Source organism: Centruroides vittatus, unplaced genomic scaffold (genome assembly GCF_030686945.1).
Source record: "Centruroides vittatus isolate TY-2023 unplaced genomic scaffold, ASM3068694v2 scaffold_450, whole genome shotgun sequence".
NCBI lineage: Eukaryota > Metazoa > Arthropoda > Arachnida > Scorpiones > Buthidae > Centruroides > Centruroides vittatus.
In genome coordinates this window covers 2,683,318-2,827,496 of record NW_027122709.1, presented here as the reverse complement: position 1 = coordinate 2,827,496, position 144,179 = coordinate 2,683,318, and the positions used below count along the sequence as shown (strand labels likewise).

The 144,179-nt window shown below is 28.9% G+C and overlaps 3 protein-coding genes across 4 annotated transcripts; 2 read left to right on the top strand and 1 right to left on the bottom strand.

Moving 5' to 3' along the window:
* Nucleotides 1-2,963: 2,963 nt before the first annotated feature.
* ema (C-type lectin domain containing ema) lies at nt 2,964-63,554 on the bottom strand. 2 transcript variants are annotated; one of them, XM_067287319.1, is made up of 23 exons: nt 63,367-63,554; nt 56,571-56,699; nt 49,041-49,174; nt 44,133-44,200; nt 42,746-42,826; nt 42,160-42,265; nt 41,960-42,083; nt 41,686-41,875; nt 38,051-38,101; nt 35,324-35,434; nt 33,037-33,271; nt 32,844-32,964; nt 32,648-32,748; nt 28,268-28,320; nt 25,278-25,347; nt 24,484-24,638; nt 23,164-23,214; nt 22,971-23,099; nt 20,779-20,899; nt 17,839-18,002; nt 11,711-12,011; nt 11,282-11,628; nt 2,964-3,820 (listed from the first exon to the last, which is right to left on the bottom strand). In XM_067287319.1, exons 1-23 carry the CDS (start codon nt 63,438-63,440, stop codon nt 3,287-3,289), a joined length of 3,450 nt encoding a protein of 1,149 aa, XP_067143420.1. In that variant the 5' UTR covers nt 63,441-63,554; the 3' UTR covers nt 2,964-3,286. The 2 variants fall into 2 exon arrangements, with proteins under 2 accessions (XP_067143420.1, XP_067143421.1); XM_067287320.1 differs by having other exon boundaries at nt 17,839-17,990.
* A 6,950-nt stretch (nt 63,555-70,504) lies between these two features.
* Nucleotides 70,505-79,336, top strand: LOC136989177 (transmembrane protein 114-like). The gene is made up of 5 exons (XM_067287259.1): nt 70,505-70,878; nt 73,050-73,157; nt 76,965-77,102; nt 77,314-77,414; nt 78,533-79,336. Exons 1-5 carry the CDS (start codon nt 70,638-70,640, stop codon nt 78,785-78,787), a joined length of 843 nt encoding a protein of 280 aa, XP_067143360.1. The 5' UTR covers nt 70,505-70,637; the 3' UTR covers nt 78,788-79,336.
* A 12,764-nt stretch (nt 79,337-92,100) lies between these two features.
* On the top strand, nt 92,101-143,389 carry LOC136989242 (guanylate cyclase 32E-like). The gene is made up of 22 exons (XM_067287356.1): nt 92,101-92,303; nt 92,374-92,821; nt 114,591-114,891; nt 122,543-122,726; nt 122,785-122,938; nt 123,564-123,699; nt 124,567-124,739; nt 126,577-126,676; nt 127,318-127,387; nt 127,524-127,641; nt 127,785-127,961; nt 128,040-128,144; nt 134,299-134,370; nt 135,680-135,845; nt 136,010-136,159; nt 136,231-136,414; nt 136,507-136,647; nt 142,199-142,322; nt 142,391-142,634; nt 142,712-142,810; nt 142,886-142,977; nt 143,051-143,389. The coding sequence occupies exons 2-22, from the start codon at nt 92,441-92,443 to the stop codon at nt 143,372-143,374; spliced, it is 3,495 nt and encodes a 1,164-aa protein (XP_067143457.1). The 5' UTR covers nt 92,101-92,303; nt 92,374-92,440; the 3' UTR covers nt 143,375-143,389.
* The last annotated feature ends 790 nt before the right edge of the window (nt 143,390-144,179 follow it).

Sequence of the window (144,179 nt, the reverse complement as noted above, 5' to 3'; positions counted from 1 at the left end):
GGTTTCTAGGACGTCCTCCGTCGACTGACTGACCCAATTATAAGGAACAGAATGAAATGTTTCCTTAAAATTTCTCAGAAGTGGTCGAAGTTGAACCTGCAAGAGTACATTCCACGTTCGAAAGAGAACACAGAGTTAAAAAAAATTCCTTTCGAATTAACACACAATTGAAAGTGTAGTTTCTTTTGTTTTAAAGAATATTCTGTATTTTCGTTGATAAAAATTAAGTTTTTTTGGCAGATATTTATAAATGCTTAAAATAAAAATTCTTTACGGATTTCTGTGCATGTCACGAAAAATTCTTGTATAAAATAATCCAGCAGTGAGTTGCTTAACTTTCCCGGCAACATTTGGTGGTGCCATCTATTATCATACTTTAAAAACTTCTTATATTTTTTTAACTATTATAAAAGGGCAGAAAGCTCAATTTTGAGGGTTTTATAAAAATTGTAAATGCTAATAACGAGTAAAATCGTCATTACCAAAGATTCACACGACCCCCATTATCTCCCCATCCACCTTTAACCACCAAAATTTAATAGCATCGATCCCCATAATAAACAAACCTCCCTGCAAAATTTCAGAAATTTTCGACAAAAAGAACAAGAGTTATTAAGCTTGATAGTGGGTAAACAAAATCGTGCCCCACACAAACACCCATACACACAGGGGAAAAACCCAGAATTTTTTTGCATTTCTGGAGGTCCCAGAGACCCAAAATGTAAAAATCTCGAGGGATCATTTTTTTGACCCATGGCCATACTTTCCCTCTGTTATATATAACAGCCGGAAAAGTAAAAGAAAGAAAGGAAAAAAAAATTAGAATGGAGTTCGAAGAAGAGCCATTTTCCTTCGTTGTGTGTATTTTCTCTTCCCATCTTTAATCTAATTTAAGCTTGACCGTTTCGCTCTAACCATAAGAGAATTTCTTAGAAAGTTTTTGTAAACATGTTTTGGTATGTTCGATTTTTTTAATTGATTTCTCGCAACTGTATACACCATTACATAATAATATTTTGGTATCGAGTGCCCCCCGTCCGTTTCTGGGAATTCCTCGACTGACAATTTCTACCTTGTTTATTAACTAAAAACGGCATTTTGATTATATAGGAAATGGGTCGAGCAATAAATATATGCTTGGTAGTAATCAATACATAGTGTTATGTAACTTGCGTGTCTGTTTGTACAAACTGCTCTTATAATTTACATAGAAATGTGCCCATCCCCGACGTTTGTTTACGTTAAATTTTGATGGATTCCGGTGGTAAATACTTAATTTCATTGGTTATAAAGGGGAGGGGGGTAGGCCAATTTAAATTTTCTCGAATTTATTCTTGGAGTGTTTCTCAAAAATGCCGACGTCTGTATTATTCTCTGGCCTTCGAGTAGATAAAAATCTTAAAAAATAATTCTAAGAATGGTAAAGGATCGTGTGTCGACCAATTAGTAGTCGTAATTAAGGTACACCCACGTCGAAATACGGTCATTAACATCCTTATCAAAACATTTTGTTTCTGCATCACACAGCATTTCGTTAATGAATGGAGCTGACGTATTAATCTATCATTAAAAGAAATAATAGCCATTGATTTCCAGAATGATTCTAAGCTAATATTTTTTTTTTGCTTTGGCTTTTTATATGGAAATGCTGGAGATTGTTTCCATCGATAAGGAAATAAATTAAGTTTACTTTATTAAATTTAATTTAGAGAGAAAATTATGACTCCAGATGAACATCTTTGATAAAAATTTCTCGTTTGTTCCTGTAATGAGTCCATCTTGGATAATGATGAATGAATCTTTCTTCAATTTTGATGAAGATCTCACCGACTTTATCCTTGGATGGCATCTTTTTAATTAAATAACTGTGCTAAATTTGGAAACTTTCTATTTAAATTAGAGATAAATAACTTCTCGTTAACTGGATGAACTTGTGTTATCAGCTAAAGGTTTATATAATGCCATATTAATAAAAAGTATTCCTATTTTTAATGATGAATCAAACAAATTCCTAATTAATTTAGAATGAAGTTTCTTCTTTGAGAAACTTGAATAGTTTATTAATAATTATATGAAGAGTTGGCTTATTGATAAATTTAAAATGCAATTTTATCATTAAAATGAGGGAAGTGTTTATTTACCCCCCCGTATTTTTATTTTTGTATTTTCAAGTTGTCATAAAAACTTTAATACTGTTTTCAAGGACTTGAACATCCTCTCCGCATCAAACTGATACACAAATCAGTTTTATGTTTACGTTAATAACTGTATAAAGTAGTTTCAAGGGATAAACAGGAAAAAATAATAAATAGAAGGATTATTCTATGATGATGATGGAAAAAGGATGGAGAGAGAATTGCTGAATACATATAAAGCAGATCAGTGACATTTGTAAACAAAAAAGGAAAATGATACAATGAAGAAAAAAACGCCACGCACAAAGAGAAAACAAGGAGGCCGATCGAGTAAAAATTGGTAAATGCAAATAGAAATATCGGATGCTAGATACAGGGATGCGGAAATATCATTAGATCGTAACTTGTGCAAAAATAAGCGAAGAATAAGAAAATTACTACGGCAACACGTTATATTGTGAAATAGTGCAAAGTCTCGTCGTCCGAATGCTCGAAAGGATACGATGCCCAAAATATAACTAACGCTTCTCGGATTATTCGACGAAATATTTAAATATAGAATTTAGAGATAGAGATTTAATTGGAGTGAAACAAAATTGTGTGTTTATAAATTTAAAATATTAAATATTATTCATCAATAACTTTAGGTTATTGAAGCAAGAATGTTTTTCAAAATGGAAAATACATTTATCTATATTCTTTATAATCAAACTATAATAAATTTATTATTAGTTATTTTTTTTTAAATCTATACTTACATACAAAGTGCAAAATTCCTTAAAATCTCACTTTACTTTTTTAATGTAGAATCAATATTACTAAAAGCAATAATGATATAAACTTTACTGGGGATCATTTCACTTGCAATTTCTCCAAATTATTGGAATGACAGAGAAAAAGTACAAGTTTCACTTCAAACATTTTGTACATTTGTTTTTTTTTATGGTATTTCTTATCTAAAAAAAATACTTGTATTTTCCAATATTTTATAATTTTATATTATTTTTTAGATATGAAATCTTTTTAATTAACACAAATAATGCAATGAGAACATTTTATAAATTAAATATAAAAATAGAGAAATTAACAAATTAAAAGAGTAATTAACTTTTTTTTTTTAACTAATATAATTTTAAGGAGATTTTAAATTATTATACAGTTTGTATGGCACCTTTATGTTTGGTCTTTGAAGAAGATTTCTTAGTTTTCGTAGGTGAACCGCTAGTTTTTTGATTCGAAATCTCTTGCGCTCTGAGGTCGGTCGCCCGTCTTCGTGCTTCGAACGAAGAGCCCGCTTCCGTCGCCGTCTCTTCCGCCCCCGAACAGAAAACGTCGTTCTCCTCGAAATCGTTGGCCGCGTGTTCTCTCTCCTCGTTCGACGACGACTCTGTGGCACAACAGGGTTTCGTACACACGCTCGGAGGACTTTCCAGATTTTCGTCCAGAGAGAGTTCGGTCTCCGCCGGAGGCAGCGGGGTCAGAGTTCCAAGCACAATTCCGGCAGACCCCGGGGGCAATTTCGAAGTCTGTGTATGACCGGTATTTTTGGTTACGGGATATGTACACTTGTCGGAAAAATGACTCGAATCATCCAAGGCACTAATGGCTAAACCATCTTTTGAGTTAACGATAACTGGATTTCCCGGAGAACGATGAGAAGTATCTGTTGGCACATTAATCCTAGCCTATAAAATAATTCCATTTTTTAGTCATTTTAAATAAATTAAATACAATTAGTTATGCTTTATTTCAATGAAGAGATTATATCAGACTTCATAAACTGAAATATAACAAATTAAAATACAGTAGTCATTAATCTTTATCCAAACTTTAATAATGTTTTCAAACATTTTAATTAAGTGTAATTAAAATTAAAGTTTAATTTATCTGATTTAATTATTTGGTTGTATTAGAATGAAGCTGATGCCGACAATTTCAAAACAGTATTATTAAAATATAACCGATTTCAATTTTGTCCCATTTTGATTAGCATGGGGGGGGTCATTATTTTCTGATTTAAATTATTAATATTTTCCTCCTTTGATTTCCTAAGTATCCAGAATACTAGAAAATTTCTAATTTAAAAAGTGCAGTAAAATTCCATCTGCAAAATAACAGAATAAAATAACAAATACAATAATTACTGTTATAATTAGCTTGTTACAGAAGTTTTCTTATAGTTAGAATTATTAAATAAGTAGTGTACAGCAAGTAAATTTAGCTTTAGTACATTGTCTAATGAAAGCAAATTTTTCTGTTTGGTATAAATTATATTATTCTACCAAAGTGCTTTATCTTCATTTAAGTAAATAAAACTGTAAAGTATTTTAGAAGATTACATAAGAACTTAAAATGTCTTGTGAAAATACATAACAGTCAAAGTGGACTTTAAAGAAGACAATTAGAGAAGTAGATATTTAAGATATAAAATTGTCAATGTTTGCATTCTCAATCAATAAGAATTTAGATCATATCTGATAGTGAACAATCTTTGATAAGAAATCATCAATTTGCAGGTTACTTTTTGAACTGTGCTGTATTACTCAATTTACTGCCGTTACAAATGTACCAAAAACGATTAATTACTGTTAGATATTAACAAATACAATTTATTCTACGGATGTTATATATTTCATATGTATATTTAACTAAGTTACTAATTATCAGAGATAATAGTTAATGCACTGTACTAAACATTTTTGATTTCTTCAAATACTTTTTGTATAATTTTATTCGGGCAAGAAGTGAGCTTTTTTTTTAATTTTATTAACATAAGTATTTGATCTGCTGTAGTTTTACACTTGACAAGATATTATACAAATAAGCAAACATATTTATATAAATTTATTATATAAATATATTTTTGAATATGAATAAAGATTCCCAGAAGAGATACAATGAAGCTCATTTTGATTTATTTAACTTGGCAGCAAGCACATTGTATAGCCTATCGGAAAGAGGTACATGAGAGTGTTACATCTCGGTGCATTAATTTTTAATAAAACAAGCTTGAATATTCAAAATATAATTATTATTTCTTATTTAATATTTATCTCTTTGTTTATAGTACATCATACCATTACTAAAACATATATTTTGGAGAAAAGATGAAAGAAAACAGATGAAAACAAAATTAAATTACCATTGCTAAAATAACCATCCTGTTTTGTATTTGAATCCCTCTTAGCTGATATATTAGCATAACTTTTATTGCAGTGTATTTCATTGTGTATGTATGTATATTATGTATGTATGTATATGCACACACTTACACATATCTCACTGCATAATACAATGGCAAAAATTTCCTGAATTCTTTATATAATTCATTTTTGTATATTTTCTGGCATTATAAATTTGAATCAGTATTTTTACAATGTCTAAATAATAAACAATAAGCAATAAACAATAAATTTATTGAGGAAAAATCAACTTTAGATTTTATAAAAATAAGAAATTTATACTTATATAAATCAATTACTTGATAAAGTTTTCTAAATTGTCAACTATATTTTTCATCGGATCAAACAAAAAAGTCGTACGTATAAGACACATCATATGAGGTCACTAAAAATACATTTTTATCAGAAAAGAGGAAACAAAGCAGATCAAACAAAATAAAACTTATCACTGAAATGTACTGCATTTCAATTCAAATATCTTATTGTATCTAAGAAAACATTAGCCTAATTATAATATGAAACTACTACCATGTGGCCAAACACTTCGGTCTCAAAATAGCTAGAAAATGATTCCGGTAACTATGCTAACGTAAGAGTGGTAAATAAATTTTGTCAGCAGCTGCTATCTAGTAAATGTGATAAAAGATAAAGTTGTTTTAGAAAATATTATTAAAAATACGATAGAAATTTTGAATAGCTATTATTGATTTTGTAATTTAAGTATCTAAAATTTCTTTCATCTTAAAACTGTGTTCCAAATGAGTGCAATTTCTGAATATTTAGAAATTATCAATAATTACTAAGAAATCAAATTTTTCTATAGACTTTCCATAATAGCAAGCTTTTATCATTGGATTTTATGCATTTATAATTAAAAATATCACATATATGGTGCGTCCCACATAAAACCTGCCCCCTCATCAATTGAGTAAATTATTATAATCTTTATATTGGAAAAAGGAACAAATGAAACAAACTGAAATTAGTCAAATAAACTCTTTCAAAACTTAATTTATTCATAAGACATTATGGAAACTTGCATAATTCATGCTTCAGCTAAGGAGATCTGGTTTTATGTGAGAAACTCATAAGTTGTATTTTTGTCTATCCAAAATATTAATTAATGTTAAAAATATGGAAAAATTGAAAGCTAAGTTTGCAATTTTTGCTATTTCACTATATCGTTCATTGCCGAATCTTTCACCTGTTACTCTAAATAATTTCTAACATTATTAATTATTTAATATAAAACAAGTATGTCAAAGATTTACAGATGAAATTTGTTAAATTGATGGCCTAACTTTACTATTTTAGTAGCTCACGAGAGTAATAACATTTATTTTGTAATGTATCTAATATGACTTAACTTCAATATTCATCACTTGATCTTAAAATATTGCATTAGCAAATGAAAAGTTTACTTCAAAGAGTTTAGTAACACTGTAAGCTAGTTTTGTCCACATCATTTATTTCCAAGGATAGTGTTAGCTCATTTATTATTACAGTATTTAAATTAAATGCTATAAAAATTAAAAATGTGAGAATCATAATGGAAAATTAATAAAGAAAAATGCTATTGAACATTAACATTAAAACAATAGCCTGTGCAAAAATATCTACATTATTGTGCCTGAAAGATTTATTTATAAATTTTTTTTATAAGTGGCAGTCCATGGAGTCTTTGTGTAACAAAAAGAATTATTGTAAACAAATAGTTATCTGAGGAGATATTTTGAGACAGTAGGAAGCATTTGACTCGAGTCTCACGAAACGTTTAAGATATTTTAGTTCTATTTGTATAGCTATGAAAAAAAAATCAAATATTGGCATTTTAAGCTGAGAGTTGTCCAAAAATTTATTTATTTGGAGTTTCAAATGTTATCCTTTAAATCCATTGTAAATATATTTTCAAGATTTGAGTGTTTCTTGTGATGAACGTCAGCACAAAACAAGAATGTAAGCTCACAATCTCATCATATTTCTTGTGTTTCTAGCAAGTAAACTTTTTTATTTACTGTAATATATTTTGTTGTATATAGCTTAATGACTTGTAATATAATTTGAAAATTTTGTGATGTTTATGTGACAAAATATTTATGAATATTGCTATTTAACATGCAAAACTATTAAATGCTTAAAGCAGCAATTAACTAAAACAAATGAACAGAAAAGCAACAACATAGATAAATTTTAACTGACAAGTTATCAATTATAATTTATCTGATCTGATAAATTATGAATAATAAAAAAGTTACATTTCTATAAAGAAATGTCTCTATGGGTCACAATTTTAATGCTGTATGTATTTAATACTGTTTTCCCCCCTGGAATTTGATTGTAAAAAGTGATTTTATTTTTCTTCTTTTTATTTGGTGTAATGTTTCAGTCAATCCTTCAGAGGTATAAATTAACTCTCTACGGCTGGCTTGGTTATGGAAAACACAGAAAAGATGAAAGTTATTGTACCTCACTTGTCAGATAACTCCAGTTTCTTAATTGTGATGTCTTCATCATTATTTCAGTCTTTTAATATAACTTATGTATTTTTATTTTGTGAGTTTAATTGAAACACCAACTGAAGAGGGCCTATTTTAGAGTCCAAAATGCATTTTGGATGTATTTTATATATTTTATACATATTAGTTTTAATTATTGTAAAATCTCTTTGTTTTGTAAACTTAAACATATATTAAATTTAAGAAATTTTTGTGTTCATATTCACTGATGTGATAAGCCAGTTATTTTTGTTAGGGTTTAAGTTAGTAGAAACATATGCTGTATATTGTTTATAATATATATTGTATTTATTCAAATATTTTTGTAAATAATTCATATAATATTTTTAAGAATGGATATTATTCATCTATTTTATTTCAACAAAGGTTCTCAAAAATGTAAATAATACTAAATATTGAAAATTACATTAATGAAGTAATTATTATTGATATTAAAATTTCTACTGCTCATCAATCATAATTTCAGAAACAAAATGCCAAATTCCACAGTAAAAGAATATTTGATATAAGAAAAATAATTATCTTAAATTTCATTTATATCTATATATTTTTTGATGTAAATTATATTGTTTTAATAAGGCTTATTTTTTTAAATAAAAATATTTTGTTCTATTTAGATTATGCCTATGTTTTTATATAAACATATGACACAATTTCTTAATGACTAACCAGAATAAGTCTTGATAGTCATTAACAGAAAACTAACTAGATACAATGATAATGTGGAAACAAATCATCAGTTTTCCGTTACGTAATCAAACAATAGACACAGGAAAGAAATATCCGGGAAATATTGAATTTGAACAACATATGACCCAATTACTGAATCATATATTTTTAGAAACGCAAATATAGTTTCAGAATAAATATGAAGTGTGTGTGTGTGTAAAAATCATGCCATAAATTCCCTACATTAAATACAAAATTATATATGATATATAATAATTTGGTATTTGAAATAATTTTTTCTTAAATAAAAAAAAAATTCATTTTATTGATAAAATTTGTATTTGATAGAAATGTATTTAATTTGTTCAAAATAAAACAGAAAATTAAATATTGCAGGTATCACAAAGTTCAAAATAACATAGTACATTGGTCTCCATCATATTTACCTCTTGCAAATATTATAGCAGCGATAAATATCTAGAGTACTTCAAAAAATTTTTAAATATCTTTTCTGGATATCAATAAATTCCGAAAATAAAAGTGAAATATTAGCAATTCTCAATTTTTGTCAGTTTCTTATACTCTTTCGTAGTAAAGATTTTTATTTATGAAAGATTTCCAATATCATGTAATGATTTATACATTCACAGTTGAGTTTTGATTTTAAAAAGTTGAATATAAATTTTAAAAAATTGTTATATTAAGATTATAAAATTAGGTCAAGTATAAAAAACAACTGAAAATATTCAATTTTGTTGCTATCTGCTTCTATTGAATTATCTGCATTTTTTAAATATATATTTCATAACTGGTTGTTTTTATTAAAATTAATATTTTAGTACCTATTAGGTCACTATAAGTCGCAAATATGTTGGAATTTTAATGCTACAAATAAAAAATTTTGTGAGTTGTAGATTATTTTATTGTGATGGAAAAATAAGTAAATTTTTAAAAATAATTTATAAACATGATAACAGTTTAAAAAATTTCTACTCTTGGAATATTACACTATTATAACTATATATATAACATATGAAAGACCAAATATTTAGTGATATTATTAATGTTACGTTATGTTAGTATAGGTTTAGGTTTGTTTTAGGTTGGGTTGGGTTGGGTTGGGTTAAAAATGTACTTCAGACAAGCAGCTGCAACTAATTCGAGAAATGGAAGGGAAGGCTATACATGCTGTAATTGCAAAAAAATTGTTCTATGACTAAATGCTACGAACTATATTTTTATTCGACGTTCACATCGGTGCAAGCCGAATGTCCGTGTAAGTGAGAAATAATATTTAAAAAATATTTCGTACATGCACGAAACGACTGTGTGAATGCCGACATTCACCGGAGAATGTTGACATTCGCAGGATTTCGGTCTTTCACAGTAACATATATACACACTACAGTTTGTTGTATCATATATATGATACAACAAACAAACAAAAAAGAGAATTTCAAGTATTTTGCTATTTTACTTTTATCACAATGTTCTATGAAACTTGGTACCATATTTAATGAAATTCATACAACTGCTAATTAAGGAAACCACAATTTTTATTTGAGAAATGTTTTTGGACTCCATATGAATCATCATCAGCTCTAATAAGCTCTTATGTTAAAGAATAGTATATGGAATACCAGTTTTAAACAAATAGAATAGGAATAATTTAAAACAGATAGACGGAACATGTGTGAAACTGTTTAAAATATTTGAACACACATGATAAGTGCAAAGTAATAAAAATTATAAGCTAATAAAATAAATGAAGTATTAAACTAGATCTATTAACAATTTTCATACAACTTTTGTAAAGCCTATTCAGTCTGTCAAGAACCAGTCACCAACTTGCTTTTTACTTTTATTTTCTGACGAACTGCATTTGTATTTCTTATTTTAAATCATTATTAATCTGACAATTGAGAGACCTGAAAATTTAATATCTAAAAAAGACATTTTAAATTGTTTCTAATATTCTAAATTGGAGGTATCAAACTCAAACACAGCAAAGAGCTAGTGAAATACACATATATCAGATGTTGGCCATATTCAGTATTATTCAGTGAATCAAAACATATGTAATTTTAAAAAAGGCTCTAACCAAGGTCCTTTTGTTGCCAGGTCTTTATTATGACTTTGTAAACGGTTAGGTATTTAAATTTTTTCTGTTTTAATCCCCGCAAAATGTTAGAAACATTGATTTTTAGAAAGAAAATCATTGAGGCTGCGCCAGCTTGCAACACCTGTTCTAGATACTTTTAGCTACTATAATATTTGAAAGTATTAAATATGATGGAAACCATCTTTATAATGTTATTTTGAACTTTGTGACACCTACAATAGTTAATTTGCTGTTTTATCATAAAGAAATGTAATATATTTCTATCGAAAAACAAGTTCTATCAATAAAATTAATTTTTTTTCAAAATAATATATATATATATATATATATATATATATTTTTTATGTTCTGATATAATATGCATGTAACAGAGTATTAGCTTCAATTTTAAAGGTAATACACTAATTTCTAGAAAAAAAAACAGACTAATTATATATTCTGCATATAATGAAATGATTATTTTTTTTGGAAATTATAAAATTTCTTTAAACTGGAATAGATCAGGAATACTGCAGAAAAGCGTTACTTCTTTTAAATTTTAATTCAGAATTTTTATATGAGGGAGAAAAATTTAAGCAATTTTATTATTGTAAGACAATGATCATATATTTAAATTAAATTTATAAAATTCTACAATCTTCAACTATTATCTCTTACCTGTGGTAAACCTGAACTACTTTTCCTTGATAAATTAGGACTGTTATGTCTGGATGACCAATTTTTTGATAAATCTTCTAAAGGAATTTCCTCGGAACTACTATTAGCACGCTGACGAGGCGAAGAATCTCGAGAATGAGAATTTCTACTAGATGCTAACGGACTGCTATTTGTTCTGCGTCTTTCCACTGTTGTTGTTTCGGAAGTTTGAGATTCTCGCTTTAATTTGGCAAAACCAGGTACTTTATTTATTGATGTAAACAATGGTCTGTAGGGTCCCTGACTACCGCTCGGACAGAGAGTTCTACCTCGAAGTCCCGTATCTTGAGACTGACTGCGATGTAAAGCTACAATTTTAAATAAATTCATTTTTATATTAGTTTTCACGAACTAATTTATTATAAAATGAAATAAATAAATGAGATTCACCAGAGGAATGATCTCTGTGATCACGTGAAGAATGAAATCCACATTTCAGAGGTGATGGACAAGGTTGAATATGTTCAGGAAGATCCAACAGTCTAGCTATTTGATACATTTTCTTCTGTCTGGCTTTTAATCTGCCTTTGGTTAGTCTTTGTTTAGCTGCCATACATCTGATATGATCATCGAAAAGAAATTTGGCCGTAAGCAGAGGAGAACGATTGTTTCCCGCAGCGGCACTCGCCGGCCGATGAACGGTAATGTGAAGACATCGGCTGTCATCTTTATCTCCCGTCACTTCAATATCCTGTGTTAAAAAAAAAATGTTATAATAAATAAATTGAAACAACTTAAAAGTCAACATTTCTGAATATCAGTATTAAATTTTATCAAATGAAAGACATTGGTTTGGGAGACCCAAGATCAAATTCAGACAAGATTAAAGAGGTTTTCAGAGCAAGAAACAAGAGGCAAATATTTAAAAAAAAATTTTTTTTAAGTATTCTCACTGAAATAACCTGTATATTGATTTTGAATGTTAATCAATAAACATCAATAAAATAATCTCATTTTCTATTAACTGAAAAAAAGTTTTTTAAAAGGTATACAGAATAATAATAGATTAAAAACATATAATAATTTTATTTTATGCTAGTTTCAAGAAGATTGTTGAATAAAAAGTAGATTTAAAATATTGCATAAGGATATTATATTAAGTATATCTGTTATTAAAAGTTAATATAAACTTGTATAGCCAGAATGAATTAAGTTAGCTTGAATATTTGCAAAAAAAAAAAAAACTTATGACAAATAAGACAACTTTTCTAGTACAAATATACAGTATTTTCTAAGAAAAATAAAAACAACAATGATAAAAATCAATATATTAAGAATAAAGGAAAACTTTCTATGAAAAATATGGAGAATGATAAGCATTATTTTGATGCAAAAATATGTCAGTAGCACCAAAATATATTGTAGTCACATTTACGTGATTTGGCAATCACAAAGCACTTTTATAGGAAATAAAAGAAATTGAAAAAGAGTGACAAAATTTGACCGTGATGAGAATATTTATTTGCTTTGTCTTATGACATACTAAAAATATTTCATTTGTGTCTGTCTGATTTAAAAAAAAAAGTCTTATTTATTTTCCACTGGAAATATTCACCAACTGTTAGTCAGTGAACAATTTCACTTAAAAAGTATGCTTTTGCTAAAAATAAGCAAAGGCTAAGTTTCACGATACAAAAAACAATACAAATATATTAACTTAAGGACATTATACTATTAACTTTCGTTGACAAAGAAGTTATGCACAGAGTGTCACTAGAACTGAATGAACTTTATTAATGCAAATGTAATAATAATGATAATAAGTAATTACAATATTGTAGCAATTTTCAATGCAACAATAGAACAATTTAAAGGAAGCTTTAGTAGCTTCGTGGATCTCCTCGTTTGGATACCTGTGAAAATACAGTTAAGCACAGAGATATACAGATGCTATAAGTTAGTGTGTGACAGATTTACCCACGTTGCAAATTTCACTCTTCATTCCTCACATTCATAAATGACTTAAACTGGCATCCCATCTGGTTCCACAAATGTTCGACAGACAACAAATCCGGAGACTAAGCAAGCCAAGAAAGTGTGGCAGCATAATACACGCCTGGGAAACCATGACCGTGTGCAGCAAACCACTATCTTGCAGCAAAATGCTATTTGTAGCCCTGCTACAAAAGGCAACAAACAAGGGTGCAGGATTTTCTGAATGCATCCTAAGCTGTCCTTACTACTAGGGTCACCATTATAAAAGACGGCCCCCAGAGCAGCATGCCAAGCAGCGGAACAGTGTACTGCTCAATAGTAAAGAAAGAATTAAAGCACTCATCAGTGGTCCTCTACCCTTGAACACAATGGGTCTGAATGTAGAGTGGAATTCACCATTAAAGATGATACTGCCAGTCTGTAGAAATCCATACTTCTCTGTCTTGGTATTACTGCAAATGAAACTGACAATGTTGGGGTGTTAATGGCAAGGCATATAGTGGCTGCTATGCCTGCAAATTTACTTGTGCTAGTAACTTGCCAACGTATGGGGAGAGAATTCTGTAGCAAGACTTCCATCTGTCTCTGGATGAGATGGACAAAGACAACATTGCAACTGTCTCATGATCAGATGTTCGTATCTCCTTGTAGTTTGTCTGCCATGTATGTGTGACCTCACATTCACTGTTCCCAACACTGTCTCAGTTAGGTCAGAATGTTCTAATGGAAGGCAATTTGCTGGAAGTAATCCTGTTTCCCTCAAGCCTTATGATACAAACTTTCTCAAACTCCATCAACTGTATTTAATAGCGAGGTTAAGGCCAAAGTTTTAAACGCGAAAATGTGTACGTCAGACGTTCAGTGCTGCTTTCCTGTAACAAATCCTGTAAGCTAGAAGTTTGACAATGGCATTTGGAATGTCGAGCATGATTCCACTAACTTTCCGAACACCATTGTCAAACTTCTAGGCTTACAGGAAAGTGGCGCTGAACGTCCGACATGTTTTCGCGTTTAAAACTTCAGCCTCAACCTTGCAAAAATCTTTGACTCTATCACACAGGCACATGGCATTTGAAGGTCACCAAACAAGAGGTAAACTAAAAATTCTGAACATAGTAACCTTCTAAACCTTTTTATAAGATACTGGAATAGTAATTTTAAGACACACTGATCACAATTGTAATCATTTATATACCTGTCTGAACATACCAAGTTTTTTAATTTATGTACCTGTCTGGACTTGCAAAAAATTCTATCTGGGAACATAACCTTTTCGTCAATGAGTATATATTCAAAAATCTGTTGTTTACCCACAAATTAAGGCTCATGTCAGTATGAAACTATGACTAGATGACAGTTGTCAAGGAGGTTTCATGTAGTGGCAAGCTAAGTCAAGTTTTTACTCGTTGGAGCATGCTTTCTGGAAAAATACGGTTGGAGAGTCATCCTAGATAAGTTGAGACAGATATGCCAACTGAGGCAGACCCAATAGAAAGTTCAGCTCCAGATTGGTTGTCCAACGGATTCAAAACTAGATATAAGACAATGTCAGTTCGAGGAAAGAAGACTCTAGCCTGAGACTGTGTAGTGAGAAACGAGCCTAGCCAAAGACTGTGTAAGGAGAATTGAGTCTAGACTAAGATCTTGTCTTAGTCTAGAATCAATTCTCTTATTCAATATAATTACACCAACTCAGCAGCTGCCACTCATTGCAACCAAACTGGCTGCGAGATCTCACTCAACAGCGTCAAAATTCTTAAAAGAGGAAAAAAATATTAAAAGAAAATTTTATGAACATGGTGAAATTATTAAAATTAAAGAAACACATAGAATGAGCCTCAATACAGAGGCAGTCATAAATGACATCTGGCAGCCATTCTTAACTAAGTAGCAAAGCCCATTAAGATGTTCTACCGCCTTCCCTCTATCATACCCCATTGTGCAAGTCACATCAAACTTTCAGTGTATGATACAGGGAATACACACTTCTTTTTAACCTCTCGTACCTTGTCTATGTTCTCTGTACATCTCATCAGAATTACTCTACAGGTATTCCGTTATTAATTTTATAAAAATTCTGCCTCTTAATATTTACTTAATTTTAGATTTAAGTTTACCCCTTTTTTATTTTAGCACATGTTATATGGTCCTAATGTGTATAAGTGTGGAGCCAAAAGAATCTTCAGCTCCATTTTCCCCTCCTTTTTTCAACTACGTGTATATCTTCTTACGAGTCATGTTGGTTTAACTGTCACTATCTCGGGTAATTAAGTTTTATTGTATAAACCATTGTATGCGTATCCTAATTTTTTCAATGCATTCTGTAAATTTCTAAACCTGTAATCAATTTGCTGATAAATATGTAATAATAGGACTGAAGAAGGGCGTTAAGCCCGAAATGCATATCCGTTCACACCAATAAACCAACCTTTTTCCTCTGAAAGTGTTTCCTGTGTGATATGTTCGCAATGGCAACATTGTGCTAAGAAAATACATATAATAGAGAACAACAAGCAATCAAGATTTATATTTTAATTTATGTATTTTGGAATATTATTATTTCTGAAGATTATGCTTTCATTTGTTAATAAATAATGTTTAAAAAAATTAAATCAATAGAGCTTTTACATGTATTAATAATATGGTATCTGTTTTATATATTGCATTTTATAATAGTCTATTATGGATGTATCAAAAGATAATTTTTTTTAATTATAGGTATAGTTCATTCAGCAAGTACAATATCCAAGATTAAAATGTATAATTTATTCAATTCTTTCTTCTACATATGCATTTCGGGTTGACGTGAACTCTCAACCCCTCTTCAGTACTATATAATTTGTATGTATTCATAAAGAAACAACTTAGGTGGAGATTAAATTTCAAGTACAAGTGCATATCCAGTGTTTTATGATTTTATTCATTTCTTAATCTCATGAGGATTATTTACAACTTATAAAATTTAATATTTTTTCCTTTTATAATCTTGGTTAGTTTATATAATAGTCCAATAATCCTCATGAGATTAAGAAATGAATAAAATCATAAAACACTGGATATGCACTTTTACTTGAAATTTAATCTCCACCTAGGTTGTTTCTTTATGAATACGTACAAATTATATAGTACTGAAGAGGGGTTGAGAGTTCACGTCAACCCGAAATGCATATGTAGAAGAAAGAATTGAATAAATTGCACATTTTAACCTTTGGATATTGTTCTTGCTGAACAAATTACTATACCTATAAATACGAAATCATTTAGTTAAAAGCGTATCAAAAGATAAGTTTAACTAAGCATGCACAGAATGATTTTGTATCACTTCCATATGTTTTCTAGAGATTGATATGGTAGCCTATCATACCTCATAATTAAATGCAACTTACAAAGAGTTATATATAAATAAAAGTATTTACAAGAGTCTCTGTTTAAAACATGTCTCACTTGTTTAATAGCTCTAACAAATCCAGTGATTAGTGTACAGAGATGATAAGTTAAACCGAAAAAAAAACAAATTGATAATCAAATTAGATATTTGAAGTTACAAGCAAGTTTTATTGAAATTTAGCTTTACTGTAATAAATACAATGTGTGTTTATATTCAATAGCAGTTGATTGGTTTTGATATCTACATTACAATGAAACCAGGGTTTAGGAGACACTTGTATTTAGTGAACAAAACATCCAATTCTGGCTTAGCAACAAAACTATTAATGTATTTTGAATATGAATATGAGAATAATACCTTCTGCAGATAATAGAGAAAAATTTTCTACCTTACCTATTATCTAAAACTTCTATTAGTGAACAATTAAATAAACTAAATAATTCTCAAATGTTATAATAGTTAAAATATATATGCTCATTTTTGATGTTATTGTCTTGTAGAATGTGTGCGCACGTCCTTAAACTTTTCAAAGATTTTATAATTTCATTTTTTAGACAGTACTCTGACACTTCATATCAAACATTGGAAGACTGGCAGTAACATTTTCTCCCTTGCATAATGGAATGCAATAAGAAACAGAAACTTTTGAAGAACTAAACAACAACAAAAGCTGAATGAGTTGTGATTTGAAAGTCAAATGAGTTGTGCATTGAAAACCTAGCAAACACACTAAGAAACCTAGATAGCATAATTGATAATATTGCCTGCCTACCTTACAACAGCAGTAGTTAAATACTCTATTCCATATCCTTTCTTCTAGATTTTTCTAAATTAATCAATCATTAAATTTAGTACAAGGTGGCTCTTATCACTTCTAAAGTAAAATTGTGTAAATTATCAAAGTGACATAATTTGCATCATGCCAGCATATTTATATTGCATTTTACCCCTGTGAGAGAGAGTTTAAGACTGATTTTATTAATGTGATATTCCATATATTTATTTACTTGAAATTTCATACATTTATTATTAGGATTAAATCACTATTTAATTTATTCATATTCAACTTTTACAACAATTAATTATTTTTCCACATAATTAAAATAAAATCTAAACAGAATAGAAATAGGTTAAATATTAAACCCTAATTTCAGAAAATTTATTTAAATAAACAGTAAATAAAAAGGATTGATACCTGAAGAAATCCTACAAATTTTGCAACTCCCCATCCCAATCGTTTACCATCGGGTTCGACTAAGATTAGCTGAAGAACATCGATTACCATGAAGCGTCTTATCTTCTGTCCGTCTTTCATTATGACAGCACAGGCAATAAGGTCACTGTTGTCTGGAAAGTGAGCTCCAAGTGTTGTGAAAACAATTTTAATTCAGTTTGCATAATACAAAAGAAAATATATTCAATAATCTCACAATCTATTTAAAATTTTTATTGTCCTTATAAACTCAAGAAATTAATAATAATTCAATTGATTTAGAACAGATTATGTATAATTAAGTTATTTATATAATTTAGCATTATTCAACTTTCACGTATAAAGAAAAAGTTAATACTCTTTAAGTCTCCTAGAAACACCATAGTGAGGGATTCTTCTATCACTGCTAGGGATCCAGTTTTGAATCCAATATGGGACACTCTTGATTTTTTGAGGATAATTTTGGGGTGAATTCATCTCCCATTTCCTTAATCATGATGGACAAGCCACTGTTTGCAGATTAGCTAACTGATAAGTTGGAATGGCCAACAAGGATTATTTGGTCACAACAGCCTGCTCTTTTATAAATATGGCTAGTTTCATGAGTTTAGAATAATTCAAAGATTCATATAAGTCATTAGAGAATAAATTGGTGGATGCAACAAGAAATATAGTATAAGTCTAATTTATTCCTAATGCATCTTTCTTTATTAATTCAGCACATTAGTGTGTGTTCATAATAATTTTAAAAAATATGGTGGAAAATAAAATGAGTAATATCTGATACTGTATATATAAAAATGTAGATATCAAATACTACAAATTCTTCAAAATTATGAATAACTTAATGAATAAACAAAAATAAAACAAGAAATGGAATTAGCTGTTAACATTTCCCATAAGTTGTTACCTTAGGGAAAAAGCAATTCTATGCTAAAGACAAATTTATTAATGGCTTACTAGGGGTAAAAAGTTACACAGGCAATGGATTCAGCTATATTGTTCATGAAAAGCCAATGCATCTGTTAACAAGATATATTTTTTCTTAGCCTTTCTCTTGTGCTCTTAAAGGCTAGTGTGCAAAATATCCAGAAAGTGTCTAAATAATTACACACACTGTATCCTAAATAATCACACAAAGTATCATTAAAGTAATCAGGAAAAAATTAAAGAATGTGAAGATGAAAAAAGCCATATAAAGCATTAAATTTATACATCAAAATGATCAAGAGTGGATCCTGTGATAAAATATCATCATGAGAATGATTGATAAAATTCCTTAGTTTCCTCAGCTGATCACCAGTTTATTGAGAAATAAACGTCATTGGTGGATAAGTAGGCTGAAAGTGGAAAATGAATTTGGATAATAATTTCATATTCTTATACATAATTTTAGAGTATTTTATCGTTCAGTCTCGCCTTACAACTACTGTTTTCATTTAACTTCAAATGCCATAAAAAACATAGTAAAAAAATAAGATAAAATTAATTTAAATTGAAAAAGTAATGAGAAGACAAGACCACATAACAGACAAAATCAAAAATGATTAGAGCTCATTCTGCACTGATACTGTAAAAATAATCTATTCTAATCCTTTACATATATCAATATACAACACAAAAAGTTTAAATATTGATTATTCTATTTACTTGCCAAAATTATTTTTTATCAATGTTTTAAAAATATGGCTTGGCTGATTTTTTTCAGTTTAAGTAAGCAATTTTTACATTGAAAATTATATTTTGTGAATATTAATAATAATTAATCTAATCTAATGTAATCAAAATTTTTACATTTCCTCTTCTTAACCATACATAAAAAAGTAAAATAAAAATATTTTAATATTTTATCTGCTTTTACATACGTATAAAATAGATCCACTATTTGATTTACTTAAACTTGAATTTTCATTTTTCAAAATATTATAAAAAGCAATAATCTTGTTGAATTGGTAATAATAAAAAAATTACTATACAAGACTGCTGAAAAGTCAATATAAACCATAAATTAATGCTATTTTATTTGCAGAATATTACAATATTGTTAAAATTCATGCAGAAGAGATCTTCAGAAATACTATTAATTGTTAGACTAGAACTTGAAAAATAAGTTTATAGGAAATTCTTCCTATATTTATTGAAAATTCAATGATATTAACTTTGTAAAAATAAACGTTTTTAGCAATTGTATTTTATTAATGAAATTCACATTTATTTAAAAATGTACCTTAAAAGTTAATGAATACTGTTAGCTGAAAAGTGTGTACAAAACTAACTTTTTTTTACAAAATATTAACACTTTTATATATAAAATATATATATATATATAAGAATGTTAAATATATATAAGAAAAAAAAATCACTAAAGAAATACTCAGACATAATGAAGCAATAATAAAAAATTCAGAATATGACATGAATTGTTTTTTGTGCACTGAACAATAATATTTAATTAAAAACACATAGATAATCTTTATTAAGTGGATCTCTGTTGTAATGCTTTATTAGAATACTGCTTTGTTAGTGTGTGAGAAAATAAACATATTATTATTTCTTATCTTAAATTTATTTAAATAATATAATCTAAATGGAATTAAATACACCTGAGTTTAAAATATATATATAGAATAAGAAAATGTGTAATATTTATTTAGTTATATTCCTTTTAAATAATTTAAATGTAAAAATAAATAAATTTTTGTAATCAAAATGTTCTATTTTCAATAATTACTAATGTGTGAAATTAGAATATAATATAATCTTTTGGAAAAAAATGACATCTATTCCAAGAATAACATAACATCACAGCTTCTATATAGGAATTATTAAATTTTCTATTCTACATAAATTTTTGCTTGTTAGAGTAAAAAAAACTTGATTAATGCTCAAATTATATGAATTTTTCATAATAAATATACTTACTCAGATCTAAAACATCATTAACTTTAATACAAGATTCAATATTTGTCAATGGTAACTGAGTTTCAGTTTCTTCTTGAAGTGTTAATGATAAATCCCTCAGTAAAAAGAAAACTCTGATAGCCTTAAAAATAAAATAAACTTGTAATAATAATAATATAATTTAACATTTATTTTTATTTAATTATTAAAATACAGTAAAACTTCAATATGAAGTAAATTAATAAAAAGAAATTGCTTTCTAGTAATTGATGATTCCATTTATCTGGATGCTGATTATCCTTCTGACTTTACTAAAAATCGGCATTATGTATATGTACAGTACTGTACAGCATAAAAAGTAATTTCTTCTAAATATATAAAATAAACTACATTCATTTGTATGCACAGTACATTTCCACATTTAATATTTTATTTGGTCATAATTATGGTACTATACATAATGGTCATAATTATGGTACTATACATAATGGGATGTTTGGAAAGAAAGAAAATGACTTTTTTTTTAAGCAAAAGTCTGATTATCTAGATGGCCTAAGGTCCCTTTTAATTCAGATAACCGGAGTTTTATTGTATAAAGAAATCTTGTTAATACACCAGGTTGTTCAAAAGTAACACATCAGAATAGACATACGTATATACTATGCATGAAAACATATAGGTACATATCTACATTCATACTATAATTATGGTGATGATGTAAGGGAAACTGTAATTTATGGTATAAACCATAACAAATAATCATCAAGGTATACATACTGTAATTTTCTACATAGTATACCTTGACGATTACATATTCTGAAAATAATTACACAATTTATGCATATACTATTCCATCAAATAATTAGTTCAACCATAAAAATCTGAAATTAAAACAAGCAATTATTTATTGTGACATCTTCACAATACCAGACTGCAATTTTTAATATCTTTACTTTATTTAATTTAAAATATCTCCACCTCAAATTAGTAGTGGCTTGCACCCTGTATATCAAACTTTTCCTTTAACAATAGTCATGACAGTCATCTTTTAACTGCTTTGGGGAGTGTTTGAATTAACTATATACAAACTTCTGGTTTATGTCGGAAGTTTGTATATAGTTAATCAAGGCCTCCTGTCCCTCAGAATTCCATATCTGGCCTCATCTTTCATCTATCTAACTCCATTCTCAATATTAAAGAAAGACAGGTCTACAATTTTCACAAATTGCAGTAAAAAAAATCATTTAATGTTTTATTGGAGATAAAGCGTCAAACACTGCAAAGAGAATTAGAACAGAAAATGAATTTCATTATTTAGAAGTTATACACCTGACCAAGCTGTATTGGGTATGCACAGGAAATAAAAAAATTCTACAAAACATTGTCTGTTTACCAAGAAACTAGCTTTTTCTGTGTTTTTTAATAAAATATCACCAATACACATTTTATTTTCATCCATTAGGAATTCTATTTTTTCCTATTGCTTTCAAGAGAGTCTTAGTTTTGGAAGCACAATAAAATCTTTTTCTTCAACAACTATCAATCAAAATTTTCTTGCCTACAATCACACTATAGTTTTGTCCTGAAGATTATAAATTTAGAAATACAAAAGTATAAAAATAAATCTGTATTTTATAGCATAAAATAGATTTATTTTACACTTTTGTTGTTATTTTTTGTGAATAAATTTTTTTTCTCTGGACTATAGTTTATTTTTCAGTCATATTTCAAACACTAACTACTTATTATTCACATCTTTTCTCTACAAATATATTTGTTTCTGATACTAAAGATAAGAAATTTTTTAAGGAGAACTTGTAGGTGACATCAGTAACAGATCTCCAACTATGAATTAACTCATATTTTGAAGTAAACATGTTATTTTTATTTCTTAACTCTTTCTTTCTACAGTAAGAGGGCAGCAAACATGTTAATTCTTCAGATATGTTCAGAGTAGATCGTGTTAATATATGAAAAAAATATGAAAATTTCAAAAGGCGTGTGTTGAGAAATTTGACTATACATATAATTTTCAAAATACTGTTTACTAAATTAAATTTTCTCTATTCTTGAATTTCTTTTTCTACTGTAATTATCATTTAAATTTTTTTGATTATGTAAATTATTATTAACTATTATATGCAACATCTTTATTTTTCTTTATTAAATATTTAAAAATACTTTTGCAATAAAATTACTAATTTTCAACTTACTCTTCGAGCTCTCTCTACTTCACCACATGGAAGACGTTTGTGAAATTCAACTCCAGACATTGGCGTTCCAGTTGGTGGTAGTAAAAGATTTGAATCCATCATTAGATATTCCACATTTAATGGCTTTTTCTAAAGGAATATGAAATGCATGTTTCAAAAACTTGAAATAATAAAAATTTTATTATATTTTTACCTTCATTTCTTGATATTCATCTTCAAACATATCTAAAAATATTTCTTCACTCTGGAAAATATAATTTATAAATAAAGTAATTTTATTAATTGAACAATAAGAAAAGTAACTTTACTTTTTTGTGAATTGATGTTTCTATATAAATACAGAATACATGCAACTAAATTAATTTAATATCATTTTTGTTTGTCATATAAAAAATTTACTTTAATCATAAATAAATTAAACTCAAATAGCATCAGTATTTTTTTTTCTTAAAATTAAAACATTTAAAATATGTAAAAATTAGTACAAACATATTTAAGTGTTTCGCAAGCATTTCTGAAAATATGATTGCTAAAAGAATAACTAATCATAAAAAATAAATTCAAAGAGAAAATATATGAAGAAAAGAGTTCCCATTTAGATGAGTAATAAAAAAAATAATAATAAAAAACATCATTTTGCATTATAAATGTAACTAATGTTATCCTCTTTGCTACTAAATTTTCAAGAGGTTCGTATCATCACTATAAATGCTTTTCTTATCAACATTTAATTACAAAAGCCCCCTTTCATTTTATTTATACATAAATTATATTTGAACATAAAATTACACATAGAATGAAGGAAACAAAATATGTAACTTTTACAATTGTTTCAGCAATAATTTGCAAGTATCAATACAAATTAAACTATTGTATCGTGAGATAATTTTATTATTTGTCGTCTTTCAAATTAGTTTCCAGAAAAAATTGCAGGAAACTGATTTCAAATTTCCTTGAAATTAAAACAAATAAGAAATGTTATTCAAACAGATCATCAATTCTTGTTTGTTTTTCATTCATTTTTCATCATCGTAGATCAATATTAAGATTTAAGATACTTTTTGATTAGTACCGAATCATAGATAATGCAATTGAAAAATATTAATAATTAACTTTCAAACAGAATACATTTCCTATTGGCTGTTGTTTGATGACATCATCAGTGAACATAATTTTGATGTTGTAGATGGGTCATTGCTAGGCAATGGTGTAAATTGATGTATTTTGTTGGACAAAATATTTTAGTTAATTACCTATGAATATGTAAGGAAGAAACGAGCAATTAAGCAAGGATTTATGGTACCAACTAACAAATTTCAAGTCGATATTTATTTTAAATAAAATAAAGTTTAATTAAAATCATCATAAGCCAATTTTTCAATTTTGGCCACAGAAATTGCAAAAATAAAAATCAGTGTGTAGAATTATTCTGAAATAAATTATAAATATATATTTGTACTAAATAATATTTAATTCTAAATTATTCATAAATTATTTTGACTTTGACGACTACCTTATAAAAATTTCGTAGTAGTAATGTACTCTCTTCTCTTGCTTGTTCAATGGCGGCAAGATGTCGGTCTTGTAAGAAACTTTGACCATCTTTTATAACCAACTGCTTTAACAACAACAAGCTCATCTGAAGAGTAGCTAATCTGATCCGACTCTCTATTTTAAAATAAAAAATTTTAAATATAAAATTACTTCTATCAGTAAAAATTTTACACTAATACATAAAAATTTACTTAAAGAAGAACAAAAACATTTCAAAATCTTCATTAAGAAAATCAAAACATTTTAAATTGATTTGAATTTGATTTATCAAAATCAAGATTATTTTGCCACTTAAAAATTTTGATTTTAATTACTTTGTTCAACTGATGTTATAAACAAAATACTTTACATATTTACCATTTCAAAAAGCTTTGTTTTTAAAATTCTGTTTTTATTTAAACAACACAGTGTTTAAAATATATCGAAATGTAAAAAACAAAAATTTCGTCACAGGCGAAATCAATAAAATTCTAAAATTAAAAATGTTTTAAATGATGTCTTAAATAATACATAAAAATATCAGGACCTATGTAAGAAAATATATATATATATAATTACAATTAAGTTCAAACTCTTACTGCAGATACGTTCAGAGAGATAAAAACATAATATATAATACTTGTTGTTTTTTATATTTGTTTTCTACATATAAAAATGATAAATAAGAAATAGATGAGAAACTATTATATTCCGAATATAAAATGAAATAAGCATTTGACCATTTTATTTAAAATCAATTAAAATAAAACTTACTATATTGGCAACTGAGATTTATAATTTTAATTAGACGTTCTACCAGATTAATATTATACCATTGTTTTGTCTGCAAAGGAAATATACTTATTAAATAATGATAGAAACACATATTTTAAAGAAATTTTTCATATTATTTTAAAGCATAATTATTAAAATAATACAAATAAAGCATGTAAATTTGAAAATATAAATTCAACATCTATTTTATGGAGTTATTTAAGATTATAATTATTTCACTTAATATGAAATGTCCATCCCTAGCAAAAATTTTTAATATAATTGTAAAATCTGTTATTTATGCAAGATGAAGACTTTATCCAAACTATCAAAAAATTTCAATGTCCAAAACAAATTTTTAACTTTTATTTTTGAAAATAATAACGTAAAAAATTCTGTTTAAGCTACGCATTATCATTCTCAATGCATCATAACAACTTAAACTGAAATTTTTATTTGACAGTAATAAAATATTGTAGTATCAGCTAGAGATTCCAAGAAATTTTTATCAACATACAAGAATATTTGTTTTTAATAGATAAGAAAAGTTACAAGAAAAGGAATTTTGTTTTTAATAGTTACAAGAAAAGAATTTATTAATCGATAACTACATCTTAATACAAATAAATAAGAGATAAATTTTATCATATTTACAATATTTATCTATCAGTTTCATTTGTTATTTGTAGATTAAGTGTTGAAATGATTGCTGATATTAACAGTTTTATTGAAAAATTATTTTTTGAATTTAAAAATAATATCTCAAAAGATATGTCTCTATTAAATTAATTACTTTTATTACAGCTTAAATATAATAAATGATCTTACAGATAAAATGATTTTTATGTTGCAATGCATTTGCTTTTAAACTAAAGTATTTGTTTAAATAATGAATTGTTGATAAATCACTTGGGTAACAGTTCTTCATTTGTTTTTATAAAGGCACAACTTGTTATGCAAATAAAAGCTAAACTAAAAACAGAGTTTTTATTTGCATAACAAGTTGTGCCTCTATATTTATGAGATGCGCCTTACTGTTTTTCATTTTTTATGAAATGAAACAGGGAAAAAACAGACATTTTTTTCAAAGTATAAAACAATATTTCAATAATTAAAATTATTATTGAAAGTTTAAACATTTGATGTGTTGAAATATCAATCAAGTAAATTATTATAAACAAGTCTGTTTTTACAATTTGGCTCTGTTTCTTTGAACTCTTTCCACCTTGTTGGCACTGAGATGCCCTTTAACCTATCCCATGTTGAAATTTTTCTCCGACGTGTGTCACTTCAGGTTAAATTTTTGTCAATGTTAAACCTAACAAAAATTACACATTCTAGAATAAAATAATCATGGCTATTGTATCATCCAAAATTATTTTTTTTATTCTGCACAAAGAAAATAGACATATTAAAAAATGCAAAACCAAAAATATTATATTTCAGTAGTTAGTTTTAATATAAAAATTATGATGACTAGCGACATGTAGCATCAAAAACGTTCTAATGCAGAAATGAGATATCTCAGGTCCACCAGATAAGGTCATTATGTTTTGACCCGAGATATTTTGGGAATACCAAGGGGCAGGTTAATCATCCCCGTTGTAAGTTCTGCCAGGCCCACAATAGAGGCAGCTGGGTTGTGAGGGACAAGGCCCAACATGTCTGGAATAGAATATCTCTAAAAAATTCCTGAAAGTTTTGACCATCTGGTTTCAATCCTATGTCCCCCCATAGCAGCTGGCCAATGTTTTTACCACCTCAGCAAGCTGGCCATTGATTACGATTTGGCTGTTTCATACAACTTATTTGAACATACACAGCAACAATCAATCTTTCATTCTAACTTTATCCTGTGATTGAAATAGCTGTAAAAAATTTAATTTTAAGTTTCAAAATTTGTACAACTATATTACTTTTAAAGTGAATAAAAAGTTACTATATTTCTAAAGATTAGGAAAAAAAAACAAAAATTAAAATATAGACCACAGTTTGGAGTTAAAATACTCAATCGACACCAAGTTTGAGGTAATAAATTATGATTTGAAACAGTTAAACCATAAAAACAATGTTTATTTTACTTTTTCTTATCCATATGCATTTTGCCTTCTTTTTACTTCAGTAATTATGTAAATAATATAAACTTAAATAGTGGAATGTCATTAGATGCATGCTGGGATAGTAATGTATGGTATAAAAGCACCAATGTAAAACAAGTATTGTTATTCACTGATGAGGCTGAAGAAAGACAGCAAAATGCATACGAATAAGAAAGAAGTAAAATAAACATCTTTTTTATGATTTAACTGTTTCAAGTCATAATTCGTTACCTTAAAATCTGTGTCGATTGAGTATTTTAACTTGGGACTGTATTCTATATTTTAATTTTTTTAAAGTTTTTAGAAATATAGTAACTTTTATTCATTTTAAACGAATAACTGATCCTATTGAATAATTTACTATTGCATTACTTTTGATTTCTTTCAAATCAAAATAATTTTTGTATACCATTTGTTGTTTAATTAAAGGTTAAATATAAATAAAATTTATGTGAATAATATAAATTTATTAAAATTTGCTGATAATAAATGAAAAGAGAGACAGTTGTAATTTAATTAAAAATTAAAATATTTTGTTTAAAGACATTATATTATATTAATTACTCTATCAAATTATTTTTATTGGTTTTTAAGGTCTGAAACTGACCTTCCATTTTTCCATATTATATTTTTTTACACAGTGTTTTTTACATGAATTTTTTGGAATGTATTCAACTGTGTAAAAACAGAATTGGTGCATTAGATTTTATGTGAAAATCATAATATCAAGCATATACATGACATTGAGTTATTTGAAACATTGTGTGTGCGTGTGCATGCGTGCGTGGATGCGTGCGCACACGTGCTTGCATATGTTTAAAAAATTAAATGTATCTAACTTTTATAGTGTTGTATGATATTGATTTAAACAAAATTGAAATACTATCTTACTTCTGATTTTTCTGTTGGCATAAGAACTTGATCTAACAGGTCTTGATTTATTCCTAAACAGACAAAAAAAATTTTTTTAAAATCAAAATGATAAAATTTATAAGTTATTAACAAAAGCTTCAAAATTATTATTATTATTATTATTACTACATAAAAAAAAATCTGCTGTAATTTAGCATTTTTCATATTTCCTATCATTTCTTTTATATCAACAAAAGAAAAATTATTAAGTTATTGAATAGAGCATTTATATTAGCAATTATTTAATATTACATTAATTACTTAATGACAAATTTATGGATGGAAAAGTCTCAATAAACTTTCCATAATCCCAGCAATTTTACATTCTTTCTACTTTGTAGAATGCAAAAATAACCACATATAACTGAATTTGGTCTTTAAAGAAGAGTATTTTACTTGAAAAACAAAAAACTCTATTGTCGATTTGCTATCTAATAAAAATAATTGGTTATAAGTTTATTACAAATTTATATATTCAAGAAATACTCTTAAAATAAAACTTTAGTTATACAAATCAGTAAGAATAAACTATATTGTTTCATAGGAAAAATAACACTCCTAAAGTTTAATCAAACAGAATATAAAAGGAATCATTTTCTAATGTTTTCATTAAGAAAGTCTGTTGCTTAAAATTATTTAATAAAATGAAACTATCAGACTTACACAGATGTGCAAGAATTAAAAAAAGGCTATCAAAAGAAACAAGATTCAGTAGCATTAACAGTATGTATGTATAGGTATTAAATGAATGGCTGGATCCTTTATCAGACTACTTAATGCTAATTAATTGTTAAGTAATTTGGCTAGAGATAGCTGGTTAAGCCACCACATTGTATTAAATTTAGAACATTCTGAAAAAGATTGGCTTGGAGTGGGATTCAAACCTGAACAGATAGTAACTATTACGAGTCCCACTCCAAGCCAATCTTACTATGCAGATGTGTTGCCATTTGCACTATTCAGACCTATGTCCAATCTTTGCTTCCAGATCAATTAATTATTCACTCAGGACAATTTAGCTCCCATGGTCCTCCATATAGCAATATACATACATATATAAAGTAAGAATTGAGAATTACACAATTGAGGAAAAAAAAATTGTATCTGTTAAAATTAGTCAGGAGATAAGTTTCTCAATTATGAAGACAATAATTACTTGAATTCATAAATTTGACTACAGATTAAATTAAGAAAGATTAATCAAATCATTAAAATAACTGAAGAGCAAGAGAACAACGTCAGTTTAAAAACATGATTACTGTTGATCCTTGATTTTACAAATCTGATGTAATGGATTTTGAAATAACAGAACAAATCATCTTTGTTCCAAGTTATCTGCAGGAGTGGAAATATAATATTTGAGAACATTAGTAAACAGTCGAATGCAGTCTAAAGTGCAAAATGCTCACTAGATATCACATTGCCATCCATTGTTTACATCCCTGCTTAGAAATGTGATGTTTGTTTTTCTCTTATTTATCATAATTAACTGTGTGTGTTTTATGTATCTTGTATGAAGTTAATTTTGTAGTTAATTGTGACATCTTAAAATACAACAGACAATAGGCATTATCTGACCACTGTTTCTCTATATTACTCTGTTAAATCAATGATTAACTTTGTGTAAGATAAATACTGTTAATGTTATACTGTAGATACAATGTTAATTTTGTTTATAAATTCATTTTAAATTTTTTTATTTTTATGTATGGTAATATTTTTATTCATTTGGAATTTGTTCTGATTTAAAATGTGCTTTAAAAACTTTAGAACATATACAACCATGAAGCAAAGTTCTTAAATAACTTTAAAATGTTTAAGAATAATTAAGCATATCATTTTGACAACCTAAATAATTATTTTATGATTTTGCTTGCATTATATAAGCAATGTAATCGGCAGAAAAAATATCAAACTTTCCATTTTTAATTTATAAAGTATCAGACTGAATACTGTATAAAAATTTTTATTACATTTTTTCATGAAATAAAATAATATTAACAACTGAAAATCTTATATTTGGTTAAGAATTAAATAAGATTAAAATAAATTTAAACGATACTGTTCAACAATATTGAACTTTTGTTACTACTACAGTTTCAACATATATTTTTTTTAATAAATAAAAATATAAATACGACTTTTCTACACAGGTAAACACCTTGTTTTAGTCCTTCTTTTTCGCCATTTCACCATCAGCAATTATGCTTTTTATTGTTTTACTTAAATGTAATATTATGATAGTGGCAAAGACCATGAGAGGACGCTCTACCTATTTTTATATTTTTACATTTTTTTGCAGAGGCATTAGCCTAAAAAAGGAAGGTCATCTCTGTAACTTTGTGAATTTTAAGGATTGCTGATGGTGAAACGATGAAAAAGAAGAACTAAAACAAGGTGTTTACCTGTGTAAAAAAGTCGTATTTATATTTTTATTTATTAAATGTAAATAACACCGACCATGTTCCTTTTATTTTTTTACTTAAATATATTTTTTTTATTTACTTAAAAAATCATGAATGTAATGTACTGAATATTCCAAATGTAAAAAAATGGGGTAACTTAATGAAGAGAAAAGGGAAATTATAGTTGGCAAATTTTACAAACAATGTGAAGAAAGAAGGAGGGAGAGCTTCACAGTTAAGCATTTTGTGGATATGGGATAGCAAGATGGGCAGTTTAGAGTATCGTAAAAAAGTTGGAAAGTGCTAAGACTGTCGGTAGATGTCCAGGGAGTAAGCTAAAGAGCCATTGAAAAGAGAGGAATGGTTAAAAAAGTTAGATAGACCCCCTAAGAATACTTGAAAAAAAATTAAAAATATCCCATCATTATGTTAAAAACATACTAATCCAGAAAAATCAAAATGTTGTCCTTTGAAAGTGAAAGAAGTCAACAACAAAAATAAAAAGCTCAAATTGCAAAGGATTATTTCAAAACTTTCACATAGGCTTGATATTATTATGAATGATAGTCATATTTTACCATTGACGGATGTAATGGCACTGGGAAACAACACACACTGTTGTAAGGATGGGGTTGCGATTAATACACAGGTAAAATTTCCTCAAGAAGTGTTGAATTCAATAGCAATCAATCCAAAATAAAGATCTCAAGCATTCATAGCACCCTCTAGTCTCTGCATAGACAAAGTATACTCAAAGAAGCTTATTAAGAGGTTAATCCCATTACTCAAGAAACAAACACCAATCAGATGACCTGTGTGCCTTCTACTAAGACCTTACAGTTATGCATTACATAATCAGATAGTTTGTGCCAGAGGAAAATGGCATCTGTTATGTCAGCAAACAATAGTGTTGCAAACGTTCCTCAGGAACATCCAATTGAACAATTCTAGTACCAGCTGAAACAGATGATGTATAAAAATGAGAAAATGTGTCTGTCAAAAATAATGCAAAACTGAAACTGCATCCAAGTCCAAACACTGCTAATTTGATTCGGAGCACTTTTGAAGTCTGATAGCCAGTGTCAAGACTAAAATAAAAAAATATGACAAAAGAAGACCAATTTCCATAATTTAGAGACAGAAGAAAATATTTTTGTCAACTTTGTATTCTTGAATAATCATGCTAAATTAAAGATGTTTGATTTTTGTGCAAATTTTTTGTTTACACTCTCTTAATATATATTATTATTATTTTCCTTCCTTCCTATTACTTTTATTCACAAATTAGTTCAGACTTCTTTACATAGTTATTGAATTATTAGAAATCAAACTCAATTGTAACAAATGAATACTTTATGTATTTAATATCTTAGTATGAAAACAGTATTATTAAATATTTTAGTGATAAACTTGTAGCTGTACTATTTCACATGTAATAAAAATTTCATTAAATATATAAATAAATTAGATATACATTTTTCAAATATATTAACATTGTTATTTAAGAAATTCTCTATAAAAAAGTAGAATATTTTCATAAAAAGTAATATAGAACAAAAATGTTAATGTAATAAGATAAAATAATAAAACTATAAACAGCTTCTTATAAAATTATTTAAACATTTCTATTTATATAAACTTCATAGGATCTATATTACTCAATATATTTTAAATTCTTATATCTAATTGAAAACAGTATACTTACCAACTTTGTATTCCATAACGAAAGATAAGTTAAAAAAAAATAATTGTTATTGAAAAAAATCAAATTGGGTAGTTATAAAAATTATGCATAAATAATACTAATACTGTCATTAAAACTAACGTTTCAAACATTACATTCAAACACCCAAAAGATTATATTTAACTAAATTTTATCTAAATAATAATTTAAGAAGTTCATTAAATTTCTGAAGAAAATCACAATTTTAATAAGATTTGACAAACTTCTTACCTGAATTATGACCTAAAGCATAAAATAAACATAATCCAAATAATGCTGCATGATCATTTTCAGGACATTCAAGAGCATTAAATATTGCTTCTAAGAATGGTCTGAAAATTAATTTTAATATCAATTAGTTACAAAATTTTTTATTTTACACTTAAAAAAAATATTAAACAAAAATTATTAAATATAAAATACTTACCTCTCATTCAAAGAAAAATTTTGCTGTATATATTCAAACTGAGATTGTGTTATTCTTTGAGCTGCTTCTACTTTTTCTTCATCTGTAATATTTGTGCCATCAGATGGATAATCAACAACTGCTATAATGGTTATTAGATGTTACTTTTTGCCTAATTTTGGATTACTTTTAATTCAGATTAAATTATAAATACCTTGTTCAGCAGCTTCATCAGGTGTTCTATGATCAGAAGCTTCACTTGATTCAACTGCTGAAATATCAGATTTCCTTACTTCTGTACTGCTATTGCTTTTAGTAACTTCTTGAACTGATGCATTTTCATTTGATGCTATTGCTGATAATGAATGACTAGAATATATTTTAGTTTCCAAAGATTTTTCTAATGTTTCTTCAGGTGCAATAAATTCTGGTTCTGAATTAGTTTTAACCTAATTTTAAATAAAAAAATTCATTTTAACTTTATATATGTCAAATAATTAATAATTTATATCAAATTAATATTTACATTTATATTCAATCTTTCATATTCTGTTATAATTTAAAAACATTCAATTTTTGTAAAATAGCCTGAGGACGGTTATTGAAAATGGCCAAAAGCATTAGCTTTTGTTTATTAAAGGCTAATTTGCTAAGGAAAAAAGGTGTTTCATGTGTTTTTGTTTTAAATATACTACAAGATTGATTTTAAGATTAATCCAAAGACTTTTCATCCCACTTACTTTCTGATAGCCATATAATTTTTTTACAATGTAAATCACATTGTAGATGTGAAAAATAAACTTTGATAACTCATTTTAATGAATGAATTATTTGAATTTCCTAAATCTGCAACTGCATCCACCATGTATAATATGTTTTTAGAATTTATTTGTTTATCCTAAGAACATATTATACAATGAATATATAATGTTTTAGTAATTTTTATTACTTTGTCAAAGCAACATTGTAAATAGTAAATATAAAATGAAAAAACTATTACATAAATTATATTTATATCAATATTAACTACAAGTTTTTCTGATTCAATTTTATTAAAACAAATTGCTTATCACTAGCCAAATTTATGTGTAAATAATTCTTATAATAAATGATTGTATTTAGTGCAGAAAAATAGCACATTTTATTATTATTATTATTTCAAATTTAATTAAAAACTGAAAAATATCTATTTTTTAAACTGTTGGATGCATTTTTACAATTTATTGCATTTCAAACAAGTGAAACAATTAAATCTACAATGAATTTCTACAAAACATAAGAATCAACGACAAGAAATAAATTTTTAGTGTGTTTCTCTACTCAATTTGGATTTAAAATACTCACAGTAAAAAAAAAACATTGAAAAAGAGAGAGAGGAAAAAATAATTTTTTAAATTTAAAATTAAATTCAAAATGACTATAAATGCCAATGGACTAATAAATGTTGAGTATATACAATAAGAAAAAAATTTAGAAATTATATACTATTTTATTTATTGTTATTAATAAAATATTTCATATTATTTTCAAAATACAACTTATTTTTAAATGCAAGTTAAATGACTGTTTGATTAAGATTTATTTATTGACATGTAATTTTCACTTGGTATGTATAGTGATTTATAAATTATTGGATAATGGAGTATTCATAGAGGATAGAGTATGGAATTAAGATATTTCCAAAATATAAACTGACAGATGTGAAAAACAAACATTTATTTGTGTTTCACTCAGGTTCCATAGTAATTAGCATATAAACAGAGAATACATTATAGTTTCAAAGTACACATACAAATCCACTGTTAAATTTCTGACATCAAACTACTGTAATCTAAACTAATCTAAAGTCCAACACTTCTTGGTGTATATGATCCCCATACTAGGACTTTACAAATTCAAAGAACTTTGACAAAGAATAATACTTTCTCAAAACCTGACAACACAACTTTGTCTTCACTTCAAACCCTCTCTAAAAATGTTTTATTTTTCTGACATTCCAAGACAGAACATTTGTTTTACTGAATTTTTGATTTGAATCTTCCTCTCTCATGCTTCTGTTTTGTGTCCTAAGTTCCAAACACTTTTAACCTCAAATATTAAATTAACTCAATAAAAATTGCCTCTTCAGTCCTAACAATATATATGTAAAAATTTATGGAATATTGTACAGATCAAAATAATTTAGAAAATTCTATTTTTGTAATTCCCACAATAAAATTAATACTAAATTTCTCTCACTTTTTGCAGTATTTTCTATAAATGCTATCCTTTTGTACATAATTATTCAATATAAATAACGCATGTATTATTTATATAAGTAAAGACAAAATTTTCCTTTGTTTACATATACTATAAAGATTAATATTTATTATTTAAATTTATTTACTAAAATAATAGTTATCATTCAAATTAAATAGGGCATATACAAAATTATTATTTTATATTTAAATCTATTTATTACAAAAATAAATTATTTAAAATTTTTTTAATGATAAACTTACCTTTAATGAAGAAAGTTCATGTTTTTGACTTGAGAAAACCGTCATGGTTCTATTCAGAATGATAAATGCTAACTGTTGTACCAATGGATGATGTGATATAATAAGAAAAACCTGTAAGATAAAATAATAATAAAATTCATTAAATTCAAATTATTTTCAAACTATAATACATAAAATATATTTGTATTTTAGAGAGTAACTTTAATATATGTATTTGGAAATTAATTAATTACATTAACATTTATATTAGTTTACTATTTATTTTATTACTACTATTTTATTGTAATGTTTATTTAAATGAAAACAAGTATTTTATATATTATAGTTTAGTTCAAGCAATTGTTACATAGATTTGATGAGTGTTAACTGACAGTTTGTCACATGTAGTTTAATTAGATATATTGTTAAATTATTCTAAATATAATTTATTTCGTTTTTTAATTGATACACTATGAATTTGTCTTTAATTATTAAAAGTACCCTCAAACTGTTTTCTTTATGTAATACATTATTAATAAGGACAAGAATTGTAACATATAAGTAATAATAATAATTAATAATTGTTGAATTAATCAAATAAACAAATATATATTTCTTGCTACTTTAATTTTGATGATAATAAATAAAATTGGTGTAAAATTTTTCTATTATATTTCAAATTACATATTAATAAAAGATAATCATAATTCAAAAATATCATTTTATTTCACATCAAGATTATATTTAATTGACATTATGTAATCTGCAGACAAATTCACAGTTTCTGGTAAAAAATTTGCATCTCTGCACTAGGAACTAGCTGAATATTTTACACATACAATCAACAATACACAAAACATGTTAAAATTTCTTGCATGGGACATCAAATACATGAAACTCAAAAACATTATCAGAGACCCAAACTAACTGCATGCCTTACTATACTTTACAAAATACTCACTTTAAACATTACAAACAAAATATACAATTGCATAGAACAACACAACATTCTCACAGAGTAACAAAAGCTATCTTAGAAATCATATGGGACTCAAAGAACATTTACTCATAGTTTCAGTCATTCTACAACAAACACACAACAGAAACCTACATGTAATATTTGTAAATTCCAGAGATCAAGTAAAATATATTTTTTAAAAATATATTTATACATATAAATTTTAAAAAACTTTCAAAAGAAAATTCACTTTAAATAATAAATATGATTAAATTACACTGATCTTTTTAACAGTCCTTTTTTTATTATTGAAGAGATGTATGCATTTCAAACTGTATTATTTAACAGTTCCTCTTCAGTGATAGAAACACACAACAACATGAAAGCTCTAGTATACAAGAGTTCAGAGATCTTTTTAATAATAAAAAAAAAGGACTGTTGAAAAGATCAGTGTAATTTAATCATATTTATTATTTTTAGAGTGAATTTTCTTTTGAAAGTTTTTTAAAATTTATATATGTAAATATACCTTCTTTAAAAAACTACATGTAGTACACACAGATTACAAGAAGGCATTTGACAGCATCCCACACTCATAACCAAATACTCATAAGACAAGGCATTTTCCAGAAAGACTCATTAACTCTACTTAGTGTTTTTCTGGTTACACGACTGGTCTTAAATCCTCTATCCAATATGTTAAACAATAGTAAATATAGATATAGCATCAAACACAACAAAATAACACAATACCATATTATCTCCTCTTCTGTAGTTGGATGACATTAAATTCTATGCATCTACACAAGCACAGCTAAAACCATTTATTAAAAGTTACTCCAATGACATTCAAAAGAAATTTGGCCTAAACAAATGAAGAACACTTCACATAGAAAAAGTAATCCTGAAGAAAAATGATTATGCACTCATAAATGGAGACATCATTAAATCTGTAGATGAGAGCAAAGTATACAAATATTTAAGTTTCCAACAGGCTAAACTCACAGAACACATACAAATAATGCAAAGACTAACAAAAGAATAAAACAGCAGATTAAACTCAAAACTAACAACACAAGTGAATGCAAAACATACATTTAAAGCAATCAACAAGCATGCATACAGTTCCAGATGCACAGCAATGTCATGTTCTATCAATTTTAAATTATGTATTCTGAACTGTTAAAAATGGTAAAAAATATTTGTTTATTTTTAAAAATCTTTTTCATTGTTGGACTCCTGGTGATATTTTTGTTCAGTATAGTACTTTCATCCAGTTTTTCTTGTATTCATTAGTGTTTACTAAAATCAACATGTATGTACTTCAGCATGGACATATTTATCTGGATTTATACTAGAATAACTTCAAAAGAAAACACAAACAACATTAACAAAACACAACAAACACCACTTCAAGTTGTCCATTGAAAGACTGACTTTTAAAGAGGGAGAATGAGGCTGCACAGAAATTATAAATCTACACTACAAACACCAAGTCAAAGTGTTGGTGACTCATTCCTCTTTAGAGAGATGGAAGGGTTCATGACTGCCATGCAAGACCATGTTATAAACACAAGAAACTACAATAAAGATACATTTTAAAAGCCAACACTTTGCATCTGGTTGCATAATGTAAATATTTATAAAAGAAAAATAAACTGATAACTGAAAGTAATTTAATATTGTAGAAATAGAGAAATATTTTGACAGATATAAATAAAATAATTAAAAATTTATGTACATTTTTTATGTCAAATATACAAATTTATTTTATAAAGTGGAAACATTACCTGAGATAAAAGAAATAGAGACACAACACTGCTAACATGTGGTCTGTCATCCTAAAAATTAAAATTTATATTTTTAATTTTTATTTAAAATAAAATTTAAAACTTTTTAAGTAATATAAATTTTAGAAATATATAAAATTAATAAATGTAAATCACAAAGCTATTACTAATCCAAACTTTATAATCGAAATATCCATAAATTTTAAAATACTTAAAACTGATTACTTTTTATTATATAACTTTTTAATCAATCAGTTATATCTAAATGAGTAAATAATAAATTAGAATTCAATTCCAATAAATAATTTAAATTTTTATTGTAAATCATTATACAGTTGACCAAAAATACATTTCAATAAAATGTTTATCACCAAATCACTAAAAGAAAGAATTGGAAATAAGTGTCTCCAAACGTCAAAATGACAGAATAGATATTTCAACTTTTTAGAAATGTAATAGATAATCAATTAACAAAACAAAAACTCTTCTGTTTAATAATTTATAAAAGTACCAATATAATTTTGGAAGAAGCAGGAAGATAAAAGAATTGATTATTAATGAAACTGTTTAATAAAATTGTAGAAGAAGAAATGTTAAATGCATGAAGGAAATTGCTAATGCTGGCTTTGAGAGTAAATAAGATAGTTAATTTAGATCATAAAAGAAAACCTACAGTATAAATGTTTAAAATTATCTCTCTGGTTTACAAATATATCATCCAGAATTTATTTAATTTTTCATTATAAATATCTAAATATTCATATTAATAACTAATAGCTATAGTATTCCATTGTTATAATAGTTAAACAAACAACATTGAAAATTAGATAATTTGATTTAAAACACAACTCAACTTCAAGTTGTTACTCAATTTTTTTTATTTTACTTTTGTGTTCAATCATACTCTTTTTATACAAATTTAGTTTTTACTTTTCATTAACAGTTTTCTAACTAAATTTATTTTATTTCTTTAATTACAGTTTATGAATTTCTGTAGTATGAAATTCACTTGTTTACATAGATATCTTCTATATACAAAGGAAGTACAGTAAAACCATTAGAAAACCATATCAAAGAACAAATATCATATATGCTTGAATAAAAACACATCATTAGCAGAATACAATCTAAAGATAATAGTCAAATGGGAAGAAACCTCCATCTTATGTCCATTATATTCCCTGCTTTTATCATAAGGATTAAAAAGCTTTTATAGTAGCAGATCAAAACAGAGTAATAAACAAAAGAACAAAAAGGTAGATCCACAAGTACAAGCATTAACATAATAAAAATCTGTTTCATTATAACCAATTATCAAAAAAGCAGAAAAGCTCTAAGAACAATTACCGTATTTTACGGACTATAAGACGCACTTTTTTCTTCGAAAAATTGCCTCCAAAATTCAGTTGCATCTTATAGTCCGTAGCGTCTTATAGGTATTTTTTTAAAAAAATTGCTTAAAAATTAAAGTGCATCTTATAGTCCGTAAAATACGATATGAATTTTACAAATGTCACCACCTACTTAATTGTAAATATTTTTGAAAAAGTTCCAAATTCAGTTTAATCATTTCAACTTCTTAAACTATTCAAATACAAGTAGAATCTAAAACTGAGAGAAGACTGTCAAAACATTTATCCAATATCAAACGTTAGAAATTTCTTTGACTAAGAAATTAGTTTTAACTTTTAATTAATAATGAATCAATGCATATACAGTTTAACCCATTATAACATCATCCATGGGACCGGCAATTTTTTGATGTTATAACCGAGTGTCGTTATCTGCAGGGTCATAATTTCAGTCTGATAAAAAGTACCAAGTGTGTTTAAGAATCTATTATAAACTCCATTCTAATTTTACATCGCATGTATTACCGTAAAATTATTTCTTAATGGTAATACAGTATACTGTATCTATTATGATAGTAATAATTTATTATCATATGTATAAAAATGCAAACTACATGTTTTAAATACACTTTATTTACATTATTATGTCTAAGTTTACATAATTAAAAATTTCAAAAATTACATTTTATAAGAAATTTCTATTTGTCTCAAGTTTCAATAATGGTGAAACTTCTGGTTTTGAGAATAATGTCGAATCAAAAGGCAAGAAAAGGTTAAATTAATGTATGCCAATTAAAAATACAGTAGAGCATCAATTATCCGACCCTCGATTAACCGACTTATCGGTTAACTGACCGCGTTCTAGTCGGCAAATTCAAATGTCCGCTAGTGATGTGGCGCTACAATATTTGGTTATGTCTTGGCTATTTTAATATTATTTTTGTTAAATTTTTGCATGTTTTAGCTGGCAGCACTGGCTCGACCATGAAAGGGAGGCTAGTATTTAAACCAGACCTAATACACTATACTAATAATGTATTTTTTCATACTTTTCGGTTATCCGACCAACCCCAGTCCCCAATTGAGTCGGATAATTGATGCTCTACTGTAATTCAATTATTTCTTTATAAACTATTTGATATAATATGTTATATTAAAAATAATAGAATATTATTTAAAAATTTAGCGTAAAGTAATTTAAAAATGAGTACATAATAACCGATCGTCACGTTGTTTAAAAGTGGCAAATTTCAACCCACCAAAGTCAGGTGGAGAGAGCACCACCCACAGTCGTTCTAGGAAGTGGACTCTGACCCTAGGACTGAACACACATTTTTATTTAACAAAAAAAATATTATGTAATCTAATTTTGTAAATTTGGGAGTGCTTCAAATATGATGTTAAAACAGGGTTTTATGTCGTTACATGTGGGTTTTTTAACATTATCTAGTATAGTAAAATCATGGGACCGATAAAAATTTGACATTATATTAGGGTTATCGTTACATCCGATGACATTATAATCGGGTTAAACTGTATTTGAAAACATTCTTAATAAAAGCTTGCAAACCAAGATTTAAGCTTTCATTTTACATTGCATATTTTTTTTATTGATATATTTTTTGTTAGTAATTTTCCTCATATGAAAGATTTTAAAAGAAATTATAACAACATTCAAATTTATGTTCTTCTATAATTATCATTTGATGAAAATGTTTAATAATCATTCAAATAATATATCATTTATATAGACATTAACATAGTGCTTATAAATAAAATAAGATAAATTATAACATTTATATATTTTTATGATCAAATTCTGTTATATTCAAGTATTTCAATTTATGCCAATAATCTTTTATAATGTTAAGAAAGCCATTTCAATTAATTTTAAATTTATAAATCAGTTATATGAAAGAGTCATCAGAGTTTTATGCTCAAAATTATACATTATTATTAATTCCATTCTAAAAAAACATTTCCATTATAAAAATAAATTTTGCATTCCATTCTAAAAATAAATGTTTAAATTAAGAACAGAACTAATAAATTTTATGTATAATTTTCTATATTTAAAACTTTGGAAGTCTAATAGTCATAAGTTTAAGTTCATAAATTGAATTTTTCTGATATTATAATGATCTAATTTAATTATTTATGCAATAAAATACTTTATATTTTCAAAACTTGAGTAATTCAACAAGTTATTTATACTCGCACCATTAACTTGTTTGGATTAGTAAGACAATTGTGATTTAAAAAAATATAAATCAAAATTTATACTTCAATTTGTGAATGCCGCCTTCTTTTAGTTAAAGAATATACATAAAGTGGTATAAGAAGTCTATTTAATAGATGATCAGTTAAAACTTCATTCAAAGCTTCAATTTGAAGACACAAAATATCATTGAGATAATGTAGATGGTCTAAATGTTCTGCTACTAAATCTGCTAGTCTTGTATAACTTTGATGACTAAATTGGATGTAAAATGAAATTTTATGAAAATATGTTATATAATTATAAACATCACACAACATTAAATGCATGATTACTTACTCCGCATCTTTTCTGACGCAAGAATCTAACTCTAACACATGGTTGCCAATAAACCAAACAAGATTGGAAAAATAAGGTGCAGCAGTTTTGTCTCGAATAAATTTTAACATTGCTTTATCATCCACTTTATTTTTAAAATATTTAAAAATCTTAGTAACATTTTATTATAATAATTTTTTAAATAACTTAACAGCCTTTACCTTTAAAAACATTTAGTGTGAGTGTGCGAACAGCAATTCGAACCATACTTTCACCATGATTGAAGAACTTGATAGCTTCTGTATACAATGGAAAATCATTTGTATGCTAAAAAAATTTAAATAAAAAATTAAGTTTAAACAGTTTTAATAATCAATTGACAAAAAAAAAATCAAAATTTAATTTTATACACATTTATTAAACATATCTGAATATTGGAATGCAATCATTCTATTTGATGGCAATGTGATCTGATACATTGTTATTGAATATGATCTCATTCTAGCCAATGAAGAAAGCTTTCATAACCACTTTTAGTAAAAGAAATGAATGACAATTTGAAGACTATTATATTTTAATATGTAAAGGTAATGTAAATTATATCTTTAGCAGATTAAGTTTGATTTATGATTAAAAATATGATCATCATAATATTTATTATATACAGTCTAAAAACTTATAATTAGATATTAAGTTAATTTATTCTAAAAACAAAGCAATGAAGCAAAATGTATTAATGGTAAAAAAAACCTAAAAATTATAATTTAGTTTATGATATAAGTATATTATTATAAAAAAAATACATACCTCATTATAAAAGAAGTGAATTGTATGAGTATTAAGCTTTAAAGATAATGTTTTCAAAAACGATATATAATAAGCCATAACCTACAAAAGAAAAAAGAATTATATTTTTCATATTTTAAAACATCTTATATCAAACATTAGATTTAAACAAATGTTGAAATTAGATTTACAAATAACAATACTAAGAAATGAAACATATACACATGAGAGATATGTGAAAATATAAAGGCTGGTTTTTAGTCCAACATGGAGTTTCAAGGTAGCTAGCCACCACTGGAGTTAACAAGAATATTATCCAGTTTATAGTCAAACTCTGGCTAGTGGCTAACTTGGCACGGCATGGCACTGGCATCAAATAGCAACGTTAAACATTGTTCAACATTGGAGCTGGACCAAAAGCAGTATTTGACAACTTGGTGGCAAAAATTATTTTGAAAATAACACACAGAATACCTTTAATCCATCATCATTAAGAGCAGAGATATTCAGAATTATGGAATTTTTCAGACTTAGCCGTTCAGACATTATTAGCAATATAAAATGTTACTGTTAACAACAAGTAATAGTTATATTAATGCTTATACCTGTACAGAATGCTGGCCTTAATAAAAAGAAAAACAAAAATTTTTTACAGTTAATGTCTTTTTCATAAAGAAACAATAAATTCTCAGTTTTTTCTTAAATAATAAGCTTTTGCACAATAAAAATAAAGATCTTAAACAGTTGTTCCTCAACAAATTTTATTGCCTAGATCATATCTGGATAATTATCAATAAACCAAGACTTATCATATTTCAGAAATGACAATCTGAACTTGGTAAATACGCTTCACTTATTATGGATTTGTTTTCTAGGATAAATTAGCAAAATTATACATAATATATAACTTTACTAATGCAGTAAAACCTCAATTACCTGAGGTAGTGTAGACTGATGGTATTTTAAATAAAACAGACAGCTAGAATCATTCTGATTAAAAATTACAAATAAGTTATAAAAGATTTACATGGTATCACTTTTTTTAAACATCTTAGTAACTTTCATTGTAAGAACAATATTTTTTACATCATTTAATGTATATCTAAGATCATACAACAGTTTTAAGAATAAAAATTTATATTATTATAGTTAAATTTTAATTAATATGAATGGTTCATCTTACATACAAGTTAACAGAAAAAAAGAATATTAATACATATCATCATTTGAACTTTTCTTTAAAAAGTCTTTTACAGTTTATTCACCCTTGCATAATGCAGAGCCTCACTTAACTGGGATTTTATTGTATATAATAAATAGTTTGAAAATATTTAGATATTTCAAACTATTATTTATAATTAAAATTAATTTATATTATTAACAATAAATAATAAATGCATTTATTTACCTCTTCATCAGAAAAATCAAACTTATGTACAATAATTGAATTCACATGATTATTGGATAAAAGATAATCTGAAAATAATAATAATGATAATAATCACTAAAAACTTAGTTGAATGCGCAAAAAATCTTTCAACAAATACAAAATTATATATTAACTAAAAATAATATACATATATTCTAAACACTATTTGATGATTATTTCTAGACAACAAGAGTTTTATATACTGTCAGCAGTAAAAAGCAAAAACAGGCAGTTGTCATTTGAAAATAAATTTATATATATATATAATAGAAATAAAAATATCATTTATCAATTTTGATCACTAAAATGTTCATTATAATAAATTTAGATATCAAATTTTATTTATTATTTTTTACAAAATAAAATTCTAAGTACAGCAGACTCGTGTACAATGCGAGGATACATTCCGCATTATAGGAAATTGCATTATACAAGATATGCATTAACAGACGATTTTATGCAAGCGTAAAGTTGTTGTATCATAAGAATTCATTGTGTTATATGTGTTCCCTTGTAATGTGATACAGGGGAACACATTATATGGGAGTTCACTGTATTTATTTATATTTAACTCGTGCATTCCAAACAAAATTGATAAAAATCATTTCCATAATTACTTTTTTTATTGCAATTATAATATAATAAAATTTAATATTAATAATAATTAAAATATCAATAATAAAATTCGTTTATTAAACACTTCAGTATGTTTTTTCTCAAAGAATTAATTAGCATTACAAATTGGAAATTTAAGAAAGTGAAAAATTAGTGAAAAAATTAAACTTGATGAAATAGTTTCAAATTAGACAGCTTGTTCTGCTTTAGCCAAATTAACAGAAGGCAACAAATCATTGAATAATAATAAGTAAAATAAAATTGAATATCTAAACTCATAACTGAAATTAATGAAAGAAAAGAAAGGATATATAAATTCTCAATAAAAATACAGTAGAGAGTCGTTAATCCGAATCAATTGGGGACTGGGGATGTTCGGATTAGTGATTTGTTCGGATAACCGATTATGTACGAAAAAATATATTAACCTGTCCGATGTTCAAATTTTTCTCCGTTGCGCGTCGCTTCGTGTTGAATTTTCGTCGATTTTAAGCCTAAGGAAAATTTTTATAATAATAATCAAGGCTATCGTATTGTTAAAAATTATTTCTTTATTTTGTACAAACAAAATAAATATATTGAAGAATATAAAAACATGAAAATTATACTTTAGAAGTAAATATAGTATCAAAAACATTCGATTCGTCACGACATAGTCCGACTGAAAATCATTCGAATAACCGGCGATTCGGATTACCGGGGTTCGGATTAACGACTCTCTACTGTACTTAATTAAAATAAATTGAACAATATTTCAGATAAAATTTTATTCCTTATAATAAAGGTTTTGGTTGAGTACTCTTAATAACAACTGAAAACTTTAAAAGTCAACCAACACTACAGTATTACAATCTAATTACAGATTAGATTGTACATGCTATAATGTTTTATTGAGAGATTTTATAACCATTATTCTGTAAACCAAAGGAAACTCTAAAAAGACATAATTCTGTTAAAACACATTTTTTCTTTCAATTTAAAACTATAAACAAAATGTATAAAATGATTCAGATAGCTATAAATTTATTTAAAAATTTACAAAATTTTTCAGCACCTAGAATTATTTTACTTTCTGAAATAAGCATTAAGACAAATTTGTTTACATTGAAAAATATTTTTAACAAAACAAATCAAACTGAATGAATCAATCTCATTTATGAGGAATTTGGTTTTAATAAATTAACCCTTTGCGTGTCTGCTATATGACGCTTTGTTGATGAATTTTCTACGAAAACACTAATAGAGTAATAGTATGTCACAAACATGCAGTCTTCCTCTTCCTTCTCCCAGTGGTTGTCCAAGGTCATACTACTATATTAGAGAACGTCAATGTCTTGGCATTCAGCCAGAGCGGTTCACTTGAAAATGCAGATCTCATGTTCAAATAATTTTCTCCCACATAATATCTCATTATTATAATCAAATCTGATGTCATAAAATGTAATCTATTTTCTTTTTACATATTTAAATATACAATAATTACAGTTTATATATATATATATATATATATGCATACATGCACACATAGACACACTTTTCTCATATATGTGATAATGATCTATATATTTTTTTTTATGAAGAAAGATTTAATATTGAACATAAACCTTGAAGCCTTGAATGTAAGAAAGATTTAATAAAAGTTAGTTTTAAAAAATTTTTTAATGTTATCAACTACACTAAAGAAAGTTATGTATAAAAATTAACTAACTTTATACATATTTATTTACTTAATGTTCAATTAAATAAGTTGTTTTAAATAACCAGTATGTAATTAACAATTCATTCTTTTTCTGTAAGAGAATGCATATATGATCTAAAACAACATAATTATCCTTTAAATAAACAAAACTTACACTGATAATTAGAATATATAATTAAAAATCTACTTAATTCTGAAAGCAAAATAATTAAGTAATATTTTCAGCTCTCTTTTCCACCTGTTCTCAGCTCAAACTGATTGGAATACAGAACTTAGACAAAAAGAAAATGTAAAATTATAAAATATATATGATTTAAATTTAAATTAATAATAATAATAAAGTAGCAAATGTAATTCATCAAGAGCTTGCAAAGAAACACAAATTAGTAGACATCCATGAACCATACTACAAATACATTCCACAGGCAGTATTGGAAAACAACACGCACAAAATGTACTACGACAGAGCCGTAATCACAGATAAAACAATTACAACAACAGACCAGACACCACACTCATTGACAAATACAATGAAATCACATACATTATAGACCTATCCATTTCAAACACTCACAATGTACAAAACACATTCACTGAAAAAGTCAGCAAGTACACAGAACTCACCTAGGAAATAAGACTGGATGGATAGGGTGCTTATTGTACCTGTTGTTCTCTCCTCTACAGGTGCGATACCACACACACTACACAAAAGCCTGAGACCATTACAATTGAATAGAAATACATACATCACACTACAGAAGGCCACTGTATTGAATACATGCCATATTATTAGGAAATTTCTGAATACTGACACTGACACTGACACACTTATTTTAGTTTTGTTTTGGTTGCTATGCCTTGACTCTGGTTCGGCAGAGTACACAGACACTGGTGTCAACTGAGTATAACCCACTAAACCAAACATAATAATAATGGTATAAATACACACAAATATTAAAAATACAAACAAATCAATAATAACAACACTACCATCCCAGAGTAATATTACATTAAATATTAGATGAATGATTAAAAAAAAACTATATATTGGGTTGAATCATTTTTTCTGACTTGTTTTTATGCTGTAGGTGTAACTTGAAAATTACACAAATTGGCCCAAATGATCTAGTTTGTTAATTACATAATGGTTTTAATAATAATTTTCATAGTGGTTTTTGATTATTTTTTAGAAAGTGAAGTTATTAGTTTCAATAAAAATCAACTTCTCAGAAGAACATTTAAGACATGTAATGTTATACAAATTTATAAAAGATAATGCTGCAGTTATAGTTACAAACAACATATGTAGTGTGTATGGCAGTGAAGCCTTGAATGTAAGGAAATGTCAGTGTTGATTATAAAATTGCTGCAACAGTGGAATTCTGACCTGAAACTATCTACACAAGAAATTGCAGAAAAATTTGGAGTATCTCAACCAACACTAATTAGGCAGTTACATCAGCTAGAAAAGATAAATAAACATAGGATATGGGTTCTACAGGACCTTACTGAAAAGAATCATCTGAACTGCTTATCTGTATACATTTGACTTCTTAATATATAAGAGCAAATCCCATTTCTGGATAGAATAGTAATGAAGATGAGAAGTCTATTTCAGGTCCAGAACCAAAATATGATCTTCATGCTTAAAAAGGTGTTGCAGTATGTGTGGTGGGATATGAGAGGAATAGTGCACTGTAAGTTGTTTAATCCAAATGAAATAAATGCTACCTGACGCTGCCAGCAATTTAAAAAACTTCAAGAAAAATGTCTATTTGACAAACAGGAAGAATGTTACTTTGTTGCAGGTTGCAATAGCCACCCAACAAAAATTAAGAGCTTAATTGGGAAGTTCTCTCTCATCTCTCTTATAGCCCCAGGATACCTACAGATTACCACCCTTTTCAATCCCTTTAAAACAGCCTTAATTAAAAAGTTATAATTTAAAAGAAGCTATTCAGAAGCATACAGAAATTTTTTTTGAATCAAAATTAGATGATTTTTATAAGAAAGACATTGAAAAACTTGTAAATCAACGAGAAAATGTCATATTTAATCAGGAACATTATATATTGGATTAAATAATTTTTTGTGTTAATAAGATCTATTAAAACTTATAAAAAAAACAACATGACTGACCCGATAATTTTATAGTACAGAAAGTTATCAGCATTCTCTAATTGTTATGTATGTGCAAAATCAATATCAATAACAATGTGTTCATTAATGAGTGTAAAATGTTTAGGACAAATAAATAGTTGTTACAAAAATTTCAGGGAAATATGTTTATACCTTTCCCCAATAGTATTAGTTTATGCCAATTAAGCATTGATATTTCTATCCAGAACCCATTGTGAAAGTCCTCAAGCCTTTCTGCATTAAGATTGAAAAGAAAAAGAAATGCTTTTAAACTCTTGTGTGAATTTATAAATATAGATCTAACATAATAGTTAAACTTATCAATCTACAAATAGTTCCAATCCATAGTTAACTTTATTTGGTTTTCAGAATTAAGCAGCTTTCTAATTATTTTTATTATTATTAATAGTCATATTAGTGTAAATATTACTTACAAAGTGAAGTTTCATTTCTAATATTTTCAAAAAGAATATTTAATGTCTGAAGAAGCTGTACACAAACATATCGACCACACTTCTGTTTCATTATTTTCAAGAAAAAAGAGAGCATATTTTTTTCTAAAAAGAAACTTTAAAGAAATTTTTACTTAATAAATATTCAGATTTTAACATTTTTATCTTAAAAAATTAACAGAAAGCATAATTATTAAAATATAATAAAAAAAAACATTAAACTACTAAGTACTAAATATATCTAAAATATATAGTATTAATTGTGTTTATTATATTAAATTTAAATCCATATTCTAATTCTCGGTTTCTTAAAACTGATATTTAATTGTAATTTGAACCAGCTAAAATCATTCTAAAGAATGCTTTTCAACCACATAAATTATCAGATGTATACTGATGATTTAAAATTGGAGAAATGTAATAAGCAATTCGTTATTACCTTTTTTTCTCTAATTATATCTGCGTAACAATCATTACCTCTAATAGAATTCTTAATTTTTTAATAATTTACATAAATAAAACCTGATTCAAAGCTCATAATGTGCATTTAATATTACTGACAAAAACTGTAAATTTAAATAGATAATGTTGCAAGGTGAACAAACAACAAAATGAATGCATGCACAAAATATGAAACAATATACAATACAAAAGATGTAATCAATAGCAGAGTTTATGCCTACCACCTTTCTAAAGATGTCAGAAAAATTTATATTTGATTTAGTCACTGAGTTTGGCATGACCAAAATTTTTAGGAGTGCATATTTGCATTTTTGTTATAACAAATGAAGAAAAGTGAAACCTAACAATATGGAATTGTATTTCAGGGTCTACTATGCAGAAATGTCTGCAATGCCTCTAAAAGTTCAGGGAGATGATATTGTAACCAAAAAACATTTTACAATTAATTTGAACAACTCTGTAATGGTTCTGAACTGATTAAAAATGAATAATGATTAGACTGACTATCCACTTTAATAATGAATATAATTTGAAAATTAATGACTTAATTTGATCTGAAAAAACTAATAATCCAAAAATATCCAATTATTTTGAACATTTCATTCAGCTGAATTCAAAATATTTTATCATAAGGCGAGTCAATGTAAAATTTATTCTGTATCTTTTCTCATCAGATAAAAAAAAAACATGCTTTTTGATTTTTCTAATATGCATGATTATGCAAATTCAGGTCTGAACTTTAATATGTGCTGGTACATTCAACATATTTTTAGATCATAACCTGTATACTGTTAGATTAACTATGTTTAACAGTGATTCAGTAAAGAAAAAATAGCACGTTTTCACAGTTAGCCCTACTCTAAAATAATTTTTATTTAATTTAATCTGCATATATCCAAATGTAATCTGATAAAATTAAAATAGATCCATTTAAATCATTACATAATTTTTGTACTGAAAGGTTTTTCTGAAAAGTGATAATTTTTGAAAGCATGTAAACTGATGAAAATTGAGAAAAAGGTATAAAGAAGAAATAGTTGAAAGTAAAGAGCTGATTCAAAGAGATAAAAAGAGAATTGTCAGACTTAACTTAGCTTTAGATTAATTGTTCTATAGTTAGAAATTGTAGTTTGTAAATAAAAATCTTACTGTAAATTATGATTAAGAAAGATTGTGTCAACCCGTGTATCTTCTCCAAAGCCAGTATGTCAAGAGAATAATTTAACAATTCTTTAAGGTGGTCATTGCAAAAAAAATCTCCAAACAATCAATATTGCTCAAAAATATGCTGTATAAAAATGTTACCATTTAAACTGCATTAATTGTTGAAATGTAAAATAAACAAACAAAATGTGATCACAATTCATATATTCTGATAAATAATTTTATGAATTCTGTGTTCAAACTAAAAGTGTGTCCCAATTTTGGATACAAATTCATGCAGAATATCCTCCCGTTTTCAGCAGCAATGCAAAATTTTCTGCCTTTCACTAGTACATATTTGCGTGAGAAAGGGTTCTTATCTATGGTGGATATAAAAACAAAAAAATGCAATCGATTGCAATTAGATGCTTGCATGCAGATAGCATTACAAACAATTAAACCAAGAAATAACAAATTAGTTGAGGATATTCAGCAGCAGAAATCTCATTAAATTATTTTTGAATATTTTTTGTTTTTTGTATGAATTTTTAAATGTTTCTTATTTTATTTTTAGCTAAAAATTAATGAGTTTTTATGTTTAATTGTGAAGCTCAAATGTTATTTAAATAGATAATGAAATAATAAAATTATTATTTACATTTATTATATAAAAAAATAAAGCAATAATAAAAAAATCAATTTATTATAGATAATTTAACAAATATAAATTATTATTAAAAAATGGGGGTCACAAAAAATTATGAAATATTTGGTGGGCTGCGAGTATACTGTTTCAGATTACCAGATTATTCTAAAATTATTTAATTAAATTTAATACAAGACTGTACCTAATGCCTCCCTCTAGGGACAAATAAATTCAAATTATCATCACCAAAATATAGCCCAATGTTATATGGCAAGTTGTTGTGGCTTTATTAAAAATAATGCATTATACGTATTGCTCGTGCGAGGCTTAGAAAACTCCTGACATAAGCATACTAACGAAAGCAATCAGTATATAGCACTTGTATACAGGGTTGTCAAAATTAAACTTTGCACTCTGGAGTGTGTTCTACTGCTCAAAATGAAACAACATTTGGACAACAGATACTTCAAATGATGTGCTCGCCATTTATTAAATAAAAACTTTTCATACAAAAAATCACTGATAGATGGCATTGGAGTTATGCAATTGGGATCCAAACCTGTTCCATTATTGGAGAACAGTATATCTTAACATACTAATGACTTTTTGATCCCAGAGCTTCAACAAAGCCTTCAAGATACCATATTCATGAAAGATGGTGCACCATCCCACATCCCTTGCTCTGTTCAACGTGTGTTAAGGCAGACTTTCATGAATGAATGGGTGATCAGTTACTTCCCAACAGCTTGATCTCCTTGTTTGCCTGATTTTACTCCATATGACTTCTGGCTAATGAATTTTTTGAAAGACCAGGTCTATCGCATTTGTGTTAGATCTAATAGAAGAGTTAAAAGCAGACTCATTGCATTCAGCAGTGGAAAACATGCTTTAGTGTATAGAGCACATATTGAACATTTGTAACTGTGATTTGCATAGCCCCAGCATCAACTATCTATTGGTGACTTTTTGTCTGAAAAATTTTTATTTAATAAATGATGAGTGCATTATCTGAAGTACCTGACATCCAAACATTTCATTTCAACCAGCAGATCACTCTCCAGAACCATCTGGGTTAGGTTGGTTTAATTTCGATAACCCTGTATTATTTACGAGTAACTCTCAGTTGACTTTTTAAGAAAATTTTTTTCATACAGTACATATAAGTTTTCATTAAAAATTTTATTTAACTTGTAATTTATTGATATAAATACAGTAAAGCTCTTTGTACATCACATAGGTCAAATTATTTATGTTAAAAGATTGAATTCTCTTGGAATTTCAGTGTATTTTTACAATCATGAACTCTTGTTTATGCACACTTTCTCAAATCAACTCTTGCATAAATCATGCCCACTCATTAAATCATCATTTCATTAATTTATATAGTTTAATTGTTTACTGGTTTTAATATTTGTATCATCAACAGTCGATCTTTATTTAAAGTGTAAGAGCAAAACATAAGTTAATACAAATTTTAAAAAATCAGAAATGTTACATGTCTTTGAATATGAAATTCCCAAGGGCATGCATTACCTGAATTATCTCAAATACCAAATACAAAAATTTCTACAATTTTATGTGCTAATTTCAACTAGTCTGTGAACTTTTTGTAGATTTTTTTTCATGCTTAATACACTTGAATTGATGAGATAAAGCAATCTGCTGAGGAGAGTGTCTTCCAGGAAGACTTGTGAGACACTGGTCACTATTTAGACATAGACATGTAAAAAAAACTTCAAAAACTTCACATGGTTAGCAACCTGGTGGGTTCATTTCTGATAGAAATCTTAGTTAAATCTATGAACCTTAATTGCTAGATATTCTTTAGACATTTTTAGATATGAATGAAAATTATATAGTTTATTCAGAAAAGTGTTTTTATCAATGAAAGATTTCTTTCCAGAAAGAGTAAAGCAAAATAATGTTTCTCTTAATCTAGTCTAAATTTCAGAGAATGATTTGAATTTTGTTAATTAAATTCACTTTTTTTTAATGCCTAACAAATTTAATTTTATACTGCAGATGAAAAACTATAGAATAGGAAAATTATTTTGATATGGAAATACAAGAGACATTGACTCTTACAATGAGTAATGTGTGCAGTATATCTTAGTATGATTTAGTTATAATATCCTAAAAATCACAAAATGAATAAGTTATTTTTATAAGATACAGCTTTAACACTAATACAAAAAACTTTATAGAAATCTCCAGAAATAAATGAAATCAGCTTCTTTTCAAAAATAGTAAATTTCAAATGTCAAAGTAAACAGATTTTAACGTATTTATTAACAAATAAAAGGATTAGTATTATTAAAAAATAACAACATTCAGAAAAATTACAATATAAATAATTACAGTTGTGATCCAGTTGTATACCAGTTATAACCACCAGAGTGCATTAAAAATACTACCTCAGTATCCTATAAAAAGGCTCACAACATTCAGAAGTTTCAGTTTATCTGTTGTTTGAAGATCTTCAAATGCCAAGCATGTCTGTATGACAGAGTCAAAGACACTATGCACAGTTGATGGAGTTTTAGAAAGGCTGCAAAATTTGGTTGAGGGGAGGAGGATGGCCATCTGGGCCATGCTGACCGAATCATAAAGAGGTTTTGGAACATTGGCTACTTAAAGACACACACATGGGGTGCCTAGAGTCTGCTTACACCACACAGAGCAGTAGGAGAGATGTTAGTCTGATCACAAGATACAGTTGGAAACCTTGCTACAGAATTCTACCTCTTCCCATACCATTTACAGATGGCTAGCAGAGGCAAATTTGCATATAAGGCGACTGCTGCGCATCTCATCATTAGCACAAACATCATTTGCAGTGGTGCTATGATAGAAGTGTGGATCTATGGATTGACAGAGTACTGTCTTTAGCAATGAATCTCTTTAGGAAAAGACAATCAGTGTGTTAGTGTGTGGAAGACCACTGGTAAGCACCTAAATCTCATGTTTACTGTTGAGCATCACATGACAGCCCTCATGACAGGGGAGCCTCCATCTCATATGACAGTTGATCATCCCTACTAGTAGACCAAGGGATAATGAAAACACAAATACATTCAGGAAATCTTTCACCCTCATATGCTGTCTTTCAAGGCAAGGCTGCAAGCAGTTATTTTCCAGCAAGATAATGGTCAACTGCAGACAGTTTAGGGTTTCTCAGAAATGTCTGTCACTTTTCCACACTTCCTTGGCCTGTCAGATCCCCAGGTTTATCACCCATCAAGTATTTGTTGGTCCAGCAGATGAGACTTCAGTTTTGATTATCTATGAGTGTAAGATATCTGAAACATATGTCATACGGTACCTGTAAGCCTCCAGCCTGCATCACCCCATGAACATAGGCAAGTCGTCCTACAAGATACTAATGGGTCTTTTAAATTGTACCACTGTTCCATAGGAAATTGTTCCTTTGCTATGATATCGTAATCACTTATTACCATCATTATGTTCACACTAATAAAATTTCATTTGATTCCAATACACTGTTAGTGCATAATTTTTTTTAATCAATGAGTATACAAAAATCTTTATATATATATAATGGCACATATTACATGGACAAAGTGTACACCACACACATTAATGTGTGAGAGCCCAAACTTGACAAAAAAATTTCAAAAACTTTTTTGAAAGAAACAAAAAAAAATAAGTTCAAATATTCCTGTATACAATATTATTTTTCTCAACTACAATTAGCAGGAAGTGATTCTATTTCCCACAGACTTGCTTCTTTATCCAAAGATGACACATCTTTGAATGTGTAACTTCTGACTTATCGAGAACAAAACATCAAAAATCATTATTGGATTAACCAATTGACATTACCTAAAAAAAGTCATTGAAATTAAAGGGGAAGGGCCCCAAATAAAATAAGAAAGATCAATGACAACAAAAGAGTTCATCTGTCATTGAGAGTTGGTCTTTCGCCTCCAGTTTGCCCATCGAGTGTTCACTCCAGATTTGGATACACTGCCTATCAAAATCCTCACCATCGATTGTTGCCAGGGACCTGATCCAAGCTGCCAGGTGCCCATACCAACATCTTATTAATCGAAGCTCATCCTATCTGCCAAATGGCAATACCATTTTCCTACGGGACAAGTCCACCTGGAAATGTACAAATCTCCTCAAGGAGTCTACAACTTTAGGTATTTAACAACTCACGATCACCTGTAAACTCTCTTTCTCATGATTGAGGACCAGCTACGATAGTCCTATCTCTATATTTGAAAATCCTAACAAACCTCCTATAGCTGTAAGAATATGTATAATCCTATGTAAATAAATAGGTATTAATTTTGCTAAATAAGTTGTGGAGTGCACTTATCTGGAGTACACAGTCTCTCGGTCCAAACACTTATGCAGGCGATTTCTTGCACATGAACAATAGTTAGTGACCATAGTGGTTTCTGTGTCTATCCATAAGACACAGTGGTATCAGAATCTTGATGTGGTAGCAACAAAGTGGTGCTGACCCTTCGGTCAAGTGGTGAAGAAGCATAGGGGGCCCTTGCACATTGTCACAAATGCAAGCTAAAATAAAAACATTTTTATTTTAGTTTGCATTAATATGTGTGGTGTACACTTTGTCCATCTTAATTTTATCTCTTACATCATTTTCATCACTATGTATTGTGTAACTGTATTGCTTTTCAGAAAGTGTTTTGTTGGAAACCATTTATAAAAAGACCATGTTATCTCTCACTGAAATGCCCTCAAACAATTTAAAACAAAAAATTATATAAGAAAAAAAAAATAGCAGTTGCTAGAAATCATAATATTAAATATCACAAGTATAATCATGTAAACTTCTCAACTCGAAATTTCGAAAGTAAATTGTTTGGATGTAATTTGAATAGAAATCATTACTATTATTTTTAAACAAACAAAAAGAATTCAACTAAACAAATCAATGTATATATTATGCTGTGCTGATATTCAATTACTTTAATTTACAGTTATAAGTCGAAAAACTACTGGATTACATTGGAGTATTTATTCGCAATTCTTAATTAATTTCTAAATAATTTGTCATCACAGAGAGGCATTAGGCACCATCTCTTATTTATTTTAATAATTTAGAAAGTTCCGTAATCTGGTAGTTGTTTGGCTTATTAATAATATATCAGGTTTCAAGATGTTTGTATATGTAGATAGGATAAAATATTATGCAACGTATTTTTGTATGTAAAATAATAAAATCTTCAAATTTTTATAGAATTATATAGAATTCAAGTACTTACTCAAAAACTGTGCTATCATTTTGATCGCCCCATATAAGTATTTCTGCAATTGATCTTAATGTTTCAACTAATAATCCTTTGTTCTGTTCTGTAACTGTTTGGTTTTTTGATAATAACTGATAAAGAAACCTAAATGAGAGAGAAATAGGTTAAATATAATATATTTAATACAGCTTTTCATAGAATTTACAATAAAAAATTTAGAAATGGTATTAACAATCATAACTTTCTTTTTACAATTATATTTAAATTTTATAAATCTAGTTAAGATTTTGTAAACAAAATTTATATCTATTAAAGCATCTACTTTCTCATTTTTAAATTATCATTGTTGAAATAAACACACATTAAGTTTTAAAAAGTCCAGCAACAAGTTGCATAACTTTCCCAGCTGTTATGAAAAAATTACTTTTATATTATTAATTATAAATAAATAAAATTGTATGTAATGGCATCTGTTATGAAATTTTATTATTAAAAACTTTTTATATTATTAATTATTATAAAATAGTAGAAAACTTAATTTTGAGGGTAGAGACAAGCTTTATAAAAAAACTGTAAATACTAATAATGAGTAAAATCATTACATCTGACCCCAATTGAGATGACATGACACCTTCTATCTCTCTATCTCCTTGGCCTTTAACAATCAAAATTTAATAGCATCAATGCCCGTATACACAACTACCGTGCCAAATTTCATTTCTTAATCTTTTTCCCATCCTGAGATATTAAACAAAATAGATGCCAGCACACATCCATGGAAATTTTTTTCCATATTCTTGACTTCTTTTGGTTCAGGAAATCTCAAAACATGAAGGTTTGCAAAAAAAACCAGATGTCAAACTTGACACAATTCCAATAATTTCTCTGACTATATATACATAACAGCCAAGAAAGTAAAATAAATAAATAATTATAAGTTAATTAAAATTATCATTTAAATATTTAAAAAAACACTATTATTGCTTAATTATAGTGCAGTCTCACTAATTTGAGCCTGTGCCAGTCCAAACACCATTTAATCCAAATCAATTTTATTCACTTTTCTGTTAAATGTTCCAAACTAAACCAAAGAAATCATAGATTTAAAAAAATCTGTATAATTAATGTGTTCTAAACTCCATCTCCACAAAGTTGGCATCTGGTGTATTCTGTGCAAGTACTGATAACCAGAACAGATATTCCTCCACTAGCAGGAAATTTGAATTAAGCTACCTATTATTACATACTACAGAATGTATAGCTAATAATAAAGGGAGGCTATCTACAAGGACAAAGAAATTACTATCTTTAACAATAACATAAAATATTGTTTAAAATATGACAGAGATGATTACTGCTATATGCTTAATAGAAATCTGGATAGTATAAAATTATTCAGCATCATCATATGATGATTTGATGGAACTGTTGTCAGATTGTTAATTACAATGCTATTGAAGTGATTATTGTCGTCTAGCTATCACATGCTTTAACAACTAGCCCAATCTTGTGGTTGCATTCTGTTTACTCCTTTACAGAATAGGCCTTCAAATTGACTAATTTAAAAAATCTGTTTTCATAGACCACAAATCCTTAACATTACCCAAAATCAGTTCAATCAGGTTAAGTATGCAGTGGTTTACGGCAGTAGTCATAACACACAGTGGCCTGCCAGTTGGGCTATATTGTGAATTCAGTACCCTTCAAACTTATGATGAACTGAATGAATGATGTCCAACAACTATAATTTTCATGTTGTCCCTAAAGGGAATGCCTTTATGAAGTCATGCTTTGATGTCTTGCTTCTTTCAACTTCTGACATTTTTTCTAATTTGACAATGATAAGATAATGCACCTTATCACACTGTCAAATTAGAAAAAAATATCAGTGATAAGGTGCATCATTCATCAAGATTAAACTATTTTGTTTCTAAATTTGGTAGGAGCTGTTTTTGAAATCTTTCTTCAAATAATTTGCCATTCATTTCATTGTGACATCATTATTGTTTGTTTTAATTTCAAAAATTAATAATGCATTTTCAATGAAAACATATTCACTTCCCGCACAGACAACAGTAAGTTGTTTACCTTTTCTCAAAGGATTTTTCAGACCTCAATGGAATTTCTGACAACAGGCTTCTTGTACAGTTTGCACAGCATCCAAACATGGCAAACAATGTGACCTGTGTTGACCTAAGTTTCATCAAGATGATATAATTTTCTCCCTTGTTGTCAGAACTCTCTTATTTTCTGAAGATAGGAATGGTGCCACTAAGATTCTGTGATCTTCAAAAAGAATTGTTGAATTGAATTGAAAGGTTCTTGATTTCTTTTTACATATGCAAATCCCAACTCCTTCATCAGATGTTTCATAGGAAGTTTGGCCTAAATTTTACAATCAAGGTCAGAATTTATTGCAAACATTATCTTTTTACAGTAGGAATTTCATCTGTAATAAAAAACTCGTGAATGGCAATATGAGTTTTTCTATTACAGGTGACTTCAAAAACATATGACTCTACAAACATCTTCTCTGTTGTAGTAGTAGAAATGAGACTTCCAGTTTTATTTTTTTTTTCTTTTTGTTCAGAAAAGATAACTTGAGTGATTCCTGGCTTTTGTCATCAATCTTGTTTCATTCACTTTTGATTTTCAATACAGTTCAACAGGAAACTAAGTCTGTGACCTGTTTCACACATTCCTTAACATTCCATTTGGGATTCTCATTATGTAACTTCAAATACACATTTAAAATAATTTGCCAACATGTTCTATTAGTAGGTTTTCCATTGTTTCTAATAGTATTTCTTTGGAAATTTATCCATACCACTACTAAATTCATGTTTTAACCTCCAAATTGAAGAGGAATCCACCATTTTTCTTTCATGGAAAGGATGCTACCCTCAAGTTAAATGCTGGTATCACTGCCACATGGCATGTGATTGTGATAAATTTTTTATTATGTACTTCCAACTAACATAGGTTTATAAAATGCAATATAGTGTATTAATTTCAAAACATCAAATTTTTATTCCACTCTTGTTTTAATTACAAAATAATCAAAAATAAACATACTACTACTTATCCATAGTATACAAATTACGAATGATGAATCAAAATTAACATATAAATAGAGTGCTTCAAGTGCAAATTTAGCACCTGGATTGGAGTTCACACATATTTTAACTTAAATATATGTTATAATTCTCAAACACAAGACTGTGTTACTATTAAAACACTTGACGTTTATTCATCTTATTCAATTGGAACGAGTATTACAACACGTTTAGGGCACTGCCCCTCATCAGCCAACTAAACAGAAAAAGTATAAATAAGATTTTTAACAAAACAACATATATATTTTTGTAAAATAGCTTTTCTGTAACATGTACCAGAGTAATGTAGTTCTGAATACAGAACTACATTACTCTGGTACATGTGTACACCTTTCAACTTTTTAAAGATTCTAATGGTATGTCTTGCAAATGAATTTATACAACTTGTTATATATTTTTGTAAAATAGCTTTTCTGTATGTTGTTTTGTTAAAAATCTTATGTATACTTTTTCTGTTTAGTTGGCTGATGAGGAGCAGTGCCCGAAACGTGTTGTAATACTCGTTCCAACTGAATAAGATGAATAAACGTCAAGTGCTTTAATAGTAACACAGTCTTGTGTTTGAGAATTATAGAAAATTATAAAACACGGTTTCGGAAAATCAACATTAAACATATGTACCAAATATAGAATAAAATTTTTTAAATATACATTTTTTAATAAGAGATGGGGCCTAATGCCTAACTCTAGTGCCAAATTTATTTCTAATCTATAATCATATATCCAAAATTTAGCCTGACCATTTACGGCAGTTGTTGGTGTATTTGCTTAGATATTGGATTTCGTTTGATGTGTATATTTAAATATACATGTTTATTTGTAGACCTATTTGATTTCCTCTGTTCATATAACCTCACTAATCTGAAATTGGCAAATGATACCATCTACAGAAGAGCAACCACACATGACAAGTCATATTTTTGTTTTTTACAGCATGAACAGTGGCTTAGATATTTAATATGATTAAAGACAATCAAGAGTTCAAGAGACAATCTTGTTTAAATGCTCTATCATTAACAGAGACAAATCTACATAGGGACTAATAGGGCTTAAACCCTGGGCGTCCAAGTGTCAAGGGCCCACAAAAATTGAATTATCATAAATTTTTAACACTTCTTCATTAACAATGAGCACTTATTGTATAGTAAAAAATAGTTAATATTAATAATATAATAACAATAATGATAATTTATAGTATTGTTTTATTGTAAATGGGGCCCCATTGGACTTCAATAAGCCCTAGGTCCTGAAAAACCTAGATTCACCCCTAATCATTAAGGTCTTTTCTTATAAAAAAAAAAAAAGAAAAACAATGTTTTGTATGTTCTTAAACACATGAATACTTTCTGAAAAACTTTCTATATCAAAACCTATTTTCAAACTTTTCACAATTATATAAGATTTATAAAGCATCAATTTATTAATAACAGATTACATGCAACAAGTCAATGGTTATCAGAAGTATGGCTATACAATTACCACAAAAATTGGATTAGTTTACACTTTTCTGACAATTTTTTATATTCTACTTGCTTATAAACAACAATCTAGTAAAGATTTTCAATAATTATCTTCAATAAATGGTGTGATTAATACATAGTCTCATTTAATATTAAAATACATAATAAATTAACAAATCATACATTTTGAATTTTGCATTTTATAGTTCAACTAATGAGATATTTAAAAGTTTTTTAATAGCTAAATCACAAAATCTTCTCAAATGTAAATCCAATAAATTTATCAACTATTTGGACTAATCATAGAAAAAAGATATACAGCTCAGTAGATAGTTACTTTACAGTTTAGACCACTGGTGTCCAAACCTTTCAATTGGAGGCCAAATTGCACATAAGTTGTAAGTAGGTGTAGCACAAATATTTTGTATATTCCACACATACAAAAAGTAAGCCTATTTCTGTCATTTATAAGTGAAGTGTCAAATATGCTCACATCCAAATTAATGTGTGTCACGGGTCAGATTCGGTCCAAGGCCACAGTTTGGCACCACCGACTCAGACCACTATCCAAATGACTTAATATTTGTCCAATTACAATCAAATATTGTCGACCACATCAAAAACCATAACTTAAACCAAGGTAGATTAGTGTATAAACCATCGTTCAATCCTATGTCGAGGTTACATAATCAGCCTTCAGCTTCATGTAGTAGTCTACATTTCATTAGCATAAAATTCAATTTATATTATTCACAAATTTATATATATTATTCAAACAACACAATAATATGCATACAGTTTTTGTATTAATTATAAATTAATGATAGAAGAATAACCCAGTTTATCTTTCACAAGGGATAATGAACTCCTAAAATGAAAAAAAGCTTTTATATTATGTCTATTTTGTGCCAATTTTGACCTATGCATCAGAACAGATAAACTAAACAAAAAAAGAAAACAGTAGAATTCAAGCAATGAAAATGAAATTCCTGAAGTCAATTCTGGGATAAACAAGATTAGATAAAATAAGAAATGAAGCAGATTGGAAGTGCATAGTATTGGTAACAGAGTGACGCAATCTAGATTGAAATGGTTTGAACACTTGAAAAGGATGGGAAGAGATACACTTATTGTTGCCACCTTTACAAAATTGCTGACCCGGACGGCAAGTCAGGTTTGTTCAAACAGAAGTTCCTGACGCATACGCAATGTCATTTTATAATGCGAAGAATAACGTGCATGCCAGTTCTAAATCAGTTACAGTTAGGGACTAGGGACTTGTGTAGGAGTAACATATGTAACCTAAATTAACAAAGAAAGAACAGATAATTTAGCTCCATAGAAGACATGTATGGACATACAAGCAAAAAAAAAAGAAAAAAAAAAAAGGTCGAGAGGCAGGTTGTACATCACACTTCAGCATAAACAGAGTAACATGGCAGAATGACAGATAAGTTTCAGTGAGTGTGAGGGCTTTTGCTGTTCAAATGGTGTAAATTTACAAAAATATTTGCAAGAACTTTGTTTCATCATAATTTCTACAAAATTCCCGGACAAAATTAATAGTTCACCCGGATAGTGAGTCAATTCCCAGACTGTCCGGGTGAAAATCGGACAGGTGGTAAAACTAGATACACTTTCAAGAAATTTTTGATAAACAGTTACAGGGGGAAAAGGCCAAGAGTACTTCCAAGAAAGAGTTGGCAAGGCAGGTAAGGAAGACACCAAGAAAATTGGAAAAAGCAGGAGGAAAATCAGACACGGCAGAATAGGGGAAAACGGACGAAGCCGACTCGGACGACGCAACATTTTGTCAAATGCCAGACGAACAACTATAATCTTTCACTTTACAGATAATAGATATTTAATGATTAAAAAATACATTTATTGAGTACTTCTACGTAACAAGCAGCTAAGCAAATAAACCAATCCATATCCAAAAGCAATGGTTCATTTCAACTTAGCTGCTTGTCATCTAGAAGCACCTATAAAAGGGATTCACATTATTTTATTGTAAATTATAGCTTATAAAATGTAATAAAACACTTCATTTTGAATACAAATTATAAATTAGATTCATGTCATGTTTATTAGCATTGAAGCAAGAAAATGTGTAAAATAAGTTAAATTAAAGAAAAACAAGGTTATAAATGGAAATTTTCAATGCAATATTTGAGTAAATGAAGCAAAAATTAGGGAAATTTTGAATTTAATTTGACAACTTTTAAAACTCACTTAAGATGCTCTAAAGAGTGAGGATTCTTCGGCTTCCATAATCCTCCGGAAAACCAACCTTTGCCACGAAACATGATGGATACAAAAACGAAAAAATAATTTAAATATGATTTGATTTCTCGATTTAACTCGGTCGAAACATTTTCCAAACAGTGCTATACAGCGTATAGGAAGCCATTTTGATTTCGAAGGGAATGAGTTTCGATAGTTTCGTAATATCGTAATTGCGTAATGCGATTTATTAAAAAAGTATTTATCCGTTTAAAATTTTTAAAATTTCAACTGTAGTAATAATATATTAAAAAATAATAATTTCTTTGTTTTGTTTAAAATATTTTAGTTTATATAATATATATAATAATTATTATGTGTAGGGTGCGTAAGTGTCTTATCGATCTTGTTAATCACGTGTCAGTGGCCACTCCTTGGAAGTAAACTTTGAAAAGTTTTCTTCGTGTCCTCTCCAAAAACAAAAAGTTGTATTAAATTGTTTTAATTATCGGCATTTACAGCACTTTTTATGAGTGTATTTTCCCCGTTTATTAAGGGAAAAAGACCAGACCACCATCTGCATCTTTCCCGACTTCGATTCTGTTCCGCGGTTCCTCAATTAAAATTTAAGAGAAAGGTGAAAATAATACGCCAAAAAGTCTGTCTGAACATATAAAACAATTTAAACAAACGAAGAAGACATAACAACGACAAAAGATGCAGTGATGAATGTAGTGTCGTGCGATTTATGGACTTAAATTAGTCTAATTTCTTGCAACGTCAATCCATGATCTGTATTAAGTGGAAGCGCTATTTGCAGTACTTTTTAAAAGAATCAGACTAGAGTATAATACAATTTTTAAGGCGAATGTCACGAAGGGCGACGGCAACATTGAACGTCGACGACAGGTTCAACTGTTCATCCATTTTAATTGTCCAGTATCTGTTATATAGCTTTGATGTGGAAAATTATCATTTGCTCATAGCAAATATTAGTAATTTTGATGTAAGATCCAAAACATATTTTTTCTAGCTCTTTTTCTCCTAAATTATTATTATTATTAGTCAAAAGTTTAGTGTCTGTAATGCTATCGTAAAGCAGTAACTTGTGTTGACGATATTAACCACTTCAGGTATTGTCTGGATGAAGTTTTTACTTTAGCATTTAAATGTGTGTAAACACATTCCATTAAACGAAATAAGTTCATGCTGTTTAGAAAGAAAATATTTGCTCAATATCAGACCGAATCTATTAGGATTTAATACTCATGAACATCATTGATACGGCTTATATAATTTAAACTATTCTTCCAGTATTAAAATAGGCGATTCCTAAAGAAAAAATCATTGTAATTTCGAAAACCACCTTTAAATTTTCTTATCACGCAAGGATCTAAAGATATAGACACACCTTTACACAATGGCACACATACAGAATACAGTATGGATGTATCACATGTATCTGTGAAAATCATTTTAATGCGGTTTCGTTTCTTTATTTACACTGTATTGAACATGGCGGATAAATCAAGACGGGAATTCACATTTTTACGTGGAATTGGGATCACGTTTCGATCCAGCGGAATATCAAAAACTTTTAACCAAAGTAACTGTTGTATTGATATAAGCTGACCTGTAATAACTGTATACTGTGACGTATACACTAAATACCTTAAACATATTGAAAGCGTACATAAACTTATTTTTAAAAATGCTTCTTGATATTAGATACAAGATGATATTGATTTCCTTTTGTGGTTCCTCTTACTCCCTTTCACAAGAAACCAATAGTAGTCTGCCACCATCCTTAGATCTACGAGACCTTGGTATCTTTTTACATTATATATATTATACATGTTTAGATTCAGCGGACATTGAAACGTCGTAAAATGCAAAAAATTCTTCTGTATGTATGGATGTTTGTGCCTGTGTGTGTGGGGGGACACGATTTTGTTCACCCTGTTTGAAGCTTAATTAATAACTCCCGTGTCTTTTGTCGAAAATTTCCGAAATTTTGCAGTAACGTTTGGGTACTAGGGGGATCGATGCTATTAAATTTTGGTGGTTGAAGGTCGAAGAAGTGGAGAGATAGAGTGTGTCATATCTCGAGTAGGATCGGGCTTAATGAAGATTTTACTCGTTATTAGCATTTACAATTTTTTTAATAAAACCGGTCTCTACCCTTAAAATTAAGCTTTTTGGCATTTTATAGTACTTATATAAAAAGTTTTTTTAAATAAAATATCAAATCAGATGGCGTTACACGCAGTTTTAAACGTCGTTGCTGGGAAGGTTACGTACTCGTTGCTGGATTTTACATAGATGAAATGGTTCTGTGAAACCTTTCATCGACATTTCACCACGTTCCTCGCTAACATCTTCAAGTTTTTTTTTTTTTTTTTTTTGGTTAAAAATCGTACAGTAGTCTTAAATTTTACCTTCGCAGCTGAATTTTAAAGTAAATTTTCCCCGAAAATCGAGCTGGCATATTCAGGACAGTATGCATACCAAAGTTTGTTGATAATTTCCCAATAACTCTTTCTTCAAGATAGCTCTGAACAGCTTGTGGTCACCTCGTATTCGAGCCGTTTATTATAAAATAATTAAATAAATGCGACTTTCTTCGAGTTTAATTAATTGTCAGAGAAATAAAAATAGAAACGAAAGGAAATTTTTTAAGGTTCGTGTAAGATTTTATCTTCTTTAAATGAGTGCCAAACTCGTGTCATCTTCTTCAGGAAAAAGAAATATTCGTATTTAATTCTTCCACTTCCTAATTTAATATTATATTCTATATCTAATAAACTTAACTAGAGGATATTCATCATCACATTTTTATACACAGCTGAATATTACTGTGTATAAGTAAGGGATCCATACAGCCGAGCTCTATCTTATCATTCGAAAAATTGCTTAAAACTTCGAGTTGGATATTTAAAAATGTTTTATTTTACTTTATTTTCGGTTCAATTCGATAAAAATTCAAGTAATCTTTTCAAATTTTTAATTTTATATCACGCATTCTCGTTCCTAGTCCAACCTGTATCACGTAATACAATTCATAAACAAAATTTTATTGAATTTTACGTTTTCGTTTCCTCTTACGACTTTCCTCGGATGACATTTAAAGATTTATTAAAACTTTTTAGATCAAAACATATATTATTTTCTAAGGTATGACGTACTTTACAGTAGAATTTTACCCCCTAACATCTATAAAGATCAAAATTTCTTTAATTTGCTGCTGGAGTATTTAACCGAAATATTACTTATAAATCATAAAAAAAAAATATATATATATAAATATGTTTACATATAGTTTAGATAGAAATCTATCAACTTAAGTTAAACAGAGCGAGAAAAATTTTAAAGTAAACTATCGATGTAGTTAATGTTTCTATTCTGTCTTTACTTTTTCTAGTTTGAAGTATGTAGAATGTAGACCTTTAGGGTAATTATCTGTATGGCTTATTTACATATTAAAACACGAATTTTTTTATAAAAACATGAAATAATAATAACATAATATATACACAAGCATCACTACAATGTAAAGTTTACATTGTTTGCGTGTAGTTGAATTGCATGCCCGCAAAAAATTCAATATTTTATTATGTTAATATTATAAACGAAGTGTTTAGTTCCCATCTAACTTTAATAAAAAGGAGGAAAAATGGCACCACAGTGAGAAACTCCACGTTCCAGAATGTAAATATTAAATAATAACAATAATATTTTTTAAATTTTACATTGATAAATATATAGTATTATTATATATATATTTTTTCTCTTCTAAATCGGTTGACATGCCGTAACACAGTGTAACGATATTCACGGTCTTTGCATTCGCCTATACTTTAGTATAGGAGCAGATACTTTGGTCAGTGTTCTATATAGTTAATGGAATGAATCGTATTTATGCACGATTAATCCAATGTCACACGATAATCCTATGTGGAGAGTCTGTGTCGATTTCCTTCATTCCAACCAAACCTATTGTGTTACTTGTAATTGCTATCCACTAGTTCCCTCTAAGTGTTATTCAACTGCCATTGATCCGATCTCTATCGGATTCGATAGAGAAAGTCCACATTGATGGCATAAATATATACTTTTATGTGTTTTAAGCATCGTATAATACGTAAATTAAAACACATGGAAGTTCTAAATATCGACTAATTTAGGAGCTTTCGAATGCTCGGTTTAGTATAAAATTATATGTATTTAAGGCCTCAAGCTAGTGTTGTTTATAGGACAATCAGCCACCGAATAAATTTCCAGTCATGGTTCTAGATCTTCGAGGGATCGTGAACGACCGGTTGGGGAAACGTTACTCTAAAGAATTAATCTGTATAATTTTTCTTTGAAGGTTAACATTTTCGTAATTTTATCACATAAAACTTTTAAAAACATAAAAACAATTGAAATAAAATATTTAAAAGGTGTGATATTTGGTATTATTTACTAGCTTAATATGTCAAATATTCTCATTTTTAGAATTTTTTGTGTTAATTACATGCAAAATTACCATGTCATCTATTTATATTTGCCAATCAAATAAATGGAATTTGAGAAAATCATCCTGGAAATAACATTGACAGAACCACGACCATATCTAATTAAACTTGTTAAGAGTTTACTTCGGTAGTATAAATACTAAGCAAGAATTTAGGATAAAATTACACGTAAAAAATAATATTATATTAGGTCAAAAATCTATTTAAAAAAAAAAAAAAAACATAGACCTAATTTTAAACATCGTGCCGAATTCACGTGCAAAAACTTGTACCATCAAGTAGCAATTACCATAAATGTAAAATTCAAATATTTTACACGACAAAATCCCTTAAAATTGATCTTCTTCTTCGTCCTCGTCGTCTTTATTTCTGTGTTTACTCTATCCATTTTCCTCCTCTGCTGACAATCTTTAACTTTTCATATATGTGACCTTCTTTCTCCTCATCTAACATCATCATCATCATCCATCTTTGCCTTCGTTACCTCTCAGTTAACTTGCACATTATCATCGGTATATTAAGTCGGAAGATATTATTTTCGTTAGATCATCGTTAATTAATAATAAATTTTAAATTATTATTAAAATTTAAAGCTTTGTATACCGGTGCTTCATTTCCAAAGAAACATAAAAGAGAATTATACGACTAAAATTTAAGAGAATTGTTTAGTAGATTGAATATAATCGTCATAAAAATGAATAATATTATTGATTTTTAATAATTAATTAGTTGAGTAAATTTAAGTAACCTGTTACCAACGTAGTCTCACTTCTAAGAAATTAATACTGAAATGTGGGCTTCAATATAAGATAAAACCCATCGACGAGTTGCTTAACTTTCCCGGTAACGTTTTTATATTTTTAATTATAAAATGACGGTAGGAATGGGTTTTATAAAATATTGTAAATGCTAATAACGAGTAAAATCGTCATTAAATCCGACCCTACTGGAGATATAGGCTACACGATCCCCTTAATCTCCCCAACCCCTCGTCGTTTAATCACCAAAATTTAACAGCATCGATACCCCTAATACACAAACCTCCCTGCAAAATTTCAGAAATTATCGACAAGAAGCACGAGAGTTATTAAGCTTCAAACAGGGTGAACAAAATCGTGCCCCCCATCTATACATACAGGAAGAAAATCACCCTAATTTTTTGAATTTCTCGACGTTTCAAGATCCCCGACTCCAAAAATGTATAAATCTTGAAGGTAGTTTTTTGATCAATGGCCATACTTTCCTTCTGTTATATACAAGTATAACCTCCCTCAAATATTTCCTCTTGTATAACATCCGGAGAAGTAAAATTTATTCCAATTTTTCGTATTAGTTCTAATGCTTCGTGCATGCATTATCATTACTCCTCGAAAATCTCTCGATAGCATCTTAACTACTGTACTGTACATTGTGTCAACATTTAAATAATTTATTGATCCTCCTCCTCCTAAGAATAGTACATCCATCTCGAGATAACGTCGTTCCTTTAGCTAAAGCACTGATCAATATTTCCATTCATAACATTGGCTGGACAATACGTGAAATTCAAATCGCTCCTTATAAGAAGATGCATATTTATTCAATTCGGACGGGATTTTTTTTCTATCCTGAAATCCCGAATCCCTTCTTGTGGAAGGGAAATTAAAATCCTCGACGTATTCAAAATCTCGGCCCCTTATTTAAAAAATTTCGACTCATTTGCATAACTTCATTCATCAATTATTTGATTTCTTAACCTTGAAAAATCATCTAATTTGCATAATTTGCAGAAAGTCAAAGGTCTCACCTTTGACCTTTCTGTTCAAAAAGAACCTTCCAAATACATTTTAAAAGTCTTTAAAATTTAATTTTTAATTATTTTAATATTTTTAAATTTGAATTTAGGTGAATGGATTTTAAAATATTGCAAACTAATGATTAATTACAGTTGTAAGAAAGAATATAACCCGGAAGTATAAGTCGATGTTATTAGAGTAAAGCGATGTTGCGTGTCGTGATTGTCACGTGTTCACGTTTGCCCCAGAGAATAGGAGACGATGATAATGAAAAACACCAATACAAGACGTCATATATGTCTCCTATGCCCATTAAAATGGCTTTGAAGTTCTATTTAAAATTATGCATAAACTTTAGAAATCAAAATTTCAATTTATAAAAACAATTATAAAATTTAATTATAATAATTTAAAATTAATTACAATAAAAAATAAGTAATTATAATGTATAGATAGAAAGATTTTGGGTGTTTTTAAGCGTTCAAATGATCCAAATGTGGTAATTTTCTATCAGTTTTGAGGATGTAGAAAGTTAGATTTAAAAATAAAATAGAATATTAATTTTTTTTCTTCTTAAATTACACATTATCCGGATTATTAAAGTATCGAATATCTAAAAAATAAAAGCAATAAGAACGTTTCTTAGAAAAGCGATAGGAAAATTATTTAATTTTCTTAAAAATAAATCATTTTTAAAAATAATTTTTCAAAAACAAATGAAGATATCATTCCAAAAACCTTACGTGTACGGGATAAGCGCATAAATGACGTAATTGCGGCGCATTCATTTCCGGTTCCGCTTTGCGAACGAGACCGACTTTGCACGTGGCATTTTTGTCGACGTCACGCCGACGTAATGTAGATCGCGGCAGGTGCGAGGAGGTAGTTTGACGTTCTTCTTTGTACAGATACGATGTGTGTGCGCGACGAGTGAAGCTCCGACCTCTCTTACTTCTCGGCAAAAGCTTTCTTTTTTTTTTTTTTGGAAATGGCTTGTTCGGCTGTAACTCTATCCGTTGCCACTATAGGTGCCGTAGTGGCAGTGTCTTGTTTGGCCATCGCTTTCGGTACGGACAATTGGTACGAAATTCGCGTAAAGAGAAAGGATCTAACGGAAGAAGCTGAAGGAAATGCAGAGTTACAAGAGAAGCTTCAGTACGACATTCGTTTCTTTGACAGAGACGAAGGAATTTTTAGAATCTGTTTTCCTAACGACAAACCTAAGAAAGGTGAGTTCATTATTCTAAGTCACTTATTCTCTTAGATTATATCATTCAAGTGACCAATTTTCAGCTAAAAGGAACGTAAAACGTGTTCAAATTCTCGTTTACACATTGAATTCGTGAGCCAAATATTTTAAATTTCGCTTCATTATAAACAGAATCGTCATTTCGAAACACACTCAGATCTTGTAAGCTGTACACCCCATGAAACTTCTATACTAATAGGTCTATAGGGATAGAAGACGTTCTGGAGAGAATATGAACCAAAGAACTGGAGGACGTACAAATTGACTTTAACAATGGACAATATTTAATAATTGCGGGTTCAAAAATCATCTCGGGTCACGTATAAAGAATAGACGTTTGGAGCGTAACCCGGTTTTGGCAAACAAACTCTACCACTACAATGGCCCCGTCCATTGAATAACATGTAGTGGTTATTGGTACCGTGTGCGACTAGAGATAATTATAACTCTTTTCAAAACGATGCCACATCGAAGTCGAGTATCCTTATCGTAATATCGACGTTCCGATGGAGTGTTTGGAGTGGCTTCGGTATTCGCAGTCAGTGACCCTGCCAACCCCCCGAGGCACTCCGAACAAGGACACAGATTAACTACAGAAATGAGCCGTTGCTCACCGTGGGGAAAATATCCGGAAATTATCAACCACCTTTAGCAATAGGGACGAAGTAAAATTCCAATAGGAAAGCATTCATTGAAGTTTACGAAGGTTACGCTTCGAAAGTTTCAATATTGTAATTGTACTTTTATTTAACAACTGCGCAGCATTCCTCTGAAGTAACATCCGCTTTGCTTAACGTAACCGGTCGACGAAAGATATTTGTAATATTGTAGAATTAAATTTCCAACGAAATTAAAGTCGTTTAGGAATTTTTTCAATGGTAGCGCATTCCGTACGTGGGTGGAAGAATGTTAACCATTCACATAATTCAACAATAAATAAAGACTCGGACAAGGTCGAAGTTTCGTTAGAGAGAATTTCGAAGGACTGTAATTTTAATGCTCGAAGAAACTCATATTTTTTTTTTAAAAAAAAGAAGATAAAGTTAAATTTAAAAGAAGGATCTTCATGCGATATATTCCCGCTCCACCTTAGGGTTGTAAAGTCTTTAACGCCCATTTTCTCACTCGTCGATGAATCATGTGCTGTTTATTCTTAGACTTAAACGCCTTTAAAAACAATAAATTTACATATGGAAGGGAAGAATATAGAATTTTGAACCTATAAATTAGCATATGGACTAAGTTTTCGATTGTTAGGGGCATCGACGTTAACTCCTTGTCAAGCTTTCAATCGAAAATGTAAGCCGATAAACAATACTTATTGTTTTTGACCTCTCGATTTCCTCACTCCTATCTATTAAAAAAATCAATAGAAATAATTATTAGCATACTTTTTTCATCGAATTCATAAGGTGCTAGTGTACTTTTTGGTATAAGAAAAACTAAATAACAAACAAAGTAATGTCGGTAATTTATTGTTAATTTCTGCGAAGAATTCATCACGCGAGCAAAATAGGACAAGAGACTTCCATGACATCAATTGTTATAAATTGGCAAGGACATATGTAGATGAGTTGCTTTTATATTTAAACAGGTATTTTCAAATCAAAAAAGTCAAGTATTTTAATTACAGCCATTACGTGGCATATAAAAATGACACATTTATTCGCTACATACTAATTAAAAACTGTTTTATTTTTTTTCTCCTCCAACACGTAATAAATATCTTTTTACTACGTATTGGTTAACAGATTTAACAATCTGATATTAAAACACGTTAACAATTTTATTACACGGTATTTATTGTTAAAGAAATAAAATTCTGAAGTTCCTCTCCAGTGGCGCGTTATTCTATGGGCAAAAAAAAAAGGGCAATTGCACCAACTGGGGGGCCCCCAAACTAATCTTTTATGAGGAAAAAATTTCCCCGAAGAATAATATTGGGGGGCACGTGGGGGCCCCAAATTCAGATTTGCCAAGCTATAACGCGCCATTGTTCCTCTGCAACTTTTTGCTCGCCATCTTAAACTTTAGCATAAAGATATCGTTGTATAAATCTTTTTAATTAATAAATCGGTGTTTCTTTTAGTTATTTCGGATCGTAAATCGATCCATTTTTTACTTATTAATTAAATATTTTAAATGTTTCAGTGGCTCTCTACGTTTCTCCCGTGCAAACGTCTTGCATGAACATGAACTATTATTTGTCGGAAGGGAGCACAGCAAACCAAACAGACGATGCTTGGTGGGAAAGATTGCGTAAGTTTTTAATATATTAAGTTATTTTGAATTTAATAAGTGATAAATGCTTAAAAACAATACAGAACTCATCGAACGATAAAAGGTCGTCGACCCTCGCTTACAACTTGTTTCATTTACATAGAAATGAAAGGAGACTCGTTTCTCTGCTGTTTTCTGATTCCCTTTCTTTGCAGACAACTCATCAATAATTCCCTTTCCCGTGTTGTTACTAGGCTACACAACAAAATATATATATTATTTATTCAACCATATTTTTGGAATGGAAGTTTAATTTTTAAAACAAACCAAGATAAATACTTTTATAAAGAAGAGATTTTGGTGTGTAATTTCATTCATTATTTAGAAGTTATGCTAGGTACAGTATTAAGTATCTCTGCCTCTTTCATACTTTGTTACAAGAACTCTTCGAGATCAGATGGATGAGATCTTCATCCACGATTAAATAAATGTATTTAATATTGTTTTATTGTAATTTTCATTCGAAAAAACAGTAGGGAGTGTATATAAATGCTTATAATTCTCTTTAATTAAAATAATCGAACTATTTCGATGTAACGACTTAACTAATTGATCAATTTGTATGAGACAATGAGTAAGTATCGTGTGATTCAAATGATCGAAAGAGCAAAAAAATACTTGTTTTGTTTGATAATTTTAACTAATTTTCTTTATTTAATGATTTAATAACTTAAAATACTTAAATAAAGTGGGGGATAGTCGATGTAGTAGGTAACAGACAGCAAAGATAATCGGATGACGATGAAAATCGATAGATCTAAGCACATTTGTAAGGCTTATATATATATTTTAAAATTCAAAATTCTTAAATATGTAAATGTTAATTGGAATTAAGGATAATTAACGAAGACGTCTAGAATGAGCGTAGTTAACTTGACGAGACGTAAGTCTACATTCTTGAATCGAGATTCATTTCCTCGTCGACGACCTTACCGAGTTGTAAGGTCGCCTTCTTGTTAGCTGCATGAATAAAATCAGAAAATATTCGAATAAAACGAGTCGGAGGAAATTCTTACGCTCTAAACTAAAGTTTTTCTTAATTAAATATTTAAGAAAATTAATACATAATTTTTATTTTTAAGATTTAAGCACCTCTCACTTCAGTCACTTGACGTAGCTTAAATATTATAATGAGGAATAAATGATATATTCGGAGTGATTTGGCGTGGAAAATTTTGATTTTTATCGGTTCAGAAGTAAATTCTAAACAAATTTATACGAAAAATAATGAATAGGTTACTTTACTTTCGCGTATAATTTATTAAACAAGAGATAAGATCAAAATGTCTCAATTATTTCCATCAATTTTATTGATAACTTTATGATAAATTTAATGAGACAAATCATTTATTATCTTGATTTTTTTTCGTATAATCGAGTTAATATTGATTTTAAATTACTGTAGTTATTATAACTATGCCACAATTCGAAACAATTGATTTAGATTTGTGACATAGTTTTCTTGCCAATTATTTTTAAATGATGTATTATTTCGATTTGAAAAAAAAATTGGTAACTTAAGAATGACTTTTTGCATTCAATTTTAATGAGATTAAAAAAAAACATGTTCAAAAATCATAAATTGCGAACATATGTTGCAAGCAAAGGATCCAATATGGTGGCAATTCTGTCACTTCCAACGCACTGGCCGATCTTAATGTATTTTATTAGTGAAGTACGAAGTGGGTTATTTCTCGCTCGTTGTCTTAAGCATCGTTATTTATGCCATTCGGAGTAGAAAAAGTCTGTAATGTCACCCATCGATGACTTCAACTCGTTCCTTAAGAACCGTGTGCAGCTTATTGTTCTTTGTGCTATTCCTTGCTCGTAGATTTCGACTACACTTAATTATTTGCGAAATGACCAAAATAATTACATGCTAATTACTTCACGGACTTTGATCTTGTTCAAGAGACCGTGATTCTGCCTTTTTGAAATTGCTCGCTCGGGGATTTTTCCCGAGTATCGAGTATCTCACCACCTTCCTGTAGTCACACCTTTCGATAAATTCACCAATTTTCTGTACGAACCGATGATCTCGACAGATAATCTAAATGTTTTATAGATATTTTACAATGGGTTTATCTTGTTTTTCCCCTCATAGATTAGATCATCTCCGGATCACTTAGTGATGCAGACTTCCGTTTGGATAACATAGGATACAATTAATTATAACGTCACGTCTATTTATAAACCGTCTCTAAGAAGTTCTCAGGGCTGTTTTCTGAAAGATGTAAGAAATTACCCGGTTTGAAATGAGGTCAATATTTCAGAAAAGGTTACAGTTACGAAATATCTGTTAAAATAGCAAAGATACGTATGAAATATCAGGTGAAAAAAATAAGAAAAATTCGACCGGAAAATGGACATCGAGGTTACGTCAGTAGTGTTGACAGTCCATGTGTTACGTTATAATTAGAACGTAACGTAGAAACACACACTTAAATTCGATAGGATAAAGAATTAAGTGCATAGGATATAAAATATTTTACGAGCCAACAAAAGAATTTTACGTCACCGTTAAGAATCGTCGAGTTAATTGGTCGATAATTCCTAGTGTGATTCCTCTATTAGACTACTCGACAAAAGGAGAGAAGCAGGATGCATTCTTTTGTACAATTTGGCAAAAAGTACGACGTTTCTGAAGACAAATTGACTATAAGCTTCGTCGATCAAGCAAGTTGGGGTAGAAAACAAAAATCAGTTTTGGATGGAAAACTGGTTGAACCGTCTCCAAAGGTCAATGCTATGGAATTAATCATTAATAATTATTCATATGTTTTAGATGAATTAATTACAAGTTAAAATACATATAGTCACTTGCCAAAAGTGATTTTTCCTTTTTACTAAAGAAGGAACCTGTAATTGTAAATTAATGGTTCCTTCTCGTACTTTGATCCATTCTAAACACGGTTCTAGTTTCTGTCGTTTTATGAATTTTTAAAAACAAATTCCACTTAAAATGATTATTTTTTTTGAGAATATTTACATTTAGATAAGTGCAAGGTACGGTAAAACTTCGATATAGCGCTTCTGAAATTAGTAGTATAGCGAGTATAGGGCTAAACCGAAGCGCCTCAAGTTATACAACTGTAACAATTACACGATTATTTACAGTAACGAGAGGTACACACGAGTTTGAAAGTGAGAAAAACACCGCTTACAATGCAAAATCTGACATTCTTTTACGCAATATTAAGGATTCTCTACTTATTGATAATAATTATAGGTGAGATCAGCCGCAAATACTCGTTAGCGCTTTACCAGGATGGCACTATATCGAGGTTTAACAAATTACCAGAAATGTGGTGACATTTTTAGAATGTCGTTATAAAATATAAAGAAATAATGCTTTAATATTACACAGAAATCTTCTGTTATGGCGAAGAATTTGATATGTTTGATCAATGATACAGAAAATTTTGATTCCCTCCCCTAACACAGGAAAGTTTTTTCAGTGGCCTTGACTTTCTAAATTTAATTGATGAAAGTAATTCATGCTTGGAGTTTTTTATATATATATAAATTTGTATTGACGTGTCACTAATAATAAAAAAACAATACAATTACAAGAATAATTTAAAGCAGAAGGTTATATAAATAGATTATTACTAAGCTCACAGTGCATGAAATGTGTTTTATTTTTGATTCTACATAAATATATTTTTGTTGTTGTCAATCTAGAATAACTTTTTATAGTAGAAGCGGATCTAATCTAAAATTTACCACGTAATAATTACAAAAAAATAGAATAATAATAATTACATTTAATTTTGTTTCTTTCAGACATGGCACGATCTGTTGTAGGACTCTTCATCTCATCATTTTTCTTTATTTTTATATCGTTCTTTACTGGTATTGCCGGTTGTTGGAAGAGATCTCGAGGAAATGTAGTCGCTACCGGTTTGCTTCTTCTTTTAGCTGGTAAAAAATGTGATTTATTTTCGATTTTTTTCCCTCCCTCCCTTCATTAGTTCGTAACTGTGCTTGTCAATCTGTAGATCGCGACCTACCAAAGTCCCTTAGTTGTATCGTGTTAAAATCGGAGGTTGGGAAACGCTACTTATGCTTTAAATTTAATCATTTTTAATTTAGTTATCTCGTAATAATTTATTATACTTAATTTTATAATTAGCTTTAGTGGATGCAGGAGCGATGGGATTGTGGCATGGAGTACAATATTATGATTCCAAAGTACTGAAAACGGGCGAAACTTCTTATGAAAATTGGCCAAAGGTACATATGTATATATTATTTTAAATTAAAATATAATAAATGTATTAATATTTAGTATTAAAAACCTAAAATTCTAACTCTAAAGTGATTCCAGACAGAGTAAGAACCCAATTCTATCGAATGTATCGACCATGGAAGGGGATAAAGTTCAAAGTTAAACTGCTTTAAGAGCAGACACGAAGTGGTTAGTACAGTAGAAGTAGGCCTGTGCCAAAAACATGGGTTCGGTTCTGTTTCGTCTACGTAACGTTGATGTTATTTATGCCCTACCTAACAATACAATAATTTATTCTAAAGATTAAAAAGACCGTTTAGCAGAAGATAAAATAAGATTTTAATGATAAAATATGATATTTTTAAATATTCGTCTAAAAATATATGTTTAATACAAAGGCATAGATAGAATACAATGTGCTACGCTTCATCTGATCGGGAGAAAGGAAAATTTGACAACAATCGAGGAAAAAATTACCACGTTGATAAATCGATAACAATAGAGAAATGATTTCAGACAATTATTAAGTTTTCCTGTATTTAAAATACATATACTCGAAATATTTAATTTCATATTCGAAACGACAGAAATATTGCTGAAGTTTTCGTGAATCCTTAATTTCACACGAATCCTATTATATTTAGTTCAGGATCTGCAAATTTGACAGTAAAAAATAACGCATTCCAACTCAGTTACACTAATTTATATTAAGTTAGACTTTAAAAAAATTGTATAAATTATACAATGTGTATGGGTACACCTATATAAAGGGTGGTCAGTTAACTGTTATAAAGACTAAATTGCTGTCTTTTCCAAATACTTAATCGTACTTTTCATCAAGTACATATGTACTGTACTTGTAACACACAAAACTAAACACGGGCCGTCCTATAGTAGATACTGTACCGTACTACACTACACCTTATATAAATTAATAAACAATTATTTGTTTAATAATGCATTGTTAAAAATCACTCGATAAAGACAATATCAGTTAACGTGTCATTTATGATGATTGATATTGCGACTGGATACGACGAATTGTTTAGTACGTCTACAGATAGTATTGTTTCGACATTGTTATCCCACAGATAACTGGTGTTTTTTTTATGTTTTTATATAGGAACTGAAGGGAATGACAGACTTTTATTTCGGTTGGTCCTATATACTAGCGTGGATAGGAGTGGGGATGAGTCTACTGACGGGCATTCTCTTCTTGTGTGCAGCTCGTTGCCTACGTCAAGAGAAGAAAATCGAACAAGCCAAGAACATGCAGTACTTAATGCCCGTTTATCCCGACAAAAGACAACCCTACGGATACAGTTACGCTCATCCTTATTATCCACCAGGAACGCAATACAGCTCCTACGGTTATTAATTCTTCCATATAAAAACATAAGAGAGACGAGAAATTCGCGTGTATATAGTCTTACTAATCTTTAATCAGTTTTTATTTTATAAAATAACATCGTGAAAAAAAGACGTCGTTTGTGTTCTTCGAAATTATTTAAATTAGTGCTTTATAAAAAACTAAGCCAAGTGAATTATTTAATAGTTTTTTTAATGGGTGATAGTATATATATATATATGTATATTTAAAAAAAATTTATGTGAGAAAAACTCTGCGTGTTTTTGCTCTGTAAACAATTGAAACTAGTTGGACAACGAAATTCCGAGGTCATTGACATGGCTGTGCCAAGTTGTTCTACAGGATATCATTAGGTCAACCAAAACAGTATATTCGGCAACGCATATCAATCTTATAAAACGATATTAAATAATTGATAATTCCATTTTGTTATTTTGTAAAATTTCAATTCAGTTTCGTCGGAGTGATAGTCCAGTAATTATTTTTTTAAATTAAATCTTGCCATTAATAGTTTAATATGTAGAAAATATATTTAAATAAATGTTTTTAAATGTCTAATTATCTACTGGAATTTAATTTAATATATAGCCTAATTTTAATGCAACCCCCACAATTGTCGGAATATTACGCAATCGTTGGATACATCTGTACGCGACTCTGGCATACAAATTCGCTTGCACAGTTTGTATGCCAGAGGTGTATCCGGGGCAGGCTGTGTCTCTGGTATGCAAATTTGAAGATGGGTAAGGCGTGTGGCGAGATCGAGGATGAGAGGTGGACTAAACCGGTGACGGAATGACGACCTTTGGATGATAAAAGAAGAGGAGGAAGAACGATAAGCGGACTTACAGACGAATTGAAGCTCGCAGTGGCGCATTACCGCATAGGGTTCCCCCATCTTTTATAAGACAATATCCTCTAAAAATTCCTCCGAAAGTAAATGTTTGAAGTCACTTTACACGTGGGGTCCCCTAATTCAAATCTTCCTAGGCCCCGTGAAGCTTTCGCCATCGGAGATTTGATGGAACGAGAAGTGTCCGGGGATGAGCACGCTTCTACAATATCACTTGATATTAAATGCAACGATTTTCTACATCAAAAATTTAATTAATACCATAATAAAATTGAAAAAATTTCTACATACTTTATTATGTTTGTCACGTTTTAAATTAATATCCATTGTCGTGTCATTAATAACATATTCTATACCCTCTACCGCATTTATTGAATATTTGAAAGAATATCCTCGTTTAAAATATTTCTTTTTTATAAATTTATTCTGAAATAAAACTGTTATCTGCATATTTCTGCGCTGATTAATACACGAGTTACGGAGTGTGACAGACAAAAAGACACACGAGAAATTAAATGTAGGTAATATGTCATTGCGTAATAAATTCTTTACGTGTTATTTCTGTATCAAACACAAAGACACAATTACTCACGCGATTATTTTTATAAAATAGAGAAAATAAAGTGGTATAAAACACTTCACCAGCCTTATACTTTAATGGTAAATTCAATACGGTATCTTATTTATTTTTGAATTACTCATTGATAAAGCCATCAATGAAATTGTAATGTATGACACGATTCGATAATAATAATACTGACATTTTTTATTTTTAAAAAAAGTATGACCTGGTTTCAGAATTGTTGATGTTTTCCATGTACACGAGCCTACAGGCGATCGTTAAATCGAATTATTTTTCAATTCTGTGATTAAAAGCCTTCGAATTATATAACTTAATATAGAAATAAAGATATTTTTTAATATAAGAAAACAAAAGGGTGTGAAGAAGAAAACGTTTAGTTGGTGATAATTTGGTAACAAGATGGAGAATTGGTGTGCTAAAATATGAGATCGAGGGAAGTGCTGTAATATGTAGCCGATATTTAATTATAATTGTATTATAAAACGAGTAATTATTTATTGTGTCACGATCACAATTTCGGGCTGCAATTTTTAATCATATTTTTTAAATTTATTTAATTTAAAATATATGCTCTCCACCTCAAATTAGTAGTGGCTTGCCTCTGTACATCATACTTTTTCTGTTAACAACAGGTCATGCCGTCATCTAACTCTTTTTGGGGTGGGGAATTTTTGAATTGAAAGAACGTGACTTTCGGCCCAAACCAGAAGGTTATGTATAGTTAATCGAGGTCTCCTGCTCTTAAGCTTACTATATCTGGTTTCGGATTTAATCTATCTAACTCCATTCTCGAGATCAAGGAAAGACAGACAGACGGATGATAGTGGGAATTTACAGGGTGACAATAATTAACCCGTACAAGTTTTTTGTATCGTAAATTTATTAAAGAAATGAAAATTAGCAAAACAACAGCATATAACAGTGACAATACTTTATGTATTAATCAGATATTCAGCCAGTTTCAAAGTGGCCTCCTTTTGCTTTGATGCAGAGCCCCAAACGCGTTTTGAAATTCTCAGCGATGGGCCGCGCTCTTCTGGAGACAGTTTGTCTCACTCCCAGCGCAAGGATTGCTTCAGCGACTCCAAACTTTCATAGCGCTTACAACAGGCCCTGGCCTCCAAAATAGACCATACACTGTAGTCCATTGGGTTCAGATTCGGCGAGTATGGTGGCCATTCCGCAGACAAGATGAAATTGGGAAAATGAGCCTTGCACACTCCTGAGTCTTCTTCGCTCTGTGTGTCGGCGCCGAGTCCTGCTGAAACGTCCATTTCGCACTGCCAAAATGCTGCTGAGCCCACAGAAGTACCACAGCCTCGAGAATGTCATGGTGGTACACATCTTGATTGATTTTGGCCCCTTGATCGACGAAAACAAGGGGTGTCTTGCTGCTCGCACAAATTCCGCCCCAAACTATGACTGACATTGGATTTTGTGATGTTCGATGACGGCTGAGCATCCAGGAGTCCCCGCGGACCAGTTCCTGTCGTTTTTATGGTTGTACGGAGAAAAGCTTCTCGTCTGTGAAGAGAATGCACTCCCATTGTCGACCTGCGGCCCGACGCTTGAGTCAACGGGATCTTTGGAGTCTCACGCACTTGTTTTCATCGGTGAGGAGCTGAACCTTTTGGAACTTGTAGGGCTTGAGTACAAGTTCCTTTTTCGCCATTAAACGCACCAATTCGCGATTGATTCTGATCTCACGAGCAATTTTTCTCATGGAGACCTTCGCATGTCAGTCAACTCGCTTTGTGATGATCTTGCGGTTCCTAGACGTGTTGACAGTGCACTTTCTTCCACGTCCGGGACGGTCACCATTGTGGCCAAGCTCCTTGAATCGCCGAACTGCATCTGAGACTGTCATTTTTGAAACACCGAGCAGACGAACAATTTCACATTAATGCTTTCCTTGCCGGAATAGCTCCAAAATTGCACAACATTTGTTCGACACCATTAAAAAAATAAAGAACTAACCCTTATTACATCGAAAGTATATCTACACGGGCAGGAAATCATAGAAAATTAAACAATATTATGTAAATTGGTGACAGTAAAAAAGTTCAGGTGCAGCATTGCTACAAACTTTGTACGGGTTAATTATTGTCACCCTGTATAGGTATACAATTTTTTCTTGTCATCACTCTGCTTGGTGTTGTGATTGTAAGCGTAACTCCCAACTTAATCTCGAACAGGCAAATGAAACTTTAAGGTACATTCACAAAGGAGTTAAATAAATGTTTACCAAGTCAGCCATAAAATATCAGTAAATTAACAATGGTATTTACTATAGAATACTGATCTATAGTAACTTCTTTTAATTACATATAATATAAATACTCTCCAGTGGGCATTGCAATAGAGGTTTTGACTTTCGTGTATTTCTGATAAGCAGTGGTATGGCTCCTATCATAACAAAGGTTTGGCCACTCCTGTTATCAAAATATATGATAGCAACATTCCCTGCACCATTTTTATCAGGTAGATATGTTGTATCAATTGAATTTTCTTTCTCTACTTTCGATTACGTCGGTGGAGTGAACCATTTTACCAGTTAATATTTAATTCGAATCATAGAATAATCATAGTTCACATGCTATCGTTCCACGTGATGTTTATGACATCATTATGAAAACGACCTTCCTGTTGATCTGAATACCTCTTTCGACACCAGAAAAGCCTCGAAAATAGCTAATATTTCGGCACATTCTGAATTATCCTGGGTAGTTAAATCGTGGTGTCATACACAATTTAATTTAATATATTTACTATGATTAATAATATAAAAGTTATTTTTTAAATAAAATCTTACAACAGCCAGGAAAGTTATATATGTATTTACACAGTACATTATAAATAGCTTTTTTGCCTGTATTAGTACGCTTCTTTCTGTATTTGATAGATGAAAGTCAAAACCAGATATGGAGTAAGCTTAGGGACGGGAGGTCCCGATTAACTATACACGAACTTCCGGTCTAGACCGGAAATTGCGTTGTTTCAATTCAAAAATTTTTCCTCGAAAGCAGTTAATAGGTGACCGGCACGACTTTATTGTTAAAGGAAAAGTATGATGTACAGGGGCAAACCACTACTAATTTGAGGTGGAAAGCAATATATTTGAATTATATAAATTAAAAATATGATTAAAAATTTCAGCCCGGCATTTTGACCATGTCACAATACATAATTTCAGTTACAATTTCTGCCAGTAAGAGATGACGTTTAGAGAATGAGGTAATTACCTGGCATCATAATAGTGATTGGCAAAAAGACTAAAATGTGTAGAGGTAGAAGTGAGCTGTTTTTGACTGTTTTCCTTATGAAGAAAAACAGTCAAAAACAAAAAGGAAAATGTTCGAAATCATCAGATTGAGAAATTAAACTTATTTAAATATATTTTTTACTTTTGTAGTTTTTTTTTCTTTTTAAATATTTTAGAAAAGAATCTGTACCTTAATTTGTACCTTATAAAATTGACGACAATTTTAAATTCGGTCACCATTGGTCTTCCTATTTTCAGAAAGTACAGATCCTTTGTAAATAATTCTTTCCTGGTAAAGTATCAATGAATACTCGTGAACATTGAATAATTACTCTCATAAATATTAAATAGAAAACCCTGCAGTGTGTGCGAATTACTAAATATAACGAACGACATGGTTATCACCAAATCACGTGATTTCCAAATTCTCGTGCGTACACCTCGTTCATCGACACACTACATTTAGCGACACTTCATTTACGAACAAATGGTAGCGCTAAATTGAAATTTGACCGTATATAATTAATATTTAAAAGTTAATATAGAGTTTCGTAAAGGTAAATGCACTGATACATGTCCTCTAAGAACATATTTTTTGCAAAATTTCTAGTTAAATATTTAGTCACTAAGTGTCTTTTATATTCAATATTAAGTATTTTAAATTATTATTTAATGGAGATATTTAAAAAATAGTAAATTATATCGAATTAAAATATAGGAAAAGTTGCCAATCAACCGCTTACAACAGTGCCTGATCTCACGCCGTTTGAAACGTGGTCGTGATATTTAAATTACTGCAAATCACGCAATTTAACTTTTCACATCTTTGTTATATGCAAAACAACAAAACAATTTCCACTTTCCACCATTTTTTATTTCCTCTAATCATTTAAATGCTCCATTTTGATATAATGTGCCATTCTGTAAACGTCCTACATCATTACTCTCCATTACAAATATGGTTTACAAAATTCTCCACTAGTCACGATGACTAATAAGTTAAAATAGTTTGCCAACATTCTTGTATAATATATATATATATATATATAGGCTACAACATATTTTAAATTTTTGTAAACTTTGTGTATATTTTTCTGTAATTTACTTTGTTAATCTCGTCCCTTTTGGAATGAGGTTAGCCTTGTCTTGCTCACCCTACACTCGACTCCACGACTACGACTGCAAAATAATACGACAATTTATAAGAGTCGACAGGATTACCTTATCCAGCAATGTGTAAATCTAGAGACTAATCCATCCCAGAAACAGGTAGTTCTACCTCTCCTCCTAAACTAAATCTTATTCCGTTTAACCCACGTGGAAAGCTAAGTCTAACTTCGTGGATGAGACTGTTTGAAAAGCAAGCGGCGAGACAAAGGATTGACGAACAAGACTCCACTTTACATACCAGAGTATTTACAGCATGAAGCTTTCGACTATTTTTGTGAAAATTTAGTAGAGGAAACGGATTGGAATAAAATTAAACAAAAATTGCTTGATTACTTTCCACAGGAAGATTACTTCACCGAGTTTGTAAATCGACGACACCAGCGAGATAGAGACGTCTTAACTTACTATAGGGACAAAAGCTAAGTTAAACATGCAACAAATCATTACAGGTCTCAATGCCGGCATAAATGCAGAAATTAGAAAATATATGATAGCCACACCGCCAGACACCGCTGTCGAATGGCTTCAGAATTCTACTAAGTTAATAAAAATTCAAGAAGAAACAGATCATCCTCTGAAGACCCAGAAAGAAAATCATCCAGCAACTAAACCGAATCGAGAAAATTACACAGGATCCCAACACTGCCAAAAACCAGGTACTGTCATGGCCGCACACAAAGAAAACGACACCATCTTGGATTCCACCATGGGGTCAACCCCAGTACAGAAATTTGATACATCACATGAGCAGACCGCCATCGCCTTGCGGTTTTTGCTATCAGCAGGGATTACCAGCCCAGCACTGGAGAAGATACTGTCCCCAAAGATATTCAGCTCCTACTCACAGAGAATCTGAAGCAAATAAGGCAGAACCAACTTCACCATCCTGACCACTACTAACTGTTTCAATGGAGAACAAGACGAAATCAGATCTCCCAAAATCAGACTATCCTAATATTAGATCCTATTACTTTTGAAGTACGTTCAAATCACTCTAGTTCCACAAATAATGGTTACTATATTAGAGACATTAGTCATTCTTGTAATAGAATAAGTAACAATAGTAATAGCTTATATAAGATAGATTAGAAGGAGACCCCTCAGGCTCCTAACCTTGTCTTCCCACCTTCTTTGGCTCAGAATGCAGCAGGAACTTGTAGGAGTAGAGATAGTTCTACTACTTAAACGAATCTCTGCTAAATATTTTTAACATTAGGGATGTTGTTAACCGTAATCTGAAGGATGAACAGAAGCAGAAACTAAAGAGCATTATTTTAGGATTTCGGGAAGTTTTTCTGCTGAGAAGTTTTCAGTGCCAGCTCTGAAAATAGCTTCTCCTAGAATATTACTGAAGGACGAAAGGCCCATAACTCTCAAACCTTATAGATCATCATACCGTGATAAAGAAGAGATTGATAGACAGGTGGAACTATTGCTAAAATCGGGATTGATTGAACCATCGTCGTCTCCGTATGCTGCTCCAGTCACATTAGCCAAGAAAAGAGGGAATAACTAGACTATGTATGGATTATAGGAAGTTAAACGAGATGATTAAAATTAACAATGGACCTATTCCCAGAATAGATGAGCTACTGGATAGACTTATAGGTGCGAAAATATTTTCTACTGTAGATATTCTGTCAGCCTATTGGCAAGTTCCTCTCCATTTTGAAGATAAAGAACTAACTGCCTTTGTAACGAATTCTGGTCACTTCCAGTGGAATCGTTTACCATTTGGCCTAAAGACTTCACCACAAATTTTTCAGTCAGTTCTAAAAAATATCCGAAATAAATATAGATTTTCTTTTCTCATCAATTATTTTGATGACTTGTTAATTTTTAGTCAGAACGTGGATGAACACCTAAAACATTTAACGTAAGTATTTGATTTATGTTCAAGGGAAGCTCTCTACTTAAACTTTAAAAAATGTCAGTTTGTTAGATCTGAGATTATTAATCTCAGATTAATTACCTTGGGTTCAACATCAAACCAGAAAGTTACTCCCCCTCATTACCAAATATAGGAACTTTACAAAAGTTAAAATGTCCAACTAATATCAAACAATTACAGGGCTTTTTAGGGTCCATAAACCATTACCATCGATTTATTCCAAATTACGCAAATTTAAGAGCTCCTCTAAATAAGCTTCTAAAGAACAATCAAAATTGGGTTTGGCACATGCACAAGCTAGCTTTACAATGGCTGAAAACTATAAAAAAAAAAAAACCTATCTGGAAGGTTATTTAGATGGTCTTTGAAACTAAGTACGTATCAGTATGACATTAAACATCAGAAGGGAAGTCAGAATATAGAAGCTGATTATTTATCCAGAGTTCCCGTGAGCCATTTTGTTACCACTGAGGAAGTCCTTTCCAACCAGGATACCTCATTACTCACCTCACCCAAGTTCTTTCGAGATCGTGAAGATGTAATCTGTATTAGAAAGAAGGCATTTACAAAGAAAGTCATACCTTCATCGCTTCAGTACAAGGTGCTATCCAGGGCACATGCACACTATGGTCACCCAGGTATAACACAGATGCTGAAATTAATCAGTCCACATTACTATTGGCCGAATGTCATCAAAGATGTTGTAGAGTTTGTTAAACATTGTGATGTTTGTCAGAAAGCAAAGACACATAACCATAAAAAGTTTGGCTTGCTAGGTGACTTACCTTCATCAAAAGCTCCATTTGACATTTTATCTATGGACATTGTCTCTGGAATGCAAAGATACGGATCTACTAAAGGCTACCTTCATGTTGCCATCGATCACTTTACTAGGTTTGCTCGGTGTTCCATCCAAATCTATTTCTATAAACGCCTTCATAGATTGTCTAGGCAAAATATTACAAACAGGCAGCCCAAAATGTCTACTAACAGATAGAACACCGTCATTTACCTCCTCTAGATTCAGAAGATATTTAGAAAGGAATGGAATCAAACAACATCTAACAAGTACTCAGCGACCTCAGCACAACGGGATAGTTGAGAGACTAAACGCCACACTTGTCTCTAGACTAAGAATAAAATATTCAGAAAATCCAAAACGATCCTGGACTCAAATGTTATGTGACGTTGTGAAAGAATACAATCGAACACCCCATACTATAACAGGATTCCCTTCAATGTTTTTGATGTACGGAGAAATCCACGATTCACCTGACAACTTGAGTTATCCCTCTCTCAGCGAAGCACGTAAGATTGCCACCGAAGAAACTGAAATAGCTCATGAAAGAAACAGAGATAAATATAATAGTCAACACCAAACTCCAAATTCAAAGTACAAGATCAAATACTACTACAAACCTTCTTCCGTCCCGACCAAGGGAAACTTGCTCCAAAGTATCACGGACCTTTCACCATATTAAAGATAGTATCTTCTTGTAACGTAGAAATAGATAGACCTGTCCAATCATTAAATAAATTAACTGATATTGTAAATGTAGATCAAATTATACCGTATTATAATCCAACCAACTTTAGAGTTCAAGCCGATAAATTGTATAACACCCAGCCCAACCTCCCTGAGGCTCCATGATGTCGCCTTTTCGGGAGGGGCATTTAACATATTTTAAATTTTTGTAAGTTTCGTACATATTTTTCTGTAATTTACTTTGTTAATCTCGTCCCTTTTGGAATGAGGTTAACAACACCAATAAAGAATAGAGTTCGAGTGAGGACCCGAAAGTGAACGGACGTGTTTTTATGGTCTCAATTTTCTTGCTCACCCTACACTCGACCCACGACTACGACTGCAAAATAATACGCCCATGGGTGTAGCCAAGAAGGGGCATGGATGGGCACGGCCCCCCAGTTAACCTGGTGCCCCTCCCCAGAATATTACAGCCTCTACTAGGCCCCCCATAACAAAACTCTGGCACCCAATGAATACAACATATATATTATTATGAGAATTGTTCGCTAAAAGATGATAAATTTATATTTTATATTTCGCTAAGGTTTTGAGAAAAGTACGCTAAGTTTTCGGGTAATTTTTTTTCTCAAAATAAACACTTCTCCAATGTCCTTAGGGAAATTTACTTAATAATTAAGGTCTTACTCGAACGTTCCTAATTAGAACACCCTTACAGTGCTCTTATTCTTTAGAGTGGTCATATATCATTGTAAAGAATGCCTTTTAAGGGGGCATTTAAAGAATATTCTTTTGTTGATCCTCTTAAAACAATGCGAAACGTGAATCGTATTTTACATTTTCATGAATATTTAAATCCAATTTTTTTTTTTCTACAAAAATATCTAATTTTAAATTACATAAGAATGTTCAATGAGAATCCATATACGAATATGGAAAAAATTGCAAAAATTAATTTGCAAAATATTATAATACTTGTAATTAGGACCTCCTGCCCCCAATCTTCCCTAATCTGCTCTTGATTTTCATCTATTTAACTTCACTCTCGAGATTAAGAAAAGACAGACAAACAGACGGACGATGGGAATTTATAGGTCTATAATTTTTTTTATCAATTGTAGCTCCAAAAGCAAACTTGAATATTTCTTATTGTTTAAATATAATATACTTACACATCTGTGTTATTTTTAATTGTGTTTTTATTACGTAAAAAAATACGAATATTTTGTAACATTTGGAGTATAAATAATGCTTAATATAGCAATGTCATTTATTACGCTTGATATATTACATGCGTTACGTAAGTATAATATATATTAAACAGTAAATAAAAAGTATTTTTAAAATTTATGTGTATACTCACACATAAAAGTATATATATATATATATATATATATATATATGCATACTTAATTACATAATACCATATATCAAGGGCGTATGTAGGTGTCATCCTTGGAGGGCATCTGACAATAAGGTGTATGCTTGATAGTTTGTTTTGTAGATTGATGTAAAAATACTTATAGATATTTGGTTAAGGGGAAATAATAATATTTATTCTGTTCTCCATGAATGTGTATGCTTTGTCCTCCCTGAATAGGGAAACACATCCCTCTCTGAATACATACCTTCTATTCTTCTTGAGTAGAGAAAATATATATATATCCCTCCCGTCCTGTCTCCGTTGTAATATATAACATATATATCAATTAAAGGTAAATTTAATTGTGTATGTATACTAGGTAGTGTACAGCTCCATACCGCCATCTATAACTCAACACAGTAACTATTTTATTATAATAAAAAATATTATTTAAAAAAGTTTTTCAAAATAAATAATAATAATTTTGTAATTATTGCAGTTAATTAATAAAGAAAACCGTTTAAAGTTTAAAAAAATACACTTTATATAAAGATTTTTTTAAAATTATAATTAATGGAGATATTTATATATTTTTTAAATAAGTTTAAATCTGATTTAAGATAAATGTTTATCGTCGAATATATTATATTAAATTCTAATCTAAATATATTTTAAGAGAAATCAAATTTGACATTTCTCCGATATTTCATTGGATATTTTACAAAATTGTAATTATGTGTGACGTGCCATTTCCTTGGGGATTCGACATTTTCAAATTATTCGAATTTGACGACGTCTCGAGTATCTCGCATTTGAAACGTTAATTATATATACAGGAAGACCCAAAAGTCCGAAATATATTTTTTAAAGTTTATATTAAGAACCAGTTTCGATTAAATAACTTTTGGCTCCTCTATCCTCTCTCTATATATACATAATTAATTAATTGTTGGCGGAATATTCCCGATAATAACGATGCTTAATGCTTATAGATGGATTTACAATATTACAATTTGGCAATAAGGAAAAAATTAAGGACAAGTTAAGATTATTATATCGATATCTTAGGTTAAAATATTGAATCAGCTGTGTCGAATGGGGGGGAGAGAATGTGTATATATATTGAGGTTTGATTATATATAGTGTCCTCCTAAATACCACTATTTTCGTAAAGTAAATACTCGGAAACAAATTTTTTCTATTATTATTAGAAATTATCTTCAGTATCAGTCAATTAAATGTTCGATTTTGAATCGCAAACCGCCAAATCACGTTATTTTCTAACCCTCAAATTCAAACGAGTGTAGAGTACACCTCTTTAGTATATAGCCTATAAGTCCCTAGTGTTTGAGAAATTGCGATTTAGCGCTATACTGGATTTAATAGTAAAAGAGAGAAAATTGTAGCGCTAAATCGAAGTTTAGCTGAATATATATACACTTTTGTTTTCGAAGCAAATACGAAAATAGTTAAGAATTAAAAAAATAAACGGTTTTTTTCCCTCAATTAAATATATTTATATTAGACTTAATCACATTAGTTCTTTAGTCTTTGTTTAAACTACAGTAGACCCCCCTATAACACGGAACGTACCTATCGTGTTATAGGGGGGTTTACTGTATAAAACCAAGTATTATTTGATACTGCTTAGTAGAGTAACATGCGTTATGAAAGAGTAGGAGCAGCCTCGATGAGTGAAGATTCGTGTTTTATAAAACGAAATTTGCATGTGAAATTCCCAGATAAATTATATATAATTTTTAAACCACCATATTTAAATTCATACGATAGTTAATCAGTTAAATTAGCCTGTCTGTATCTATACAGGGTGTCCAGGACTTCCGAATAGTCACCTCTCCGTATTTATTGTTTAAACGCCATTTTGTTTCAATTTGCTCGATTTTAAACTCGCTATAACGATGGCCTCTGCCATCGTTACATCGAGTGTAAAATTAGCTTAAAACTGTCTCCTTAAAATATAATTTTCTTTAATATTTATACTCAAAATCTATTTAAGAAATTTATTAAATGTTACTTTATTTAAAAATCATGCGATATAAAACTTTTTGTAGGATAGATAAATGATGTAAAGGAGAAAAACATTACTCGAGTTTTATAATTCATGAAGTATCACGAATTAGAATTCAAGAGAAAAAATATAGCAACGGGTTGCTTAACTTTTCCGGCAACATTTGGTGGCGCCATCTGTTATCATATTTTATTAAAAACTTTCTATATTTTAACTATTATAAAACAGCAAAAAGAGTAATTTTGAGATAGGGATAGGTTTTATAAAAAGAAAAAATTGTAAGTGCTAATAACCAGTAAAATCGTCATTAAGTCCGACCCTACTGGAAATACACACGAACTCCTTTATCTCTCCACCCAGTCTACCTTTAACTACCAAAATTTAATCGCATCGATCCCCTAATAAACAAACTTACCTGAAAATTTCAGAAAATTTCGACAAAAAGCACGAGAGTTATTAAGCTTCAAAGAGAGTAAACAAAATCGTGCCCCCACAAACACTAGCATCTATACATACAGAAAAAACCCCTAATTTTTGTATTTCTTCACGTTTCAAGGACTCCCGAGTCCAAAAGTGTAAAAATCTTGGGAGAGGAGTCATATTTTGACCGATGACCATGCATTCCCTCTGAAAATTTTGATTTTTTTCCTCTTCTCGACAGTATCAATCAATAACAACGCTTTAAGTGTACTACAGCGGGATTCTCCAACTACAAACGACCATCACTAGAGGGCCTTCGACGAAAACGAGACGAGAAGTTGACTACAAATGCACGTGAATAGTGACCACGTGCTAAAGTGTCGTCGACTGTCGACCGATATCATCCTCCTCCTCCATTCTCTTACGCTCCCAACTATCACACAACAACCGGAAATTTTGTAAAGAATAGTAAGTTGCAGTCATTTTACTTTTAATATTTTATTATATATATTTATAAACACTTTTGTTCTTAAACCAGGAATTTACACAAGAGTAGATTTGTAAAATGAGAAGCAATTTATTTAATAAATAAGAATTTGAAGAGGATGGTTCAATTAGTTACATTTAAGGAACAGTTCTTTTATAATATTTTACTACTTTTTCAATTAATGGAGTGGAACGAATCGTGCAAAAAGAACATCAGTATTGGATTCTTAGCATCTTTTAGATTTCATGACAGCATGGGTAAACTTATAGCTGGAACCATTCCTTTAGCAATCGATGATATCAATAGCAGGGATGACATTTTACCAAACCACACTTTAAGTTACATACCGGGAGACACTGGAGAACCCAACACTCCCATGGCAATCAGGAAGATGACACAGATGAAGGACGAAGGGGTTGTGGCCTTTATTGGTTTCGAATTCAATTGTGCATCCGAAGCTCTGGTCGCTGCAGCTTGGAATCTCCCAATTATCACTTACGTAAGTTTAATTTTCTTCGGAATTTTTAATTATTTGATTCTAAATTAAAAATTCTTTCATTTCACTTTCCATACTTTCCATGTATACTGGTATAACAGAGGGAAAGTATGGCAATCGGACAAAAAATAAGCCACAAAATTCTTATATTTTTGGACTCGAGGACCTTGGAACGTCAAGAAATGCAAAAAAAATTCGGGGTTTTTTCTCTATGTATGGATGTTTATATTCGTGTGTTTGGGAAACACGATTTTGTTCACCCGCTTTGAAGCTTAATAACTCCCGTGCCTTTTGTCGAAAATTTGTGAAATTTTGCAGGGAGGTTTGTGTATTAGGGGTATCGATGCTATTAAATTTTGGTGATTAAAAGTCGAGGGGGTAGGGAGATAATGAGGGCCGTATATATCTCCGGTAGGATCGGACTTAATGACGATTTTACTGGTTATTAGCATTTACAATTTTTTTATAAAACCCGTCTCTAACCTCAGAATTAAACTTTATGCCTATATTACAATAATTAAAAATATAAAAAGTTTTTAAAATAAGATATCGTAAATGTGGCGACACCAAAATTTTAAATTGTGCCTGGAAAGTTAAGCAATTCGTTGCTGAATTTTTACTTATTTTATGCCACCGATAACTCTAGATTTACGTATTAATTCCTCTCCGTACTAAGGCTGGTTTAATTACTTAAATTAGATAATTAGAGTTGTTTATATGTCAGAATTTATTGCCCTTCAGCAGTTTAATCAATATTAATTTTTAGTATCTTTGGGATATTTTTAATATAACGTTTTAACGAATCTACGATACAAATGAATATTAAATAAATTTAATTTATAAAATTGTTTATATATATATACCAATTCGCTGTGTTTTATTTGTTTTTTGGCCTCTATCTTGCTTAACTCTAAAGACAAAGGAGAGGAATGAGACAATCAGAAATTCACTACATCCGAATTGTCTGTAGACAATTTCTGATTGTGATCACTGTTGTTTACGTCATTGTTTTATTTTATTTTTTTACTTTTTTTTCCTTATGATTAAGCAGATAAAATCTGTTTTTGCTGTAAGCCCCTAATACTATCATTAGCAATCATCTAATCATCTCTTCTCCAATCAATGTTGATATCTTCTTATTTTTCTCAAAAAATTCCACTTATTTCTTTTTATAATAAAATAATACATTGTTTTTTTATTTAAAAAATAAATAAATGTTCTAGTTAAATATTTATTTTATACTCATTTAAACATTTTAAGCACGAATTAACGATTCTTACTCTTAAGTAGAGAGGAGCCATTTTTAGAATAATTGCTCTTAAAAAAAAAAAAAATAATAATAATTGTAATTTTAAATATTTATTTTTTTAAATTTGATATATTTTAATTAAAAACACGTATTTATTTTGACTATTTTTAAAGATTTTCTTAAAGATTTTTCCATCAAAAGTTTGGTTTAGTGAAGACGAGTGATGCATAATACATTTACTACGTATTGATTCAGTGTTGTTGATAATGTCTGTCTTCTTCTTCTTCTTCTTCTAGAAAATTTTAACCCCTCATAAAATTAATAAATTGCTTAAAATTTTAATTTACATTTATTTCTAATTTTTAAAAAATATTCAAATAAATTTCTTTGAATTCTATTTTTATAAAAGTTCATTAATTTGTTTATTGGATGACGAAGAAAATATTTTCACTTTATAACTTTTAATTAACTTATTATATGAATTAGGTTAAAAGTTTGACTTAATTAAACGAAAATTTCTAATTTTAAAACCAGTATTTTTTTTTAAATTAAAAAGTTTTTGTTAATAATTTAAAAAAATCTTGTTTTATTACGTATCTAATAGGTTTATAATTTTATAAACGATGCTGTGCATTAGTTTAAATTAAATACTAAGTGTGATCAACAGTCAGTTAACCATTGTATATTTTAATACTTAATCATAAGAAAAACACGTTACTCTAAGCTCAGTTAACTCACGTAAAGATTAAATTGCTATCGTATCCGAATGCTTTAATACTTAATCATATTCGTATTAACAACTGAATCTGAAATAAAAAATATGGTTAACTGACCGCATAAAAATTAAAAAAAAATTAATTCATTGTTTAAAATTTTAATTTTTTAAGTAAAAAGTAATAAAACGTACGATCAAACATCAATAAAAAAAAATAAATATATTTGTATCCTCCAGAGATTCACGTCTGCGAAGTAACGATTGCCTCATAAATATTATAATAAATATTTGAAATTTTTAACATTACGTAATTTTTATAATATATTTTATCATTTCAACACGATTTTAAAACTATTTTTAATAACTTTAATTCTTTTATAATCAAGTATAAAAGTGCCATTTGTAACAGTGGAACTACCTATTCAATAATTTTATTAATTTACATTTAAATTAACTCTTAGATCGGGTTTTATATAATATTATATATATATATATATATATATATATTAAGGTTTCTTATTATGTTCTTATTTCCTGGTTATTCTTGGTTTCTGTTTTTCCATCTCCACTAAAGTAAAGCCAATGTCAAATAGAGAGAGAGAGGGAGAGAGTATCGATTGCAATTAAATTAAAACAACTATAAATACTATCGACTTCTATACAGTAAATTATGTAATAAAGTAAAGTATCAACTCTTCAATTAAATTAATGAGAATTTTTTAAGTTTCTATGAATGAAATTGGAGAAAGAATAAGAGGAAGTGGCTTGTCAGCATCCGCATCACTTCCTGTTTCCATATATTTGTGTATGTTTATTCTGTGGCCAGATGGAGATGTCAAAACAGTTTTCTCATACAATTCGAACCCGAGGAGTTGACACAGTGGCCCCATTTTGGAATTAGCTCCGAGGGATATCGGGAAGGAAGTGCTTTTAGTCGTAAACATCTTTACGTTTCCTAGATATATCTTGCAATAATTACAATAACATAAGTTATTGCAAATTTTATCAAACGTTTGCATTTCTCCAACGAATAAACATTCTTTCTTTATTTATTGAGTTTAATTAAAAAGTTTCTTTTTAATTAAATTTCTTATATTCATAAAATAAACGTTTTAAAAATAATTCTACAAACCATTTTACTTTAAGAGAATTTTCTTATTTCTAACTCTTCTATTAATGCGAATAAATAATTTTAAATTGTAGTAGAATAAAATTAAACTTTTTCTAATATAAAATTATAATTATTTTCTCTTATTTTCACAAGAATTTTGAATTAAAAATTAAATAATCCAGTAACAAGTTGCTTAACTTTTCCGGCAATATTTAAAACTGCGTGTGTGGCACCATCTGTTACGGTATTTTATTTTAAAAATCTTTTTATATTTTTAATTTTATAAAATGGTAAAAAGCTTACTTTTGATGATACGGACGGGTTTTATAAAGAAAAATTGTAAATGCTAATAACCAGTAAAATCGTCATTAAATCAGATCCTATAGAAAATACGACACACGAACCTCTTTATCCCCCACCCCCGTTGACCTTTAACCACCAAAATTTACTAGCATCGATGCCCCTAATACACAAACCTCTCTGCAAAATATCAGACATTTTTGACAAAAAGCACGGGGGTTATTAAGCTTCAAAGTGGATGAACAAAATCGTGTCCCCCATAAACATACACTAGCATCCATACATACAGTAAAAAACCTCCGAATTTTTTGCATTTCTCGACGTTCAAAGGTCGTCGAGTCCAAAAATGTAAAAACCTTGAGGGGTCATTTCTGACCGATGGCCATACTTTCCCTCTGTTATATATAACAGAGCCGGGAAAGTAAAAATAAAATATATAATTATTTAAATTTGCTTTGTATATTAAAAACGCCAAAATAACGAGCTATATTTTTGTGTCTTTCCCTAAAATTTTAAACATTTTTTCAAAAAAAAAAAAAAAAAAAAAACACCGGAAAAGCTTTAAACTCCTCCAAAACACTCATTGACAACCTCATTTTGTCATTTTGAAAAATGAGATTTTGCATAAATTACTACAAATTAATTGAACGTATTTTAATTTAGCTTCTGCACAAATAAACATAAATATTACTTGTGTTTTCATTTACTTTTTCTTCGGTTATTGATGCACGATGCACAATTAATTTTAACTGTCCTCGTGACGAACCTATCAATTGTTATGAAAGTGATGAGGATGCAGCGATAGAAAGGCTGATTGATGTTTGTGATTTATTCCTGATGAACACGATATCTTTATCTAAGATGAAATCAAATTCGTTTCCTTATTTCTACACCTTTGTTCCTCCAATATAAATCTATTGTGCAACACGTTAAACAATTTTATTTTTTGAATTATTTTGGTAAATAATTGCTTCTAAATGTGGATTATTTCCATTCTGTCCAGTAAAAACTATTATTTACCATTTAAAATTATATTAAATATTATAAAATTTACACATTTTTTGGCAAGTATTTAACGCTGTGTATCCAGGTTACACTAGTTAAGAACTTCGTAACAAATATAATAAAAATCGCAGTTAAAAAATGAATTTATGCAAATATAAAATTATTGAATATAGGTCATGCATAAATTTTGTTACTTTAAGAAAATATTTATTTTAAAAAATTGTTTTTTTAAAATAATTTCTTTGCACTTTACTTTTTTAAAATCTACCTTAAGCTCTTCTTACCTTAATCGTTCACTTTACTAATCAAGTGCCCTAATTTTTTATCTTATAAATAATTGTAAAAACATGCAATGAATAAAATATGTTGAGAATAATTAAAATAATAAATAAATAAATAATTGATGGGGAAGTCACTCGATAGAAGTCGTTCGTGTGTTGATATCACTCAAGTCTTAAGACACTCTTCTGTCTTTGGCATGGGCGTAGCCAGGAAGGGGCATGGGTAGGCACGGCCCCCACGTAGTTAACCTGGTGCACCTCTCCAGAAAATTACCGCCCCCCCCAGTTAACCTGGTGCCCCTCCCAGAAAATTACAGTCTCTACTAGGCCCCTCCCATAACAAAATCCTGGCTACGCCAATGGTCTTTGGTACGGATCTATTGAGGGGGAGGAAACGAAATGAACTTCATTCGCTGTGTCCATCGACTAATCAGGTGAAGCAACGACATAACTTCAAAAACAATTTAAAAAAATCGAGTGGTGAATTCGCTATACTATTTTTCTTTTTCTTGTGTGACATTACGTCTTGTAGTGTTTACGATTAAACTTTGCCCGGTTTGTAAAAGTTTAAAATAATGCTAAATAATATAATCAAGTATTTAAGTAACGTATTTGAATAAGAGAAAAATTTAGTTTTTACAGTGGTTTAACTAATTTTTGGATCATACAGTGAGAAATAATATCCAGAATGTCACTAAAATTAGTTGAATGGGCTTTTTCGTATGAATTTAAATATCTTAAAATGATCAATTTACAATGGTTAAGACATTTTTTGGGTGATTTTATATATTAAAATAATTTTAAAAATAGTGAAATGAAGTTTAAATTATTACATAATTCTATTTTTTCTGCAATACACTTAAATTATTTTATTTTTAAATAAACAATTTTATAATTAAAGTTTTAATTACTTTAAAGTAAATTCTACCAAATCAAATATTTGTTTGGAATTGTTTTAACTCTGGAGATTTTATTTATAACATTGATATTGATTCTTAAAAATATAAATTAAATCTAAAATAGTGTTATTAAAAATGAAATAAAATTTTATTTTTGAATTTAAAAAAAAAATCATTTTTTTAAAAATTAGTATTATAATAAATACATAAAATATAATTTAATTTTTATTAATTCTATATTTTTAATGATTAAAAAATATTTTATTTATAAATATTAAATTTTATTTTAAAAAAATGCAAATTAAATTGCAAAAATAAATAAATCAAATTTAATTTATTAAAATTGAAAATTGTAAAGTGATGATGATGATGTGAAATTTTATAATGTGTTAAAAATTGCATCTTTTTCCAGTAATATTATTAAATTAATTATATACATATATATATAAACTAATTATCATGTAATTAAAAGTTAATTTTAAATGATATTCCATAAATTTATATTATTTATAACTGATGACGCTGCAATTTCGATGTTTTTTTCCATTGCATCTCAATCTAAATTACATCCTTTACATTCATTTTGTTTAAGTATTTCATGTTATATTTTCTTCAAAAATAGATAAAAAAAAACTGTATTTTAAAAATTAATCAAAATTAAAAATTGAGATTTAAAATATATGCTCTCCACCTCAAATTAGTAGTGGCTTGCCCCTGTACATCATACTTTTCCTGATAACAACAGAGTCGTGCCGGTCATCTATCTATCACCTTTCGGGGAAAAATTTTTAAATTGAAATAACGTGACTTCCGGTATACGCCGAAAGTTCGTATACAGTTAATCTGAGCCTCCTACCCGTAAGGTTTCCAGATATTGTCTCGTCTTTCTTCTATCTAACTCCATTCTCGAGAAGGAAAGATGTCTACGATTGTTTCAAATTGCAGTCCAATAATTATTAATGGTAAACAGAAGGACTATAAGCATGTTATTTAATTTAAAATTTCTTTGATAACTTGAGAAATACAAGAAGAATAAAGTGTGAGTCCGATAAATCAAAAATTGCGCTTTACTCTTTCCCCTGTCAATGTGCTTACTAGTGTTCGAATGGATAAATCTACTTAGCACCGTAGTTGGTCGCGGGTTCGATTCTCATCAAAGTGGAGATTTTCGGGTTTTCTTCACGTGACTTTCTACGGGCCCTTTCCATATGTTGCATTTCCTTATTCCAACAATCGAACCTATTGTTTTATGCAACTGGAGGAAATTTTTTCCTCTACGTATAGAAAATCTGCAACGTAGAAAACTTCACACAGGTGATAAATTCATTTAACGCATCATTATTATTCTCAGAAGTGAAATTATTTGCTTTACGTATTATCGCATCGAATTTATTACTGCATGTAAATTAATCGAGAATACAATTAGGTCAAACTTTTAATTATACAAATCCTTTTAAAATTGTTATTAATTAAAAGGAAAAAATAATACTAAAAAATGTACAATTCGTCTTCATTTAAGAATTTATCTTTTTTTTAAAAAAAAAAGAATTTCGACATTCTTAATCTTCTCCGAACAATTTGAGGAGTGAATAATTTGAATAATTTATCTTAATATTTTTATATTATAAATTAAGATACAGAATTAAAAATTATGTTGGCATACTTTTAAAAACAGATATTTTAATTATTTATTAGCCAGAATGCCATAGTTGCCTTTAACGAAGTAATGAGTTTATTGAAAATAAACAAGAACTCATCAAAATTTACTTCCTGGAAATAAATATATACATTTAAAGCAAACTTTTTCAATATTTTAGATTGTTTATCAAAGATTTTTCAGCTAATTTAATCATATATCTGAGCGAATTGCAAATTCCTCCAAGGATTTGGATACTCTTCTGGGATGCAAATAACTTCTTGAAATTTTTCGTGTTATAAAAAATAAATTCGAAAAATGATTTTATTTATTTACTTTATTTATTTTTTTATTATTTAATTCTTTCAGAACATTTTCAGTTTGCTTTATTTCAATTATACAGTAATTTACACACAGTACCTCATACAGTATTTTAAAAATTATGCTTTAATGTTAAACGTTTTAAAAAATGTTACGTTAAGTCTGTTCCAAAACAGGCGTTTAAACTTATTCTGGAATAAATTATATGTAAAAGTGTGTCGCCAGTGTGAAGATGATATTGATACCGTGCAATCGATAATAATACGTGTCAGTTAGTGCCACGTAAAGCGTGATAAAGTCTTAATCAAAATGTAATTTCAAATATAAATGTTTTTAAATATTTTAAAATAAAGTTTAAAAAAGAGAAAAGATATAAATAAGATGCTCCGGATGAAGGATGAAAATTTTAATTAACTTCTGATTTCCGGTAATGGATCGTGTGTTCACAATAACCAAAATTTGAATATAGATTTTACTTTCCCGGTTCTGTCATATGTAATAGAGGAAAAGTGTGGCCAATCGGTCAAAAAATGACCCCCCAAAGTTTTTACATTTTTGGACTCGGAGGACTTTGAAACGTCGAGAAATGCAAAAAAATTCAGTGATTTTTTTCCACGTATGGATGTTTGTGTGGGAATATGATTTTATTTACCCTACTTGAAGCTTAATAACTCCCGTGCTTTTTGTCGGAAATTACTGAAATTTTGCAGGGAGGTTTGTGTTTTAGGGGCATAGATGCTGTTAAATTTTGGTGGTTAAAGGTCGACGGAGTGGGGAGATAAAGGGGGTCGTGTGTCGTATCTCGAACAGGGTCGGGTTTAGTGACGATTTTACTAGTTATTAACATTTCAATTTTTTTTATATAACCCATCCCTACCTTCAAAAATTAAGCTTTTTGCCATTTTATAATAATTAAATAATATAAAAAATTTTTAATAAAATATCGTAACGGATGGCGCCAGACACTCAGTTTTAAATATTGCCGGGAAACTTAAGTAACTCGTTGCTGGATCTTTTTCAATGATTAAAGTACCTTTTTTTGTTTATAAAATTATTTCTTACACTGAGTAAACCTGTACAGTACAAGAAACATTTTGTTAATATCAAATTTTCCTTTATAGTAATCACACAATACTAATGCATTGCGTACTGTATATAGTAACATGCTTTAATATAATATGGATAGATTCATTTGATCCAGATGTTTTTGTATATAATCAAGACTCTACTCCTGTATCGATAATAACATTCGGCATAAAATATCAGCACGGAAGAGGAAATTGTCGAATCGTAAATAGTTTATGGCGTGTATGAAATAACTGTCGTATGTTGCCAAGAATAAGAATTCTGAACGATTAACGGATGAAAAGTATAGGGCTGACTTGTTCGGCAACCGGTGCAATTATGAGTTCGAAATTTTGTTCGTGAACCGAATTGTTCGAAAAGTGAAACGACCATACGATTTGATGAGAACACGTCGTTTTGGGAAATTCGTGTTTGAATTTTCCATAATTTATGATTGTTGTGCATTTTTTCCCATTTTCGCTTATAGCGATCGACCCCATTGTGGGTCGGCCCCGCCTGCAATACGCTAAATTGTGGCCCGCTATGTACTCAACGTGTTGATTCTTCTTCTTATATACCATCATCAGTTGGTATTTAGTTCATATCAATTATTTTTCGGTTTTAGTTTATATTTTACAGAACTTATTTTTCTACAAAAAGATTTTGTTTTTCGGAATTCTGGTTCATATTTTATTTTCTATTTTTGTTTTACATTTTTTACGTTTCTTAATTAAAACCAATGTTGAAATTTAAAATATACAAATGTAGAAATGCATAATTAAATTATTTTAAATTGATTTTTCTTCCTTATCGTTGGAAATCACTGAGCAACGAAAATAAACAAGGAAAAATTTTGAAATTCTCACATAAATTTAGAATTTCTCGCTGTTTATTATTTTTATTTAACGAAATCTTATAAATATAGATTTGAAATTTAATTTTTCTATTTTTTAAATTTTTAGACACTAAAATAGCTTCGAATATAAATATTTTTACATTCCTTATGTTTACCTTACCAATAATCATCACATAAATCAGTAATGGAGTTAAATTCCCATTTCAATTATAATTCACATTAGGAAATAATATATGATACATAATGGATCTTAAAGGGTGGATAAATCAATTATGTAATAGTTTTAATAGAATATTTATAACTTCGTTGTTAACTTCCGTATTTCAATCGTGATAAATTGGCTTCTTCATACTGAACTGTGTTAAACTGAAAAATACAAAGTTGAATCTGGAATTTCTTTTTGGTAATTGATACGTGATCTATCAAATACATTACTAAGTACAGTACATATTTATAGAGTAAAAACTATAAATTATTTTTCAGCGGCCATTTTATAAACTTCTCCTTTGCTAGAGACGAAAATGTTTAAAGCAGAAATTATTTGCTACTCTAAAATTCGAGATGAGAATTGAAACCTTAGGAGCAAGAGGCCCGATTATAAGAAGTTCTGATTCAAACCGAAAGTCATGTAATTTCAATTCAAAAATTTTCCTCTGAAAGGTGTTTGATAGATGACCGGCGCGACTCTATTGTTAAAGGAAAAGTATGATGTACTGGGGCAAGGCACTACTAATTTGAGATGGAGAGCATATATTTAAAATTAAATAAATTTAAAATATGATTAAAAATTGCAACTTCGGCATTATGACAATGTCACTATAATAATAATTATTATTATTATAGTCTTTTATTTTAAGAATTGTATAGGAAGTCGGGAACATCTTCGTAGGAAAATAATTGGATCCTTCACATCTCGTCATAAACGAAGTTCCGAAAGTGACAAAGATTTGGGAAATCTTTCCAGAAAATGCAATAAAAATTGCTGATTTTCTACGAGACAAAAATTCTGGACAATTTTTTTTGTAAAAATATTCCAAACAACCCTTTTCGTTCTATCGATTCTGTCAAAGAGAATTCGCTCGATTTCTCCAAAGGAACATTGAATTTTCTAAGTAGTAGAAGTTTCAAAAAATTATTTTTATATTTAAAATTAATTTTCGACTCGTGTGGTAAATCATTACGAAAAATTCCAGCAACTGGTTGCTTAACTTTACCGGCAACACTTAAAACTGCATGTGTGGAGCCATCTTTCACGATATTTTACTTACAAACTTTTATATTTTTAATTATTATAAAATGGCAAAAAGCTTAATTTTGAGGGTAGGGATTGGTTTTATAAGAAATTGTAAATGATAATAACGAGTAAGGTTGTCATTAAGTCCGATCCTACTGGAAACGCGACTTCCTGTCCCCCACCCCCTCGACCTTCATTAAAAATTCTATAAAATTTTAAATTAAACATTATATTATATATAATAATGATTACGTTCGTTCACCATGAAAGTTTATTATATGTATAATAAATTTTTATGATGAACATAATGATTATTATATACAGTAGAATATAATGACTAATTTAATAGAATTTATTTTAACTCACAAGAAAGTAAAAGACCCAAAAGATAAAACACTTTTGTAATTTCTGTTAGTCTGGCTCACCTGTCAGTTGGTAAAACCTTTGACTACTAGTAGGCTTCGGGTTGGCACCTGACCGTGTGGAGTTTTTGGGATTAGCCAACTTAGCCTAATTAGGAGCCAGTTTCTCGTAGAACGTTTTGGTGTAATGGTGTTGTTTTATCAGATACAACTGTGATCTCGAAGTAATCCAATCTTTTTTTGTCAATTATATAAGATTTTCTTCTTTTTTATCCATTTATTTAATGCTTCAACAAAGATATTTATTACACTTTAATACAGTAATCTAAGTTTCAAATTTAGTCTTCGAAATAAGTTATAAAATATGAGTTACTTGCAAAACAATTTTTACTTTCTCGGCTGTTATACATAACAAAAGGAAAGTATGGCCGTCGGTCAAAAAATGACCTTCCCTCAAGATTTTTACATTTTTGGTCTCAGGACACCTTGAAACGTCGTCGATAAATGCAAAAATTTGGGGGTATTATGGCTATCTATTAGAGATTAAGCGTAGAACTACGCTTAATCATATTCGTTTGACTTAAAGATGTATGACGAAAGAATGATGTAAACAATAGTGTCATTCTTTACATCATTCTGTCGTAAATCTACGTAGGAACCACTTATGATTATTTAAGGACAAAATAATTTTAAATTTATCTTCTTATCACTGTTAAATTTTAGTTGTAGTTACGTGATATTGTGAGGAACTAGCCGGTGGTACAAAGTTGGAAAAGTACTTATGTACCGCTTAATCTGCAGTGCAGTCAGTAAGACTGGCCCTCTGCGTCGAAGGATGGCTTTTTGTATGAGTGAAAATGCGGAGATTGGCGATCGCGTAATCACCCTTCTCCTAACGTCAGGCTCCCGACACCAGATAGTCAATTTTGCGGGCTATCACGCGTTAAGTTATTTAGAGATATCTGTGACGTCTGAGTGACAACGTCCGTATTATATCATAGGAGGTTATTTCAAGTGGAGCGTTACGTGAGTGGTACATCTTCCTAGTTCAATTAATGAGATCATGTTAACACAATAACAAAATATTTAATAAAACTAAACTAAATGAATGAATACAAGTAAATACAATTTTGATATACAGCTAATGGAATTACAACGATATATTCGAGACTTATTTTGTGGAGATACCAAACTATCTATCTTATATACTAAGACCTATCTCGCGGAGAGAGAGTTTACAAAATTCTACAATATACTACCTTTATAGTACTTTTCTTCGCTTCATTTCTTTCGTTATATCGAGAGAGAAGATCGCTAATAGTCATTCGTCTTGTATATGACCAGTCGGGTTAGGAACTATGCGACATTTGTATGGCTATCTTCTTACGAAGATCTACGATAGTTCGTTGGAAGGTCTACCTAACATGTAGAATTCTTCCCTGTATGAGACTACCTAGATGGCGGGAAAAAGTCCCCTTTTTATAGAGACGGCCCAGTATCGTGTGCAAAGGCTGTTTCTGACTCAACTTTCTAGTCAGCCGATGAAAGGAAGTTCAACTTCCCCTCTCAAAAACAAAAGCATTATACATCGTTTTTGTTAAAATTATCAAAGTCACAAAATATTACATTTCTATTCGAAATTAAAACGTTTTTTTCACAAATATTTTCTTTAAATAATTAACCTTTCTAAACCATGCATCTCATAATATCATCTTTAATATCGATAGTGGAATTAGATACACGAAAATAAAGACCAGGTATAGAAAGCTTAAGAGCAGGAGGCCCAGATTAACTGTATATGAATTTCTGGTCTACATCGGAAGTCACATGATTTCAATTCAAATCTTCTCCCAAAAGGAGTTAGATGACTGGCACGACTCTGTTGTTATCAGGAAAAGTATGATGTACAGGGGCAAGACACTAATTTGATTTCGAGAGCATATATTTTAAATTAAATAATATCATTGCTAACATTCTGCTGATGTTTGAATTGAAACTTTTACAACTGTTCCATTAAAATTCGCAGACGAAACAGCGAGCTGATCAATTTTTAAATGATAATTTTATAAAACATTCTCAAAAGGAAAATTGTAGTTAGTAAACGTTTCATTGCAACAACCACAACAACGATGAAGAGTTTAAATCGATTTTATAGAGAAAATTTCACGAATTTCAATTAAGTTTGAGTATTATTCGAGCTCGAATTCACCATAAATTTGTAAAATTTCACGTATAAAATTTCGCGATTTATTTTGACATATTTTTTTGAGGATTTTCCATTGTAAATCGTGCAATTTTTTTACATAATCCTAGCATAAATGTATAAGTAAAACTTCAATTAAACATAATCTAAATTTTAAATCGTATAGATGGAAAGAATTAATAAATTGCTAAGATAGAAATGGCAAACATTCCATAAAACCAACGTACGTCTTCTATTTAATTGATGCCTGTTGATCCTTCTTAATCTTAATTTTTAATTATTTAACACTTCCAGAATTATTTTTTTGAATTAATTTAATAGTAATTTTTTAAAATAAATCCACATAATTCTACTTTAATATAATGTTATTTTATATTGTACTGTACAAGTCACATTTTTTACTATAATGGACTTTAATTTTATTTCGGTTTACAATTGAAAGTAGGTCAAAAAGAATTTTAAAAATTCAATTTTGAACATTTATTTTCATAAAAATAAAATTTTCAACGTTACCTTTCTACTTAATTAAATAACAATAAATATCATTAATTTATTCGTCTAATTTTTGAGTCCTTAATTAAATTTTCAAAAAATAAACAAATTTTACATAAAATTAAACTAAAAAAATATATTTATATTAAAACTTATTTAATTAATTTAAATAATTAGTAATTAATTATCTCAAGTGTATTTTAAAGCAGCTTATATAAATTAGTCATAAATAAATAAATACGCTCTCGGAGCAAATTAGAAATAATTTTAATGAATTTTTTAACGTGAAAACATTTTTATATGTATAAATATCAAGTTGTTAGAAAGTATTTTAAGCTTAAATGATGACTTTTTCAGAATTTTTGACTCGCCAATATATATAAAAACGAAAAAGCATTTAGAAGTGATGAAACTTTGATAAGGGATGCTGGATGGAGGATTTTTATTGAAAATTCATGCAATTTAAGAGAATTTACTAAAACTCATACCGACACGTTATGAATGTCAAATATTTTTCTATCCACTACTATATAAATCGGTTAGAAAAATATTTGGAGTCAATGAACTCTCCTATAAAGATTCATATAAGATTCATACCGAAATTATTGGATTATTTACAGAGTTAACTCGTGATAAATTTGAATCGTGCCCTATTGATAGAATGACACGATTCCCCAGTAAATAATCCAAAAATGTTTCATTTCATAAAAAATATTTTAATTTTAGAATAAATTCCAAGATCTTCGATTCTTGCACATCTAATGCTTTTCCTATATACACCACAGTATAATATATAACTTTAAAGTTATTTTTAAACTTAAATATTATACTTTCGCGTATAAAAGTATTAAAAACATATTGATTTTTGTTATAATAAAAAATATTTTATGCATTTATCTTTGTGCAATAGTATAAGATGCGAATAATGTGTAAGTTCTCTTCAATGTCGATATACTTCATCTTGCCCCCGTATAAATACTTTAAATTAATTTTAGGAGATAAATTTGAATTCGAGTACTTTATATTTGTTAAATTTTAATTCATTAATTTATATTCTAGTGATTTGTGATCATCCAATTAATTGGTCTTTATAAACAACAGTGGTAAATCGGTTCTATTTTGAAACAATTAATTGAGCTCCTTTAATTAATCTATGTGAAAACTAATTGAAAATGATAGATTTTGGCTTTAAATTCTGTACAAAATTAGCTTATACAATATTTTAGAAGACTAATTTATTATTATAAATAAAATAAATTGTGTGATGTCGCGAATAAATGAGGAAGAATCTTTCTCATTTCTCATTATTGAGGATTATTGACATTCCTTCCTCATCTAACACAAAAGAAAATTTTTTGTTTTTTAGGAAATTTTCTTTATTTTTTATGAATTTTTTCATAATTTTGTTATTATTAAATTTAATATACACTAATTTATTAAAGTGTAAAGAAAGGTTATGAATCGAATTTTTATAGATGCGAATAAAGAATTAACGTACAATTTGGTTACATAATTTTCATTTGATCCATTTAAAACGATAAATACTTATAATTTTATTAAATTTTTATTTATCTTTAAAAGGAAATTGAAAATTTAATAAACAAAATACACAAATTTCAATCACTTGGCTTATTTTAAGACAATTTTGTCGATGAAATTATGAAATAATTATCAAATCTTTTCTTAGAAAATAGATTAAATAATAATTTAAAATTATTATTGTTTTAATAAAAATACTGTAATTTAAAATACAATTAATAAATTAACTTTTTAAACTTAAATTTTGTTTCGGCACCCGAATCACTCGAATAAGTCCACTTTTCTATCAATCTTTATCATGAAGTTTTGGGGTGTCGCGTAGTATATATTTTAAGTTAAGAGAAATAAAGAAATTTCAGGGGCAGGAGGCTCTGATTAATTGTATATACACTTTCAATTTGGGTCAAAAATTGTGTAATTTTAATTCAAAAATTTTTTCCCAACGGAGTTAGATACATGATTGCACGACTTCACTGTTAACAGGAAAAGTATGATGTACAGGGGCAAGACATTACTAATTTGAGGTGGAGAGCATATATTTTAAATTAAATAAATTAAAATTATGATTAAAAATTGCAGTCGGTATTGTGACTATGTCACAATAAATAATTGCTCGTTACAAGTTCACTTTTCTTTGTAACCACTTCTTTTACATAAGATGATGATAAATACGATCAGGTATATCAGTGATTCTCAAAGTGGGGGTCGTGAAAAATATTTGGGGGGTCGCTGAAAAACTGATGCCAGATCAATTTTTTTCAAATATTTTATAAATTTACTATGGATTCGTGTTTAGAAATAATAGAAATAAAAAATGTATAAAATAATTTTTACTTAAATAAATTGCACTTATAAATAATAAAAATAATATAAATATTTAAATACGAGCCTAACCCCCTCCCTCCGGGATGTTTTTTGACACATACTTATTCTTTGGGGTCCTTTGAAATTTTTAAGTGCAGAAGGGGGGTCGCAGTCCAAAAAGTTTGAGAAACACTGAGGTATATGATCATATTTATTATTATCATGTGATGTAATCGAATGTGTTCTGTTACGTATCGCCTTACGTAAAACGAAACAATTATTTAGAAAAAATATCATGAAGCACATAACAGCTTTATGAGCCATACATTTTACTTTTCCGACTCTGTTATATATAACAGAGGGAAAGCATGGCCATCAGTCAAAAAGTTACCAACCAAGAATTTTACAGTTTTGGACTCGGGGTCCTTGAAACGTCCAGAAATGCAAAGAAAAATATGGATTTTTTTTCTATATGTGTAAATGTTAGCGTGTCTGAGGGGACGTTTTTGTTCACCCTGTTAAAGATTAATAACTTCTGTGCTTTTTTTCGACAATTTCTGAAAGTTTGCAGGGAGATTTGTGTATTAGGGATATCGATGCTATTAAATTTTGGTGGTTAAATGTCGAGGAGGTAGGGAGATAAAGGGGGTCGCGCTTATCTCCAGTAGGGTCGGACTTAATGAGATTTTACTGGTTATTAGCATTTATATATATTTTTTTATAAAACCTATTTTTACTCACAAAATTAATCCTTTTGCCATTTTATAATAATTAAAAATATAAAAGTGTTTTTGAAATAAAATATTGTAATAGATGGCACCACCAAAATTTTGAATGCTGCCAGGAAAGTTAAGCAACTCATTGCTAGATTTTTTCTTCATGAAATCTTTTGGAGATTGTTTCTTACGAATTTAAATGCTAACTTTTCAAAATTTTTATACGTAATTTCATAATTCGACACTACTTATTTATTATAATTAGTTCTTTTTGGGCTGGAAGACCTTTTTTCTCTTTGTTTTTGTCACCTGAATTTGAAAATATTACTTGTTGCATCTCAGTTTATACATTGAAAATCATAAATTCCTTTGTTCCAATATCTAACCGAAGAGATAAACTTGATATTGCTCTTTTCTGATTCTCACGCTCTTCCATAGAATTAATATTTGTATTTTTGGAATAGGAACAAATATATAAAGTTTTGAATAAACTACAGGATTTAAAATCAAAATATCTTCTACTGAAAATGTTTATACTTAAAAATTGCATCGGGGACATAAAACGAAAACCGACCTGACAGGATCAAAATATCTGTTTTGAGATGTATCTGTACGTACAGACAAATTGACAATGGAAACCAATCAAGAATTTACAGAATTTATGGTGTCGATATTATAAAATAGTTTACGATAGCAACTTTATGAAATTTCATGTTTTATGTTCTATCCGTTCAATACGAAAAAATGAGAAAAGATTGTCGTATTCTTATATATTTCATCAATTAAAAATATTCTTAAAACGAGCAAAAATCATTGTGACCATGTCACAATGCCGGGTTACAATTCTAAATCATATTTTTTAAATTTATTTAATTAAAAATATATGCTCTCCATTTTCAAATTAATGTCTTGCCCCTGAATATCACACTTCACCCGTTAACAAGAAAGTCATGACGGTCATATATGTAACTCCATTCCCGGAAAATTTTTGAATCAAAATCACGTGGTTACCGTTATAGACCGGAAGTTCGTATATAGTTAATCGGGGACTCCTGCTTCTAAGCTTTCCACATCTGGTCTCAACTTTTATTTATTTATCTAACATCGTTCTCGAGATTAAGGAAGAACAGACAGACGGACGGCAGTGGAAATTTATACGTTTACAACTTTTTCATATTACAGCCCAATCAAGGTGTACGTTTTGAATTACTGTATACCTATAAAGAAATCCAATTGACTGTTATCACGAAAAGGACCATTAAAAGTTCCTATTATTTGAACTCGTGTGATTTTTGGAAATAACTTTTACACTTTGGCTTTATTCATTTCGATTGTTGGTGGATCGTATAAACTTTTACCTTTATTTACAAATTAAAATTCTGTAAACTGCAAAAATTCCACAGTTACAGACAAAATTTTATATTTAAATGACTAGAAAATTTGATAAGCATGGCTTTTCATTTAGATAGATCTTATACTAACTTAATATAAACAAAAATAAATTTTTAACAGACATTTTGTCCTTTTGAACATCCAATTTTAGCATCATCATTATCATCATCTACGAGTATAGGATTAAGCTCATTCCCAATCTTTTCCGTGGTTTCCTCCATCTTCCTTCCTGTTTATTGATACCTAAGAACAGCTTAGAATAATCTATTTACTACTATTCTGTTAACACACTGTAGCCAATTATATTCGTATTCTTGTATTTCTGATCTTCGGACTTTCTCTTAAGTCATACTTCCTCTGATGGTCCCAATTTTATAATTTTATTCAAATTTTTGAGCATAACTACAAATGCTTAAGCGAAACTTGGATGTTTTATCAGTCATAAAATATTAAAAACAGCTTTTATGTAAATTAGTCACTCGAATTTATAATTTGTCACTTATAAAAAGTATAAAAGCAATTCCGATGCTTTTAATACTTTTTAAATCGTCATAAAATTCCCTTTTTTTTAATCAAGTAGACTCACTTCTATCTTCTCTCCAGTCTGGTGACGACTCTTTATTCCTCCTCTACTGTAATTTTTTTGAATTTAATGTGTAATAAACTAAATAAATAATTGTTTCTAATTGGTTAATATCGATATTACCACATAAATTTTACCTAAAAACACAAGTTCCCTTCGTAAGGATGATAATGTTTCTCTTTAACAATTATGATTATTGACGTTATTTGTGGAAAAATATAAAAGAAAAGCAAATAAAATGGCACTAAAAGTATTTAATATTGACAATTAATATATTTTATAGCTTTATAATAAATAAACAGCGTATATCGAAGGAATAATAATATCGATAAGGATGAAAAAGTAACATCACTTAATAGAAAAATCATCTTTTTATCGATAGATTAAGATGGAAAAATGTCGGTTATGACCTACAAATTTTAAATTCTAAGAATAAATGATTTATTTAATATTTTCTTAAGAATTTGTTCTTCATTTGAATGTTATTTTAACCTACTTTCGACACGAAAAGTACTTCAATATTTTGAAATCTTTTCTTCTTCTTTCAATCAATTTTTCATTAGCGAATGAAGTCTGATGGATTTTTAATAAAACACTTTACAGAGAATCAAATTAATTTATTAAATATTATTCTAAAAATTTACATAATTTCTACATCGATTGCTCTTTTCTAATTTTTTTCCTTTAACGTTCTACTTGAAATAATAAGTGAAATTTTTAGTGTTTATTTTAAAAATAGAAAATTTATTACTTTATTTACTTTAATCTGAAGTATTCTATCTTCCACTTGTACTCGTTTATTTGTAACAAAGAGGTGCCTAACCTTTAAATGTTTAACCTTTTTCTTTTATAAACAACGTCGTTACCATTGAATACCGCTACTTTCTTGCTACCAAATACATATATATTTAATCCATTAATAACTAAAACTGCACATTTTCTATTAAATTTACATTCATTTCTACTTTTTAAATATGAGGAGTAAGAAAGAATCTATAATTCGTTAAAACTATAAACAAATGAAAGATATATTTAACTTTCATCTTCCTTCACAACTGCTTTTATGAATTATATTTAGAACATAAAAAAATTATTAATACATCGCCAATGCTAGACTGCAACTTTAATCATATAATTAATTTATTTAATTTAAAATATATATGCTCTCCACCTCAAATTAGTAGTGTCTTGCCCCTGTAAATCATACTTTTCCTGTAACAGTAGAGTTGTGCCGGTCGTCTATCTAACACCTTTCAGGGGAGAATTTTTGAATTGAAATGACGTGACTTCCGGTCTAGACTGGAATTTATAGGTCTACAATTTCTTCAAATTACAGCCCAATTTAATACATACAGATATTGAAGAGAGATACAGAATATTTTATTCTTTGTTCTTCGAAACAAACTTTTCTTTTTTACGATTGACTACGTTAACAATTTGAACATAAAATGGTATTTCAAATGATAAATTTCGTTCATAAAAGTAATAAAACTTTGATAAGATGGCTTACAATTTTTCGTTTTTAAAAAATTTAGATTTTAATCTACTTAAATATTGCCGATTTTTGATAATAAATTCTACTTTTTTGCTACCGTAACCAAAGGTTTTATCATTAAACAAATAGGTCTTTATATTACAAATTCATAAAAATTTATACCTTTATTAATGATACAGTGATTGCGTATTTTGCATACAAATATCATTTAACTAAGGCTGAATTTAACAGTTGATCCAATTATAAATGGAGATTGCGTTATAAAATATCGTAACTTCGAGTTTCGAGACATCTCTGAATGAAAATCGCGAAAGGAGATGCGCTCGTAAATATATTTTCCTTGTCATCTTTTAGAAAAATATATATATATATATATTAAAATTTTGAATAGAAGTACTTGTATACAGATCAAATTCTTCAATAGAAGTTTGATACTTCAAAATTTCCTTAGAATTCAATAAGAAATGTATCTGTTATTTGCATCATATTTCGCAAAAATTAAACTCTCTGTCTAAATTTAAAAAATTTATTTCATACGAAAGATACTTAAATAAATTTCGAATTTTTGGGCTACAATTTGAAAAAAATTGTAGACCTATAAATTCTCACTGTCTGTCCTTTCTTAATTTCGAGAACGATGTCAGATAAATCGAGACCAGATATGGAAAGCTTAGGGACAAAAGCCCCCGTTAATTATATCCGGTCTAAACCGGAAATCACGTGAATTTAATTTAAAAATTTTCTGCCAAAAGGAGTTAGATAGATGGCCAGCACGACTCTGTTGCTAGCAGGAAAGTATGATGTACAGGGGAAAGCCACTACTTATTTAAGGTGGAGAGCATATATTTTTTAATTAAATAAATTAAGAATATGATTAAAAATTACAGCATGGAATTGTGACCATGTCGTAATAAATAATTTTTTAAATTGAATTTTAAGTTTAAATCTGTTTAACATAAAAGACTATAGACAGAAATTTCCGAGTGATGATCCTACTTTACACACATAATCCATCGTAACCACAATTGTAATACATCGATAGTCGAAGAGTTTTTTTTAATGAAATATTTGACTTTTAGAAACTTTTTATTAATTTTTTAAAATTAATCAGTAATTTGTAATAAAATATTTTATTTTTTTTTTGAATTTTTATTATACGATATAATCTATACAGGGCCGGCTCAGACGTGGGTTTTCGGACCTCAGAGGGCCCCCGCACTTTCAAACTTCTAAGAAAAATTTGATAAAACATTCTATTTTCTAAATACTTTGGGACCACACTAACTTCTCTTGAGGCCCCAGAAAAATTGCGTCTGGCCCCGAATTTATATATTTTTAAAAATAGCAACACAAATTTTTATTCTCCATCCTCCTGAAACGAATGCCCCGATGTAACGAGGCACTTCTGGTAATGGCGAAACTTACTTGTAATATATATATATACTTATAATATATATATATTATAAAATTTAAATAATTAAAATTATATATATTTTTTCATTTAATATTTACAGAAATGTTCAGATAAGAAAGTATCGAACAAAACTTTATACAAAACCTTTGCTAGAACTTTGCCTCCAAGCTCCAAGATCTCGAAAGCAGTCATTTCTTTACTGAAAAAATTTAATTGGTATAACGTCATATTGCTGGTTGCAGAAGACACTTCTGACAAACAGATAGAAGAGGCTTTGGTTCCTCTCGCTAAAGAACACAAAATTGATATTATACAAACTTATTACATTCCTGGTTATTATTTATCCAGCAAGAACGAGATCCTTAGTGATATTATCGACAAGAGTTACGAAAGGACCAGAGGTAAATAAATTATCATTCTAGTGTCTACTACTGCTGTTATTACTTGTATGAAATATTCATTAAAAATAAATATAATCCTCGTTATTTTCCTTAAACATTCTTTTTACTTTCTGTTGACTCACTCATTTATAATGGCTTTGTATTTAAACTTTTATACCATTTTATTTATTTAAGAAATTATCTTTGTTTGTTTTATTAACTTTACTAAATCATATATCAAATAAATAAATATATATATAAAATATTTTATCATTAAAAATATAAGAATTTAAGAAAGTAAAATATATTTCGTCTGTAGTTTAATAGTTAATTTGAGGGAAAGGATAATAAAATTTAGTAAATAAATTATTTAAAAAAATTTAGAAATTAATTAATTTTTAATTAATTTAATTATAAACAAATTAATAATTGAATTACATAACTTACAGGAGTTAATTGATGCTCGTTAATGAAATTATTCATTGTGAAGTTGGAAAAATTTGTATAATAAAATTATAAATTTTATAAATTATTAGTAGCTTGATAACTTAGTTTATTAAGTTTATTAAGCTTATTATTACACTTTCATATATTAATTTATTTTATAAATTTTTATGTCATATAGAAGTATACTGTTTAGATGCTCCCTTCTTAAAACCATAACTCATTCAAGAACTAGGACTCGAACAAACAAAATACTAAAAAATATATCTCACCCCTTAGGAACCAATTCGGGTCAACGTTTATATTGATTTAAAGGGCCTTTTTCTTTATCAGGAGCGCTCGAATTGTCTGTTATTTCTCAAAGAAACATTGGACGGTCGAATGCTTCTAGGAAAAGCCAACCAAACGGCGTTACAATGGTGAACGAATCATAAAGAAAAGATCTATAATATCGACATAAACAGTTATATTTTCAACGTTTTGTTATTTTTTCACATTAAATAGATAAAGAAAATAATTTACCAAGAAATTTTCAAGTTAGAAAACGATATTTTTAACTTAAAAATATTCTGGGAATTCAATTACATTCCAAATCTTTCCTATAATAAAATACCCTCAACTTAACTGTATTTATATATTTAAAAGTATATAAATATAGTTCATAACTATGAAAAATAAATATTTCTTTTTTATATTGTCCTACTTATTTTAAAATATCTTTTTATATCTACAGATTCAATATTTAATGGTAGATTGGAGTGTAGGATGCTATTTATTTATTTATTTTTAAATGTATAAACAATTTGAACTGGAAACCAGAAGAGAATTTTAAAGAAAAGTATAGAAAATTTTCTATTAAAAAAATTTTAAAAGTTTTCCATTATTTAGGTAATAAAATTCGATTTATTCGAAAGTATATTGATAGAGGTCATTCTCCTCGAAAACACAACCAACAGAAGTTCACACTGCAACTATTTACAAAATTCTGTCAAACTGTCAAAGTATTGACATTGGTTCACGTTTAATTCTGTGGTACGACAAACAGAACGGACTAAAGTTTATTCGAAAACTCGCATTTTTGCATCCGCATCAAAAATTCGACAATCATCCTTTATTTGGTTTACCGCATAAATTTATTAAACAGAATAAATAAACCCGAAGATATTTTGATTTTGACTTTTGATATATCAAAACTTTAGAGGAATAAAGTTCATCAAATATTAAAATTTCTCAAATTTTTCCTGTATTTTTCTTAAGTTTAATTCAAATAAAATCTGTTTATTCTTTACAAAATGACTAAAAGTTTCGAATAATTTATATAATTTCTGTATAAGCTTTAAACACCATTCAATAATTTAACATAACTATAAAGCATGAATTTATGGAGCTGTTAAATTAATGGATTTATGGAGTTTTCTCCGTAAATCCATACTTTATAATTGCGTTAAATTATTGAACGATGTTTATATTTATTTATTCTAGGTTATTTTATACCCTGTTATACCCTTTTATCTCAAAGGAAATCGCGCCGGAAAGACTAATGAATATATTATAAGTGGAATAAATAATTGACGACAGTAAAATTACCACAAAGGAAGCGATTCAACATTTATCAAGTTAACTTTATTCGTAAGAACAATTAAAGAATTGCAGTCGATCCGGATTAATCAAAATAATTACCACGTGAATTATTCTAATGTGAAGAAAATTATAATCATTATATCCATATATATAATGCAATTATATATTAATTACGATTTACGTTAATTAAAATTAACGTATAATTCTCGATGATAATTTAATTATAAAATATGTATAACGATGTATAATATATTCGAGAAACCCGAAAAATGGCAATAACCAGTTGAATCCTGTGATGTGTATAATAAAAAAAATACTTTATTGTGGATGATATAAGCGTGGATAAGATTTTAAGAGTCCGAATTCTCCTCGTATAAATCGAGATACTTAATTAATAAGTTTATAATATTCTTTAAAATGTTCAGATGCATTTGTGTATAATTATAAGTCAAGTAGTCAATTATAAATAATATATTTTCTAATGGTGTTTACAGTCGAGAAACGAATACAATAGATAAACTATTAAGAACCTCAAAAGATAAAAAGAGTAATATCGACTGAAATTAGTAAAATTACTTCTTAAACAATGGAAGAACTCGAATGGTTTGAAGATCACTCATTATAGTCAATGGCTTGTTAATTAAGAATTAGAAGATTACACCAGTTGGATAATCTTTAATATAAATTTGTTAATTATAAAGAATCCACCAGCTTAGTAAAAGAATCTTTCTGACTTTATTAACTGGGTTAATTTATGGTATCGTAAAAGATTCAATTTTTCTTCATTCGAAGATACTTCTTAAACTTTGGATTTAAACATTCTGTTGATGCTGTAGGTTTTCACTTACAAATGGAAAAGTTTAAAGATACTTTCTACTAAATCTGGACGATTTGACTCGTCGAAACACGGGGTAATTGTCAGATAGAAGTCTTTTTAAAGGACCAACGCCACGTGGAGAAATTTCCGGTCGTTGAATGTCTCGTCGTAAATTGCTCATCAAACAGGCGTTTTCCACTTCACAAGTAGTTTTAAAATGTCCGACTGACAATTTAGCAAGAAGTTCTCAGATATTACCGTTTAGTGAAGTAATTTTTAGTGATTTTTCACTCGTTCTGTCATGTAGATATAATGTTCTCAAAAACTGAAAAGGAGAGTCGAGATTTTCGAATTTCGTGTTTAATACTGACCCCATTAGTTCTACATCAATAACAGTACAGCGTCAACAACGTCATCAATAATGTACAAATACGTCTTAAGTTACTATTGACGTGAAACATGAAATCACGTAAATAGTGTGCAAATCTTCGTGTATTTAAACTAAAACGGTTGCTAATTGGTTAAAGTTCATTTTGGAAGCCAACACTCTATATTATTTTTGTATATTTACACTGAAAATCTCGCGAGATTGCTCGAATGATCTCAATTACCCAAGCCAAACTCTTAATTTGATTTTAATTTTTATGTTTGTCTCTGCTAATTATCCTCGATAGATCTTTTAGGAACCCTTTAAATGTCATAATAAGCATTAGTTCTAATTTTGGCCGCCGGAGACTAATATCCACTGCACCATTAGATGTCTGTTAATAAGTTACTGCTGATAAATAATTTCCCTTTGGAGCATTCTAGATCAGTGAGGCCAACATAGGGGTTCCCTCCTAAATTTAGGGGGAAATCAGCAGAATGGAGGGAAATTTAGGGAGAAAATGTAAAGTCTGCTTATATTGGTTTATGGGGCTTCAGCCACGAGTAAGAGCTTTTAAAAGTCACACGACTCGTAACTGTTCTCGCACGAGAGTCGTTGCGAGATCCGAAGCAAGTCGCTTCACTGCATGGAACTTTTGCTCAATTGTGCCCGCCCTAATGTGAAAAATTGTGTCTTATAAGAACCCTGTTAGTTTTAGAGAGAATTTCAGGTCTGTTGAAAGGGTTTTTCACGACAGAAGGTTGGCAACCCTATTCTAGTTAGTTTTTTTCGATATCTATAGCGGACAAAAGGACACACAATCTAAAATATTTGTATTGATTCGTATTTAATGATAGTTTATTGACATTTCGATTGAATTTTAAATAACAAAGAAAATTTTCCAATATCACCACCAGAAAAAACCCATTTACAAAGACCCGGGCGAAAGAAAACAAGTTCTACCGTACACTTTTATAAATTTCGCAGAGGACCGCCTATGTTCTCAATTCCTTCTTTATAATTTCTCAAGGATACGGTTTGATATACGATTTATTCCGAGAATTAAACGAAATTAAACAGAAAAAATTATGTTCTGTTTATATTAATACAAATATATCATTAATTTACTCATATATTTATTTAACGTTTCAGTATTTTAATTATTTTATGAAAATTTATATTATATTATTTATAAAATCAATTAGTAATATATAATTTGATTTGTCATTTTAAATATTTTTTCTTATTTAATTGGCGTATAATCTTAAATGAATATAAATATCGTATTGTTTCTAAAATTAAATACATTTGAATTAAGAGGTAAATATGGCATTTATTCTAAATACTTTCTAATGAATGTTCATTTAATTTGATGATTCTTCGTGAAATTGTATTATTATTATTATTATTTCTAGGCCATTATCTTTTAAAGTAAATGCACATATGTTGTAATATAGATGCCCAAAATATATTTTAATGAATGTTACGGTAAATTAAATTGCAGCATTTTCAACAGGTTTTCCAAGAAGCTATATATTTTTTAATGGATATTAGAATAATTATAAATTCACATTGCAATAAATTTCCCATTTTTTATAAAGGGGAGACATGCATACCTCACGTGTCCAGTGCTTCACTTGTATTCTTGTTATAATATTAAGTCAAGATCTTGTTTTTTGTTTCGTATTTCTTCTTTCTTCATATGGATCCATGTAAGAAATTTTTAGACACTTTGCTTCAAAGACTATTTGTTGAAACAAAATGCTTCAGAGCATTGTGACGATGTCACAATAAATAATTGCCCGTTAATCTTCAAATTCCTCAACCACGAAGGATTGAATTAACCAAATAGTCTATAAAACGTAATTGAGTTTTAAATCAATTTTTTTTACAGTTTAAAGAGTCTCAAGTCTTTGAGGTATGAAACTTTCAGTCCTTGCTCTAACATCGATTGCCATTCGCCATTACTTCGAAGTACACACTGTAATAAGAATTTGTTGTTTAGATTCTTCAGGATGAATGTCATTAATCTTTTGTCTTGACAGTATTTTTATTGATAAGTGAGGTTTCGTTAGTGATTATAATTTTTGATTTCTAGATATTAATGGAGAGTCAAAATCCTTGAAAGTTTTCTCAGTCGATTTGTCAGTTCTTGAAGATTCTTCGCTAATAAATCAATATCATTAGCAAATCTAAGATTGTTTATTCTTTCAACGTATACAGTTATTTCAACATAATCGTTTCAAATATCTGATTTAAATTAAGGACGATCCAGAAATCGGTTAACTGTGTATTGTTTTGATAAACATGCCAAGCAATTTATAAGTGTTTCAAAGCACTGCAACTGAACAAGAACATGACCTTATTTTAAACCATTTTTTCGAAGTATGTAAGTATTGAAGTATTTAAATACGTATCAGCGTAGTGTTTACAAAGGTTAAATAGCTTTTGAGCCACTTTTTTGTATTCAATAAGTAGATTAAAAGTACTGTACAGTTTTGAAGCACAATTTTTCCATCTTGATGGATTGGTTATAAATTCCTTTAACATTCTTAATAATTTTGAACGAGCAAAAATTGTGACATCGTCACAATGCCGGGCTGTAATTTTTAATCATATTTTAAAATTTATTTAATTTCAAATATATGCTCTCCACTTCAAATTACTAGTGTCTTGCCCCTGTACATCATACTTTTCCTTATAACAACAGAGTCATGCCAGTCATCTAACTCCGTTCAGGGAAAAAAATTTTAATTGAAATCACGTGACTTCCGGTCTAGGCCGAACGTTTATATATAATTAATTGGGACCTCCTGCCCCTACGCTTCCCATATCCGGTCTTGACCTTCATCTATCTAACACCGTCCTCTAGATTAAGGAAGAACAGACAGTGGGAATTTATAGGTCTATAATTTTTTTCAAATTGCAGCTGAATAATTTATAAATTTTTTAAAACTCGATTTATTATATTTTTTCGTTTTTACGTTCTATATAGTTATATATATATATATGCAGTTGTAAAGGATGTGTAAAGTAATTTATATATGTTGTGTCACTAGTTATATATTTACGTTTGTAATCTTGAGAGCTAGACTATATATAGTATATAAGTAATAACGTATAAAGTGAAAAATAAATGATAAATGTAAGAAAATAAAAAATTGAACTTCTTAAAATCCATTACACTAGATATATATGTATAAATTTGTAATTATTTTCGTATAATTCCGAATTTTTCTTACACAAAAGTGGCAAAGATTTCAATCCATTAAGAAAAATATCGAAGATTAATGTTTATAATATCCATAGATGACGTCTCCATTAGTTTATTTATTTATTTAAAAAATACCTGTAATTTAAAAGATCTTCTTCGTACTCTATCGTTCAAAAATAAATAAATAAAGTGGCATAAATAAAACAATAATACAGAATCGATGTTGTAACTTTTAAAAATTTGAAATAGTTGTTTTAAAACTATGCTAAACCGGAAGTCACGTGAGTTTTTCAAATTAAAATATGATTAAAAATTGCAACCTGACATTGTGACATACATTCGATTTTTAACGTTATATTTATTTGAGTTTCGTACCAGTACAATTTATGAGTGTCTTTCTTAATCACATAACTAAAATTAGACTAAAATTAAGATCAAAGAATGAGACATCCTACTCCCTTAAATAATAAAAAACATACATTAAGGAATTTTTTTATAAGGGTGGAGAGCTTGTTTTAAAAAATTCAAAGGGTGCAAGCAGCGAAAAGATTAAACATTGCAATCCAAACAAAGAGTAAAAAAAAATCGATAGATCTTAAATCACTTTTAATTTTAAATACTCGCATCCTGCCAATGTCTTCTCTTGCGACGATTTTCTTTATATAAAAATTATTTACACGCTCTTTTACCGTTTTCTATTATTATTATAATAGAAATTTAAATTATATTGGACGAAGTACAAGCGATTAATAATACACAAAAATCAATATGAAGACGAGTAACCGTTTCCTTTTATGCTTTATTTTGTTATATATATTACGTTTATAATAGAATATTGTTGTAATCTATATAGTAAGATGTTTACATTGTAATGACAATGGTCTCTAATTACTTTGTGAAAGAGACTATATTTAGGAAATCCTATACATACAACACACGATGAAAGTTTATTAAAATTTCTTCTTTATATGCATACAGTTGAGATTTAATTAGTAATTATTTACTGTATACCAAAAGTCAGCTATTTGAATTATTCTTACAATAGTATTTAAAAAATATCATTTCTGTTAACTGATTCTTAGGTCTTCTTCTATATTCATTTATATAATTAATCTAATGTAAATTGTATCTACTCATATTTTCTTCCCTTGAGACGTGTTTTTTATAAGGTGGAAGTGTTTAATTTCTTTTTAAAAAAATACAAATTAATTATCTTTAATTACAATTTTTACAAATTTTTAATTACAAGTTTACGTGATGATATCGGAAATTCACGCCGTGATAGATTTTTCTACAGTCATGTATCAAAAAGGTCTCTTATCCAATGGAGAATACATAATTATCTACGTGGAAGAGGAAGAAATATATAATCCAAACATTCAACAAATGTATATTAAAAAATGCAAGTATTTCATAATTAATTTATCACAGAAATTAATTTGATAAATAAATTAAATTATATATATATATTTCAGATTCGGATGCTCTCACTCTCGATTATGATATTTCTCCAATTAAATCAGTACTGATAGTCACTTTAACTACTCCATCCAATCCATTTTTTTATACTTTTCAAGATAAAGTTAAGAATTATTCGTCTCAACCGCCTTTTAATATAAATTTCCATCCTCTAATTGATATACAGGTAATAAAATAAAATGCATTCTAAAGTAAATTTTAAATTAAAAATACTTATATTTAAATAAGATAAGAAAAAAATAGATTCTCTGTGATGTTATAATTAGCTTAATTCCTCTCGTAGAATTACCTTCCTTAACTTTAATTACATTTTTTTTTATTAATTTAACGAAGAAAATTGATTACTTCTCATCTCAAAATGGCTGTATTATTTAATAGAAGGATAATAAAAAATTAAACAATAACATCTATTATATACTTTCGTCACTTAACTCTAATTTAGACAACGAGTTTTATTTATTTCGAATATTTTTCCTTAAATTTTTAATCTATATTTTGATTAAAAATAATTTAAAAATCATTACCGAAATGTCAACCAGTTAATTTTTTACTATTTTACAGACATTTTAATTGTGTAAAATGCTAATGCTACTTCCCCCTTCATGCTACTTCCATTATATTGAATTGAATAAAATTTTAATTGAATTTAGTAACAATTAAGATGCCATTAAATATAATGAGTTTAGAACATAGTATTAAATTCGCTAATATAATTTAAACAAATATTTAATTATCTAAACAACAAATTTATTTTTTTATTTTATAAATTTATTTATTATTAATAATTGTAGGTACCAATATTTAGCGGTTTCGCTTACGATGCTTTATTGCTTTACGCTCGAGGACTGACAGACGTACTGGCCGAAGGAGGATCGGAATACGACGGAGAGGCTATTATCAAAAAATTATTATTACGTCGCTACGATAGTAAGTGTCAATCAATTAGTGTGTATATTAATGAACTAATCCCTTTAGTGTTAGTTAGTTGTGCTGTAATTTGAAACAAATTGTAGACCTATAAATTCCCTCGGTTACTGTCTATCTGTCCTCCTTAATCTCGATAACAATATTATATAGATGAAAGTCGAGATTAGATATTAAAACGCTTAGGGGAGGAGGCCCCGGTTAACTATATACAAACTTTCGGTTTGCTCCGGAAGTTACGTGATTTCAATTCAGAAATTTTTCTGTAGATGACCAGCACGACTCTATTGTTATCAGGGAAATTATGATGTACAGGGGCAAGCCACCACTAATTTGAGGTGGAGAACATATATTTTAAATTAAATAAATTTAAAATATGGTTAAAAATTGCAGCCGGACATTGTGACGATGTCACAATACATAATGACGTGATCGATTCGACCCTCCAGGATCGAAACTATATTTTCTGGGAGTCGGATATTAGTCGGGGGGTCGATTGCAAACGGTTCGACAATAAAAATGATTAGACTAATTGGTTACTTGTATGCATATGTATACACAAGTTACCCATTAGTCTAGTATATATATAAGACAATTCAGGATGTTGTAAATTTGCACACTGAAAGTAGATCTTTTCTATGAAAACGGTGTGTGGATTAACATCTGGTGTACGATAAGTGACAATTAACCGAAATCAGTGGCAAGTACAGGTAAATTTGTAGAGATTCAAAAGTAGATTTGTCTCTTTGCCTACACTTAAATGCATAAAATATTAAATTTTAAACATCGTATAATAAAAGAACTACGGTGATATAAACATTTCCAGTCATTGTAACTAGTTTCCATCGATCTAAACGAGTGTTCTTTTAGGTATTCTTGGATTTAGTGTGATGATGGACGAAAATGGAGATACGGAAGGCAATTACACAGTTTTGGCCGTTTTTAACAAGACCAAATTGAAATTGCCTCACGATGCCATTCATTTATTTAAAAGCATGCAACCAGTTGCTCATTTCACCAATGACGATCAACAAAATTTGCCCGTAAGAATACATTTTTTGCTCTTTAGTATTTATTCCTCCCTCTAATGTATTTAAAAATTATCTTTAAGTTTCCATTCTGGAAATTTAATTTAATAAGTTTAATTATTAAATATGTTTAAATTAAATTAAATTTAATTAATTAAGTTTAATTTCTATTAATGTTTAAATTACAGCTTAATACTCTAACAGCATCTCCCAATGTTTAGTTATTTAATTGTGACATTATAGGTTAAAGTAACCCGGTTGGCGATTTACTTGTAAAATGTTTTAAAATTTATTTAAAAATTCATTCGAAGCATAAAAATAGGATATACATTGGTGTCTCGTACTCCGAATTTAATTCATTCCAAGGGCCGTTCGAACACCGAAGCGTTCGAAGTACGAGGCCCCACTGTATTGTAAAATTGTTAATCTGATAATTTCTAGAAAATTACGATCATTAACGTAATACAGAAGAACCTTTAATAACGGCCCCTCTAAACGGCGGCCATTTTTTTCAGCCGCTGAGAACTTTTTGAATAAAAACGCATAAAAAATAACCTCCAAACGACGGCCATTTTTCCTTTTGTTTCCGGAGTGGTTTTTGATTGCACCTAGATGAAGAGAATTGTCCGAAACTTCTGTTCCATTGATCTTCGCCTCACTTCCTTCTATTTACAGCATTCCGAATCGTCGATTGTCACATTGTGACATTTTTATACACAGATTTAGTGTCTGTCTGACTATCAAACGAGCGTGAAACATCACTCACTCTTAACTTCAACTTTCCTAGTTTTACGCTCGTCTAGTTGTATTTACTGATTCACACGTTTACACTATAATTGAGAGAACAATTTTAAAAAAATCCGATATTCTTAGGTAAATACAAAAAATTTCAAGTCTCGTTACTTAGCAATATAATTATTATATAAAAATTTCTTTGTATCAAATAGAAAAATAATTGCTTTTAAATCATTATTAAGGATTATTACGTGTTGTGTGTAATAAAAAAATAATGTGAAATCGTTATTAAAGATTTAGTGTTTAGTTAAGAGAAAATAAAAGAAACTGATCAACATTTGAAAGAAGATAATTGGAAGGAAAGTGACCTTTAAACTAGTTTAGGTGAAAATTTACAAAAAATTCTCAAAAGAGACAATACATTGGGCTGCAATTTGAAAAAAACTCGTAGACATAAATTTTCACCGTCGTCCTTTCTTAATCTCGAGAACGATGTTAGATAAATGAAATCCGAGACCATATATAGAAAGCTTAGGGGAGGAGGCCCGATTAACTATATACGACTTCCGGTATAGACCGGAATTCACGTGATTCAATTCAAAAATATTTTCCAGAACGGATGATCGACACGACTCTGTTGTTATCAGGAAAAGTCTGATGTACAGGGGCAAAACACTACTAATTTGAGATGGAGAGCATATATTTGAAATTAAATAAATTTAAAAATTAATCGTATTCTTCATTAATTTACGTATTTTAAATGTTTCATTTAAATTATATATACACATTTGTAAAATATATTAGTTATACATCCATTTAAAAACAGGGAAGAAAAATCATCTCTATATTAAAATAGTCAGTTGACCATTGTAAGTTCTAAATTGTATCTGCAATGTTTAATTAAATACAATACTTTTAAGTATAACTAAAACATGGTTAAATGACTTTTGTGCCGCCCTATATATTAAAAACTACCTCGAATTTTAGAACGTGTTAGTATTAGAGATGCACAATAAAGTATTTGATAAAATGATTTATATATTAATAGAAAGTAACTTTTTTATTTATTTATTAAAGTTTAATGACACTGAATTTAGCAATGATAATTATAATTTAGACTATTCATCTGAGAAGAAATATTAATTGGTTTGGTAAAGGACCCCCTAAAGGCGAACCTCTTTGTGGATTTAAAGACGAAAAATGTTCATCTTCTCCCAGTAAGATTCTATTTATTTTCTTTTGTATAAAAATATAAAGTTTATATAAAACTTTCATTTTTTATTTTATTCATTTATTGCATTTTACAGTTGTATAAAAAATATATAAATCTTGTCGTGTGGTTGGCATCTTTAAAATTGATTTTCAAAAAATAAAAAATAAGTAATAATACACCGTTGAGAATTTTCTTGTTTACGCAATTTTATATAAATTTTTTGATTTATATTTTTTAAATAAATGTTATAAAAAATAAATTTTAATTTTAGTTTTAATAAGTAAATATTATTATTATATAAAAATTTATACGAAAAATATAATTATTTTGCTGAATGTGACGTAGCAATGGGATGCAAATTACAAGTAAAATTAATTTAGTACCACTTTATTACGTAATTTGAGTTAGTTTCAAATTATAGATTTTAGTCGACAACCTCATTTTTAAAGTAACTTTCATCTTAATTTCTAACTGATGCCAAGCTTTAACTCATAAATTCAGAATGGAGAAAAGGATGCGGAGGATGACGAGGAGAAGTTGTAGAAGAGAGAGAGAGAGAGAGAGAATAAATTAAAATGGCTGCATTCTCTTGATTTTATTTATTAACCTTGTTATCAAATAAATAATTTATTGTTCAATTTACAGGGTTAAAAGTTATAATTATGTGTTCGATATGCATTTCCATCATAGTCATTGCCGGAACGTTCGCATTTCGGTAAGCTCTATATTAAATTTATTTATTCATTTATTTTATAAGAATTAAAAAATTAAATTAAATTAAAATTAACCTTGTATATATATATATATATATATATTCCTTTCCTAGAAATTTAACTTTTTTCTTATTTTAGACATTATCGATACGAATTAAAATTAGCTTGTTTACTATGGAAAGTCGATGTTAAGGATGTTGTTTTATTAAAAACTAATTCGGACGATGCTTTACAGAATTATAAACAGAATATCAACGTAAGTATCTCTTAAAGTTAATGCTTCCCAACCTTTTATTTTACAAGAGTTTAGCTTACTAGAAACGTGTAACCACAAGGGATTTGAGAGTTACCAGTAGGGAAATTAAAGTAATCCCTTCATAAATTTGTTTGTATATTTAGGTGCAAGGATTGACCGAGAGTAAATGTAGCGCCCTTTCAGATCCCACGAATCAGGATCCCATTACAGGACGTACTTTAGCAAAAATTGGATTTTATAAAGGAAACGTCGTATATTTGCGCCATGTTTATAAAAGAAGTGTCGATCTGACTAGATGTATTCGAAAAGAACTAATAAGAGTAAATTTCCTTTTTTATATTTAAAACATTTTTATTTTATTTTATTAATTATCAAATTTATAATATATTCAATTTTAGATTAGAGAAATGAGACACGAAAACATCAACCCTTTCCTTGGAGCTTGTGTGGATCCTCCAAATATTTGCATTTTTAAATTATATTGCGCTCGAGGAAGTTTAGAGGTTAGTTATTTCACCCCTTTATATATTTTATTTATAATTATATTTAATATTTATAATAAATTTCTGTATTCAAATTTATCCTCCGTAGATCGCGAACTAACGGTTGAAAAAGTGTTACACTAATCCTTTTTTTATTACTTTAAATATACTAGAAAATTAATTTTGAAATTGTAAATAGAAATTTAAAAAGTAATACATTAAGTTTATGAAGAATTTTCTTTTAAATTATTAAAAGTATTATCGTGGGATGAGAAATAATTGTTAAAATTAAAGAATGGTTTAAAAAAAGTGTAATTAAGTAAATTAAAGGAAATAAATTGAATGAATGCGACTTTTATGAATATAAACTTTAAACATAATGTAAAATTTGATAGACTTAAGAACTATTAAAATTTATCGAATAAATTAATACGGTAATTGTGTTCGTAATTAAGGGATTTTTCGGTAGAAAATAGCTTCAAGTAGTAGATTTAAATACAATAAAAACAGTAGAAAATTTCTGTTTTTCTTGTACTATTAATTGTATTATTGTACTCAATCATTAATTAATTAACATTTAAAAAATTAAATTTGGAAAGGGACAAACTTATTCTAATTAATACAATAAATATGAACACGTGGTATCAAAGTTTAACTCAAATTAGATATTGTTATATATAATATTTTAAGTTTAATTTTTTATATTTAACTTAACTTCTCTGTCGTATGATTTGATGTAATAATACATTTTAAAATAAAATATGATAACAGATGGCGCTACCAGATGTTGCCGGAAAAGTTAAGCAACTCATTGCTGGATTTTCATAATTTTTTTACACGAAAAATTGACTAGAAACAATGCTCGTATATATATATATATATTAAAATCTGGTACAGTTCTTTAGTCAATTGTTACTAGCAATAAACAAGTATGGAATAATGATAAATTTGTCAAAGAAGATATAATACTTATAAATTACGTTTTTACTGTGTTCTACGAGCCATGCTACACGTATGGCTTTTATAATACTTGATGCTTTGTGTGGGCGATGCTTTCGAAGAAAACTTTTAAGTAAATGTAAGCACAGTAAGTGGAATTTCGAAATAGTCGTAATGATAAAAGTAAAGTGGATGGAATAAATGTTTCGAATTGTTAGTGAATAAATTATGAATGTAATATTTATAAGTGGATTTTTCGCCTCTCGGTTTTCCGTTTTTCTGTATTGTGGATCCGGAATCTATTGTCTGCCATTAAAATCTGTTTACGTGCCACGGTTGGCGGTACCCCTGGTATGGCCTTGTTGAAAATTAAACATTTAAACTAAATGAATAATTAAGAGAATTTTAACAGTTTTTATCTTACAGTTTTTTTTTTTACATTTAGCTTTAATTTTACATTTTTTTTTCTTGTTATTGATAAGCTGATCTTTATTATATGTCACTATAATAGTGTTTAATGTTCGTTATTTAAAAAGAATCGTATAAAACACAAGTATTTGGCTGTATTTAATTTATAATTTGAATTTTTTTTTAAATTTTTGAATTCGCGATTCCTACAACGTGACCTTAATCCTGGCATAAATATATTCAATTGAAAAAGGTTTAACACTGGACATTATCTGCGGGTTAATTAATTTTATTCTGCAGAATTGCAACAAAGAAAAAATGTTATGTAAGACTTTCTTCTATCATCAATTGATTACGAGACTTTCATCACTTTCCATTAAAGGTAAAGATATTCGATGTGGGTAATTAGATATTGGAGATTTTTTCTTCGTACAAAGAGATACTCGGATTTAATTTCTTTTCAGAATTTAAAAAAAAAAATTCTTATAAAATTTTAGTGAAACATTTTGAAAATTCTTCGTGATTTACGAATTTATTTGCATTTTACTTTCCCAGCTGTTATATATAACAGAGGGAAAATGTGGCCATTGCTCAAAAAAGTGATCCCCAAGATTTTTACATTTTTGGATTCGGGGTTCTTGAAACATCGAGAGATGCAAAAAGTTCGGGGGGGGGAGTTTCTGTATGTATGGATGTAGTGTGTGTGGGTGGCACGATTTTGTTTACCCTCTTTGAAGCTTAATAACTCTCGTGATTTTTGTCGAAAATTTATGACATTTTGTAGAGAGGTTTGTGTATTATTGGGATCGATGCTATAAAATTTTGGTGGTTAAAGGTCGAAGGAGTGGGGAGATAACGGGGGTCGTGTGTATCTCGAGTAAGTAATAAAATATGATAACAGATTGCGCCACCAAATGTTGCCGGGAAAGTTAAGTAACTCGTTGCTGGATCTTTTTTTTTCCCGTTAGTTTACAGTAATTCTCGTATGGCAATTTTTAATAAATTTTAAAATAAAAGTTTCTTTATAAAATCTACTGTAAATTTCTTCAGAGAGCAAATTTAAAAAAAAATGCATTTAGAGTATAAGATATTTAAAAAGTTGTTATAATAATTATTTTAATACTTGTATTTTCGGATTTTTATTCCTTATCCGTATATTCAATACAACTAGATTGTTGGGCTGCAATTAGAAAAAAATTGTAGACCTATAAATTCCCACTGTCTGTCTATCCTTCCCTAATCTCGAGAACGGTGATAGATAAATTAAAGCTAAAGTAGATATAGAAATCTCAGGGACAGGAGGCTTCGATTAACTACATACGAATTTCCGATTTGGACCAGAAGTCATGTGATTTCAATTCATTAATTCTCCCCCGAACGAAGTTTAGATATATGACAGGCACGACTTCATTGTTAACTGGAAAAGTATAATGTACGGGGGCAAAAACACTACTAAACTTAAGAGCATTGTGACGATGATATTAAATAATTGCTCTTTAAGAATTTCAATATTTATAATATTTTCTTTTTTTATGTCTATATATCAGGATATAAGTAAGAATTTATAACTTGTTTTTTGTATATTGTTTTCTTAACCGGCGGATTAGGTTTCTTCTTTCTTTTTATTCTTTTTTTTGGAAGATAATTAGAGTTTTTTCTAATTTCTCGTCCTACTTTTTAACAATTTTCCTCGACCTCCTTACATAATCTTCATTTCTCACGTTTCTCCATTCGATATTTCATTCTTTTTGGATAGTAGAAGCTTACAACCGGGGGATCCGAGATCGAATCCGGACTAGGAATTTTTAATGGACTGTCTGTTTCAAATATTTTGAGTCTAATCCCTTACCTTTGGCCGAATCCACTATGGATATGGAATAAAGAGCACTTCCTGATTGAAAAAAGGACCCTCTGATTGCTCACAAGGCAGAAAGAGCCTAAAAAAGGGAGCAAATACTTCATTATTGATTTCTAACAATATTACACATATTCAGCATCAGGTCTGAATGAAAAATTTAGTCTTAATCTTATGAAATAAACAAAACAAAATTAAATTTAACCGAAACATTCATTTTTTTTTTCGTTTGATCTAACTTTATTTTTCCCCCAATTCAATGGGATCTAGTTCAATCTTGACTGATGTAGGACTTACACGGAAAATTGAGAATGTAGAAAAGAAAATTCTTTGTGGATGGTCTGTCCCGGATATGTCAAAAACTTCTCCGACATATCCGGGAACTGGCGGAACTCACGATGGACATGGACAGAAAGGCCCTCCATATCTTTCTATATTGTCTACTTGGACCTTATCACACTGGTCTTTTAATAAATAAAGTCCAAGTAAACAATATAGAAACACATACCGGTATGTAAAACCGTAAGGACATGGAAGGCCTTTAATTCTTTAGTTTATTAGGCAGAAAGAGTAAAAAATGCTAGTATTTAAATAAGTGATAATCTGCATTTCTATGCACATTAATATTCTTAAATAGAAGTCGTTTCAATTATTGGAAAAGTTTTAGAATTCTGATTGAAAAATTGTAATAAATCAAAATTAAAATTATTTATAAACTACGAAAGACCAAGGAATAATGCTCATTAGATACTCTATCAATATAAATTAAATATATCAATATGAACCGGAAAGGAATCGAACTTTTTAAAATCGGTTATTTGACGTCGATTTACGTTCTTAACGTCAAGTTAATTAACATAATAATTGGATTTTTAAGTTTAGAAAAAAAATAATTTACGAATTAATAAATAAAACAATGCATTACAAAGATGGAGACTTAGAAGATAAATCTGGTTACTGTCCCGGTTCTTTTGTATATAACAGAGGAAAAGTATTGCCATCGGTCAAAAAATTCCCCCAAGATGAAAATTTACGACATTTTGCAGGGAGGTTTGTGTATTAGGGGGATCGATGCTATTAAATTTTGACGGTTAAAAATCGAAGAAATAGGGAGATAAAGGGGGTCGTGTGTATCTCCAGTAGGGTCGAACTTAATGACGATTTTACTCATTGTTATCATATACAATGTTTTATAAAACCCACCCCTAACCTCAAAATTAATCTTTTGTCATTTTATAATAACTAAAACTATACAAAGATTTTTAAAAATAAAATATCGTATTAGATAACGCCACCAAAATTTTAAATATTGCCAGGAAAGTTAAGCAACTCGTTGCTAGATATTTTTTCTTATTATGAATTAATTCGGTGTTTCCAAGGTAAAAGAATCTTTAATCACGCAACACATTTAACTACGTTTATGAGAAGTTTAATGAATTCATTGAACCTCTTTATAAAAGTAACTAATTTAAATATACAAATAGTTTAAACGCATGGAATTCTCACGTGTGTTTTCTCAAATTATTTTTCGATTTTCTTTGGCTAATTTGCATAAGACATAAACCTTCATCGAACTTTCTTAATGAGAGACTTATCGAGATTATTGGATTCGTTCCCAATTTTTAAATCTTCTGTACATAATTTACGGGTAGACAGACGAAACTATGGCATTAATTCTTTTAAAGTTGATAAATTTAGTAGACAATATAACGGTAATTTGGTGACAATTTCGACATAATTTGAACAGCTTATCACCTTCATCGATCGATAATACGGTAAAAGAAACGTTCTCGTTACTATTTATCATTTATAGATTGATACTCAGAAACGTCGTTGACCTACTTGTAAAGATTTAAAATCCAATCGAAAGTTTTTAGCGAAAATTCTTAGTTATACGTCATTAGTGACGTTTAGATTGCGGTTCCTTAACGTTACATTGATTACGAGTTTGTTATGCAAATTTTTTTTTGTTTTTCTAGTGTGAAAGTGACCCATTCTTACTTTCTCGGCTTTTTTATACGTTACATGGCCATCAGTTCAAAAATATAAAAACCTTGGGGTCATTTTTTGACTCGGGGACCTTCAAACGTCGAGAAATGCAAAAGAATTCGAGGTTTTTTTTTCCCTATATGTATGGACGTTTGTGTATCGGAGGCACAACTTTGTTTACCCTCTTTCAAGCTTAATATCTCCTGTGCTTATTGCCGACAATTTCTAAAATTTTTCAGGACGGTTTGTGTATTAGGGGAATTTATGCTATTAAATTTTGGTGGGTAAAGGTCGACGGAGTGGGGAGATAAAGGGGGTCGTGTTTGTATCTCCAGTAGGGTCGGACTTGACGATTTTACTCGTTATTAATGTTTACATTTTTTTTTTTTTTATAAAACCCTAAAAATTAAGCTTTTTGTCTTTTTATAACAGTTTAAAATATAAAAAGATTTTAAAATAAAATATGATAACAGATGGCTCCACCAAAATTTTTAAATGTCGCCGGGAAAGTTGAGCAACTCGTTGCTGGTTTATTTTTAAATTAGACACTTAAAACTCATTTAATCGTCTTTACATTAAAAGTTACGGTTTTAAAACATACGAACGTCAATAGAAGTTCGAAAAAAACAAGTGATTCGTGTGATGTGACAATTATTTGTCACGTACGATTCGTACCGAAATCTTATAAACGTTTAGTTTTAAATTTATTTTTCCTTTAAAATCAAACTGTTTGTAAGAAAACGTTTCCAAAAATGAATCCTCGGATCGTGACATTTAGCAGTTTTACAATAGAAACCTTACATATTCTCTAGTAAATATCATAACTAAAAGGAATATCGACATATTCAATTTTACTCACTTCTTTAGAAATGAAATACATTGAATAAATATTTTTTTTTTTAAATAAATAAATTGTTAAATTGTAAAGAAATATTAGAAAATTATTCTTTAAATTTTTAAAATTCTTTATTATTATTATTGTAGGAAGTATTGAGAAACGAAGACTTAGATTTAGATAATGTATTTATAGCATCCCTCGTGTCAGATTTAATAAAGGTAATTCTATTTTAATATTTTTTAAATCTATCTTTTAATTTATAAAAAATGGGCCAAAAGTTAATAAAGTAAAATTTTTGGGCCATTATATATATATATATATATATATATATATATATATATAATAATAATATTTTTTATATTGTATTTATTTTTAAATTAATGTTTGAAGATAAGAAAAAATTGTTATTAATGTGTAAGAAGTGTGCACAAAAAATGATGATGAAAAATTGCTCTCGCTTATCTAATGAATAAGAGGGAGGAGGGAGAGAGAGAGAGAGAGAGAGAGAAGATAGTTGTTTTTTATAGAGAAGAAACTTTGTTATCTAAGAGGATAAATAATTAAAAGATAGCATTTATCAAAAAGCTATTGATAAAAGCAGAATATAGATAATTGTCCCTCTTGTTCTCTAGAATATCGCATGATTTCTGAGTGTCATTTGTATTACTCAATTCTTCCCCCTTTTTTCCAATCTTCTTCTATTTTCTCAGCTTAACTCGAGTAAATAACGTCATTTATTTATTTTTATTTAATGTTTTTGCTTTTTTTTCTACTTTAATTTCTGAATAAAATACATTTTTCATTCGGTTTACTTTCATTTTTAAAAAAATATAAATTCCTAAATTTTAAACAATTTTTTAGATGAAGATGAAGTGGGATGCTTAATTTAACTAAGTATTAACATCTTATATTTATATAAATATAATAAATTGAATTGAATTTTATATTCTTAATAAATTGATGACGATTGAAGGAAATGCCTTTGATTATTTACTTAAATATTAAATTTTGATGTTTATTGTGAAAATAAATAGTGACGTTTATAGATCTTTTGAATGATTTATATCATTCGAGTCTATATAAATAAATAATATAGCCATTAAATTATATTTAATAAATGAATTTATTCGGGTTAGACAAATATAAATTAATAACGAGCATGAGAAAATGTTTAGTTTTGATATACAAACATCGAAGAATAAATAGGAAATTGTGTAGAGGAAAATGGGATTCGAACCTACGTTTATCTAGTCGGTGGTTCGTATCCCGGAGTTTATCCCCGATTAACTATATACGAACTTCCGGTTTGGACCGGAAGTCACGTGATCTCAATTCAAAAACTTTTCTCCCGAACGGAGTTACATAGATGACCGGCATGGCTACGTTGTCATCAGGAAACGTATGATGTACAGGGGCAAGCCACTACTTCGAGGTGGAGAGCATATATTTTAAAATAAATAAATTAAGAATATGATTAAAAATTGCAACCCGGAATTGTGATAATAATTAATTTATTATTTAAACTAGGGAATGATTTACATTCACGATAGTGAAATTATATCACACGGGAATCTTAAATCATCGAATTGTCTAGTCGACAGCAGATGGGTCTTGCAGATTACAGATTTTGGACTACACGAGTTTCAATCGGGTCAAGAATTACCACCTCTAATGGATCAGAGACGTCAAAAAGGTACAAGAATTACAAAATTTAACTGTTTACCAACCGTACCGTACGAACTGTAATTAAATTGTATGTTTAATTACAGTATAATTTAACTATGCTAATTAAGTAATAATGGAGCATAGTTACGCGAAATTGTAACTTTTTTACTTCAGTCAGATTTAGTTCTTTAGGTCTCATCTGGCAAGCACCCGAATTGTTAAGAATGATGAATCCACCAGCCAGAGGTACACAAAAGGGTGACGTGTACTCGTTTGCTATAATATTATACGAAATCATTGGAAGATCTGGACCGTGGGGACCCGATTCTCCCCCCGTAAAATGTAAATAAGAGTTTTATAATCCCTACTAATTCTTGAAAAAAGTGAATTAAAATGTTAAAAATTATATTTAGGTATAGTAGAAAGAGTAATGAATCCGAGCCAGTACGATAATAAAGTGTACAGACCCCCTATAGAGGTTCTAAACTGTGCTGATTACATTAAACGATGTATGGAAGAATGTTGGATGGAGGAACCCGAATACAGACCCGATTTTAGACTCGTAAATATCAAATTAAGAGAAATGCAATCGGGATTGTAAGTAAACTTAAATTTAAACTTTATTAGTATCGTTTATATTATAATTTAATTATGTTAATTATGTTGTAATTTAATTATGTTTTCTATAGAAAGCCAAATATATTTGATAATATGATTGTAATCATGGAGAAGTACGCTTATAACTTGGAAAGTTTAGTTCAAGAAAGAACGAATCAATTAGTAGAAGAAAAGAAGAAAACTGAAAATTTGCTACTTAGAATGCTTCCAAAGTAAGAATCTTTTTTAAGGCTGTTTCTAGACCTGTAAATTCCCAATGTCTGTCTGTCTGTTCTTTCTTAATCATGAGAACGGTGTAAGATAGATAAAAGACGAGAACAGATATGGAAACCTTAGGGATAGGAGGCCCGATTAACTATATATGAACTTCCAATCTACACCGGAAGTCACGTGAATTCAATTCAAACATCCCCGAAAGAAGTTAGATAGATGACCGGCATGACTCTACTGTTAAAGGAAAAGTATGATGTACAGAAGCAAGCGACTATAATTTGAGGTGGAGAGCATATATTTTAAATTAAATAAATTATTAAAAATTGCAGCACGGCATTGTCATACGTCATAATAAACTACATTTGTTTTCGAATTTTTACAGATCAACTCGAACGAATTGAAAGATTATATTTAGATTGGAAGCGTGTAAAAAAACGGGATTTCACGAATGCTGTTTGTATTTTTAGAAACATTCTTTGCCTTTACAATAAAAAAAAACATCATATAACAGGCTTAGATGAGTATAGAAAATCGAATCAAATTGATTTTTAGTTACATAACACACACGCGTGCCATTTTTAGATGTCATTTCTAATATGGGATAACGGCAGACGTGCCGTAATACTCCCTCACATACTACAAAAATTCAAGATTTTTGTAGTATGATAACAATGAAGCAAGTGTGATGCAATCTCAAAAGTGTGTCAATACTTGTTCTTGAAAATACTTTTCTTCGCTCCCAACAATAGAAAGGTATGAACATAAAAACACATGATAATCTTCCTGTGATAATTAATTAAAAAATCAAGGACCAATCGCAATTAATTAATGTAGAATCAAAAATGTTATTAATACATTGTTTATAATGGCCCCTTAATGAGGAATCTCGAGAATAAAGTTAGGTAGAAGAAAGCAGAGCCCAGAAGTCCCGATGAACTATATACAAACTTCTGGTTTGTACCGGAAGTCACGTAAATTTAATGAAAAATATTCTCCTCAATGGAATTACATAGATGACTGGCACGTCTCAATTGCTAAAGCAAAAGTATGATTTACAGGGGCAAGCCAGTAATTGAGGTGGAGAGCATATATTTTAAATTAAGTAAATTTTAAAAATATGATTATTATAATTTACGATAGAGTTAACGTGGTAGAAGTATCAAGTTCATTTCAATACATCCATTTTCTTATCTCATAGAAACTGTTTTGAGAAAATAGGAAGCAATGTATTGCTAGAAGACCACAATTCCTTCCAAGATAGTGTTCTTTTGACATAAATAATTATCCTTATAACTATACCATTCGGAAGATAACTGTTTCGTCGAAAATTCTAACGATTTTCTGTCAACTTAGGAAGATTTCGACTGTCGAAGTAACGATAACGTCACCAATTTCAAAAAGTTTGAAATTGGTGACGTTATCATTACTTAATTGTACTGTACTTTAAATATAAAACATTAAAAATTAAGAACACTAAATAAGTGCTAATTAATTATTTAAACAAAAAATAAGATAATTTGCTGTTTAATTAATTGGGCTGCAATTTGAAAAATTGTAGACCTGTAAATTCCCATCGTTGTCCGTGTGCCTGTCTGTCTTTCTTAACTTTAAGGAAGGACAGACAGACTGAGAATTTATCAATATTTCTAGTGACATAATATTTCTATTATATATACACAATACATATATATTTTTCAATTTTAGTGTTTGCAGCCAGCAAACGGGAGGATTTTCATTTATTTACGCAATGATGATGCACAAACTTGATACTCGTGCACCCAGTATTCGTTACTCGTTACTCGATTTCTCGTTAGGAGGTAACTGATATCGAGTAGATAGTAACGAATTATTATTGATACTAGATTACTGAGTAGCTAGCTATTCGAACCAACTATCGCATTTGGAATTGCTGTTCAATAGAATTTTATCGGATTTGTGGTATCTTAGAGTTTTTTCTTGTTTTTGTTATTTTATTGAGTCGATTTTTATTATTGGGCTGCAAGTTTTAAATTGCAGGACCCAATTTTTAAATTGCAGACCTATAAATTTCCAGTGGTTGTCTGTCCTTCCTTAATCTCGAGAAAACAGTGAAATAGATGAAATTCGAGGCCAGATGTGAAAAGCTTAGAGGAAGAATGCCCCGATTAACTATATAAGAGCATCTGGTCTGCAAGGAAAAGGAAACAGAAAAGATATGATGTACAGGGACAAGACATTATTAATTTGAGGTGGAGAGCATATATTTTATGTTTGATATTTTTGTATTCTTTAACGGCTATGATAACTTTTCGTAAATGTAATATCGGGCCCTTTCTCTCTGGGAGCCCAGTATTTTATATTTTTATTGCCTAGGGAATAAGGGTTAGACTTTTTTAACGATGACGTCACAGCCCGAAGGCTTGACACGTGCTGCTTCAAAATATTGTGTACGGTATAACTGAATGAAAAGTAATTTGGCTTTATTATTTATATTTTAACAATATTAAAGCGTGTAATGTCATCCAGAAGCGTATTTAAATTTCAATAAGGATAAAACACTCTTTCAGTATATTTGTGTAATTTAAATAAATTGGTTGAAAATTGGGGAATAAATATCGTTGCACCGATAGTTCTGAACAAATGGGAAAAATTAAATGTAGACGAAATCGTAATTCGTATAATTTGCTTTATAAGACAGGTGATATCGCTTCTATTTTACAGAAAAATGCAATTGTGTTGATGGTAGGAAATTTTCTTGCCTGTATATATTATTTTTACGTAAAATGTTGTAATATAAGTCTACTTGCATTTTCTATTTACGCATTTCGGGATATTTAAACGTCATTGCCTTAGTTTCATTTCATCGAAATAATTTGATGCATTATTCCTCCCTCTTACAGTCAATGACAATTGCGAATTTTCTAGGATGAAGTGGGTTGTTTATCTGATCTCGTAAAATTTTTAATAATAGAATATTTGTTATATGTTTTAGTTATTCGTTTAAAAATACAATTTCAAATCTACAGTAAATAAATTCAGTAAATGTATGTTTGTTACTTAATTTAGTGAAATTACTGTATTAAAGTATAAGGCTACTATTGTATTATATTTGGAACCGCTACCTCTTTATCCGCCATCTTGTGATGTCATACTAAAAAGGTATATTCAAAATTTTTCCCTGAAACGTATTAGATAGATGACCGGCACGACTCTATTGTTAAAGGAAAAGTATAATGTACAGGGGAAAGACACTATTAATTTAAGGTGGAGAGCATATATTTTAAATTAAGTAATTGCAGCCCGGCATTGTGACCATGTCACAATTATTTATTAGAACTTTTTAATTATATTTTAAAAATTGCTAAAATCTGGAGAATAGCTTATATAAATTTAATATAATAGAGAAATTACATCGATTTAACCGAGTCTGTTAGAGATTTATTATATTCAAATAGGAAATTATTTTGCGTGACGAAACTTCGATATCGATCGAGATCGTCACGCGAGAACTGAATCAATCAAGTTTCAATTAATTAATCAAGAAAGACGTTAGTCACGTTTCTATCAAAAAACCCTATCAGTTACAGTAATCGATCGATTGCTTAAAACACAAGATCATTTGATTTCGTCACAGTTGTTAATTTAATTTTACAGTTGCATTAATTCGTAAATGACACGGATTCTTAACATAAAAGTTTGCATATTTTTAATAGGCATAACAAAATGTATATGAAATATGAAAAAAGAATGTATTGGACGAATGAATTTCTCGAATTTATTATCATTATTTACATCGCATTGATCTAGTATACGAAAATCTGACAAACTATGAACAGAATATCCAGTGTGACGTTTACATTCGGTCATATCGAGATATCGAGTGATGGACGGCTCACTTGGAAATTCCCGGTGGGCCATTTGCCAGGTGACCTTTCTTATTTTAATGTAGGCCCATGTCATATTTCACTCCAGGAAAAGCAATCAATAAACAAATAAGTCGTGATACTACTATTAAATAATTCAGATAATTACACCCCTCTTTATCTGGTGCTCGAGGTGCCTGCCTTGGCTATCACCTAGTTATCCCCCTAACTGATCACAACTCAGACCTTAGGCTGCCATTTTGTTAAAATTTTCTTTGCCCTATGGGCACTAAGAGAACCTTTTTTCGAGTTCATCGTAAGTTCGGCCAGGCCCACAGTGGGACGGCTGTGTAGGTGGACAGAAAAATTTCTGGATTATTTCACCACGCAAATTCGATCAGGGATTCCCCACAGCGGTAGGCTGAAACCTTAACCTCCTCGGCCATCTGCAGACGTATTTGGGGCCTATATTTGGTATATATTGGCGATGCTGGTTCTCTTCAATGTGGTAATTTAAAAAATGAATTTTCTGACCAATATTTTAATTTCTGGGAATAAAAAGTTGTGAAAAATCGAAAGAAATTAAGAATAAAATCGAGTGATTTAATTATTTTTTCAGTGACATAAAATCGACGATAGAATGCAACGTCTTCAATTTACTTAAATTGTTTTAAGTGATAAAATGCAAAGTATTTAGAAAAATCTGTGTATTCTTAGGAGAAGCAACGTTACATCTTCACCTGTTTTTTGTCTCGAATTCCATCTTTTGGGACCAAAATAGTATTGAATCGAATTTATCAGCCGAATTTTTGGAGGAAATGCGCGTCTTCACGTTCAAAACCTGTAAAGAAGGGTTATTTTCTGGAATTTTGTGAATTTAAATATCTAACCTCAACTAAAATATTTTCACTGTTTCTTTAGGAATTTCTATCTTTTTTTAAAGTATTTTCTGTTATCAAAATTATTTCTTTCCATACAAATTATAAAATTTTGAATAGATTTGAACGAAATTTCATTCTTATACATAAATTTAAGATAGGGAATAATTTTTACATATAAAAATATTATTACGAATTGCATAAATATAGCAAATCATACTTCTTTTGATTGAAAAATCATATCGATTAAATCAATAATTAAAATAGTAAATTAAATCCAAACTTCATATATTATGAATCAGATGATAACGTCGGATTCATCGGGCCATAACCTGGATAATTAATGGTTAACCTAGTTTAATTAGTCAGGTGATGACCCGATGAATCCGTCGTTATCATTGGTGATTAATATATAATTACTTATTATCTTGTGTATTTAATTAGCAGTGTTATGGTTCGATGATATACAAATTTCTTTTCTTTATCTATTCAATAGAGGCCTAACTTATAAGAATGCGATTATCGATTATCACTCGTAAAGAAATTCCAATATTCTGATTGTTGACGAAGCTTCTGTTTGCAGTTTTTCAATTTCTTATATGAAATTTTTGAATATAAAAGTCATATTTAATGTCTATTTTCTGTATTATTATTGTATTCTTCTCTATGATATGACTAAGAGCGCAACTCGAACAGCCTGATGTAAACAAAAATATAAATTGTGAAAAAATGTCATCACATTAGATAGATATTACTCATTTAATGTTGTACTTATTTATTGAATGTTTTATGTATTTATGTTTTAAACTCGTGAAAAATATCGTATTTAGATCAGTGGCAGAGCAATTGAAAAGAGGGGAACCGGTAGAAGCCGAATCGTTTGATGCTGTTACTATTTACTTCAGCGATATCGTAGGATTTACTGCATTATCGGCCGTCAGTACACCATTACAGGTAAAAAAATTCATTAAAAATATATATAAAAATAACAGTAGTGAAGTTACAAGCCGGCCATTTTGCAGGTGGTGGATTTGTTGAACGATCTGTACACGTGTTTCGATTCGATCATCGAACATTACGACGTTTATAAAGTAGAAACCATTGGTGATGCTTACATGGTAGTCAGCGGCCTACCCATAAAGAATGGTAACAAACATGCCGGACAAATAGCATCTATGGCAATTCACTTGCTGTCTGCCATTCAAAATTTCGAAATTCGCCATCGTCCCGGAGAACGGCTCAAGCTCAGAATCGGTATTCATTCAGGTATAATTATTTAATTAACGTAATAATACAGCCTAATTTGTTATTATCCGTTAACGTACTTTGACATGGTTAAATAGGTCCATGCGTGGCAGGAGTCGTGGGACTGAAAATGCCACGTTACTGTTTGTTTGGTGATACTGTTAACACTGCCTCTCGTATGGAATCTACAGGAGAAGGTAATTTAAATATAATTAAATAGCATTTTAAAAAATTTTAATATTCCTAAAACAAAATCGTCAATCCTCCCTTAGCCTTGAAGATTCACGTTAGCGAAGATTGCAAGAACATTTTAATCAAACTGGGAGGATACGTTTTACAAGAAAGGGGACTAACACCCATTAAGGTAAGCATTTTATAAAATTATTTCCATTTAAAAATATACCAAATTCGAATTAAAATTTTGGTTTTTTATTTAGGGAAAGGGTGAAATGAGAACTTACTGGTTGTTAGATCAAAGTAATCCCACGTTGCCTTTAAATAAATTTGATACAGAAAACGAAAGTGTGACTCTTCCGTCGACCATTCCTATACCTTACTACAACGAGCCCTCAAAATACAGTAATTTTTTGAGTTATTTAAACGATCAACCGGTAAATAATACTTTAAATTACAGTTGCTTGAATTTGTTAGAAGAATTAAAAAAGAATTTGAAGAAAGAATCTAAAAGAAGCTCAAACAGTTATCGTTCTGCTCCCGTCATTACTTTCAAAGAATATCCATCTCAGGATTACATCGTGTGATAACAAATTCTATAATTATCGATGAAGAATAAACCCCAAAAACTCTGTCCACTTTTATTTTTGGGTCGTGACTATTCGAAGATTCTTGCAGATTAATTTCTTTGAAATTTTTTATCTATTTATTTTATTTTCTATGGAAGAACTACCGAATTTAACTTAAATTTCCATACTAAAACATCCAAAAAATTGAAATTTTAAATATTTTTATTAAAATTCTTTTACACGTTTTCTTTACAGGACATAAATCCACACACACGACCATATATTTTTCGTCAAATTTTTGTAAAAAAGTTATATATTAAAAGATTGTATATAAAAATGTAATTTAATTGTCAAATATTTATTTTCTATTATTTTTGTCATAGGGATAATGATGATAGTTCCGTTATCGTTCGTTCATTGCCATTCTCCTAATCAAAATAAAGTACAATTACTGCTTTCAAATTATAAATAAATAAATGTTATTATATTTTCCTCCATTGAAAATGTATTTTGAAGTACTATAACAATTTCTTTTAGTAATAGCATAGACGTTTCAGTAGCTGTCAAAGTGTAGTACGCGAGCTACTGGAAGGTCTCTGAAAAGAGGAGGAAAAGGACAATAAAAGTATTATTATTTACTTTTATCAAATGAAATTCTCTGTTTCTTGAACTTTGTCTTCAATTTTTCTCAAGTTCTTCAGAAAGAATGAAAAGTCCTATTTATGTAACAGAAATTGCACAAGATTGAATTTATCAATTGATGAATCCTTGGGAAAGACTGCAATATTTTTCTATATTTTATTTTTGATAAGTTTATAAAAAT

What these genes read in the sequence shown, in the direction of transcription:
- ema (XM_067287319.1), bottom strand. Translation starts at nt 63,440, where the DNA reads ATGTTTCGTGGCAAAGGTTGGTTTTCCGGAGGATTATGGAAGCCGAAG. An exon ending in AATTTTTCTTTGAATGAGAG is followed by an intron (nt 32,749 to 32,843) that starts GTAAGTATTTTA and finishes ATTAATTTTCAG; the next exon opens with ACCATTCTTAGAAGCAATAT. An exon ending in GTAGTTCAGGTTTACCACAG is followed by an intron (nt 3,821 to 11,281) that starts GTAAGAGATAAT and finishes ATTATTTTATAG; the next exon opens with GCTAGGATTAATGTGCCAAC.
- LOC136989177 (XM_067287259.1), top strand. Translation starts at nt 70,638, where the DNA reads ATGGCTTGTTCGGCTGTAACTCTATCCGTTGCCACTATAGGTGCCGTA. An exon ending in TGCTTGGTGGGAAAGATTGC is followed by an intron (nt 73,158 to 76,964) that starts GTAAGTTTTTAA and finishes TGTTTCTTTCAG; the next exon opens with ACATGGCACGATCTGTTGTA. An exon ending in CTTATGAAAATTGGCCAAAG is followed by an intron (nt 77,415 to 78,532) that starts GTACATATGTAT and finishes GTTTTTATATAG; the next exon opens with GAACTGAAGGGAATGACAGA.
- LOC136989242 (XM_067287356.1), top strand. Translation starts at nt 92,441, where the DNA reads ATGGTTCAATTAGTTACATTTAAGGAACAGTTCTTTTATAATATTTTA. An exon ending in AAAATGTTCATCTTCTCCCA is followed by an intron (nt 126,677 to 127,317) that starts GTAAGATTCTAT and finishes TTCAATTTACAG; the next exon opens with GGTTAAAAGTTATAATTATG. An exon ending in GGGGACTAACACCCATTAAG is followed by an intron (nt 142,978 to 143,050) that starts GTAAGCATTTTA and finishes TTTTTTATTTAG; the next exon opens with GGAAAGGGTGAAATGAGAAC.